General features: G+C 36.9%; 7 protein-coding genes across 13 annotated transcripts; 3 read left to right on the top strand and 4 right to left on the bottom strand.

Moving 5' to 3' along the window:
* Positions 1 to 5640: 5640 nt before the first annotated feature.
* Positions 5641 to 32345, bottom strand: LOC128230216 (uncharacterized). Of its 6 annotated transcripts, XM_052942301.1 has the most exons (11): positions 31661 to 31719; positions 28089 to 28139; positions 22766 to 23183; positions 21733 to 21788; positions 19896 to 20081; positions 15815 to 15881; positions 13811 to 13894; positions 13247 to 13531; positions 12495 to 12560; positions 11077 to 11174; positions 5641 to 9074 (listed from the first exon to the last, which is right to left on the bottom strand). In XM_052942301.1, exons 3-11 carry the CDS (start codon positions 23160 to 23162, stop codon positions 9048 to 9050), a joined length of 1266 nt encoding a protein of 421 aa, XP_052798261.1. In that variant the 5' UTR covers positions 23163 to 23183; positions 28089 to 28139; positions 31661 to 31719; the 3' UTR covers positions 5641 to 9047. The 6 variants fall into 6 exon arrangements, with proteins under 6 accessions (XP_052798261.1, XP_052798255.1, XP_052798256.1 ...); XM_052942295.1 differs by lacking the exons at positions 28089 to 28139; positions 31661 to 31719 and adding an exon at positions 32016 to 32345; XM_052942296.1 differs by lacking the exons at positions 28089 to 28139; positions 31661 to 31719 and adding an exon at positions 32016 to 32345 and having other exon boundaries at positions 13811 to 13888.
* An 8795-nt stretch (positions 32346 to 41140) lies between these two features.
* On the top strand, positions 41141 to 46292 carry LOC128231022 (uncharacterized). Its single transcript, XM_052943447.1, has 2 exons — positions 41141 to 41194; positions 45651 to 46292. Exons 1-2 carry the CDS (start codon positions 41141 to 41143, stop codon positions 46290 to 46292), a joined length of 696 nt encoding a protein of 231 aa, XP_052799407.1.
* Positions 46293 to 53026: 6734 nt separating this feature from the next.
* On the top strand, positions 53027 to 66683 carry LOC128229720 (uncharacterized). The gene is made up of 2 exons (XM_052941526.1): positions 53027 to 56052; positions 64380 to 66683. The coding sequence occupies exons 1-2, from the start codon at positions 54591 to 54593 to the stop codon at positions 64766 to 64768; spliced, it is 1851 nt and encodes a 616-aa protein (XP_052797486.1). The 5' UTR covers positions 53027 to 54590; the 3' UTR covers positions 64769 to 66683.
* A 480-nt stretch (positions 66684 to 67163) lies between these two features.
* Positions 67164 to 81411, bottom strand: LOC128230114 (ubiquitin recognition factor in ER-associated degradation protein 1-like). Its single transcript, XM_052942133.1, has 12 exons — positions 81330 to 81411; positions 79046 to 79163; positions 78746 to 78778; positions 77947 to 78068; positions 76678 to 76808; positions 76366 to 76438; positions 75579 to 75647; positions 72806 to 72886; positions 72114 to 72143; positions 71459 to 71547; positions 68370 to 68457; positions 67164 to 67880 (listed from the first exon to the last, which is right to left on the bottom strand). Exons 1-12 carry the CDS (start codon positions 81330 to 81332, stop codon positions 67809 to 67811), a joined length of 909 nt encoding a protein of 302 aa, XP_052798093.1. The 5' UTR covers positions 81333 to 81411; the 3' UTR covers positions 67164 to 67808.
* A 97-nt stretch (positions 81412 to 81508) lies between these two features.
* Positions 81509 to 101772, top strand: LOC128230128 (cell division control protein 45 homolog). The gene is made up of 17 exons (XM_052942156.1): positions 81509 to 81643; positions 82837 to 82896; positions 83150 to 83242; positions 85017 to 85111; positions 85353 to 85467; positions 88788 to 88909; positions 89058 to 89106; positions 89522 to 89694; positions 90025 to 90210; positions 91127 to 91225; positions 92200 to 92311; positions 92522 to 92577; positions 92763 to 92901; positions 98322 to 98405; positions 98981 to 99099; positions 99369 to 99445; positions 101359 to 101772. Exons 1-17 carry the CDS (start codon positions 81593 to 81595, stop codon positions 101421 to 101423), a joined length of 1695 nt encoding a protein of 564 aa, XP_052798116.1. The 5' UTR covers positions 81509 to 81592; the 3' UTR covers positions 101424 to 101772.
* A 4475-nt stretch (positions 101773 to 106247) lies between these two features.
* Positions 106248 to 114448, bottom strand: LOC128229950 (solute carrier organic anion transporter family member 2A1-like). 2 transcript variants are annotated; one of them, XM_052941875.1, is made up of 11 exons: positions 114052 to 114448; positions 113057 to 113806; positions 112679 to 112777; positions 111242 to 111328; positions 110892 to 111074; positions 110508 to 110672; positions 110136 to 110367; positions 108936 to 109071; positions 108523 to 108674; positions 108150 to 108214; positions 106248 to 107020 (listed from the first exon to the last, which is right to left on the bottom strand). In XM_052941875.1, exons 2-11 carry the CDS (start codon positions 113754 to 113756, stop codon positions 106689 to 106691), a joined length of 2151 nt encoding a protein of 716 aa, XP_052797835.1. In that variant the 5' UTR covers positions 113757 to 113806; positions 114052 to 114448; the 3' UTR covers positions 106248 to 106688. The 2 variants fall into 2 exon arrangements, with proteins under 2 accessions (XP_052797835.1, XP_052797836.1); XM_052941876.1 differs by having other exon boundaries at positions 110178 to 110367; positions 114052 to 114443.
* Positions 114449 to 116599: 2151 nt separating this feature from the next.
* LOC128232910 (uncharacterized) lies at positions 116600 to 119782 on the bottom strand. The gene is made up of 5 exons (XM_052946713.1): positions 119280 to 119782; positions 118073 to 118200; positions 117657 to 117775; positions 117093 to 117232; positions 116600 to 116835 (listed from the first exon to the last, which is right to left on the bottom strand). Exons 1-5 carry the CDS (start codon positions 119577 to 119579, stop codon positions 116707 to 116709), a joined length of 816 nt encoding a protein of 271 aa, XP_052802673.1. The 5' UTR covers positions 119580 to 119782; the 3' UTR covers positions 116600 to 116706.
* Positions 119783 to 123457: the final 3675 nt, after the last annotated feature.

Here is a 123457-nt window from a genome sequence, read left to right as displayed (position 1 = left end):
CTTTTTTGTGTTATCCTTAGCAATATAATGTGGTTTTAACATGCATTTATTTATTTTGTATTTTTATCATGTATTTAAATGCCATGTTATGTACATTTTATTTCTGAAATCTATCTATCTATCTATCTATCTATCTAAGCATCAAACTTAAAGCTGCACTCTCACAGATTTACCGTTTTGAAAACTTTTTTTATTTTTGTCTTGGAAAGAGCAATTTTGCGTAAATATCTGCAAACCAGTGCTAAAATATTGCTAACAAAAGATCAGGTTGCAGATTTTTATTTTTTCGTTCGAAAATTAACATTTATGGCTAAAACCGAAATGCTTAAAACATCAATTTTTGAACTTGAATATAAAAATCTGCGATCTATTTTTGGTCAGCATTCTTATATAACTGGTTTCCATGCATTTTCGCAAAAATCAGCATGTTCCAAAATTTATTATCCTTATGAAGCTGTCACTACGCTTCTGTTTCATTTGTTTTTGGGACGGTGTGCACATATGTAGAGGAAATCTTTTTTAGCAGGCCGGTGTCGGTCAGATCGCCAGATCTATACATGTCCCATGCAGCGAACACACGTTCCTGCATGGACCTGTATGTGGCCTTCTGGTTACGCTGCAAGCATTCTGAGACCAGGCGGATATATATACACATATCTTAAAAATATTACCACTTACCTTCAAATATACATTCAGATATCTTAAAAATATTACAACTTACATTCAAATATCTTAAAAATATTACAAATTACCTTCAAATATATTTTTAATTAAAAAATAAGTGGGGGCTATTTGACCAAAATGGCGGCGTTTTGACCAAATTGGGGGCGTTTTGACCAATTTTTTCGCAGTGGGGGCTATTTGACCAAAAGTGTGGGGCTATTTGACCAAATGGGGGCTATATGACTTGGGGGCTATTTGACTTGGGGGCTATTTGCCAGGTTACCTCACTTTACTACCCCTGAAAATAAATAGACTATATATCTATAATATTTCGAGTTTAGTATCCTAACTATTGACCTAACTTTTGTGGGTTCTTCTTCTTCCTCCATATACTGAGCTAGGCTCTTAATAGTGCGTATACTAAGCTCAACGGGACTGCGTGGCGGTAGCGAACTTAATGTCTAAAAATAGTTAAAACTTAAATTAGATTATATACAAATGTATGCATCACTGGTGTTAAGGTGGCAGGCTGCTCAATCAGGAGAGCCTTGATGGCATCAAGCGTTTGAGCTGATGCCACTCTACTTTGCAGGAGGTTCCAGTCATTCACAGTTCTTGGAACGAAGGTGTTGGCAAATGTCTGTTCTGTGATACGTTCCTGTACAGTCTGTGCTGGCCTCTGGTCCGTGTGTCGCCCTTTCGGAGGTACTTGTCGGCGCTGATGTCTACAAGGTTTTCATGGATTTTGTACACCATAATTACTAGTATGCAGCCTACTATGTTTACGTTGATGCTCTAGAGCCATCCAGTTGAGGTATTTGCTCATCTTGGAGACGCAACCTGGAGTACTTGATGAGTGGTCATTGTAAATGAGGAGTGCTGCTCTTCACTGTACCTTCTCAGTAGGTTTAATGAGGGCCTGTTTGTAAGGGTCCCAGACAGTTGAGGCATTTTTAGAATTGGTTTGATCATGGCTTGGTAGGAAGCGTCCTCAATTGGTGGCGGCGTGCATTTCTTGATATGCCTACGTAGAAATCCGAGTATCCTATTGACCTTGCCTGTTATATCACCAATGTGTTTGTCCCAGGTGGAATGTTCGTCAATGTGACTCCTTGGTGCTTGCTGACGTCAACTACTTCAATAATGTGTCCATGGAGGAGGTATTGAGTGTCAAGGATCGTTGTGCGTCAAGGTGCTATCCTTATAACATAGCATTTTTAGGGGTTGAAACTTATCTGCTGTGGTTCCTCCCACTCCTCTAATGCAGTTAGGTCATCTTGAAGTCTGAAACTGTCGACTTGGTCGCTGGAGATTACTTTGAAGAGCATACTGCCGTCAGCAAATAGCTTGTCATGGAGGATTGTAACACGTCAGGGAAATCATTTATGTAGGCTAAAATAATCAATTGTCCAAGAACTGTACCATGTGGTATACCAGAGAGAACACTGGCTACTAGTATCTCTGATTTTTCACCGCCTAGAACGAATTGCTGGGTTTGGGTGGAGAGGAATGAGTGTATTCAGGAGTTGATAATTCTCTTTACACCATTCGTACTGGTATAGTTAATGTAGATGAAAAAATGAGGAACCTTATCGAAGTCCAGTCGAAATACATTAACTTGCTATACTTTAGCAGTGGAGGGTAGTGATTAGTTAGGCCTTACAGGAGCGCCTTTTCCAAAAACCGTGCTGATTGTCTCGTGTTGCATGACATTACTATGGACTATCAGTTCTAGCAACGTGCATGCAATGGACGACAGCGAGACAGGTATTGTAGATTGCTGGTTGATGACGGTCACCTTCTTGAACAGAGGTACTACAGAAGCTTCCCTCCAGTTTGGGACAACTCATTTGCAGCAGCTTTTATTAATAAAGATGGAATCTAAGATTCATTTTCACTTTGTAGACCACTATGTCAGGCATTGATGGTATACAGCTTGGGCCTTTAAATGGGATGTTTTCCATATTAGTTTCGCTGAAGATATATACAAATTGATCGTTAATGATGTTTGCTTAGCTTTTTGAAGAAAACCATTTTTGTTTTCAGTGGAGCTACCCCTGTGGATTCCTGGCATTTACTGTAAGATATGCCCAAAACATTCTCGGGTTATCTTTGTAGTCTTTAGTTTTAACCTATGACAAGCAATTCTTGTTTGCTTTGCGGATCAAGTATTTTGCTTCTTGTCGTATTTTCCATGTATCGATCTAGGTCCTTTTCTTCTTTGTGAATCTTCCTTTTTTGTGGGATCTTTGCTTGTATTGCTCTCTTCAGAGTTCATCCTAGGGTCTGTGTGTCGAGATGCAGACATTTGATAGTACTCTTTGGTTTATAGAGTCATTAACATTATTGATAAAAATAAGCCAGGAAGGATATATTTTATTAAAACGTGTCGAGTATTTCACTAACCCATGACAACATCAGTAGGAAAGCCCATAACGTCAGTTGACAATATTTGTAGGAAGACCCGTAACCCCAACTTAAAACGTGTCGAGTATTTCACTAAACCAATGACAGAATCTGTAGGAAGGTCCGTAACTCTGACTTTAAACGTGTCGAGTATTCCCCCTTATCAATGACAATATCTGTAGGAAGGTACGTTACACCGACCTATAACGTGTCAAGTATTACACTTATAAATGACAATATCTGTAAGAAGGCCCGTAACCCTGACTTAAAACGTGTCGGGTGTTTCACTCACCAGTGACAGTATCTGTAGTAGGGCCCGTAACCCGACTTGAACCTTGTCGAGTAGTTCACTTACAAATGACAATATCTGTAGGAGGGCCCGTAGCCCCGACCGACCAAATCCCGTAACCTGATTAAAACGTGTCGAATCTTTTTAATTTGCAAGTAAGTCAAGGAAATCTCATGGATCTAAGGTTTGTGCTGGGCCTTTAGTATTAGCAGGAACGTTACAGGGCAATGGTTTCTTGAGCCATTAGTAGTAAACCGAAATTCGACAGTTACAAGTGAAGTGACAAGTGTCAAATATGCAACAAGAAAGCCACTTTGGAACAAACTATAGTAAGTCGTCAGCAATAGTAACTCATCCCAAGTTTCAAATCGAAAAAGCAGGAATGGTGGCAGGTGCATGCTGTGCAGGAAACAACAAAGACGTACAGCGTAATGCTAAAAGGCACGAAGGCCTGGCTTAAGACATTGTTATATTGCAAACATAATTAAGATTCCCAAGAGTTAAGTCATAAAGTTTAACTGCTAAACAAAATTACTACGCGATCTACTTGAAGCGGACTTAAACGTACCACGTTTTGAGTATGTAAACCGTCCAAATACATCCGAGGTTGTTTTCGATAAAAATGGCCGAGGGGCTCCGAATGTTCGGACCCGAGCGAGATCGTTCGGAGTTACTCGGCTATTTCTATCGAAAACAACCTCGGATGTATGCCCATACATCGGTTGAAGTAGTTCGTATTTTTATTTAATTATATCTTTAATTAAATGAAGTGTTTAAGAGTTGTATTTATTGATCTGAGTGTAAATTGATTGCCAGTGAAGTGTTATATTGCAAACATAATTAAGATTTCCAAGATTTAAGTCATTAAGTTTAACTGCTAAATAAAATTACTACGCGATCTACTTGCAGCGGACTAATACGTGCCGCTTTTGAGTATGTAACTGTCCTAATACAGCCGAGGTTGTTTCAGATATAAATGGCCGAGGAGTTCCGAATGGAGCGAGATAGGAAGGATGAGCGAGCATGCGCACAGCGTGAGTAGCGTGTCGGACATCGTGCGGACAGCGTTCTCTGGGTCTGGGACTGGAAGACGACGCCATGGAGAGCTTCATGAGGACGCGGCTGGAGAAGGATTTTTCAGTCGAAGGCCTCAGCTCCCTGGACAGTGGAGACGAAAAGGACATCCTTGTGTAGACCACGAATAATTGAGGGTCAATAACCATTCAAAGGCCTTGCCTTTTACGAGTCTAGTTCACACGAATTAAGTGTCAGGAATCATTTAAAGGCATTGACTCATAGGAGTCTTGTTTACACGAATAGTGAGTGTCAGGAATCATTTAAAGGCATTGACTCATAGGAGTCTTGTTTACACGAATAGTGAGTGTCAGGAATCATTTAAAGGCATTGACTCATAGGAGTCTTGTTTACACGAATAGTGAGTGTCAGGAATCATTTAAAGGCATTGACTCATAGGAGTCTTGTTTACACGAAATAATTGTCAGGAATCATTTAAAGGCATTGACTTATAGGAATCTTGTTCACACAAACTGAGTGTCAGGAATACTTTCAGGACCTCGACTTATAAAAGGTCAAGTTCACAAGAATTAGGTGTCAGGAATACTTGGTACGCGGCTTATACGAGCCAAGTTCACAAGAATTGAGTGTATAGAATCATTTATGGGTCTTGACTCATAATAGTCCAGTTCACATGAATTGAGTTTATAGAATCAGTCACGGGTCTTGTCTCATAGGAGTCAATTGTTCCAAAGAATGAGTTTATAAAATAATTAATGGGCCATGACTTATAGGGAGTCCAGTTCACAGAATATAGGTGTATACGATAATCAAGGGGTCCTTATTGATAGGAGTCCAGCTCGCATGATTTAAGCATGCTTGATTATTAAAGGGCCCTAACTCATTCACAAGCGTACAGGATCATCAAAAGGCCTTAACATAGAGGAGGAATCTAGTTCACAGATGTCAATGTAATAATTAAAATACCATAATTTCATGGAAAGGCAATGTATTGGATTTATATCTGAATCTGAATATAAGTACATGCATCTGTCTTTTCGTGAAAATTTATGTAAGATGTGCATGGAATAGCATTCACAAGAAATGAACAGACAGACAATGCTTAACCATCAAGATGGGTTTAGATAAATGGATCACAAAAAACCAACACGAAAAACGAGATGGGTTTAGTTAAATGGATCACCAAAAAAAACAACGCAAAATCAATGAAATATTTTTATATAATCTAATTCAAAAATTGTCAGAATTCATAATTTATAAAATCTATTTCAAAAATAGTCATAATTCATTATTTATATAATCTATTTCAAAAATAGTCAAAATTCATTTATAGTAATTAGAAGCACAACTCGAAACAGTAGCAACAAACTACAGCAGCATGTTGAATCATAAGGAAGCAAAAAGTAATTGCAAACAATTATATAAACAAAAGGTTCTTTGAAAAAAACAGACAAGCTGAAATTGTTATTAATAAGAAGGTAGTAAAAACAATATATCTCCCTCATCAAAGTAAAGATAAAAATATTAAAAACACTTTTTAGTAACGAGAGCAGTCACAGTCACAAAGACTAGACTATTCTGCCACTTTAAGCAAGGATTGCAAAGTTTTGGGGAAACATGCATGGATCACTGTAAAATTTGATAACATGCAAAACCTTCACAAGAATTTCTAACTGAAATAATAAAGGGGCACAATTTGCATTATATGCAAAATAGATTTATCATACTTGTCTGTATAAAGTTTCAATGCAATACATCACATAGATGGTGAGTAAGTTTCAAAACCTTTACCAAAATTTCTAAGTTAAAAGTAGAATATGAAAGGGGCACGTATAACATTATAATTATGCAAGATAAAGTTGACTAACTTGATTATTTAAGAAAAAAAGTTGACTAACTTGATTATTTAAGAAAAATATAGATGATCTTAAAATGTAATTAATAAGAAGATTGTAAAACAGCATATCTCGTTCATCAAAGGAAAGATAATAATATTAATATTAAAAACACAAGTAACAAGAGCAGTCACAGAGACAGCATGATAGACCATTCCACTGCTAATTTTTAGATAAAGGATTGCAAAGTTTTGGTGAAACATGCAAGGATCAAACATTCATATGTTTTGGAATGTCATATTTCGCAGACGTTTTAAGGTGAATTTAGAACATTCATAAAAAATTCTTTCAATAAAGTGAGCTTTAGAGAACTATTATATAAAACCATAACCTTTTGTGATTTAATGCCAAATAAAGAAAAATTTGGTTATCAAATTTTTTTTATGATACTTTTAGGAAAATATTTCATTTTATAAATCAAAATGTGAGGGAAAGATACCAACATGTGCCATGTTTGTCCAATATCTCAGTAAACTAGTAAAAGTAGAAAAAACAATAGCAACAATGAAGAATAAAATCAATACCTATAATAGACGATGGCAACAATTTGAACACTTAGTATCTTAATGAAACAGCTCTAGAATACAGTAGTATTTAAAGCGCATTTGAATGAAATATCCACCAAAGTAAAGCACTTTATAAGATTCTTGTTTTTTAAAGTTAGTATTTTTTTTTTTTTAATTTAACATTTATATTAGGAACACTATTCCGAAACATCAAATATACACCATCTTTCCCATGTTTTTTCTACCTTTTATATATACATATTTTTTTTTATTGCACACCACACTTTCAAAACACATTAACATTTCAGAAAATAGATACAAAAATATATACCAAAGCTAAACATGCACACTCGATGTGAACACAGTAGCTATCAATATAATGAATTATCATTCGATTCATTTAGATAAACATTATTTTTCTGTAATTAAAGAGATTATCCTTTTAAAGAACTTATACAGTAAAACTTCTATTTTCATATGAAATATACCGACGCTGCATCGAAACCGAAATAACTCGAGGAGTCGAGCACAATAGCCAGTCCCAAATACACAAATCATGCATAAAACCTTGACTCCCTCGAGATCATAATTTCACATTTGTTCAAGTTTCAAGTTTATTTACATCTTTGGCATATAATATGCATGAGATGATGATATAGAAACAAGTTTGAAATGGTTTAAACAAAACAGTGAAACAAATATCAGTAACTACATAATATAAAACACAGTGAACAGAATGTGTGCAGCACTTAAGTTGAGATCAAATTGAAAATAATGTTTACAACAAAATACAATAATATCAGATTATGACTGTGAATGTGAAAATTAGCGAAAATAATGTTTTAAATAAAACTTTTAAGGTCAGGTTAAGAGTCCTTGTAGTAATGGAGAATGAGTCAACAAAATTATTGAGATTAATGGAAGTTAGACATAATTATCTTACAAAATAAAGCAAGTTTAACTAATTGGTTTCTATCTTTACAGTTCATAAGTAATTCAAGTTTTAACATATTTGGATGAGCATAATAATGCTGCAGTACAAAGTTAGATCTTATATCTTGAAAATAATTACATGCTAACAAATAGTGGTATTCATCACCAATGACATTTTTATTGCAAAAAGAACAAATTCTAAGGTTATGTTCAATATTTAAATGTCGCCCCTTCTCTATGGGTAAAAGATGATTTGTAGTTCTAAACTTACAGAGTATTTTACAAAGACTATATGGAATTTTATCTAAATATTTTTCAAAACAGAATTCACTCTTAAAATAACGATAAACAGTACATTTTGAAGATTCCTCTACAGTACTTGGCCATTGCTGTAAGAACTGATCTTTCAATCTAGTGTACACAATTTTCTTGAAATATTCAAGGTTAACAACTTAAAGTTCATCTACAATATTTTTAACAGAAGATATCCACGGAGAAATAAGAATATTTTATTGTGTAAAACTAACAAAGTATTGTACAATAATTTACATATTTTATTATTCCTGGCATATATAATATATATAATATTCCCCCCCTGGGTAACTAAGCATTCTGCATTTTGCTTGAATGGAAAGAGGTGTCAAGCATAATTCCCCTAACACCATGCAATTTGGAGTACACTCCTTAAGATTTAATATACGGTAATTTTACAAAATTTCAATTGAAATTGATCTATAATATTAAGGCTTTCAAAAGCCCACACCTCACTGCCATATAACAAAATTGGAGCAATCATAGCATTAAACAAGTTTAATTGCAGGGACACTGGAATTTCCCGAACGCGGGAAACAAACAACAATTGCCAAACGCCAAAAGTTTTAAGAATTGCAATGACAGTTGAAAGGAAATTTGAGGTGTGAAAAACCATTTATCAATGTTTACGCTATAAGTTGATAAGGGCATTTGAGAAGATAATTATAATTATAATATGCACTGTCATATTTCAATGTTGCTTGTTGAGAAAATTTGCTTTTTGTAATGATAAACTTTACTATTTATTCATTTATTGGTTTTTCTTTTACATTTAGTATACTACAGCCTTTGAACATATGAGCAATTTCCAAAAACGCAATACATAATCGGTGTCAAAGTAAACATTCAGTTTGACGACTTCAAACCTAAAATACACTGAAAGACTATTCATAACAGACTGGGAAAGTGAAACTTGGTCCTTCGAACCATCGGTTCCTTCGAGGCTTTAGCTCGGAACCTGGCGTCCTCGAGCGATCGCAGGTTTACTGTATGTTCTTCCTTTCAGACTCATGATTTCGACTTCCTTTTTGCGACCTGTAATAGAATGATAAAAGGAATTAAAATCCTACTATCTGATTAAAGAAACTATGCATACAAAATCACAATAGCAATTTTAAATAAAACAAGAAATGCCACATTGTGACCAAACCAGGTATTCAATGATAGACAGAAGAACTTCAGCCTGTGTTGTGAGAATGATAAACAAGCTTTTTTGTTGCGTGTTGTGTGTATGAAAGAAGATGCCAAATTGGTAAGAGGATAAACACAGAAGACAGGTTGTATGCATACCAAAACTTAGTTAAAATATGACTCATTTGAAATCATGTTTTCATTTAACCAACATAACAAGGTTCAGTAATAATAAATGAACTGTAACTTACTCAGTTTCAACTGTTCTTTTTCTATTTTAAGTAACAGTGACCTTGAGCCTTGGGTTCCAAAATGCAATCCCATGAAAGGTATCCTTAAACTCTTCCTATATACCAAGTTTGGTCACAATATGTCAACCTTAGGTTAAGATATTCAGTTTCAACCATTTTTCTATTTTTAGAAATAGTAACCCGGACCCAAAGGGTCCCCAAACACGATCCCATGAAAGTTCTCCATAAGTTCCTCTAATATTCCAAGTTTGATCACAATATGTCTAACTACAGAAAAGATATTCAATTTCAACCATTTTTCTATTTTAGTTCCAGCGAACTTGACCTTGACTAAAGGGGCCCGAACACAATCTCATGAAAGGTTTAATGAACTCTTCCTATATACTAAGTTTGGTCACGTAAATTTTATGTCAACCCTAACTAAAGATATCAGTTTCATTGTTTTTTTTATCTAAGTAACAATGACCATGACCTGGGCCCAAAAAGTGATTCCATAAAAGGCTGCAATGAATTCTATCTATTTACCAGTTTGGTCAAAATATGTCAATCCTTTTCTAAATGTTCTTTGTCTAGTTATAGTGACATTGACCTGGACTCTAGGGGCCTTAAACGCACTCCCTTCCAAGGTCTAAACAAACTCTTCTTATATACTTTCTTACTTTGGTTACAATATGTCAGCCACAACTAGTTATTCAGTACCAATTATTTTATTTTTTGTTTATGGTGACAGTGACCTTAACATTGACCATAGGGACTCCCAACGCAATTCCATGAAAGGTCTCCATAAACTCTTACCATATACCATATACGTTTCTCTATTTTTAGTGACAGTGACCTTGACCTTATGGGCCTAAGTTCTCCATTAACTCTTCCTATATATTGAATTTGGTCACAAAATGTCAACCCAAACTTAAGTTATTCAGAACTGACCCTTTTTCAATTTTTAAAAATGGTCACCTTCACCCTACGGGCCCCAAATGCAATCCTGAAAAAGGCCTCCATAAACTCTTCCTATATACCAAGATTGGTCACAATATATAAACCCTAACTAAAGTTAATCTGTTCCAATGGTGAATTTGATGCCGCCCACCCTCCCGGTTGAGAATGTTTGCCAATCTTATAACCAGGTTTCACGTTTAAAACACATTTACCGTAACACTGAATAGTCATTTCTGACTTGGTGGAATTGCTCTCTTATGCAAAAATCTGATTAATGGCCTTGAGCCACCTTTGGTGATGTTATAAATTATAATTAATTAATTAATTATATGTATATGTATTTTTAATGAAAGCAAAAAACAAATAAGTTGAAATAATCGGTATAATCGTAATTAGTTTTTGTTATTATTTTAAGCTGTTTCAAACAGTTGATATGAGTCCTGAATATGGGTTCAAATGTGTTTTAAGCAACATGATTTAAAAAACCAGGAGGGGTCATCATTTCCTTGACCCATCACGTCTCCCCAATAAAAAATACATTTCCTGCGCCACAGTATAACTAGGTATGGTCCAATCATAGCACTGATGGACATTTTTACTGGAGACACAATAAAGGAACTTAGGATCATATATGAATAGAAAACATACTTTAATATTATTTTAACAATGAACAAGTGACTGGGTGTATTTAGTTAATGTATTTTTACAACACTCACGTTCATATTAGCAGCAGCCTGCCTCTCAGAAGCTGACCCATTGGTATCAGACGCATGACCGTCTAGGCACTCAAGTGGATTCTTCTTATTCTTTGTTTCTTAATAAAGGAAATAATAGGAGCATCAAAGTTAATCTCATTTCCATTTAAGTTGATTATGTGAAAGACTTCTTAGTTTTTAAGGACTAAATGAAGCAAAGCCATAGAGTCATTCTATATATATATATAATTTGGATTATTTTAAAATTTGCAAGGCATCATAGCATATATTCTAGTAGTATAATAATTAAAACAAGAAATGCAGAGATGTGATGAAACCAGGTTTAGCTATCAGAATATTATGTTCAAAAATATTTTGTTTACCCCAATTACAAGACTATTATATTAGAGCATTAAGCAAAAGTTGCTATAACCTGCAAATACTAATATCCATTTTTCTATTTCAGCACAAGCAACCCTGACCTCAATTAACAATAAACATGGTAAACCTCAACATCAGCTTGCTAAATACCAAATTACTCGCCATATGTCATCCAAACTAATCATTGAACAAAAACCTGTCCTCAAAATTGATCCAACAAGCCCTAAATGCAATCCCATGGTTGGTTTCCACATGTGCTTACTACATGCCAAGATTCATCCCAAAACTTCACTCCGAGCTACATCTTCACATGAGTTTGCTACATACTAAGTCTCATCACTATACATCACTTATTTAAGGTTATGGGCAGGGAATTGTTCTTACAAATTTTAGAAAGTGACCATGACCCCACATTAGCCAAATGCATTTTCAAGGTACATCTCATTATGAGTTCTATCACTATGAGTCACTCCTGACTAAAGTAACTTATTGAAGCCTGTTTTTTCTAATTTTAGTAACAGTAACCATAACAGTGACACACATAACCCAAATGCAATCTCCAGATAAGGTTGCTATGTACAAAGTTTCATTACTGAAGTAAGGAAACCATTTTTTTATTTTTAGTAAAAGTGACCTTGACCATGACACCACATACCCCAAACACAAACTCAAGATATGTCTTCTCTTGACCTTACAAAGTATACTTAACTTAAGTTATTGAGCGGAAACCATCAGTTTTACCAAACAAAATCACCATTCTAATAACCCGGTTTTCATTGAAAATGTGGTAAATAACCCAGAGAAATATGGTGGTATGGACAGATGGGGGGTTTATAACTGTATATGGTACTTACATGTTACTGCTACTCTGAGCCTTCACATATGCCTACCGGTATTGTCAATGGTTTATAGATAAGACTAATTCAGTCTCATGTGCATATGTGATATTTTCAATTTTTTTTGTTCAGTATGTTATGTGTGACTGGGGCAAGTATCAGCACCATGATAATCCTTCACATTCTTCCATTATACAGATCAACTAAAAATCTTTGAAGTACCTGTGAATGTTTCACCTGAAGCTGGAGTGTCCACACATTTCAATGTGGTCTCATCATCACTTGATACTGTAAGAAATAAATAATATAAAAATCTGTGTCTGTCTTTTAAAATTAAAAAAAAAAATGCCCAAACTTTTTATACTTGAGAAATGTTTGAAAGATAAGTCACAAGTAAAACTACTGCTATCACTGGGTGTGTTTAATACCCCCACCACACCACTGAGAGTGATGATTGCTCTTTGAATGCCCCATGATGGTGAGAAAGCATTAATTAGGTTAAAGGTACTAAGATCCACTATATAGATAAAAAGACTACAGCATGTGTGCAATAAGGCATGAAATGTTCTGTTTACATTTTTAAAAGCATAATATAGTTTTTAATTTATTTGACTGTTTAGCTGTCTTCAAGGTCACTATGACCATGTCCTGAAAATCAATTAGGATCATCTGCTGGTCATGACCGTAGGACCAAGCATACTCTAGTTATCAATTGGACAAGTTCTTGTGTTCAAAGTCAACAAGACTGTGTCCTTTGCAGTACTGACTTTAAAACCAATAGGTGTCATCTGCTGGTCAGGACCAACTTTCCTACCAAGTTTGAGGACCTAAGGCCCATGTGTACTCAAGTTATCAATCGGACACAAGGTTTGGTCTACAAACCACCTGATGGACCAACTTACAGACATTAACAAAGCAATACACACCCGCTTTTTTAAAGGGGGCATTATTATGTTCAGTTTTCCCTTACTCACCAAGGACATCAGCTGGCACGTTGTCCCAAGTGAACTTGACTTTTGATGCCAATATATTTTTTTTAAGACAGCTGAGGGTTGCCTCAGGTCCGTCTCTCCTCCTCCATTCCATAAACATCTCAAAAATAACTTCCTGAGTACCATTGATTTGATGGTCCATACGAAAACGATCAATTCGTTCATTTTTAAATTTCAGCTTTAGGCCAATGCCTTTCCAGTTGGTACCAAATAAGCCAGCCAATGCCCAAAACTGTGGGTCTGAAGGCACATTATCTTTCCAGGGTACTGAAAAAATTTAATAGACCGTCTTTTAATTGGATACTTGGTATGAAAACGTTTTTTATTCTTTCATAACACACCAAAAGATTACCCCTGACAAGATTGTTTTAAAAGCAAGGGTGTGAACATTGTTTTTTCTACCTACGGTAATGTTTTAGACACCCAAGGTTTAGTAAAGAAACCACTCAATAGAATTTGAGATTTGCAAATTCAGTCCAATAACTTTTTCTATGCAAAAGTCATATACATATGCACTGTGTAGCAACGAAGATAAAGCAATGGTACCTCTTTGGGGATCCCGGTATGACCGTGTACGTCGAGGCAGACATTGGGGCTCTGCACTATCACCCTCACCAGCCTTGTCTGAAACTAGCAGGTCATAAATGCATCACATTTGTCAGCTGGCTCTATGTTTTATATTTATCTTTCAAATTTCTTTAACAGAAAAACTTGACCAATAGTTATCTGAACATTGAGAGATAACAATACCTGCACATATATGTTTTAGATTAAAGTTTTAGTTCAAAAGAAGGCATATACATGACAGGTCCAAAATGAAAAAAACTAGAGCTATCACTGAAGGTGATTAATACCCCTGAACGCCGCCCTGATATGAAATTGCAGTCAACTATTTGGAAAGCCAACCTATAAATGACAACTTTATTTTATGGACTATTGTCAGTTATTCATTTTTTGATTATGTTTTTAAAAGTTAAAAAAAAGGTTTTAAACAATGTCAGTGATGCTAATACTGAGATGTTAATACTGATATATTTGATGTTCTAAAGCACAGAATATACGATTGCCTATGACCATCTATAAATGAGTTAAGTTACTTTTTTTATACCAGTAGTTTTAAAGTAATGGTTTATATAAACATATTTAGAAAGGAAAACACATAAAATGTTATGGATGAGGTTATTTTTGTTTTGTACAATTTGCGATTGTTACTGTTAAAATTAGAAAATAACGATTTTATAATTGTTGTGCATTGCACAAGTTTACATGGCAATCAATAAATGTTATAAAATTTCCAGTTTTGCTGAGGGACAAAATTTTGATTGAAGAGAAACAAACAAAAGAGCACTAAAAATGTATGTGAAATATAAACAAACCTCTTTTGCCTGAACTTTATGTATTCATCAACTTGGTTCTTTCATGAACTTTATTTAAACTGTTATCACTGATGGACTTTCTTTTTCTTTACGAAGTAACAAAGGGCAATAACTCTGTGATTAACTAAAATGTAGTTGTGGTTCCTGTACACTGCACTTCCTCTCATTATGATTTATCATTGTATGAAGTTTTATGAAATTCCATCTAGTAGTTTTTAAGTTATTGTCTGGACAAAAGTTTGACAAAAAAACACAGAAATAGGCAATAACTCTGTAATTTGCTAAAATAGTGTAATGATTCATGTACACTGAACTCCTTCTCATTGTGCTGTACCATTGTATAAAGTTTGATTACATTCCATCCGGTAGTTTTCAAGTTATGTTCTGGACAAGAAAAAGTAAAAGAGGGCAATAACTCTGTAATTGGCTGAAATAGAATTGCGGTTCCTGTACACTGCACTTCCTCTCATTATGATCTATCACTGTAAGAAGTTTTATTAAATTCCATCCAATGATTTTCAAGTTATGCTCGGGCCAAGAAAAAGTAACAAAGGGCAGTAACTCTTTAATTAGCTGAAATAGAATTGCGGTTCCTGTACACTGCACTTCCTCTCATTATGATCTATAACTGTATGAAGCTTTATTAAATTCCATCCAATAGTTTTCAAGTTATGCTCGGGACAAGAAAAAAGTATTAAAGGCCATAACTCTGTAATTAGCTAAAATATAGTTATGGTTCTTGTGCACTGCACTTCCTCTCATTGTGCTTTACCATTGTATGAAGTTTCAATAAATTCCAACAAGTAGTTTGCAAGTTAATGTCTGGAAAAAAATTAGACAGCAAAAACCCCAAAAAGGACAATAACTCAGTAATTAGCTAAAGTAGAGTTATGGTTCTTGAACACTGCACTTCCTCTCATTGTGCTTTACCATTGTATGAAGATTCAATGAATTCCATCCAGTAGTTATAAGTAGTTAGTTTTAAGTTATGCTCCAGAAAAGGTAAATGGCAATGGACCGACCGACAAACCGACCGACCGACCGACAAACCGACCACAGGGTGACTCCAATATACCCCCTTCAAACTTCGTTTGTCAGGGGTATAAAAATGGTTCAAAGTCAAGACACTTTTATTTTTTACATCTGTGATGCAAGATATGCGGCTTATGCCTACCAGTCCCTTTTGTCATCATAGCAGTTTCTTCCTTTTCTTTATCATCTTTGCTTTTTGTCTTCCTTTTCTGTTTGATATTTGAAAAATAATTATAAAAACAACAACATGTTTCAATAATAAGAGTGCTACAAATGAATACCAACACTTGTCTGTTATTGTTTTTTTCAGGCTTTCAAAGAGCATAAGTAAAGCCATAATAAACATGTTTCTAAATATGGTAACATTATTACTTCAACAAAATTGGCATAATAGGCATGGTGGTGCCATTATCATCAACGTTATAAACGCCCTAGGGCTTTTATCAGTCATGTGATGGATAAAATCCCTGCGATCGACCACACATGTAATTGTATGCCAGAGTAGACACTTGCACGTGAATATCAGAAAACATTGCGGAAAATATAACTTGAGTTACATGTACCACTTCATACTTTTCCCTCTGTTTCTTGTTAGACAAGTTTTTATATTTTAAATAATTAACTTCAAAAAAATGCAGAATTGTATATTACTTTAGCAGTAAACATGTCTTTTAAATTGATGGTTCCTTTGTCATGTTGAAAACATTTAAACTAAAGTTTTAAGCTAAATAAGAGGGCCCTGAAGGCCCTGTATCGCTCACCTGATCCAATTCAAGTGTGAAATAAGTGTTTTCAGGGCGAATTTTAATTTTAAACATTTATACCTGCTGGAATTAAAACATATATTACTTAGATCCTTCCTAGTGACCAAGTTTTTTTTTAATATAACGGATGATTTTTGTATCACGTATGACCCAGTTGCAAACCTTACCTTGCTGTAATAAGTACATTCTGACCAGGTTTCAAATAGATAAAGTAGAAAATATGGCCTCAACAGTGTTTTAACAATGTTTTCTATTATTTGACTTCGTGACCTAGTTTTTGAACTCAGGTTACCCAGTTTCAAACTTGACATAGACTTCATAAACACAAACATTCTGACATAGTTTCATGGTGATCAAAGAGAGAATGTAACCTCCACAGTGTTTACAAAGTTTTTCTATGATTTGACCTAGTGGCCTGGTTTTTGACCTCTGATAACCCAGTTTGAAACTCTACCTAAAGATCATCAAGAATAACATTCTGATCAAGTTCCATGAACAAATGGTCATAAATGTGGCCTCTAGAGTGTTAAAATGCTTTTCCTATTATTTGACCTGGTGACCTAGTTTTTTACCGCACATGACCCAGATTCGATCTTGGCCTAGAGCTAATCAATATAAACATTCTGACTAAGTTTCATGAACATACAGTCATAAATGTGACCTCTAGAGTGCTAACAAGCTTCTCCTATGATTTGACCTAATGACCTAGTTTTTGACCACACATGACCCGGATTCAATCTTGACTTAGAGATTATTAATATAAACATTCTGACTATCTTTCATGAAGATACAGTTATAAATGTGACCTCTAGAGTGTTAACAAGCTTTTCCTATTATTTGACCTGGTGACCTAGTTTTTGACTGCACATGACCCAGATTCGAACTTGCCCTAGAGCTAATCAATATAAACATTATGACTAAGTTTCATGAATATACAGTCATAAATGTGACCTCTAGAGTGCTAACAAGCTTTTCCTATGATTTGACCTAATGACCTAGTTTTTGACCGCGCATGACCCAGATTTAAACTTGACTTAGAGATTATTAATATAAACATTCTGACCAATTTTCATCAAGAAACATTTATAAATGTGACCTCTAGATTGTTAACAAGCTTTTCTTTAAATTTGACCTGGTTACCTAGTTTTTGACCGCACATGACCCAGATTCGAACTTGGCCTAGAGCTAATCAATATAAACATTCTGACTAAGTTTCATGAGCATACAGTCATAATTGTGACCTCTAGAGTGCTAACAAGCTTTTCCTATGATTTGACCTGGTGACCTAGTTTTTGACCGCACATGACCCAGATTTACACATGACTTAAAGGTTATTAATATAAACATTCCCACCAACTTTCATGAAGATACAGTCATAAATGTGACCTTTAGAGTGTTAATACGCTTTTCCTTTAATTTGACCTGGTGACCTAGTTTTTGACCGCACATGACCCAGATTCGAACTTGACCTAGAGATTATTAATATTAACATTCTGACCAAGTTTCCTGTAGATACAGTCATAAATGTGACCTCTATAGTGTTAACAAGCTTTTCCTTTAATTTGACCTGGTGTCCTAGTTTTTAACCCCAGATGACCCAATATCGAACTCGTCCAAGATTTTATTGAGGGTAACATTCTGACCAAGTTTCATTAAGATTGTGCCCAATTGTGACCTCTAGAGTGTTAACAGTCAAATTGTTGACGACGGACAACGACGACGGACACAGGGCAATCACAATAGCTCACCTTGAGCCCTCAGGTGAGCTAAAAAACTAGAGCTATCACAGAATGTGATTAATACCCACACACGTCCAAGTGTCAGAAATACTACCTGGATAGAACAATTAAAGAAATCAAGTGGAACATGTTTCACTGAAGGTAAATGTGCAACAGAATTGTCAATAATTTAGAGACATGAGGAAGATTGGAATATATTGGTATTGTAATGTATTACCATCTATATCGCATTCACTTAAAGAGAAAAGTGCTAGCGATCTATAATAAAATGAAATGTAGCTTTCGCCATATCATTTCGAAATTCAACCATGAATGAAACAGATGTGGACCAGACACAAACTATCATCAGTAAGGCTTATACAGCAAAACAAAACTGTCTATGTTTGGAGGGTTGCTGTGACCGTGACCTTGAAGGTTGTCATACTATGATGATAACTTCATCCAAAGAATTCTAAAACCTGACCTTGTATGACAAAGATACAGACCAGACACCAACTATAAGTAAGGCTGATATAGCAAAACTAACTTAGTTCAGAAGGTTGCTGTGACCTTGACCTCAAAGGTAAGGGCATTGGTCTTGTGTGAAAATGTCCTAATGCTATGGTGGTGCTCGTGATGCTAATGTAAGCGCTTAAAAAAGTAAATCATTTGAATATTACTACAGTCGAAACTCGTTGGCTCAATATCTCATGGGTGGATATCCTCGTTGGCTCAAACCAGATCAAAAGGATCGATTTTCTTTTACTGTTTGTTCATACAAAATTCGCTCGGATGGCTCGATATCTTGAGGGTCGATATTTCTCTACACTCGCTGTCATATTCGTGGTTCCAAGTAAGAATTTCACTTTTGTTTTGTTTGCTTGGGTCGATGTCATTTTCACGAGTTCAGGTTAAGATTTTCACACCTTGATTTGTTTGCTTGGCTTCATTAAGCACAAGGCGCTAATTGATTAAAATTGCTTCATTGCTAATATAATTATTATCAAAAAATGGTTATACTGTTTGAGCAAACATGCCATCACTTTAAATTCTATCTCTAATTGTTATTGTTATCCATGTATACATTTAATGCATTTTGATAAGGCGACATTCACATAAAATATTGCGCTGAACACTTTTCTCAATGGATGTATTCTTAAAAATTTCAAATGCTGAGCAATCTAGAGAAGAACCCGGTACAACCGGGGGTATCTAGATTGGCAACCTCAAAGGTTTCTGCCTTAGGAACTTCTGCCTTAGGAACTAAAGGGACAAAGAGAAAACTTACAGTTAAATATTATCTTGAGGAAGTATGAGGCCATAAAGGCTGTTGAGAGTGGACGAAAATCTAAAAACCAAATTGCAGAAGACTTCAGCATTCCGCAGAATACTCTTTCAACTTGATTGAAAAACAAAGACCAAATTAAAGCCAGATTCCTTACCGGTATCAAACAAATGTAAGCTAGCTCTTTTCTTACGGATAAAGCATAGCAAATAACAAACGAGGTAAACACGTCTTTTTGTAACAAATTCAAGAAAAAATCACATTCTGTAAGCAATCCAGCTTGGCTCGATATTCACGAGGCTTGAAGTATTTTAGCTGGTCCCGAGAATATTGAGCCAACGAGTTTTGACTGTATAATAACTAAGGCTTTGAATGTTCCAAAGTATAGTACTAATAATGTGACATAGATATATAGCTGTAATAACACTGACACAATTGAACTACTTAGACATACACCTTGGATGGTGACGGTGATGATAGTCCAGACGTAGATGTTTTGGGAAATGGGAGTCCAGGTGATGAAGTTGAAGCTGATTGTAAGGGGAAACTTTCTGCAGGGATGGTAGCTGTGCATAAGTCGAGGAGAGGTTGGCTGGCTGGTTCTGAAGTGTTGTCAGGAGGGGAAGCCATGCCCATTGCAGTCTGTAAATTCAGTATTGCTTTACTAAATATCACTGAATAAATGGAAGGCGTTATCATCAAAATGCTTATCTTTTTAATATTCAAATCGTATGAAATTATGAAGCCTTCAAGGCCATTTTTTTATTTACAGTACTCCATCTATAATAAGTCGTCATAGTCTGGTTTATTTCTAAACAACTTCTGATTTCATGCCGCTTGCATTGGGGACTTCTTGATCTCAAAAAACTTATATTTGATAACAATCTTTTACAAATTCTACATAGTATGTGTACATGGAGGCATTATATCTTGGTACTGGAGGTTTATCTTCAAAATAAATGTGCTAAACTAGTCAATTAAACTGGGTTTTTTCTATTTCAACTAACATTGTTTACAGAACATGAGCTGTCGTAGGAAATCGTGCTCCACTACTCTGCTTTGTTTTAGAAATGCATATAATAATGATGTAATATGTGCCAACGAAAGGTCTCAATGAACTCTTCCTGTATACCAAGTTTAGTCAAATATGTCAACCCTTACTTAAGTAACTCATTTATTACAGTACTAACCATTTTTCTATTTTTGACAACAGTGACCTTGACCCTGACCATGACTCTCGGGGCCCCAAACACAATCCCAAGAAAGGTCTCTATAAACTCTTCATATATACCAAGTTTGGTCGCAATAGGTCCACCCTTACTTAAGTTATTCAAAACCAACCATTTTTCTATATATAGAAACAGTGACCTTGACCTTGATCCTAGTGCCCCAAATGCAATCCCATGAAAGGTCTCCATAAACTCTTCCTAAGTTCCTATATACTATGTCAAACCTAGCAAAAATTATTCGATATAATGGGCGAGTTTGATGCAACCAACCCAAACAATGAAAAAACTCATTCTAATAACTACTTTTTGCTTTGTGAAAACCTGGTTAAAAATATAAAGAAATAAAAATATAAAAAGTAAAAAATAAAAATTGTAAGATGGTTGTCAATAGTTGTGTGAAGTATTAAGTCAGTTGAATGAAGGGTATATATAAGTTTTAAATTAAAATCCTAACTTGCCTGCCCTAAAACTTTAACCCAAGTTCCCAAGTCAATCAGGGGCCATAATTTGTATTAAGTATAATATGGAGGTATGTAGCCTCATTGTGTGATGGTCCTGAACAACTGTGTAAAGTATTAATTCAATTGAATGTAGGGTATTGGGAGTTAAAAGTGAAAATGCCAACCTGCTCTAAAACTTTTACCTATAAGTTTCATAGTCAATCATGGGCTATAATCTATATAAAGGATAATGTCGAGTTATCTAACCTCATTATGTGATGGCCCTGAAAACTGTGTGATGTATTAAGCATATTGAATGAAGGGTATTGGACTTATAAGCGAAAATCCCAACTTGCCCTAAAACTTTAACCGGACGCCGGTGCTGGGATGAGTAGTATAGCACTCCTTATTCTTCGAAATAGTTGAGCTAAAAATGGAGCTTGTTATTCTTTTGTATTCATTCTGTAACAAGTATCAAATATAAACATTGTTCTCTAACTAATCACTCATCAAGAATGTAAATGTCAAGACCAAATACAGGAATAGCAGCTATATGAAATACATGTACATGGTAATGAAGATCAAAATCAAAGCCTTACACTTACAAACACTTCAAACACTTACTTCTCCAGTTTTGAAGATTTTGAATTTAAAACCATCCATGTCTTGTAACCGAGTTTCTGAAATGTAAACAAGTATACTTTAAGTGAATTTTAGAAATATTTACCTGACACAATGAAAATGAATGTCTTTATTGGATATTGTGTCAATGTATGTTAATGTTGAAAATAAAATACAAAGCACAATGGCTTTGCTACTAGATATTGCTTTTTTGAAAAAGCACTTGTCTCCCCTATTGTGTGGTTTTAGCTGAAAAATAATCAATGAACTTTTGCAGCTACTTTTGGACTGGAGACGAACCAACAGTGACCTTGAAGATTGGCCCATTCAACAATATTCAATAGTGAAAATCTACTGCATAAGATCAGTGTTCTCAAAATAAATAGGGATCATCTACTAATCACTACCAACTTACATACCAAGTATGAAGTTTCTGGGCCCAAGCATTCTAAAGTATTGAGCGAAACCGTTTTTTTCACCTCAAGGTCGCTGTGACCTTTCCCTTTGACCCACTGATCTAAAAATCAATATGGGTCATCTACATGTCATGACCAACTGGCAATACAAGTATGATGTTTCTGGGTGCAAGTGTTCTTTAGTTATTGAGCCAAAACCATTTTTCACCTTAAAGTCACCACCAACATATCGTTTTTCACCTGAAGGTCACAGTGACCATGACCTTTACCTACTTATCTCAAAATCAATATGGGTTTTCTTCTTGTCATGACCAACCTGAATACCAAGAATGAAGTTCTTGGGTCCAAACGTTCTTTAGCTATTGAGAAGACACTAAGTTTGATGTAACAACAGAGCAAAAACAATACTGGATGTCTCCACATGAATGACATAATAAGTAAAAGGTCATTATTTTGTTTACATAATTTTCCTATCTATAGAAAAACATTAGGGACAGATGATGGTCAGACACAAATGTACATACATTTGGTTGGACACATGCCAAAAAAAATATTCCCAAAATATACTGTAGGTGTCTGACATTGATTAATACATGTATTTGATAAAAATAAAATCTTACTGATGTCCCTGAGAAGCGTTCCTATCTGGGCCATCGTCAGGTGTGAGTCCTTTCGTGGGTTTTTGTAAAATTTATATATAACGTGTATTTCTTTTCCTTTTATCGGGTGTATAATTGGCATTTTGCTCACAACTTCAACCTTTACATCTTCGCTCAATACTAAATATTTTATACTCTTCATTGATTGAAGTTCAGTCATTACTGTTCCCATTTTTTCATCATTTTTCATCACATAGATGACTCTCTCTCGTCTTCCCGTTTCATCATTAAATAGGTCATCTTGAGCCTTGCAATCAAGAATTTCCCCAACATAAGGATTCCAATTGTACTCTGGCCTATGAAACCCTCGCACCCGAGGACTTTCTCCACTTATTTGGAAAAGAAGAGGGCCAGGCATTTCAGAAACCACTTTCTTCGCCTGAAATATTGTAATTTTCAATTAAAATCAAACAATAGAAAATGTTTGTATAGGACCACAAAATGCAATACATGAATCATTTGAAACCTCAAAATGGCTACCATTAGGTTTAAAAGATTTGTCATAAACTTTGAAACCATTGTCATATGGCACTTATTTATAAGGAAACTCTCATATATTGAAACAATAATAACTTTTGGGGAAATGTTTCCCTAGCTGGATTGCAAGTATTGCAATCATTAGAAGTAGTAAATTAGGTTTCTGAAAGCTTGCACAAAGTAGGCAATATTTATGAGTATATCTTCAAATTAGACTACATTTATAATAGTAGCAAAATAAGAGACAGGAATAAAAATGAAAGCTTGTGCAGTCGACCATCTTACACTACTATCAAAACTATCATATGACAAAACTGCAGGTGGTCCTTCAATATTTAAAATTGGTTTCCCCAATCAGAACTGATTATATTTATAGTTTGGTGAATATTGACATTATTTAGAAAGATAACAATATAGCAATATAATTTTAAACTAAAGGTCTAACCCTTTAGAACATGAAATTTGTTTCGATTTAATAAAGGATTAAAACAGATCAAAAATCCACGACCAGAAAATTTAGTTTGAGTATGAATGATTTTTGGCCCCAAGCTTAAATCAATGTTGTAGCTCTTTTTTCACTAACTCTTTCATAAAAAAACCCATTTTGGGTCCAAACTTGTTATTAAAGAAGAGCTGTCACAAAGACCCAGTGTGCTCCACCATATCGCCACTTCTAACCAGATATTTAAGTCATATAATTACGGGCAAAAATTTGCATTACATGCAACTTGAAGATAATTATCTGACTTGATAAATAAAAATTTGCAAGAAAGTCTGATGGTTGGGAGACAATGTCTTAAGTTTCAATAAAATACATGAAATAGTTGCTGAGATTTTGAAAACCGTAACCAGATTTTCTAAGTTGGTTAATAAAGGGCCATAATTTGCATTACATGCAAGATAAGTTGAGTATTTTGGATGACTGTCGCGAACATCGCGAAATAACAGACTTTTATTTTAATATGAGTTAGTTAAATATACAATACTTTTGAGAATGATTCTTATGTTATACAGATGTTATATGGTTATCATTTGTTTAAACTTGAATTTGTATTCCATTAAGCTTTTTACAATATTACAGTTTAATCTTTTAAGTATAACATTTTTCTTTAGCACCGTTGACCTTGTAACTAATCGCTATGAGTCTACCGGTGTTATTCGACGGTGTCATTGCTCCGGCGGAGTCCCACGAATAACACATGAATTCGTGCTACTCACGATACTCTTGCACTTCATGTTTGTTTTGGCGGTAAATAAGAGTATAAAAGGCTTTGTTGGGCGTTTAGGAAAGAGTTGAAAAAGTTAGAATAAAAAAGAGTTAAAAAGTGAATTAAAAGGAATTATAATTAAAAAGAGTTACAAGTGATTTAAAAGGAGTTAAATAAAAAGAATTTAAAAAGGTTTATAACATCGGACTATCAATTATAAATTGGATTATTTGACAAATTGTTGGATTATAATAGTTAGAAAGTGTTAACATCTGGAAATAAATTCATTACTTACTATTCAATATTTTGGACATTTACTGTGAATTGTTATTGGAATTAAAATTGTTAAAACTGTATAAATAAAGAAAGAAACAGTGAAAAATTGTGTTTGTGGTCTTTCATAAAGTTAAGACCTAAAGTCTAATGTGGCTAAAATAAAAACACCGCCACAATGACTGGGAGACATTGTCTAAAGTTTCAATGCAATACATCAAGTAGTTGATGAGATATTGACTTATGTACGCTTACATGCAAACCATAAAAATAATTTCCAAGTTGAAAAATAAAGAGCCATAATTTGCATTATATGCAAAACAGAGTTATCCTACTTGATTGATTAAGTGAGTTGGATGGTTAAAACTCCTGGCAGAAAGTTTCAATGCAATATGTCAAGAAGTTGCTCAGATATTAACTCATGTTTGCTTACATGTAACACTTTAACCTTAAAAAGGTTAAATAATAAAGGGTCATAGTTTTCATTTTATATCATAGAGTGGTATCTAACTTGATTAATTAAGTTGGTGTTTTTAATAGCTGATAACCAAAAAATATCAAATGATTGGTGAATGCTAAAGGATTTACAGTGATCTAGTATGGTCTCATAAGATAGAAATACCGTGTTTTCTGCACAATTCTTTCAAATTAAACTTGGAATCCTTCATAAGAACCATTGGTTATGACATTTATTCATCCTTTGTGGTATATTTAAACAATTATATTACTTGAGGAAAATTGTATGTGGGAGTAATACTGCATCTTTAAAGCTTTATATTAGGGATGCTAATGAATGGCAAAACTGAATTAGAATATTCAATAACCAAAATACATCTTTAAGAAGTAGTAGTAAACTATAATTATTATTTGCTAAAGTAATAGCCAGGGCAATTTAACCCTACTTATTGAAAGCTGCACTCTCACAGATTAAACGTTTGGACAACTTTTTTATTTTTTGTCTTGGAATGAGCCAATTTTTGCGAAAATCCATAAAAACAATTATATAAGACCGCTGACAAAATATCAGATTGCAGATTTTAATATTTAAGTTAAAAAATAAATGTTTTCTGCATTATTCTTAAACAGTTAGTAACTATTTAAGCCATAAAACATTAATTTTTGACAAAAAAATAAATAATCTACAATCAGCAATCTTATATCATTGGTTTGCAGATATTAATGCAAAAATTTGCTCTTTCCAAGACAAAAAATAAAAAAGTTGTTCAAATGGTCAATCTGTGAGAGTGCAGCTTTGAAAGAAAGAAAGCAAACCCAAAAAAAATCTAATTATTTAAATTTTGCTGCCTACAAATTTGTTAACAATGTGAAATTAGATTGATTGCTGGTCAAATGGCATTATGCGCCAATCATGAATGGACGGAATTTCTGTAGGACAGGCAGGCTTGTTCTGGGATTGAGTTCTTCTAAATATACGAAACTATGGAAAAGCCATTGATCTGTGATTTGAGCAATGTTGCAGAGAAGACAACACATTGGTGTGAAGGCCGATTCCTTAAATCCTTTATTGGCAAAGGCATTTATGTTTACCGAAAATTATTGATGACACTTGTCTTATAGCCAAATATTGTAAAATTAAAAGGGTTTAATAGTACCTTACGATATGTCCCTAAATGACATATGACACGTGTTTAAGTGTATTGTCATCACATTCACATCTATGGCATTATGGGCCAATCATTGTAAAAACAAGATAAATGAAGTGTATACACAACAACAGAGTTGTGGGCAAAATTATTTTTATTCTATTTATTCAACAACAAAAATTGAAAATTTGAATACCAATTTTGACATTCGAATACCAAATGTTTGATTGAATATTCGTTTGCATCAGTACTTTATACAGAAGATTTCTTGAACACCATTCTCCAATGACGACAATTACATTCTTTTGTAAAGCCTAATCAAAAAAAGCCTACCTAACCTACCTGTTTTTGAAACAGATGTAACCCTAACCAAACTAAAAAAAATTGGCCTTAAACATACAGTCGAAATCTGTTGGCTCGAAAAAACTAACTGAATGTGTATTTTTATTTGACATGTTAACATTGAGTTATTTACCTATGTTATCTTTGCTAGTAAAGAGTGTTTATTCAACATTTTTCCTGTACCCACATCGTAATGTTCGCAACATTACACATTTGATACTATGACAATGCTATTATATTTTATAATAAAAATCGCAAAAATAATATCGATGTCACTGGCGACGAATCTGGTTCTTTTAGGGTCTTTATTTTTCAACCAAGTTGAAAGTCTATACTGCGGAATGACCTTGTCACCCAAACGCAATCTCATCATTCTAATAATCAGTTTTCAACATGTGAAAACCTGGTTAAAAAATAAGTAGTTGTTTTGTCAACATTTTTACAGTTTGTCAATCTTTATTATTATTAGCAATTAATGCAAATATCATGCCCTATTCACCCGAGCAACAATTGTCAACATGGTCTTTGATGGTACAAAAAGGCTACAGATAGTGTTTTAATTGAATTTTACATTCAAAATATTATGGATGCTTACCACTGTCAACCTTGATCTAGTTATTTGATTTTTTTTTATAGTATATGTATATACCAAACCACCCCCACCCCCACCAGAGGATATGGCATGCATGAGGATGTTTCCCCAGCTTGAACTTCCCATCTATAAACCATCTTCTAAACTGTCAGACGTGGTGTAACTGCTGCAGTGGGAAATAATGTGTCTTTTACCATCTGTTCGTACAACTGTGCAGAAACACGTGTATTGTAATTCCGTTGCTGCCAACATTCCCACACATCGCAACAGATAGAAATAGTGTATGCAGCTGGATAGAGAGGCCATGATTGGTGACAAGACATAATCGAACAAACACACGCTGTTGTGTTATTATCATTATCACATAAGCACCAAACACACGCTGTCATGAGCGGTTAATTGGATCATTAATTGCTCAGGTGAAAAGGTTTTGTCATATATTGACTACTGGGAAACACAAGGAGGCAATGCATTCTTATAGATGTTTAATACCAGACTGTTTACATGATATTCTAAGAACAACTTTACGTGATATTCTAAGAACAACAAGGTTACGAGAGGTTAAGAGGCAAGAACCCTAGAGGTCATATACAGTTCCCATGACCAGTTTTGCTTTATACCCATTTATTGTGTGAAATAGCTATATAGTAACATAGTTCAAACAATTGTTCATAGACATAATTTTTTACGATCTTTTTTATGGTAAATTGTTACGGATTACAAGAATATTGCAGGGAACATGTATTAGTTTAGACTATTCAGAAACGACAAAACTGCTTATATCTTACAATTTACTAGCCGTTTGGGTGGTTGGTGGAATTACCGAAAACTGGAAAAATCTGGAAACCCCTTAAATTTTCTTAAGTATATACAATAGAGTATTTGAGGTGGTTTGTAGGCCAGAATTTAATACTTCATTGTGTTTTCGTGGGTTGTATGCAGTAGTTGTTGGTGGTTGGAGAGAGGGGGTTGGGGTGGCCTTAACCCGGAAACCCCTTCAATTTTCATAAGAAGCTATGAAGAAATCTCAAATACTACTTTCAGATACTTCATTTCAAAGTGTAGAGGTATTGGAGGCTAGTGTGTGAGGGGAGGGATAGTTGTGACTGGGGCTACTATACTATACTCTATATGTGAGTTGTGGGTATTGTGGGGAAGACAGAGGGGAAGAAGGGGTAATTTAAAGGGTTCAAAAGCATAGCAAATAACCAGGAAACATCTTCCATATCATATACATGTACATTATTGCGCAGGTGTGGGTGAGGCTTGGGTTCATTCTGTGGCTGTGGAGGGTATGTCATGTGTGAGGGTGTTGGCTACGTTGGTGAGCTAGAAGGGTTGGCGACTTAAAAATGTCTCAAATCGCTGCAACTCATTTTCCTGAAAACACTTTCATAATACTTAATATTTTATTATTGGATAAAGTGATCAAAATAAACTTGGTTTGATAATAATTTATGCTTGGTGTGAAATATCCAGTTCTGCACTGGGCAGCACCAAACTGCATGGTATGACACTCCAATCTAAGATCTGATAATCTGAGCTGGCAATCAAGATTAAGAGCAATACACAGAAGTTGAGTACTACACACTGGATTGGGGTTATTGAGTATTGTGAACTAGTTCTGTATCAGTGACTGATGTATTGGTATCAAACGGGAGCTGAAGTATTAAATTGTCCTTTCGTGTGTAAGTCAGCGAAACGAATTATGTGTCTTAACATGACCAGAGGGCCTCCTCGATGTGTGGCCTGGATATGGCAGGGTGAATAAACTATCTGTACTCCATCTGAAGTAAAATTAATAACATTCGAATAATACAACTCTTTTGAAATTTCAAATCCACATCCATCCTGCCATAACTGAATGCTCTCATATATGGTTGAAAAATTAACAATATCACTTCGATAAAGTTTGTCTCTTTTAAACTCCGCATTTGTTCCTTTGCCATGCAGAACTGCAACATTTATTTCAGCATAATTTATACCTTGTTGCAGTTGGGTTGTACCAAAAAGTAAGTATAAACTTTAAGCTTTAAACATTAAACATAACGTGTATGATAATGAAAGAAGAGGGTTATCAACACACTCATGAGCTATTTTTGCATTGTCGAATACACATTATTTGGATTTAAAAAAACAAACATTAATAGTCCGCCTATTTAACAATATTCTATCGAAGGGCGAATAGCACTCGGCCAGCAGGCTCAACATTGGCCCGCTGAGTAGCGCAGCTTGGTAAGTACTGATCAATAATCGACTGGGACAAATAAATTACCATAGCATGACTTTGATGACAATATCAATACTACTGTGATATGCATTCAAAATACTGAATAATTTTCAATAAGTCTACATACAGTAAGTATTATTATCTATTGTGAAACATATATATATGTTTAATGTGATTGTTCCTAATTTTTTTCCTGCATACAATTTAGGACATTGTATAACTTCAGTTTTTTACATCACACAGTCAGGTCTTCCCCTTTACCTTCATTAATAGATATCCTTTAACAGATAAATAATGACCAATTGAATGAACATTTTTTTCAAACCGTAAAGGTGCCTTGTTCCACGGACAAATACATGAAAATTTGAAATGACCATATATCAGCTTCCGCATGATACCAATACACAACTCTAAAACACAACTAATACACAATAACCCCAATCCGTGTATTAAGTACACAACTTCTGTGTATTGATCCTAACCTTTATTACCGGCTGCTGTCTTATCAGATTTCAGTGTGCAGTGCGGTGCTGTCCAGGGTACTTCACAAGTTTCATTACAGAAATTGAATGAACAAAGCATTCTATAGTATGTTTATTTTGATCACGTTTTCCAACAATAATAAAGTTAGTGTTAAATGCTTTAGACAAAGAATAAACAAAATGTAATATACATAACTGGCCAGTAAAATGAAATAAAAAAATGAAAAATATGATAACTCCCTGTATTATTTAAACCATTAAAATCAGCCACAACCCTCCACCTCTGGCTTCAACAACCCGCCCCACCCCTCACAGTGACACACAGCATCCTCTCCTCATAGAGGGTGAAGTCATACATGCCATATCCCCGGGGGGGGGGGGGGGGGGGGGGGGGGAAATCCCCCGGAATTTCGATCCAACCCCCGTTTTTTTTTTTTTTTTAGAAATTTTACATCAGACACTAATGACAAAGTGAAACCACAGTATGTGAGTGAAACTGAATGTAAAGAAACAACTCCACAATGCCAAAAGGAAACTTTTACAACAAGTTATCAATTAATTTGTAGTAATTATAAATCAAAGGCAAAGAAATATTGCTATTTTGGAAGGAAGAAATTAATAATATTTATTCTATTCTCTTTTTGTCTGAAAGTCATCAAAGCTGATAGAATTAAGCACATTTTTTTAAAAGACTTTGGAGGAAGGTAAATTTAATTTAATTGTCTCGAAAACATATTTTTCCAATGACATATTTTGTTCTGCAAGTGCATTACAGTATGACATGACAGTGTATCATAAGAATATGATAAAAACATAATGACATAAAATAATTCTGTATAATGAAAAAAGTTAAGAGGTTTTCAAAGCAAACTATATGTGAATACATTTTTTCGTACTTGCGTCTAAAAAATACTTTAAAATTTCGCCAAATTAGACCTGCTAAAAAAATCCCCCTGAATACAACCAAAATCCCCCTGAATTTTCAGCCTTTTGAACAAATCCCCCTGAATGGTCTCCAGAAAATATGGCATGTATGGGTGAAGTGTAAACATCAGCCTTCAACAGCTCGCTTACGCACTATGATGGGGATGTTTTGTAGTAGTTAACTGTAACATCTGATGCATTTTGTTAGACTCTCCCCCCTAGCTTTCTTTCCACTCACCACCCACCCCGACCCACACACGACATACGCCCTCCCATACAATGTAGTATGAGCCAGAGCGCAAACCCTCCCCGCTTTGTGAAGTAATGGAAGTGTTTCCTGGTAATTATCTGTAGTTTTAGCACTCTTTAAATTGCTCCTTCTTGACAAACGTCTTCCCCACACAAAAAAACACCCCTAGCATAGCAGCCCCAGCCACCTCCATCCCTTTGCGTACAATAATTTATACGATAGGCAAAAGCAAAAAAGTGAACATTTAAGTTTTTTCTCGCCGAAATCCATCACCTCCAACTTCCCCTCCCCTTTTGACCCCCCCAACACACTCACAGCATCCTCACCTCACAAAGAGTATAGTATGAGCCCTAGTCTACCACACCTCTTCTTTGAAATGAAGTATCTGAAAGTAGTATTTGAGACTTCTTCATAGCCCCACCCCCCTCCTTCTCCGACTTTCCCACCCCTCTTAAGCACCCACGATATACAAACCACAATACAATAATATAAAATATTATTGAATTCATAGAAATATTTTGATCAAATAAAACACGAAAATGTTGTTACTGGTCCGGAATTCCCCGAACAACTCAATATAGATTGGGACGAACTGTGGTTTCGACGAAACCTCCGCGTAATTTTGGTAGTTCAAATAATTGCACGTTGAAAGATTTTTTACTAGTTTTGATATGGCAAATCCTTCAGTTTAAGGATTAGAAGAATCCCGTATTACACGTATATTATTATAGACTACTGTATTTTGGATTTGAATATTTGCGTATTGTATATCAACCAGCCCAATCGGAACTCCTCGGCTAGTTGTTACGATTGCAACCAGCCCGCTTACCTGGGATCCCAGTTTTTGTCTGGTACCCAGCGTACTCTGCACATCAAGAACCATTCGGAACTCCTCGGCCATTTTATCGAAAACAACCTCGGATGTATGCCGGTATATCAGTTGAAGTAGTTCGTAAATTTTTAAATTATATCATTAATTATATGTATTGTTTTAGAGTTGTATTTATTGATCTAAGTTTAAATTGATTGCCAGTGAAGTGAATTATTGTAAACAAAATTAAGATTCCCACGAGTAAAGTCATAACGTTTAACTGCTTAATAAAATTACTACGCGATCTACTTGCAGCGGACTTAAACGTGCCACTTTTTGAGTATGTAAACCGTCCAAATACATCCGAGGTTGTTTTCGATAAAATGGCCGAGGAGCTCCGAATGATCAAGAACAGCGATGATGAAATGCAAAGGGCAGGTGCAGTGCGTTCAGTAAGGCGAGCGTTTACAAAACGCTCGCAAACGTTTTGTTTTGTATCCCTGTTGCAACGCTACGCATACACGTTAAGCGGGAAACCAAACAGCGAACGTTCGCCGCAAACATCTTTACTGAACGCACTGGGCTATTCCGTTCGGAGCTCTTCGGCCATTTTTATCGGGTGATGCTAAAGCCCGGTACCCGGTATCACTTTCCGATACCGAATTAAGCGCAATCGGGATATTATCAGATGACAAATAACGGTTTGAAAAGACCCGCTTTTTATTGCCTTTTGGAGGTGTGATTATCGGATAAAGATCTCTGATGTTGTCGGTATATTTTTTTGTTCAGTTTTACGGAAATATATAGCTGTTCAATATTTTTTTTCTATCAATGTTATAATTTAAACACATACATGTATGATATATTATTATATAAGTTCACAAACATATAACCGTGTAATGAACAGTTTTTTTTAATGTTGTATAACTTGATGTCTTGGAAATTGAACTCATGGAAACTGAATTCGACTGCAATTTCAAAAAGGCCACAGTCGTGGCTGTTTGGTTGCTGCTGGTTCCTGGGTATTTTATAATGTAATGCTGATGGATTGGTGTAAGGTGAAGTCCTATTTATTTGAGAACGTTGTATTTTAAGGTTCATTTTTAGATGCTGTATGTGCTGTACATACTGCTTCTTGTTGTCTATATGTGTATGTTTTAATAATGTAATAGTGTATGTTTCCAAAACAGTAGAATTGGGGTTATTCGAAAGGTATAATTTCAATAATGTGTCGCTTCTTCAGAAAAATGATATAACTGCAGTCAATGTAGTAGAATGTCATGATCAACTAAATGAAAGGCTTTTCGTGAATCCAGTTCCAATTGCATTGCCATGTATGTATGTATGTATGTATTTCTTTAGACCTTGCGATCAAGGATAACCCGTGAAAGTGCAAGCACTTATTTCCAACGGGGTCCTTTGTTTTTTGCTGAAGGGACAGCACGCTGTTCAAAGAGACAGTGGTGGGATACAAGGAAGTCCGGGTGCGAGACCCTAGCTCTTTTTCGAAGAAACCCCTTGGTTCTTTTACGTGCTCGGTGTAAAGCACCGATACACGGGGTACAACTTTCCTGGGTTAAACCAGTACTGAGTACACCACTTTTCCAAGCACTACCCTTTAAATGCCAAGCGCCAGGCAAGGGAGCTACTTGTACCAACTTTTAACGTCTTTTGGTATGACGCGGCCAGGGATCGAACCCACGACCTCCCGCTCCGTAGGCGGACGCTTATCCACTAGGCCACGGAGACGGTTAATCAAATGCATTCAGCTAATCATCCGTTAGTCTGATAAGTGGAGTTTGATAGGAGTGATTTTGTCGGAACCTTAAAGTGATGTAATATGTTTGTACGTATTAAGTAGATTTTCAGAGGAGAAGCTGTTTACTTTTCAAATACTTTGGAGAATGGAGATGGGTCTATAATTACTACGACTTTTAACAGATAAGTAAGACAAATGCTTCTTTTAACGTATCTGGAAAGATATTTGCAGATTCAATATTGTTTATAATTGCTGTCAGTATATACTGTTGTTTATAATTGCTGTCAGTATATACTGTTGATTATAATTGCTGTCAGTATATACTGTTGTTTATAATTGCTGTCAGTATATACTGTTGTTTATAATTGCTGTCAGTATATACTGTTGTTTATAATTGCTGTCAGTATATACTGTTGTTTATAATTACTGTCATTGGCAAGATATGGCAATATGATCGCCACATAAATGTAATAAATGTACTTCAGGGCCAATTCAAAATGAAACTAAATATTATATTCCCGAAGTGAACTATTTCTAACTTATTTGAATTCCAACGACCATATACAAGATCACCTGCAATTGAATGAATCCAGCTGGAGCAATGTGTTAACTCTTCAAAAAACCGGCGGTTGGCAAGATGACACTGTACTTTGTCTTTCTACCCATCAGCGATTGAAATGTGTTCGTGGTATTCAAAATGCTTTCAGAGCTTATGAAATGTTCCATGATATATTTTCTCTGGAGAACAAGAAACAAAAATCTACACTTATCAAAGCCAGAAATATGAGTCCTATTGACATGTATGTACTATCTCTGGGAACATGTGTGCCTTGTTCCACGACGACGACGACGACGGCGGCGGCGACGACGACGACGACGACGACGACGACGACGATGATGATGATGATGATGATGATGATTGTCTCTGACAACATGTGTATAAAGTTTCATTTGAATATCTTGAACTGTTTTTAGTAAAGGCAAAGGCTCAAGTTGTGGCGTGACCCCGACGACGACACCTATATAGGTTTTCATATAACTAGCCCAACTTTCTTTCTTCTACCTCAATGGCTAACTCACAATATCAAATGAGAGTGCAACCATGAATATATTCAACACCAAATTGTATAAAATCTTCAAGGTAAATGCCCATGTGGCTAGGAAATGCCAAAAGTCAATTAACCAATGTGTACGAAATGTCCAAAATATCTTTGTATGATTGTTACGAAACATCCACAATCAATTCTGGTACTGTTACGAAACATCCACAATCAGTTCTGGTACGGAACTGTCATATATGATTATACGTCCATTAGTTTCGAGTACGAATACATTCTAAATGTAAACTTCAAGTTTCGCATTCGAATCCCTGCTACGTATGCACTGTTTTCAGTCTCAAAATCAAATTCAGTGCATTGCAAGTATATCATTTTGTCCGTTTACATCAAATTTGTATTTTTTACAACGTAAACATTCCTATGTGTAGTGTTTTTGTCCAAGGTGCTAGTTCTACGATAACCTCCCTTTTGATACTAGTACTTAAACAGTAATCTTGAATAGCCCTATTTGCGAGAATTCCCTTCCACACAGATATAACTCATTCACTTGCTGTTTGAAAGTTAAGTGCACTGTCACTTATAATGTCTTAAGGGATTTCACTTTGAGCGTTAACCGGCGAATGCACAATATTAATTCTTCGCAGAAAAATCCTCAACTATCTCCCATTGTTCTCCACGAGTCACGGAAATGTGAAAAAAAAACAGCATTTTGTAAGTTGATCACAACTATTTACATTTTCTGTGCCTAAATAAGCATCTCCTATTCGTGAAAAGGGTGTTAACTTAGACACACGTAATTTAGGAATAGGATGCATTTGGGGCAATCTCATTAAAATCAGATCCCCAATACACGCTTCACGACGTTACGCTATGTACATAACGTAATGAAATGAAGTGAACGTCACGATATGATTTTAATGAGATTGCATTTGGGCTATCTTGAAGGACCGTCCTTCACAACGACGACACACAAGAAACGAATGCAGCACTTATCGTATTGCAGCTCTTCCTTGTGGAATCCAATATTTATGCCGAACTCTATTCAACGTTTGGATACACCACTGTGTAAAATTTCCTTATTTATAATTTATTTCCACATGTATAAAGCTGGTGTTCAATGGTTTCTCCAAGAAGAAATGGACTGGATACTTCACCAAATGGCACTCTGTAGAAGCGATAAGTTTGTCAAATGTCATTGGCTGGTGCAGCATGTTAACAATCTTTCAATAATATTTATCTGGTAACATCCATATGTTTTGGCTGTACCCAACTTGCAGAAAGGCCTTTTTAATGTCTTCTACAAGAGAACATTCCTCACAAATCATTTAAGCGAACTTGTACATGTATGCATTCATTCAGACTATTTGTAGAATTAAAGTTTTTTTTGCTGAAATAAATCGTAAACAAAATTAACTTGTGTGGTTGATTTCGAAGTATTTACCAATGCATGGTGTGGTTAATAGTGTTTCAGAGTCGATGAATCGATTGTGTCAACATTTTCAATGATGCCTTCACTTAACTTTAAGGATTGAATCTTACTTTTCGATTAACCCAGATTGTTTGTTACATTTTACTCACGGATGATCTTAATCTCTCCCATAGTTCACAGGCAGTTTTAAGTCATCTTCTTTTCAGAGTCATGTAACATGGTATCTGTTATTCTCAAATTTCTTTGAAATGGGTCATGGCAATAGTCGGTTCATTTTTTTACCAATGGAGATGTAGAGTATGGTGTGCTTTCATGAGCCACTTTGCATGAATAGGAACCATAAGCCGTAGTTTTAACGAATATGATGGAGCAGGTGCGCTCAATTTCAAGGACAAAAAAGTGCATAGACATTATCTGTTTTCTTTTCTAAAAACTATGATGTGCACGGAATGAGCGTTAATTAAACCTTTTAATCTGCCACAATTTGTTGTTGCTGAGAATGGCGTCGGTAGGTGTGTCTTCATATTGACAAATTAAGGAGTACAATTCACGAACCGACAGTCAAGAAACCTTTTTCGACTTCCAGGATATTAAGGATACCGATTTAAAGGTTACATTTTGAGAGAATGAAAGAAGGACTATTCAAATAGAAATATTTTTTTTTGAATTTGAAAGCAACAGCTCCATTAAATTCGTTAATACAACGGCTTGATTCTCCATCGTGAGAACGCACAACTGGAAAAAGACCAGTTAGGAGTTTGTTCAGAAAACCTATGCTAGTAAAACAACAGACAGTAAAAGAACAACGGTATTATCGGAAAATTTCAACCTCTCATGCGCCAATCATTAGAGGAGAGCCCTAACAATTCTCTTCACCCGCCGGTGACATCGAATCGTTATTGAAATGAAATCTGACAATATTAGACTAGCCGAAAAATATATTTCAAAAATGATATGTCATTTTGAACAATTTATAGCATTTTGATTGGACGATATTCTCTCTAATAAAAATGAAAATGAAACACAATAAAACTACACCCGGTCTATTGCTGCAATAGCCTGTCCCCCTTTTGTGTAGCTATATGTAGCTCTGTGGGGTCTGTAGGCTTGCGCAATTCTGAGAAACGCCTAGACTGATCATGCAGTGCATACATCTCATCAAAATGACCCCACCTGTCCTTTTGTCCCTTTGGTTTAGCTACATGTAGCATTATAAGGCAATTCTGAGAAACGTAAGGCTATCAACAAAGTCAGGGCCCATGGACTTGCGACAACATGAAATAGCATATGAAAACAAAGTAGCACAAAATGGCAAAAGAGCAAAGCAATGTTTGACTGGTAATGTAAGACAATTATTATCATAGATATATATTGTCATTGAATGGTACATCTCTATGATATGATTACAACGGATATTGGAGAAAATGTAAAATATGACAAATTTTAAATCGGAATCTTATCATCATAAATATTTCACATTTCAATGAACTTGCACGTTTATTGAAAAAATATATATCAAGATTAAACATTCTTGTATTTGTAAAACGGGAACTTTCAAAAAGATAATAAAATTAATCTCCTAACGAGTTACTGTGACATATGTCTTCCCTCTAAATATGAAGTTTGTGGTTCATACTTGTAGTTTTGCAAAGAATTAACGCTAAATCATGATAACCATCAAAATGCAATACAAACTTACTTGGAATGTAATGAATACATATTTCATAAGATTTTTTTTTTAATTATGCTCGATGAGTGTTCAACGTAGGCATCCAGGATTAGGAAATATGTAACTTTTGTCTTAATTATGCCGGAAAAAGCTCTTAGGTGCCCCCATTAATAAGTTTACCGGAAACCTACAATGCCGGTATACGCATGTATTTTTGTCCCGCTACGCGTTTTTTTTTTAACTTATAAAGGAAAAAATTAAAACACTATACGAATATCAAGAAGTATTGTGATGTTATATTTGATACTTGTACAGTTTGGTTACAGCACTTGAAATCGAACATGATCATTTTAACCAACGGACTACATGTATATGCAATCACAATCAGTGTAATGCATGTAACATTTAATGTGTAAGTTGAACAATATGAACGGGTTATTTTCCTGCTCTTAATATTGATTTACAAAGAATATCTCACAAAACATTTTTTTTATACTAGTAAGTATTGTTCAACCACAAACAATATGTAACCGCCACCTAAAACAATAAAGATAACATCAACGCGCAACAAAACATGAAAGGTATTCACTATCATTATGTTCTGTCTAAACAATCGATTCCTCTCGTTGTAAGGAATTGTCAAGTTGTCTTACATCCAATACTCTTGGCACAAAGAAGTCATATTCTTCCTCTCCATCACGCCTAGTGTGTGCAACAACGATCATATCAACATCATTGTCATCTATGTATTGGCCTCTGTTTTTATCTGATTGCAAAATGGCCGCGCTCTCTTCGAGTAATTCAATATCTCCTTCTAAAGCCTCGGTTGCATTTTCGCTAGCAAGATCGGCACATGACATTGGCCGATCTGCAGATACATGAATGTCGTTGAAATTCCATCGTTGAGCGTAGTTTTGTGTTGCTTGCGTAAACAGCCCTTGCCAGTTTAAGTTCTTTTCGATTGTCAAACTGCTGTGTGTCGAGAATAAAAATTTCCTGAACACTAGCGGTAAGAATCCACTACCCAGGGCAGCGATCGTTTGTCCACCGGATGAGATATCAGATGCTTGCCCGAACGCAAAAACTACCACAAACACGAAGAAGAGAAATATCAGTATCTTCATAAAGTCAATAAGCCCCTTAAGATAGAGAAGATATACCGGGCCGGGACATGAAGTGTGGGGAAGCTTTGCAAGGTCAAACAACAATGCTTTCGGGATGTAGGGAATATCAGATTTGTCTAGAAACATCAATAAACGATGAGCTCGCCACTTAAGATAGCCCTCTGATCCAGCCACAAGTTCCATGCGCTCTTCTTTTTGTTGCTTCAAATATGGCGGTATTCTGAAAGCAGTATTTTCCTGCTGTTCTGTTGTCTTCTCTGCGACTTTATTGATTTCATCACCGACTAATCCTATAATCTCTTTATGCAAAGTTTTACAATAAGTTGAGTACTTGCTGCGAGCACCTGAGAAGCATTCATGGCCGTAAACGCAGATTAATAGGAAAAGTGAGGCATACTTCATGGTGTCGCCGGGATGTAGAATAAACCCAATCAGTACGTACACAGCACAACCGACATAAAAGGATAGACAGATCGCGGTTAACAGCAGTACACACCAAATTGATACGAAACTAAAAAGAAGAGACACAGCGTGAATAGCCTTGTTTGAACGTTTATTTGTTTCATGGTCATCGATGACAATAATGCTGTCGAGATGTCCTCTCAGCCAAATGGTGTACGCTCCTTTTGGCTTTCGAGCAATTCCTGGGTATACCAATCTCAATATATAGTAGATCAGGTTTATCAGGAGTCTCAAAGACAAGTTCACTGTCGGCAACACTTCAACTGCTAGAAATATCAGGACAATTGGAATAGTTAAAGCCCACACCGGGAATAACAGGCATCCCACGACCCCAAGTCTTTCAAGCGGCCAAAGTATCTTTTTTACCACCATACCACACACGTCTAGTTTCCTTGTTTGTTGCATATCTCTAAAGCATTTCCTAACAGTAAATTTCAGTCTGCGCTTGATGCTATTTGGAAGGCATACATACAGTAAGGCTTCGACTGTCAGTAGAATATAGATGGCAAAAAATCCTGTATGCGTAGGTGAAAGGTACGTAAGCAGGTTTCCCGAGTATGGCACCGACAGATTCCGAATACTGAAAGCAGACGACTGTAGTTCAATGTACTCAAGTTCTTGGGAATAGTAGAAGAAAACTCGTAGAAACCAAGGAAGAGCTATGAAACAAAACATGACTGCCATCATTATCATACGTAAACATCGGTGCCATTGGAGCCTATGTCTTCCGGGAATCAGCGTCAACATGTCTTGTTTGCAGCAGTCATGGAGGGAAGACAGCTCATTCCGCACGTGACACCTCACAAAGAAAGATGTCAGGAATGAGATGACACTTACAGATGCATGTCCCTCTGCCAATATTTTACTCGGTCTCAATGAAACAACCACTTTTTTCACTTGCAGACTGTGAGATGTATTTGGCCGAAGCTTTTTGAGTGTCTCTTTAAATTTGGTCATGTGTACTGAAGAATGTTGTTTAGTTTTTGAAAATGTGTTCTTGATAGTCTGTGTCATCTCATGGAGCTTTCTTATCCGCAAAGTTACCTCCCGATCGGGCTCTGTGTCGAATATGAATGGAATAAACGTTGATCTTGCTTTAAACAGGGACTCCGGCAGCAGATAGGGGCTATACACGATAACAACAACTTGAATGATCGTGATTGAAATGTGAAGAATCCGAAACCATGCTGATTCCTTTAGTTCGTAGCATTCTAACTTGTGACGCAGCGTAAGTTTACAGCACTCGTATACTAAACTGGCAGCGGTTTTATGTGTCTTCACGTGTCTGTTACACACTTCTGTGTTTTCGTTAAGCTCGGTGGTCTCTGACTTAAAATTATTTAGTATCAGTTTTCGCAGCGAATTTTCGGCTTCTTCTGTACTCGCAAATCGAAGACAATGTTCAGGACGCTGGTTCAAAGAAACATGAAATCTAGTAACCCCATGACTTAGAGTCTGAAGAGACATTGCTTCGAACGGTTCTTGCAGCATCAACATTGCCTTTCCGCTGGTACTGGTCGCCAATATCCATGACAATGGCGAATATATGTATCCCGGTAGTGTTGCATTTAGTGGTCCAAGGTTTCCGCTTATATTTAGATGTATTTTGACTAGCTGATAATCCGCTGATACCAAGCTCGCTATGTGGTCGCCAATGTCGGAAATGACTGGTACCAAGCTACAGTTGGACAGGAAGGTATGGCCGTGAAAGTCATTCTCTATCGTCAACCTCGGTTCGAGCGATCCGGTCTCTGGTGTGTCGTAAGACGTTCCTGTAGTTCCATTTCCACGAACGACACGGAAATTTATGTAACAAAGCACAAAGAAAACGTAAATCTTCTTCATGATTATCCTTTTGATTCGATTTGCATATTCCTTAAATGTACACAATCAAATGTGCAGGCGGGATAAATTTATAAGTAAGTCGAAATCGATATGCTTTCAAGTCTTGCGAATTTCTTTCCTCTTGCAAGAGTCTATTATGCAAGACCTTGTGTTTACCTGAGTGTGACAATCGTTCAAACAATAAGTACACAATCAAATGTATAAAGTGCATGCTTTTTCATAAACGCTATTGAAAAAATCATAGTGAAGATCTTTTTATTGCCAATTAAAGACATATTCTTTTTATAAATTATAAGATCAATGTATTAATTGTGCATTCATGAAACGCAAACTATCAGACAAAACAGTCATTCGTAATTTAATAAACTATTTTGCAGCACAGATTAATGCACCTAGTATTATCTTTGTTTCGTATATATATTTTGGTTGAGTACTTATAACGAACATGTAGTTCAAAAATCCAAATGAACTCCTGCCTTGCTGAGCCGAGCCCAAGGCGTTAATTGAATATACATATATATATATATATATATATATATATATATATATATATATATATATATATATATATATTTGTATATTTGTATATTCAATTATATATATCCCTATTCATTATTTAAAGTTATACCAGTACCAGGGCCAGTCTGTCGGTGTCGTGTCTGCTTAGTTTGGTTAAGCCAGGACGAGGGAATGACGATGTCGTGCCAGCTTAGTAAGATTATGCCAGGACGAAGGGCTGTCGATGTCGTGTCTGCTTAGTAAGATTATGCCAGGACGAAGGGCTGTCGATGTCGAGTCTGCTTATTAAGGTCATGCCTGGACGAGGAGTTATCTGTGTCGTGACTGCTTAGAAAAGGTTATGCCAGGACGAGGAGCTGTCGGTGTCGAGTCTGCTTAGTTAGATTATGCCAGGACGAGTGGCTGTCGGTGTCGTATATGCTTAGTTAGATTATGACAGGAGGAGGGGGGGGGGGGGGGGGGTGTCGGTGTCAATTCTGCTAAGTATGGTAAAATCAGGACAAGGAGTTGTGAGGTGTCGAGTTGCTTATTAAGGATTAAGGTTATGTCAGGACGAGGGGCTGTCGATGTGTATTCAGCTTAGAAAGGTTATGCCAGGACGTGGGGCAGTCGATGTCGTATCTGCTGAGTAAGATTATTCCAGGACGAGGAGCTGTCGATCTCGTGTCTGCTGAGTAAGGTTATGCAAGGACGAGAAGCTGTCGGTGTCGTGTCTATTTAGTAAGGTTATGTCAGGACGAGGGAATGTCGGTGTCGTGTCTGCTTAGTAAGGTTATGCAAGGACGAGGAGCCGTCGGTGTCGTGTCTGTAAAGTAAGGTCATACTAGAACGAGGAGCTGTCGGTGTCGTGTCTGCTCAGTTAGAGTATGTCAGGACGAGGGAATGACGGTGCGTTGTGTGCTAAGTCAGAATATGCCATGACGAGGGGCTGTCGGTGCCGTGTCTGCTTAGTAAGGTTATGCAAGGACGAGGGAATGTCTGTGTCGTGTCTGCTAAGTAAGGTTTTGCAAGGATAAGGAGCTGCCGGTGTCGTTTCTGTTTAGTAAGGTTGTGCCAGGACGAGGGAACGTCGGTGTGTTGTGTGCTAAGTTAGGTTATGCCAGGACGAGGAGATGTCGGTATCGTGTCTGCTTGCTTAGTAAGGTTTTGCAAGAACGAAGGACTGTCGGTGTCTTGTCTGCTTAGTAAGTTTATGTTAGGAAGAGGACATGTCTGTGCCGTGTCTGCTAAGTAAGGTTATGAAAGGACGAGGAGCTGTCGGTGCCGTATTTGCTTAGTAAGGTTATGCATGAACAAAAAGCCGTCGGTGTCGTATCTGCTTAGTAAGGTTATGCTAGGACGAGGGAATGTCGTTTTCGTGTGTGCTTAAGGATAAGCAAGGACGAGGGTCTGTAGATATCGCGTCTGCTTAATAAGGTCATTGCAGGACAAGAGGCTGTCGATGTCGTGTCTGATGAGTAAGTTTATGCAAGGGCTATGTCGATGCCGAGTCTATTTAGTAAGATTATGCATGGATAAGGGGCTGTCGGTGTCGTGTCTGCTTAATAAGGTTATTTCAGGAAAAGGGAATGTCGGTGTCGTGTCTGCTTACTGAGGTTACTCAAGGACGAGAAGCTGTTAGTTAGGTAATGCCGTTACGAGATGCTGTCGGTGTCGAGTCTGCTTAGTAAGGTTATTAGTTTAAACATATTTATTTTACAACGATTGTGAAACAAGTTATTTCAACATTATATTAATCACTCTCGTTGGCACGATTTTACGCGAGAGTGTGGTCTTGTGTTGTGGGGGAAACCGGAGTACCCGGAGGAAACCCACTTGTCCGGCTTGGTGACCACAAACCAAACTCACATGCGCCTAAGCCGGGAATCGAACCCGGGTCGCCTAGGTGAGAAGCGAGTGCGCTTACCACTGCGCTAACCGAACAAGTAAGGTTATGCCAGGATGAGGAGCTTTCGTTGTCGTGTCTGCTGAGTAAGATTATGCCAGGACGAGATGCTGTCGGTGTCGAGTCTGCTTAGTTAGGTTATGGCAGGATGAGATAATGTCGGTATCGAGTCTGTTTAGTTAGGTTATGTAATAACGAGTGGCTTTTGGTGTCGATTATGCTAAGTAAGGTTATGCAAGGACGAGGAGCTTTCGATGTCGTGTCTGCTGAGTAAGGTTATGCCAGGGCGAGATGCTGTCGGTGTCGAGTCTGCTTAATAAGGTTATGCAAAGGACAAGGAGCTGTCGGTGTCACGTCTGCTTAGTATGTGTTGGAAATTTGGCGCGACGTAACGCGAGATGGATATGGAAGATGGATATACACTAGGGATGCAAACGAATGGCAAAATTGATATTCGAATATTCGGTAATTCTTTCGATCGAATATTCAAATATTCGATTACCAAAATTAATATTTTAGAAGTGCAGTTAACTATTATTAGTATTCACTGTAGTAATAGCCGGTGCCTTAAATTAACCCTTCCTCGTCGTAGCCGGTTCACGCGACGGACCCTTATTTTTCTCAAACTCAGCCACTGAAATTCCCAATTTTCAGAAGAAAAACAATCAAACAATTAGCAATAGATTTTGAACATACAAAAAACAACTTCAATACTAATTTCCATTCCACTGCATTAATATTTGTAAACAAGGGGAAGATCGTAAATTCCCGGTTGAATGCCGCGAACCGCATCTCAGGATTGTTCTGCCGTTCTGGAATTGACTTCTACTAAATATAGCCTTTGGAAAATCAACCCAACTCGGGAAAATAGTAAAATAATAAAACGAAAAAAAGAGAAGATTTTTTACTTATCTATTCTATAACAATACAGGGAATATATCATAAAACGCTATCATATACAATTACATTTCAAAGCACGGATGTTATATCGAAGCATGGAAAACAGTTTTTTAGCACATAACTAGAAAATGTCATTCATAACATCAAGGCGATTTGAGCAATATTGCAGCCAAGACAACACATTGCTGTGGCGGCCGATGCCGTAAATCATTTATTGGCATGGTCATTTGAATTTAACGAAACATATTGAAAGTTATTTGATGTCACTTGTCTACTAGCCAGTTTTCGTAAAATTACAGGCACTGTTTATAAACGCCGACGATGTATCCCTAATTGACATATGACGCGGATATAGTGTATTGTCATCACATTCACGCCTCTGGCATAAGGGGTCACTCCTTATAATAACAAAAAGCACATTTGGAGGCAAAAGGTTTATTATTTTATTTATTATACAAAATTCGAATACCGATTTTGACATTCGAATACCAAACGTTTGATCGAATATTCAATTATTTGAATATTCGTTTGCATCCCTAATATACACACAATGAAGTGTTCGTTACTGGCCTCGACGACATAATGAACATAACCATATATAGTAATTACCGGAAGTTCCTTCGAGTCACAAGATACATGTTGCGACTTATTAATAACTGCAGATAATTAGCACGTGCTCATCGCAGTGGCGGTCCTTTAACTACATACGAGCTTCGACAAGCCGAACGACGATTGATTTGCAAATGTCAACTTCAGCATTATCGTGACGTCATACAGGAACTCGTTTCGAAAACTTAACGCCAATCAATCATTAGACAGTTGCGATTATACAAAGATGAAGGATGCATTCGTTATGGTGGGATAATCCAGAATGCCCCGTTACCAGAGACAACCAAGAACCCTTATCTACTACCCGCCAAGAGCTACCTTGCTAGATTGGCCATTGTATACGTTCATTGTAATCAACTACACGTATGAGCCGTCCAGACTGTAACGTCAATAGCACTCTATTCCATCCAATCGACAACACGTGAGAACTATCCTGCGGCGATGTGTCACCTGTAACAAAGTTACGGGGAAATCATACAGTGCACCAGACCTGCCATCACTTCCAGCCGCAAGGGTCAGTGATGAACCCTTATTCTCCGTTACTGGTGTAGATTTTACAGGGGAGTTACACGTCAAAGAAAAGGACGGAAAACAGCACAAAGCCTACATATGTTTGTATACGTGTGCCAGCACCCGGGCTGTCCACTTGGAAATTGTTCCTGACCTCACCGAAGAATCGTTTCTTCTGGCATTCAGACGATTCGTGAGCAGAAGATCCTTGCCGAGAATGATGATATCAGACAATGTCACAACCTATCAAGCTGCCGCAAATCAGATACGGCGACTTTGCTCATCTCAATGTCTACAAACAGCAATTGCACAGCAAGGGACACAGTGGCAGTTCATCTCAAAACGAGCACCTTGGTATGGAGGACGGTGGGAGAGACTCATTGGTGTTGCCAAGACAACGATAAAGAAAATCCTTGGTAGAGCCTCCATTGATCTTCAAATGCTTCAGACTGTCGTAACAGAAGTGGAGGCTATGATGAACGACCGGCAGCTTACGTACGTGTCTTCATCTAGAGATGACCCGTAATCGCTCACTCATTCACACCTTTTCTACGGACGAAGATTGACCTGTTTACCGTTTGCCAACACAGAGGTTAACAACACAGTCTTAAATTGTGACCGGGATGATGTTACAAGTCGATCGAAACGACACGCACAACTACTTGACCACTACTGGCGCCGATGGAAACACGAATACTTAACATCGTTAAGGGAATACCAGAGTGGAACCCAACCCCAGACGATCCACAGAGAGACATTGTGATTGTTTAATACGATTTCAAACCTAGGTTCAGTGGGACCTTGCAGTTGTAGACGAACTCATTACCGGAAATGACGGATTTACGAGGCCCGCACAAATACGCACATCGAAGGGGGCAACCACTTGGCCTATAGTGAAATTATACCCGCTGGAAGTAGTGGACGTTAAACCATTCGTGGCCGTGAGAATGTTGGGAATTTGGCGCGACGTACCTAGAGGTACGGGAGATATGTAACGCGCGAAATGTATAACACTAACGTAACGTAACTATTTTTTTGTTATTCTATGTATTACTAAAAATAAAGGAAAAGAAGCTACACGACGTGTTTACCGTGATTGCCCCAAACAGAATGGTTATGTCAAAACGAGGGGCTGTCAATATCGTGTCTGATTAGTAAGGTTATAATAGGACGAGGGGCTGTTAATGTCATGTCTGCTAAGAAAGGTTATGCCAGGACGAGGGGCTGTTAATGTCATGTCTGCTAAGTAAGGTTATGCCAGGACGAGGGGCTGTCGATGTCTATTCTGTTTCGTAAGGTTATGTCAAAACGAGGGGCTGTCAATATCGTGTCTGATTAGTAAGGTTATAATAGGACGAGGGGCTGTTAATGTCATGTCTGCTAAGTAAGGTTATGCCAGGACGAGGGTATGTCAATATCGTGTCTGCTAAGTAAGGTTATGCCAGGACTAGGGTTTGTCAATATCGTGTCTGCTATGTAAGGTTATGCCAGGACGAGGGTTTGTCAATATCGTGTCTGCTAAGAAAGGTTATGCCAGGACGAGGGTATGTCAATATCGTGTCTGCTAAGTAAGGTTATGCCAGGACGAGGGTTTGTCAATATCGTGTCTGCTAAGAAAGGTTATGCCAGGACGAGGGGCTGTCAATATCGTGTCTGCTAAGAAAGGTTATGCCAGGACGAGGGTATGTCAATATCGTGTCTGCTAAGTAAGGTTATGCCAGGACGAGGGTTTGTCAATATCGTGTCTGCTAAGAAAGGTTATGCCAGGACGAGGGTTTGTCAATATCGTGTCTGCTAAGAAAGGTTATGCCAGGACGAGGGTTTGTCAATATCGTGTCTGCTAAGTAAGGTTATGCCAGGACGAGGGTTTGTCAATATCGTGTCTGCTAAGTAAGGTTATGCCAGGACGAGGGGCTGTCAATATCGTGTCTGCTAAGAAAGGTTATGCCAGGACGAGGGTATGTCAATATCGTGTCTGCTAAGAAAGGTTATGCCAGGACGAGGGTATGTCAATATCGTGTCTGCTAAGAAAGGTTATGCCAGGACGAGGGTTTGTCAATATCGTGTCTGCTAAGTAAGGTTATGCCAGGACGAGGGGCTGTCGGTGTCGTGTCTTCTTACTAAGGTTATGCCAGGACGAGGAGCTGTCGATGTCTATTCTGCTTAGTTATGTTATGCAAGGACAAGGAGCTGTTGGTGTTGTGTCTGCTAAGTTAGATTATTCCAGGACGAGGAGCTGTTGGTGTCGAGTGTGCTTAATAAGGTTATGCAAGGACAAGGAGCTGTCGATATCGTATCTGCTTAGTAAGGTTATGCTTGGACGAGGGAATGTCGATATCGTGTGTGCTTAGTAAGGTTATGGTAGGAAGAGGAGCTGTCGGTATCCTGTCTGCTTAGTAAGGTTATGCTAGGAAGAGGAGCTGTCGATTTCGTGTCTGCTTAATATGGTTATGGTACGACGTGATGTTGTCGATGACGTGTCTACTTAGTATGGTAATGCCAGGACGGGGGGCTGTCAATGTCGTGTCTGCTAAGTAAGGTTATAATATGACGGGGGGCTGTCGGTGTCGAGTGTGCTTAGTAAGGTTATGCTAGGACGAGGAGCTGTCGGTGTCTTGTCTGCTTAGTAAGGTTATGCCAGGACGTGGGAATGTCGGTGTCGTTCCTGCTTAGTTAGGTTATGCCAAGACGATGAGCTGTCGGTGTCGTATCTGCTAAGTAGGGTTATGCCAGGACGATGAGCTGTCGGTGTCTTGTCTGCTTAGTTAGGCTTTGCCAGAACGAGGGGCTGTCGATGTCGATTCTGCTTAGTAAGGCTATGCCAAGACGAGGGGCTGTGCATGTCGATTCTGCTTAGTAAGGTTATGCCAGGACGAGGGAATGCCGATGTTTATTCTGGTTGGTAAGGTTATGCCAGGACGAGGGGCTGTCAATGCGGTGTCTACTGTGTCATGTTATATCAGAACGAGGGACTGTCGGTTTCGTGTCTGCTTAATAAGGTAATGCCAGGACGAGGGAATGTTGATCTCGTGTCTGCTGAGTAAGGTTATGCAAGGATGAGTGGCTGTCAATGTCGTGGCTACTGAGTAATGTAATGTCAGGACGAAGGGATGTCGGTGTCGTGTCTGCTTAATAATTAACGTTACGTTAGGACAAGGGAATGTCGATGTCGATTCTGCGGAGTTAGGAAATGTCAGGACGAGGAACTGTCGGTGTCGTGTCTGCTTAATAATGTTATGTCAGGACGAGGAGCTGTCGGTGTCGAGTCTGCTAAGTAAGGATATGTCAGGACGAGGAGCTGTCACGGTCGATTCTGCTTAGTTTGGTGAAGCCAGGTCGAGGCGCTGTCTCTGTCGTGTCTGCTGAGTAAGGTTATGCCAGGACGAGGGGCTGTCGGTGTCATGTCTGCTGAGTAAGGTTATTCCAGGACAAGGAGTTGTTGATGTCGTATCTGCTTAGTAAAGTCATGCCAGCCCGATGAGCTCTCGGTGTCGGTTCTGCTTAGTAAGGTTATGCTAGGACGAGAACATGTCGATGTCGTGTCTGCTTAGTAAGTTTATGCCAGGTCGAGGAGCTGTTGGTGTCAAGTCTGCTTAGTAAGGTTATGTTAGGACCAGAAGCTGTCGGTGTTGGTGTCGAGTCTGCTTAGTTAGGTTATGTAAGAACGAGGCTCTGTCGGTGTCAATTTTGCTAAGTTAGGTTATGACAGACGAGACGCTGTCGGTGTCAAGTCTGCTTAGTAAGGTTATGTTAGGACCAGAAGCTGTTGGTGTCGAGTCTGCTTAGTTAGGTTATGCCAGACGAGACGCTGTCGGTGTCAAGTCTGCTTAGTAAGGTTATGCCAGACGAGAAGCTGTCGGTGTCAAGTATGCTTAGTAAGGTTATGTTAGGACCAGAAGCTGTCGATGTCGTGTCTGCTTAGTTAGGTTATGCCAGGACGAGACGCGGTCGGTGTCGAGTCTGCTTAGTTAGGTTATGCCAAGACAAGAAGCTGTCAGTGTCGTTTCTGCTTAGTAAGGTTATGCCAGGACGAGGAGCTGTCGGTGTCCAGTCTGCTTAGTTAGATTATGTAAGAGCGAAGGGCTGTCGGTGTCAATTTTGCTTAGTTAGGTTATAGCAGGACGAGATGCTGTCGGTGTCAAGTCTGCTTAGTTAGGTTATGTAAGAACGAGGGGCTATTGGTGTCAGTACAAATGTTTCAGTTGTACTTGTTTTATTCCAATATATGAGCACATCATAAAAATAGTCAATGTCGTGTCTGCTGAGTAAGGTTGTAACAGGACGAGGAGCTGTCGATGTCGTGTCTGCTGAGTAAGGTTATAACATGACGAGGAGCTGTCGATGTCGTGTCTGCTGAGTAAGGTTATAACAGGACGAGGAGCTGTCGATGTCGTGTCTGCTTAGTTAGTTTTAGTCAGAACGAGGGGCTTTCGATGTCGTGACTGCTTGGTAAGGTTTTGCCAGGACGAGGGTCTGTCAATAACGTGTATGATTAATTAGGTTATGCCAGGACGAGGAGCTGTCGATGTCGTGACTGCTTTGTAAGGTTTTGCCAGGAAGAGGGGCTGTCAATGTCGTGCCTGCTTAGTAAGATAATGCCAGGACGAGGGCTTTCGGTGTCGAGTCTGCTTGGTAAGGTTTTGCCAGGACAAGGGGCTGTCGATGCCGTGTATGATTAGTTAGGTTATGCCAGGATGAGGGGCTGTCGATGCCGTGTCTGCTTGCTTAGGTTATGTCACAACAAGGGGCTGTCGATGTCGTGACTGCTTTGTTAAGTTTTACCAGGACGAGGGGCTGTCGATGTCGTATCTGCTTAGTAAGATAATGCCAGGAGGAGTGCTTTCGGTGTCGAGTCTGCTTAGTAAGGTTTTGTTTGGACGAGGAGCTGTCGGTGTCAAGTCTGCTTAGTAAGTTTATGTTAGGACCAGAAGCTGTCGGTGTCGAGTCTACTAAGTAAGGTTATGCCAGGACGGGGGGCAGTCGATGTCTATTCTGCTTCGTAAAGTTATGCCAGGACGAGGGACTATCGGTGTCGAATATGCTTAGTAAGGTTATGTCAGGTAGTAAGGTTATGTCAGGACGAGGAGCTGTCGGTGTCGAGCCTGGTTATTAAGGTTATGCCAGGACGAGGGGTTGTCGATGACTATTCTGCTTCGTAAGGTTACGTCAGGACAAGGGGCTGCCGGTGTCGTGTCTGCTGAGTAAGGTTATGCCAAGACGAGGAGCTGTCGATGTCGTGTCCGCTAATTAAGGTTATGCTAGGACGAGGAGCTGTCGATGACTATTCTGCTTCGTAAGGTTATGTCAGGACAAGGGGCTGTCGGTGTCGTGTCTGCTGAGTAAGGTTATGCCAAGACGAGGGGCTGTCGATGTCGTGTTTCCTAATTAAGGTAAAACAACTATGCTAGGACGAGGAGCTGTCAATGTCTATTCTGCTTCGTAAGGTTATGTCTGGACTCCAGGGAATGTCGGTGTCGTATCTGTTTAGTAAGGTTATGCCAGGACGAGGAGCTGTCGATGTCGTGTCTGATTATTAAGGTTATGCCAGGACGAGGGGCTGTCGATGTCTATTCTGATTCTTAAGGTTATGCCAGGACGAGAAGCTGTCGCTGTCGTGTCTGCTTAATAAGGTTATTCCAGGACGAGGGGCTGTCGATGTCGTGTCTTCTGAGTAAGGTTATGTCAGGACGAGGAGCTGTCGGTGTCGTATCTGCTTAGTAAGGTTATGCCAGGACGAGACCTGTCGGTGTCGTGTCTGCTTAATAAGGTTATTCCAGGACGAGGGGCTGTCGATGTCGTGTCTTCTGAGTAAGGTTATGCCAGGACGATGAGCTGTCAGTGTCGTGTCTGCTGAGTAAGGTAATGCCAGGACGAGGAGCTGTCAATGTCGTGTCTGCTGAGTAAGGTTATGCCAGCCCGAGGAGCTGTCAATGTCGTGTCTGCTGAGTAAGATTATGATAGGACGAGGAGCTGTCGATGTCATGTCTGCTTGATAGGGTTATGCAAGGTCGAGGGGCTGTCGATGTCGTGTCTGCTTAGTAAGATAATGCCAGGACGAGGGGCTGTTGATGTCGTGTCTGCCTAGTAAGATAATGTCAAGACGAGGGGCTGTCGGTGTCGTGTCTGCTGAGTAAGGCTATGCCAGGACGAGGGGCTTTCGGTGTCGGTTCTGCTTAGTAAGATTATGCAAGGACGAGATGTACGATAATGTGAGGACGAGGGAATGTCGTCGTGTCTGTTTAGTACGGTTATGCGGGGACAACGGCTGTAGAGGTCGTGACTGCTTGGTAAAGTTATGCAAAGACGAGGGGCTGTCGATGTCGTGTCTGCTTAGTAAAATTATGCTAGGACGAGTTACGGTCAATGTCGTGTCTACTAAGTATGGTTTTGCCAGGACGAGGGGCTGTCGATGTCGTGTCTGCTTAATTAGGTTATGCCAAAACGAGGGGCTGTCGATGTCTTGACTGCTTAGTAAGGTTTTGTCAGGACAAGAGTTTGTCGTTGTCGTGTCTGCTTAGTTAGATTATGCAAGGACGAGTAAGCTGTCGATGTCGTGTCTGCTAAGTAATCTGTTTTTGTCAGAACGAGGGAATATCGGTGTCTGTAAGTGTACTGCTAATGTTAATATAAAACAGAAAATTCCTAGATCAGGTGAGTTCTCATCTATAGATAGCAGTTAGAATATATGTCCCGTGGTGTACCTCAATAGCGTCATGGACAACTGTTTTATGCTATATCAATGTATAAAGTGTGAAAGTAAGTGCCAATTGTTCAGAACTTAAGGTAAACAAACTATAAAATATTTCTGTTCTGGAAGTATACTTAAAGTATGTCCAACAAGATTTAAAACAAATGTTTCAGCTGTATTTATTTTATTCCAAAGTATGAGCACATCATTAAAATAGTTCACCTTTTAAATTTAACAACAAAAAAAACAACGTTGTTAACTTTTCAACAAAGCTCTGAACAATTGTTTGAGTAATTATTTTCCTCAAATTGCAAACACTTACGGATTCTAATGTTATCTTGTGAAAAAATGGTAGTTGATTTAAGGTATTTTCTTGCGGCCTTATAGTTTCTTAGGCCTTTGTCTATTTATCAAACATTGAGTCGTACAACACTGGAGCACAAATCTTGACAGTAAATGGAACCTTGTCTACCTTATTCAGACATTTACTCGCCATTATACGTGAACAAATAGACAAAGATTGCCTTCCTATACCGCTTCTGTTAACAAATATCGAGTGAACGAGTGATAATGTATGAAACTTTAATCTATGTTCAGGTTATTGATCTTTATTATTATAGAAGTTTTCAAATTCATTTGTTGACTTGATCGAGGAAGGTTTGGAGTGAAATGTGGAATGCCATGCCTCGGTCAATATTTTTAAAAGTTATTGTAAACACTGTCTTTTAAATTGGGATATGTAAGTAAGACTTTTAGAGATCTTGTGTGAAATTTGAGGCGTTGAATGTTTTCGAAAGTGATTTTCGGTCAAAAGTCAATGATGAAGCTTGCAGAAGATCTTAATGGTTTACTTTGGAAAATAGCAACGTAGTTTGTTGGACATTGGGGAGGGAAAGATCCAAGAGGTGCTTACCTCGAGATGGTGGAGGAGTATTTAGCACATGTCCAAAAATCAGACTGGATTGAGCGACTTCACTTATGTAGAAAGGTAGAGAAATAACTTTGCCGAACATGAGTAACAGGAAATTCCTGTGTAATATTAAAATATAGTTAAACGTTTAATTGAAATGTACAAAATCGATGTGATTTTGATTGAAAAACATCTATTGCTGCATGGATAAAGCTATGCGCGACATTAAAGACGTAATAAGTCATATATATTCCGTGATCTACCAAGCTTTTGTAGAAGGCAATGCGACACTAGAATCGCTCAGTGCGCTCCAGTGAATTTCAATTCCAAAGGATATTTATTTCTGGCTGGCTGGCAAAAATGTATTAATTCCTATCATTTATGCAAATCAAACATTATTGATGTTTTATCACAAATACAAAAACCAATAATTCCATTTAAAATCTGTAAGTTGAAATCTAATTTTGACCGATTGCCAAAAACGCTGACTTTGTGAATACGATTGATTATTAAAGATGTGTGTATATTATATTAACACTTAAGGACGTTCTGAAATCATTTGTTAAATCTCATCAAGCTATAAAACAATACAAATGGACACGGACTAGCCTTGTTTTGGCTAGCTAGTTATGATTTGACCGCGATTAAAATGCAATATTATTAATAATCGGAAAGAACATTTATTGGACACGAAATGTAAGGTTGTTTGAAGGATTAGCCGGCCGTGCCGATAGAATTAAATCTGAATTAAGTCATTTAGGACAGCCATAGTGAAATGTTGAAAGAACTCAGCTGAAACTGAGGACATTGTTAAAGTGAAGTCAGTTCTTACAAACGACATGATGGAATAATTAATAGCGCTCTTGATAACACTGGAACTAATAAATTTTAAGTAAATCGATGAGTTTAATGCACGGAATCATATTTCTGTTTCATTTTGAAGTGATCAATATTTGAAAAGTGACAGGTATTTAATTATTAAACATTGAACATTTTGTCGTTAACAAACATGTGGCATTGTGAAAAGGAATTAGGTTAATAAGAGAATCTTTACACGCGTTAAGTGTGTGGATTGATCAAATGCTTTATGGTATATTGCCATGTAAATGACCAACACTTAGACGTGTATAACATGCTATAGAGGGCAATAGCGTCAAACAAAAGCGAAAGGACAGTACAAAGTTCTTGATTACCGCGGCCTTGACCTTGTGAGAACGGGTTCAGTCATGGGCGATAATCCAGCCATACCATCAAACCCGAACCAACGAAAGCTCCCCATTCCAAGCTCCGGTGCCAATACAAACTCCGCACTGAAAGGAATCTTGATAAAACCCAAGCGAATACTTCCACCGCAGCCTGATAGCCAAAAATTGAAAAGAGCCATTCAGGAGACTAGTTCTGAATACAGAACGGACGATTCATTGAACAGTGTGTCGAAATCGGGATTAACATCATCAGCTCGAGGAGAGGCTGCCAGTGCCGGGACGCCTGCCGTGAAAGTGGCCGTGCCTAAACTGCAGATCGACGTTGATCGATTAAAGTCCTACTTTCAGCTTCAAGGGAATGCTGTTGTCAGGAAGGAAACACGTAAAACCGACTTGAATGAAAACGACATAAATCTGGAGAACAACCCCAGCCAGCCACCACCTGCTGAGAGCGTGGGTGGTGCACAGCCATTGGTTTTGCAGGCAAGTGCGACAGATGGTCTGTCAAAAGTTAAGGAATGGTGCTCTTCCAGGGAGATTGACATACGGGTAAAAATGACATCGGAAAATAAAACTCCAGAGAGAAGTATACGGTCCCCTTCGCCTAAAAGTAACACGACATGGGACCGCAGTAGTTCCGGATACAGCAGCGATGAGCGGGCGGATCCGCGGTCCCCGCCGCCGTGCCACAGCGGCAGCGTCAGCGTGAGCTCCAAGACGGAGACGGAGGCCACCAACGAAGATGACGTCTCCGTCAGTCACGCTGATGACGCCTGTCCGGAGGATAAGTCTGACGATGAAGACGATAGTGAACTAAACAATGATGTTGACACGTTGAAAGCTACTGATGATTTATCTACAATAAAACTCACTGGCAATTCAAACAGTTGTAGTGCTGATGATTTGTTGACATCTGAAAATGAGTGTAGTGCTTTGACTTTGACGCCAACTCCGGCGGTCTTGGATATTGATATTAGTACTTCCGGACAGTGTGATACCTGTGAGGCAGTAAGTAGCCAAGGTGTCGAGAAAGGTGATACGACCAGTTCATGTGTGAACTTTTCCTTTGACCATCCGGTCGGAGTAAAGAAACGCCCGGTGGGTACAGCGTTACCAAACCCTCCTGGAAACGGTGCTCGGCGAATCCAGTATAACAAATCTTTAAGTGAATCTGTGATAAGCTTACGGCACCCTGGAAGGCAGGGCATTGCTGAAAACTTTGATGGACTCGAGGTGTGTGGGAAATCCTTATCGCAAGCAAGCAACGCGGCTACAAAGTCGGATATCAATACACTGGAGGGTCGGGCGGAGAAGGATACTGGCTCCGTAGCGTCAGCTTTCACGTACGTGGAGCGGTCGCTCGTGGCAGTTGAACAGGGCTCGGCCGACGGGACGGATTCCCCGCGGCCCCGGATCATGCGACCGCCCATTGTCACTTGCAGAAGCCCGCGAGATCCACGGGATCCCAAAAACCTCGGTATAGGTATGTATGTAGCGCTATAATAATAATAATAATAATAATAATAATAATAATAATAATAATAATAATAATTAGAGGGTATCTTAATACGTTGACTGTAGCAAATTGGGACAAAAAGAAAGACATGTATGAAATCCACACACAATGTATCTGTTATTTCCGGGTAAGGAAAAAAATCTTGGAAACATTAGTTTTATGGTAAAATTTACCATACTTGAATTGGCTTTTATCTTTTCATGTTCCCTTAGGAATCTTACTTTTAGTTTTATTATTCATTTACTTACGGTAGGTCAGTTTGTGCATGCCACTGAAAACACGAATAGCAGTCGCCAAAATGCATATAACCACCAACATGATTACCTGTATGCTGTTGTTCTTCGATTAGCAAAAGAAATATTCCATCGGATGTGTTTTGCTTGTTTAGCAAAGAGATTCATCTACCTCTTTCTAAGCAGGGCACTATCAACCATTTACCCATCCGCGTCCGCACCGAGCGATTTTAGCGCACATTGTTCGTGCGTTGATTGGAGGTGCCCGCGGATGTCGACACGTGGAAAATACCTAACAATATTTAACTGGGGCGGTACGCGGACAACGTGCGCATGGAATACAGACCTTGTGCAAGTTGAGCTGCAACCTGCGCTGTACATCAAAACTCGTATATCAACATGTTATTTTTTTGGTGTGGTTCTTGTTGTACAATGCTGAATGAGAGCAGGGCATATAGTAGACAAAGAGGTTTCTAGCTTTCTTATAATATTGAAATTAAAATATAAATGGCATTAGTACATACATTTAGCTCTCGTACGGAAAGTGGGGTTTAGTTTGCTGTGGATATTATACAAACATAGCTCTCAAACTAATGAAGATTAATTTTAGAATGGTTTTGTACCTAATGACTTAAACCAACAAGAGCTAGGCCTTAACTAAATATCTGAATGACCTTTGGTCATTCAACTATGTGTGCAAGTAAGTAAGAAAAACTGCAAGAGCGCGCAGCTGGTTAACATGGCCAACATAATTTTAAGTGTCCTATTATCTTCGCCTATTTACGTACAGGAACAATATTTGTGACATTTGTTCCCTGACAGATACCAATGGTATGCTATATAAATCTACAATCATTTAAGTGTGAATGCTCGAAGGTCAAATCATCCATTATATTCGCCTTTTTAAGACTATAAATTCCAAAGAATGCTTGCGATAATACGAAAATGGCTTTCATACGTACGTAAATTATCTGCTTAATCATAAATAAGTGATCTTGATAAGGCTAACCCATTTAACGTTTTGTATTCTTGTAAACACTCACAGGAATTTTATCTTCGACATTTGTAAAGCCTTATAAATTACAAACAACATGGATGTGCGTTTGTCATTGAAAGGTTTGTATACCAGGCGGCAATGATTTTCATAATCAGCTATTCCCGAAAACCTTAAAGTATTCTGTAGGCTTCCTCTCCCAGCTGTATCTTCCAAACATACCTAACGGTGAAATAACGGTGTGTTCAGACAACCACGGGAGGCCGATATATTCCGTAACACTCCGTTCCGTGATTCGTCACCCATCGGTACCCGACGATACATTCAGATAGGATGGTTGTAGCAGTGCATTTTAGATAAAATATAATTCTTTGCAATATAATTATTATTGAATGCTCCTGTAATGTATTGAAATACAAGGCGCGGTTAAAGTTTATTATTGAATAGCAAACAAATTATTGATCTATAAGTCCCAATTTACAAATTAGATCATCATATATATCATTTAAATTCATACTTGCCATTATAAGAGGGGTTTTTCTTTGATCACAGTGCACGTAAGGCGTTTCACAATTTCATATATGGACCGCAGACCAGGTTCAGGAAAAGAAACGTATTCAGTTGAAGATTTAAGATAACCATATTTCTAGCAAAACACTCTTTACATCTTTTTACAGTTTAAAGTTGGACTATCAAATAAACGGACGTCCATATCTGGTGGTTCCAGGTTTAAGAACAGGCGTTTTGCGTCTTATTTCAATCACTAAAGACCAGTACACTTGGCATTGCAGTAACTAGAAATATGCTGTTGTCTGTAATAACTATTGCTGCTACACTTGGCATTGCAGTAACTAGAAATATGCTGTTGTCTGTAATAACTATTGCTGCTACACTTGGCATTGCAGTAACTAGAAATATGCTGTTGTCTGTAATAACTATTGCTGCTACACTCGGCATTGCAGTAACTAGAAATATGCTGTTGTCTGTAATAACTATTGCTGCTACACTCGGCATTGCAGTAACTAGAAATATGCTGTTGTCTGTAATAACTATTGCTGCTACACTTGGCATTGCAGTAACTAGAAATATGCTGTTGTCTGTAATAACTATTGCTGCTACGCTTGGCATTGCAGTAACTAGAAATATGCTGTTGTCTGTAATAACTATTGCTGCTACACTTGGCATTGCAGTAACTAGAAATATGCTGTTGTCTGTAATAACTATTGCTGCTACACTTGGCATTGCAGTAACTAGAAATATGCTGTTGTCTGTAATAACTATTGCTGCTACACTTGGCATTGCAGTAACTAGAAATATGCTGTTGTCTGTAATAACTATTGCTGCTACACTCGGCATTGCAGTAACTAGAAATATGCTGTTGTCTGTAATGACTATCGCTGCTACACTTGGCATTGCAGTAACTAGAAATATGCTGTTGTCTGTAATAACTATTGCTGCTACACTCGGCATTGCAGTAACTAGAAATATGCTGTTGTCTGTAATAACTATTGCTGCTACACTCGGCATTGCAGTAACTAGAAATATGCTGTTGTCTGTAATAACTATTGCTGCTACACTCGACATTGCAGTAACTAGAAATATGCTGTTGTCTGTAATAACTATTGCTGCTACACTTGGCATTGCAGTAACTAGAAATATGCTGTTGTCTGTAATAACTATTGCTGCTACACTCGGCATTGCAGTAACTAGAAATATGCTGTTGTCTGTAATAACTATTGCTGCTACACTCGGCGCTGCTACACTCGGCATTGCAGTAACTAGAAATATGCTGTTGTCTGTATTAACTATTGCTGCTACACCTGGCATTGCAGTAACTAGAAATATGCTGGTGTCTGTAATAACTATTGCTGCTACACTTGGCATTGCAGTAACTAGAAATATTCGGTTTTCTGTAATAACTATTGCTGCTACACTTGGCATTGCAGTGACCAAAAATATTCGGTTGTCTGTAATAACTATTGCTGCTACACCTGGCATTGCAGTTACTAGAAATATGCTGTTGTCTGTAATAACTATTGCTGCTACACCTGGCATTGCAGTAACTAGAAATATGATGTTGTCTGTAATAACTATTGCTGCTACACCTGGCATTGCAGTAACTAGAAATTTGCTGGTGTCTGTAATAACTATTGCTGCCACACCTGGCATTGCAGTAACTAGAAATATGCCGTTGTCTGTAATAACTATTGCTGCTACACTCGACATTGCAGTAACTAGAAATATGCTGTTGTCTGTAATAACTATTGCTGCTACACTTGGCATTGCAGTAACTAGAAATATGCTGTTGTCTGTAATAACTATTGCTGCTACACTTGGCATTGCAGTAACTAGAAATATGCTGTTGTCTGTAATAACTATTGCTGCTACACTCGGCATTGCAGTAACTAGAAATATGCTGTTGTCTGTAATAACTATTGCTGCTACACTCGGCATTGCAGTAACTAGAAATATGCTGTTGTCTGTAATAACTATTGCTGCTACACCTGGCATTGCAGTAACTAGAAATATGCTGGTGTCTGTAATAACTATTGCTGCTACACCTGGCATTGCAGTAACTAGAAATATGCTGGTGTCTGTAATAACTATTGCTGCTACACCTGGTATTGCAGTAACTAGAAATATGCTGGTGTCTGTAATAACTATTGCTGCTACACCTGGTATTGCAGTAACTAGAAATATGCTGGTGTCTGTAATAACTATTGCTGCTACACTTGGCATTGCAATAACTACAAATATTCGGTTTTCTGTAATAACTGTTGCTGCTACACTTGGCATTGCAGTGACCAGAAATATTCGGTTGTCTGTAATAACTATTGCTGCTACACCTGGCATTGCAGTGACCAGAAATATGCGGTCGTCTGTAATAACTATTGCTGCAACACTTGGCATTGCAATGGCAAGAAATATTCGGTTGTCTGAAATAACCATTGCCGCTACACTTGGCATTGCAAGTGACCAGCCATTTGCGGTTGCCCGTAATAATTATTTCTGCTACACTTGACATTGAATGTGAACAGAAATATGCAGCTGTCTGGGATAACTTTTGCTGATACATTGACATCCCAAGTGGCCATATATCTTCGGAGGTCTGTGATAGCTACATCTTATTAACTTGACACTGCAAGTGACCAGACATGCTTACTATTGCTGCTACACTTGGATTTGCAAGTGACCAGATGTCTGCAACAATTTGTGATGGCTTCTGGTGCTATACAGGTCGCACAAGCCGTCCGTGACATAATGTCCTACATAAGGCTTACCACCGTATTTGCTTTGTATTAAACTATCCGAGCGAGTTTAGTGCGTGTCAATATTGCTGACTTTTGATACGATATAAAACAATAATAAATTACGCAGTATATGGTAGATTTACGATCTTTGAAAAGTAGGTAGAAAGTACGAGAAAGATTTAAAGGCAATTCGTTTGAAAAAGAAAAAGAAACCTGATTAATTTATAGACAAGAAATATTCCACTGGAATGTGCTTACATTTTTGTTTTAGTTGAAAAGATGTTCAGAATGTCATTAGTGACACAATTTGCAAGTTGAGAGCGCGATTTAGGCAATTTTCAGTTATTGCTGGAAGTACCTGGAATAAGGTCGAACTGTTCACAACCGGAAATAAAAAATGTATATATAACTTGTATTGTTGTACAGCTTTTGTTGTTTTTCTTTGTATAGTATGCGCTGCGATTTTCATTAATTTCGTTATATATGTCTCTTACAAAAAGACTTAATTCCGGATATATTTAATATAAATTGTTTTATCATGTTTTATATTCGACAAAAACGTTGCATTTCTTTTCTCGAAAGAAAATAGTCGTCGACTCGGCGGTCATCTATTACCTATCCCATGTTTGCAGGTCCTATATTTTGTGTTTTTTGCTTTATTAACAATGTCTTCAAGTATGTCAATAAAATTGAAGAGCACGCCTCAAAGCAAATATAGTGGGCTTTCGCCTAGATACGTGAACGAATGTATACGCACTATATAATTTGGTGTGTGAATTTTGGTTTAAGATTTAGCGAGTACACACTTATAGTAAATTGAAGCTTTATGATGGTAAATTGCATGAAAGACAAAGCCAGCTTTGTTGAAAGAAATTTATTAATGACAAAATATCTGATTCGTACCATAAAGTTTGGTCATATTTTAAAGACATTGCGATGAACAATTTCGGAAGGCACTGAATACGAGCTGATAATAAAATGTTTGTACCCAAACCGCCAAACGACTCATACATGACTGTTTATAAATTGGGCAAACATTCAAGCAGTTTTAAAGATTTGAACTGCCTCCAAATACGGGTGCCAAAGCCTTAACTGTGTACGATCGAGCGGGCACCAAAGGTGAAAGACTCAACCGTATTCTGTACAGTATTCGCGCTCCTCATGGGTTGACTTGGAAAACTACTAGTACTGGGTTTAAGGCCATTTATCAACGTTGTGGGTAGCAAATCTGCATTAAGCATTTTTTATGAACGTTTTGAGCAGATATGATGGAAGCGTATTTGTTAAGAAAATAATGTACATCCTAGTAGAATAAATTGATAAGTGAGGGTCGAGTTGTTTAGGAAGGCATTTTAGATAGGAAATGAATAGTTTACATTCAATTTGATACGTTGAGCATTGATTTTTAATTCCGAATGTCTTAAAGCTGCAATAAATACTTTGATTTATCACCAATATTACGTCAGTGTTTTGACTTAGCATACGGTTTTTGGACAGTCTCCAAAATCGTATCATGTTCGTATCAGCGGAAGATTATCCTTTAAGTTTAATGCTTCTAAGTTGATTTAAGCTTGGCTTGATTCATTAGCCTTTTCAATGTTATCTTTTGTTTAATTGATAATGAGTATAAAATTTGGCTGAGGCCGGGGTCCGTCGATTTCTGGATAGCACCTCGAGTCATGACCGGGCCATCCGTATCACACGCGCTTAAATACGGACATCATTCATCAAGAGACTGATGTTGTAGATATAATTCTTGGGTAAATGTAAATGTCTCCAGATACACGTGTTTATACGCACTTAATATTTAATGGAACAAAAAAGTTATCAGATAATAGCCTGTTACTAGTCTTAGGTGGACTATTATATTGGTCAGATTCCAAGATTCGGGGAGCAATAGTTAGAGCTAAATATATTTTAAAATAAAGTATATACTATTATACATCAAAGTATATTTGAGGATGATTAGAAAAAATAAACCTTATAATAACAAGTATCTAAATTGTTAAAAAATACTATTGTTTAGTATACGTCCGTCCATAATGCGATGTACGAATTTCATGCATTTGAAATGTTTGAAATATTGGTCATACTGACCGAATTTAAACATTTCTCCTATAACTGGACCAGGGCCAATGTCAGGTACCATGTCTAATAACAATCTTATTTCAGTTTTGAAAAAAACCCATTAAAGACTGCCGTCATTTCCAAAGCAGTCCTCATGACCAACAATAACAGAACGACACTCTTGTAATATGTGTAGGGTCGTATGAAAACTATTAATAGCTAAAAACAGCCGCCTGACGTTAACACAACTCTTTCACTTTTTATATGGTCAAGAATGTCGTATGGAATATGACCAAAGTGCTTACTTGTACAATTGTTTAATGTCCTCAGAAGTTCGAATAAGAGTTCTTTGGATCATAAAATTTGAAAATATCAATAAAAGTACAGTAACTTCATAACTATCATATCCGAAAAGTGTTAACTAGTAACGTCAATGGACAATTGTAGACTTAAAGATATTGTCCCTATATGTATCACGGTTCTATATTTTGTGCCTAATAATAACAACAACTGAAGAGAAAGAAGGGGGGGGGGTCGTTCTCTGTTGCTCATTTAAAAAAAATAATAGTTGATCCTCGTCGTGAATTGAAATTATTTTAGTGTCATTATTTCGTTATTTTGCCACATATCGGTGTGAATTGAACTTTAGCCAGTAATTTTGACGTTTATAGAGATTTAAGATTACTAAGTTGAATATACAACTAAAATCCTTTAATGACGAAGGCCCTGGATCTAAAGGTTTTACATTCCGCGTTTGTTCAGTTAAACAAATATTAAGTGTGCGGAGTCATGGTTAATAGCAACATATCCAGTATTATCAAGAGCATAATTGAACATTCATGCAAAAAATACTACGATTGCAATGTTTTTCACTCACACCTTACCACTCATACGTAAACAGGCTGTTCAAGTGTTGTACATTAGTCATGAACTTATCGCAATAACCGTTTTATTAACTCTTCTGTTAAAAAGGGAAAACGAATTTACAATTTGATTGCGCTTGAAGGGTGATAAACCTCAAACGATGGGATTCTTTTTCCTAGAGACAATGAAGAGAAGCGATTCAGACGATGGCCCATATCTGCCGGTATTAATAAAGATGGCTTTACGTAGATTATTTGTTTGAACATAATACAAAGCTCCTAAGACTCAACTCATGACACAGCAAATCTTATTTAGTACTGGTCGATGAACAGCAAACCACCCTAATTTAAATGAAGAAACTAATAATATGAGGATCAGCAGCCAATGGTATAACACTAAGATAAATTACACACCTTATCTTTTGGCCATTTTGCAAATTAAATGGTGATAATAATTATTGGATAAGTATTGACCAGTCCATAACGATTTTGCGAACATTGACCAAACCAAAGATTAAACCAGTTTTATACAATTGGCTACAGGAGAAGTGACAGATTAAAGCTGTGGAGCTTCAGTTTTTACTACATTTTGAATAAAGCATAAGTCCAACGAACCCCATTGGCTCGAACTCGCTTAGCTCGAATTCCTCGTTGGCTCGTACTGGTCGTAAAGAACCGAATTCTTTATAGTGAATGTACGCATTCTCGCTTGGCTCGAATTATCCAATTCTCAATGAATTTTCGCCGATCCTTGGGAGTTCGAGCCAACGGGGTTCGAATGTATATAAAACACATAATTGTTATTTAGAACAAAGCTGTCTCCTATCGCCATTCGCTATTGAAAATGCCATGACTTTATAGTTCACTGTCGTTTTATGTATTTCAGTCACGCTTGGGATTAAACAAGACATCCGAAAGACGCTGCACGAGCTGAGCTCCCCGCGGCGCCACTCCCCAGGTCCCAAGACTGTGCCAATCAGAGCTCGCCATCCCATCTTCGTCACTTCCGCTAATTCAAACCAGCCAATCGGCAGCACTGACACTGTACCGGCCCAGCCAAATATTACGCATGGGGCCAATAATTTGAGAACTTCTGTGATTGAATCTAATCCTGTAGGTATGAAGTTTTTCGCGGGGAAGAAAATGTGGCGGGCTCCTTCCGGTCAGCCCGAGAACGCGCAGACGAGGCCCTTCTCACCGTTCGGAGGGACGCTTCCGCCCGCGAAAATCAAGGAACAAGAGAAGAAAAGGCACCACCTGGACGAGTCTGACTGACAACAGTGACCCACGCGGCCTCTGTGTGACGCCGAACGTTCCTCGTCGCTCATCTCCAACCCCGGGGATGTGTGCGTTAAGCCAAATTTACGAAGTGAAACTTTTCACTGAATTGTGCCAGTAAGGATATGTGGAGTACGTGCATTTGCTGAACATAAGTGCAGTTTTCGTGTTTAGCTTATGCTGATAAGCCAAGACTTATTAACAAAATACGCAAAACATCATTGTCATAGTTCACAGCCATTGTCAAAACACCATCGATAATTACTTATGTACACCGGCATATTTGAAATCTAGTTTACCATATACGTACATGTTTAAAAGGCATACGTAGCCGATTCATCAGAATCGTACTGCTGACCGATGCACAGAAACGAACGTATTGAAATTTGTTAATAAAATATACAGCGACTGATATTGCCAATATACCTCAAAACCTGACAAATTTAATTGCTGCATTTAACGACGCCGGTTAACCATGCATGTATTATTCATTTACAATCAGAAGATACATGCTATCATCGACAGTAAAATCGCGATAGTTATTTGTTGAGCATAAAACAGCTCATAAACATTTTTTTGATCTTTAAAAATAAATATAAAATAATGATAGAAAAAGCTTATGAGGTGGTTTACTTTTTATCCTTTACCGGGATTAAAGTATGATGAATTTTAAAAGGATTAACCGTTTAAAACATAATCGTGCTCTAAGAACGAAAAACGTCAAAATCAATATTCCACTCGTATTGCTTTAGTTATAAGGAACGCCTTCTAGTATTTCATAATTTGATGAGCCACAGCAAACAGATCGTTTATGCAGGTATTCATTCTCAGTCTTTGTTTATTGTCTACCCAATGCATTATTTGCATTAAAACGACCTTTTATTTTGTCTGTGAATACGTTCAACTTGTGATATAGATAAACAGTGATATTCTGTATACACCATTTTAAGTGCATTGCTTTGTAAATAGCAATATAATTTATTTCTTTTAATTAAAATATCCAACTTGTTTTCAACAAATGATTTATACAACGCAGCCATTTGTTAGATATTGTGCCAAAGAGAATACACCAAATACTGAACAGAATTTAAGAAAAGTTGCTCAAGCAAAACCTTAAAAACAAATAGGATTTTCATAAAACATGAATTGCCAATGTATGAGACTACACATATTCTGTTTAATTTTGTATTTTTGTTTTGTTTTCAGTACCCTTATAATACTTGGTCATTTCTACTTGGCATTTGTAACATTACTCTCAAAATTGAATATTTGCCATCCCTTATCAACAGTCGGATAATAGAACATCTGAATTGAATCTAGTATTCTTGGTAGTACCTGTTTTATGTAATAATGTTTTACTGGTCATTTGTGACAAAACTGAAATTAATTTACAAGTAAAACTTTAACTGTTCATATATGAAACCAAATGTGTTTTTTTATCCTACCGGCGGTTGTGATACACTTCGCAGGTTTAGTTCAGGAAGGTTGTAACTTAATATAGAAATCGAAGGTGTTACAACATTTTTGTGTGCAGCCATCGACTTGTTGATAGGGGGCCCCTAATGTTATAGCCATTATATTGTACAATAACCATAGCGTTACCAACTGCTTTAGTCACATATGCATTTGTTAAAATCCACTGTGTTTGTTGCTGTTCAATTAGTTTGCATTTAGATATTTCAATCGTTGATAAGTTCATCTATTTCCTACTCTGTATTTAATATGTAGATTTGCCAAAGCTCTTCAACTGAAATGCTGTTACATATAAGTGGTGACTATTTATTGAAAGTTTGCTAGTCTGTTCGTGTCCATAGCATTTATGTGTTGTATTTATATTGGTTGATATTCTATTAAAGTTGTTACACTGATCAAATGGATATTTCTAACTTATTTTCACATAATAAAATAACTGCTTCATGAAATCATGTTCTTGTCCTTATAACCTGCATGTTCATGGAGAAATTTATTAGATTTGTGCTTATAAAAGAGATTTAGAAGATTATAAGATTTAAATCTGAACATAAAGACCTTTTCATAAGACAAACTGTTTGTCTAAACTAGTAAACGGACACATTATAATATCATGTAACTGACACTTCATAATATTGTGCAACTGATGCATTTCAATATGATGTATTACTATATGCCTGTCAAATTGTTTATGGAAATCTTTCCTGCAAGCATAAGTACGAACCTGGGTACACAAGAATAAAGTGGGCATTATTTGTTTATTATCAACTGTCACTGGAGTGTTAACAAAATAATCAATGTCGGACATCCAACCTATTCCATAGCTTTCAGTGAGCACTTTGTAAGCTCATGAACAAAAACTGTATAAACTTAACAACTAATTGATTGATTTGGAAAGAAATGTAATATTATGAGACCATCATACATTTTCAGATTTTTATTATTTTTAAAGTGATGAATAAATAATCTAACAAAATAATGACGTATACATCAAGACACTTGCTGGAGAACATTTATACAAGGACAGGAGTCAAGTTCCGGGTAAAGCCATGGACATGATGTAACAAAATAAACAGACACGGCTTCAACAAATACAACAATCATCAGTTAACAAATTAGGCTGAAGTGTTATTGTTGCATTTATTAAATTAAGGTACTTTAAGTTATATCAGTCTTCATAAAATGCCTAAGATACCAAAATCTTATACATTGACCTTAAAAACAAATCCATACAAATCTCGGGTCAATTATGGGTCAATTATGCTTAATATCAAACTTCAAAGTCTTTTACTTTTACACTTGAAGACATTTCATTTCTTTCTGTTTTGTATCCTATATTTATTTAGACAAACCTCAGCATAAAGCCATAAAAACCCATAACACTTTCATAAAGTATTACTTTCAAAAAATGTCATTGCTTACCCAAAGAGAACCAACTTAATCTATCAGCTTCAGTTTAGCACACTCTATGACCAACACAAGCAACATAACAGCAGTGTGAAGATGTGTGTCCATGTGAAGTCCGGGAAAATGTTCTCACTGTGTGTAGTCCCAAAACATGTTCACACTACCTTCGCCCCTTTGTCTTCACTTTACGTAAGCTCTGTCCGTCCCCGGAGAATGCTTCAAACATTTTGTCCTGGAACACAATCAAACAGGGACACATACAGTATCGTAGGTTATCAACATGTGAAACCTACCCAAAGGTGTAGCTTTCCTTCTCATCCGTACAATTTCAGGAAAATCAGATATCTTTTATTCATTTTGTATAAACTACACAATCATGGGTCTCTTGCACTCTAAAACAGTTTTAAATATGAAAAGCTAACCATTCTACAGATATTATTCAAAGTTATGATGCTGGTGATGGCTGCTATTTTGCACATACTACGTACATAATGTCATATTGATAGGGGTCATTTACTGCTCAATAACAGCCATCAACCCTATCAGGATGATATAACCCTAACTACAGTTGGATTTAACAAGCAACGAAACAGTGTGAAATCATACTAGTTATAAGGAAATGATACAGTATTTAACAATATTCTGTATTCTGACAGACTGATGACAATGCCAAGCTACATGCCTCTCCTACCAAATATAACCACAAGGTGCATAGGTATACCTCTGGTGACTGAGCTCCATTTTCTGCCTTTCTAGAATTTCTGATGAATGTGATTGTGTTCTTTTTGTAGCCGTAGTTGGGAATACCACTGAAATAAAAGAAAAGGAACAAAATGCAAATTTTCATATGAAAAATAAATAAGAGCACTGTGGAGTGAATGCTAATGCTTGTCTGTTATTTAACAGACAAAAAGGGGTTGATTATTACTGTAGCCAGAGTTATGGGCCTTGCCATACATGTGCATTTTGTCACTGGCAAGCCACAAAATTTGATCCTAGTTTCATTGAATATCTTGAATGATTTTTACAGTAATGGCCAAGGTTAACATTTTTCACAAGGCCACAACAGTGACACCAAATTTATGACGAAGCTTTAAGAAAAAGGCAAGCTAACAACAATTGATCGTACAAGGTAAAGAAACAGATGATAACAAAAACCTGGGAAACAAATGCCCAAACTTTTTCTTAATTCACCATAGGACACAACAAGTATTTTTTACAGAGCAATGTTTCTGCATATACTTGTGCATATAGACATGTTCCATGCTAATTAAATTGAACGTTTTGAGTACATGGAAACATTAAAACAATTTGGTTTAAGGTTCATTGATTTTTTTTAAGTTACAGCAAATGAGTTACAGTGTGTGAATACCATGTGATAAATTACGTCATATACATGTATGCTACTCCGGAAGGCAAAATTTTCTACACCATTTTAAATGAAACAAAAGGCAGTCTACGCCACTAACGGAGGCCCGGCTTCGTTTTATTACCGGAATTTGAAAAGGTGATTAGTTTCATCGAACACTTCGACAAACTTGTTTCCAAAATAATGTTTTGACAGTGCTCTGTCAGACAACCGTATTGTGCGAATGTTTTAATAGGAGTCATCTTTGTTTAAAGTCTTCATTTGAAGCAAAATATTGCCTTCCTACGTAGCATTTATGACGCAATTTATCACATGGTATACACACACTTTGTTAGCAAGCCATTGAGGACAGTTGATTCCAAAGGTATCACAATATCTAAATCTTTCTCTTCTTCTAAAAACATAGACCAAAATAGAAATGCTTGAATAAACAAGAGATGTTTGTCAAACATTATGCCCCCCCTGAGCGCCATGTTGTCAGGATTATATGGACAATTGAATGAAATATGCATGGACCGAAATGACAGCTGATTTGTTGCTGTTTTAAGATTATGACCATTAAAGTGTGAGGATAAAGTGTGTTATGACCGTCATGACCTTTGACTCTATGAACTCAAAATCCAGAGTCATCAGCTGGTCACCAGAAACCTAAATGTCAAGTTTGAGGGCCATGGGTGCAGGCATTGTCAAGTTATCACAAGACAAGTTTTTTTCATTCAAGGTCACTGTGACCTTGACCTTTGACCCGATGACCCCTTAAATCATAAGGGGTCATCTACAAGTCAGATGCAACTCCAAGTCAAGTTTGAAGGCCATGGGTTCAGGCATTGTTGAGTTATCACTCGGACAACCTTTTACCATTCAAGATCACTGTGACCTTGACCTTTGGCACTATGAATCCTAAAATCAATAAGGGTGATCTACTGGTCAGGCTTCAAATCCATGTCAAGTTTAATGATCATAGGTTCAGGCATTGTTGAGATATTAGTGGGGGAAGACTTGTTAACTTTTTTGCATTAAAGGTTACTGTGACATTGACCTTGGCCTGATGACCCCCAAAGTCGATAGGGGTCATCTACTGGGCAGGCCCAACCTTCATGTCAAGTTTGATGACCATAGGTCCAAGAATTGTCTAGTTTGCTTTCAAGGTCACTGTGACCTTGACCTTTGACCCCTAAAATCAATAGGGGTCATCTACTGGTCAGGCCCAACCTCCATGTCAAGTTTGAGGGCCATGGGTGCAGGCATTGTTGAGTTATCACTTGGACAACCTTTTATCATTCAAGGTCACTGTGACCTTGACCTTTGGCCCAATGACCCCTAAAATTAATAGGGACAATCTTCTGGCCAGGCTCAACCTCCAAATCAAGTTTGAGGGCCATGGGTGCAGCCATTGTCAAGTTATCACTCGGATAACCTTTTACCATTCCAGGTCACTGTGACCTTGACCTTTGGCCCAATGACCCCTTAAATCAATAGGGACCATCTTCTGGCCAGGCCCAACCTCCAAGTCAAGTTTGAGGGCCATGGGTGCAGGCATTGTCGAGTTATCACTCGGACAACCTTTTACCATTCCAGGTCACTGTGACCTTGACCTTTGGCCAGATGACCCCCAAAAACCATAGGGGTCATCTCCTGGTCAGGCCAATTCCTTTTACCATTCAAGGTCACTGTGACCTTGACCTTTGGCCCAATGACCCCCAAAAACAATAGGGGTCATCTACTGGTCAGGCCCAACCTCCAAGTCAAGTTTGAGGGCCATGGGTGCAGGCATTGTTGAGTTATCACTCGATCAACCTTTTACCATTCAAGGTCACTGTGACCTTGACCTTTGACCCATTGAGCCCAAAAAACAATAGGGTTCAGCTACTGGTCAGGCCCAACCTCCAAGTCAAGTTTGAGGGCCATGGGTGCAGGCATTGTCACGTTATCACTCGGACAACCTTTTACCATTCAAGGTCACTGTGACCTTGACCTTTGGCCTGATGACCCCCAAAAACAATAGGGGTCATCTACTGATCAGGCCCAACCTCCATGTCAAGTTTGAGGGCCATGGGTGCAGGCATTGTTGAGTTATCACTCGGACAAGCTTTAAAATTATTTTACCATTAAAGGTCACTGTGACCTTGACCTTTGACCCGATGACCCCCAAAATAAATAGGGGTCATCTACTGGTCAGGCCCAACCTTCATGTGAAGTTTGATGACCATACGTCCAGGAATTCTTGAGTTATCACTCGGACAAGCTTTGGTCTACCGACGGACCGACCGACGGACCGACATGCCTGTGCAAAGCAATATACCCCTCTTCTTCGAAGGGGGGCATAATAATGTTTTAGGACACTGGTGACCTAACAAACAAAGTCAGTTCCACTACCTTAACTGATTTCTAAAACCCATAAACAATTATTGCACATTTTGATGACCCTGAGCTAGACGTACCGTTTAGGAGGACCGTTGCTTGACTGAGTTTCCATACACTCTAGCCCCTTGTTCTTCCCATCTAGCCGGTTCCCTTTGCCCTGGAATATCTGCACACAAGAAAGAACAGGCGCTTATTGTTCAACATTCACTTAAATTTATATCAATTTCTTTCATTTTATTGTGAAAAAACACTGTAAGTAAGTATGAAAGGAGTGGGATCATACCCACCCTGACCAACTAATGTTTCAATCAGGAACCATGGAGAATCTCATTATAAATACAATGTTAAAACACAATGTGAATGTATTGTATTCAGGTAAAATAAAATAGTTGTATTACATCTGACAGTGGTATACCAAAACATCTGAATATTACATCATAAGGAGTAACATTTAAACCCTAAAAAGGAATGTTAACTGATATGTACTCAAAAAAGCAAAGTGTATACACTAAAGTTAACAATGAAATGTTATGTGTAATGCAGTTATCAATAGAAACGTAATTTAAAGTCACGATAAAAATAGAGCTGTCATATATTTCTATTAAACATATGATGTGTGTACAACTGAATGACATATGTAGATATCAAGGAGGTGAATGTGGCATGGTTCTAACTGATATTAAAGATAAAAGCAGACAGAAGCTTTTCACCTTCACCCGTAGATACACATACCTTGAATGCGTCATCAGCCTCATCCTCATGCTGAAATGATAATTTAAGTATCAAAATGGTATTAAAACATCTACAGGAGTCTCATCTTCTATTAAAATCATTTAAATGAGTGCCAATGACTTAAGTGTTGTCATATTTGGCCTTCTTTACAAAATCAGATATATCATAGGACATCACTAGGTACAAGATTAAAAGTATGTTTTTTTCATAACCTAGCTACATGTATATCTCTGGCTAAATCATACAGTTTTACTATTTAGTATGATACATTCACAACCCCAATTATTAGCGAATTAGATAAAGAGTTAAAGGAGGTTCCTGCACCCTAACTCCTTTCATAGCACCCCTCTGCTCTCATGGAGACCAGCATATGCAATAGTCAGCCTTCCTTGAATGCATTAGATAATTCCCAATGTTTTGTTAAAAAGAATGAATATGAATAATAAATATGTTCACACTAAATTTATCTAGCAGTTGGAAACTAAATTTAAAATGCATCATATTTTCAAGTTCTTCACAGCCCCTTACAATGTGCCCTTTTCACCCTAAGTACCGTCCCTTTCCTGCAATACCCTGCCCCTTTTAAAACCTGGCAAAGAAGCTTATGTTATTAAGGCAACAGACCCCCCCCCCAACCCCTGTACAGTAAGAGAACAGAGCAGAATGTTCAAATGCACCCTCCCTTTACAAACCTCCATGTCTTGTTCCTGCTCTGTGTCCCTGGGCTTCTGCCTTTCAGGCTCCTTGTATCCGAGCGGGGCAGCAAAGTCCACCTAGACATATCATACATTATACAGGTAATGTAAACACATCCTTTTGATTGTTCTAGTATCTTTATCTTATTTCTTAAATTTTATTCCACAGATTTAGATTTTCAAACTACATTGTTAAGTGTTAACATTTAAAAATTAAAAATAGATGCTCCATTTACTTGTACATTCAACAAGCATGATTTTGGATTATAACTATTGTTTTCATATTTCAGGTGTTTATGATGAACACTGCCAGGTTTATGATTCAAGTACTTACATTCATATCACATTCTATGATGGACACTGAACGGCCAGGCTTTGATTCAAGTACTTACATTCATATCACATTTTATAATGGACACTGCACGGCCAGGTTTTGATTTAAGTACTTACATTCATATCACATTCTATAATGGACACTGCACGGCCAGGTTTTGATTTAAGTACTTACATTCATATCACATTCTATAATGGACACTGCACGGCCAGGTTTTGATTTAAGTACTTACATTCATATCACATTCTATAATGGACACTGCACGGCCAGGTTTTGATTCAAGTACTTACATTCATATCACATTCTATAATGGACACTGCACGGCCAGGTTTTGATTTAAGTACTTACATTCATATCACATTCTATAATGGACACTGCACGGCCAGGTTTTGATTTAAGTACTTACATTCATATCACATTCTATAATGGACACTGCACGGCCAGGTTTTGATTTAAGTACTTACATTCATATCACATTCTATAATGGACACTGCACGGCCAGGTTTTGATTCAAGTACTTACATTCATATCACATTCTATAATGGACACTGCACGGCCAGGTTTTGATTTAAGTACTTACATTCATATAACATTCTATGATGGACACTGCACGGCCAGGTTTTGATTCAAGTACTTACATTCATATCACATTCTATAATGGACACTGCACGGCCAGGTTTTGATTTAAGTACTTACATTCATATCACATTCTATAATGGACACTGCACGGCCAGGTTTTGATTTAAGTACTTACATTCATATCACATTCTATAATGGACACTGCACGGCCAGGTTTTGATTCAAGTACTTACATTCATATCACATTCTATAATGGACACTGCACGGCCAGGTTTTGATTCAAGTACTTACATTCATATCACATTCTATAATGGACACTGCACGGCCAGGTTTTGATTTAAGTACTTACATTCATATAACATTCTATGATGGACACTGCACGGCCAGGTTTTGATTTAAGTACTTACATTCATATAACATTCTATAATGGACACTGCACAGCCAGGTTTTGATTCAAGTACTTACATTCATATAACATTCTATAATGGACACTGCACGGCCAGGTTTTGATTTAAGTACTTACATTCATATAACATTCTATGATGGACACTGCACGGCCAGGTTTTGATTCAAGTACTTACATTCATATCACATTCTATAATGGACACTGCACGGCCAGGCTTTGATTCAAGTACTTACATTCATATCACATTCTATAATGGACACTGCACGGCCAGGTTTTGATTTAAGTACTTACATTCATATCACATTCTATAATGGACACTGCACGGCCAGGTTTTGATTTAAGTACTTACATTCATATAACATTCTATAATGGACACTGCACGGCCAGGTTTTGATTTAAGTACTTACATTCATATCACATTCTATGATGGACACTGCACGGCCAGGCTTTGACTCAAGTACTTACATTCATATCACATTCTATAATGGACACTGCACGGCCAGGTTTTGATTCAAGTACTTACATTCATATCACATTCTATAATGGACACTGCACGGCCAGGCTTTGATTCAAGTACTTACATTCATATCACATTCTATAATGGACACTGCACGGCCAGGTTTTGATTTAAGTACTTACATTCATATCACATTCTATAATGGACACTGCACGGCCAGGTTTTGACTTAAGTACTTACATTCATATAACATTCTATAATGGACACTGCACGGCCAGGTTTTGATTTAAGTACTTACATTCATATCACATTCTATGATGGACACTGCACGGCCAGGCTTTGACTCAAGTACTTACATTCATATCACATTCTATAATGGACACTGCACGGCCAGGTTTTGATTCAAGTACTTACATTCATATCACATTCTATAATGGACACTGCACGGCCAGGTTTTGATTCAAGTACTTACATTCATATCACATTCTATAATGGACACTGCACGGCCAGGTTTTGATTCAAGTACTTACATTCATATCACATTCTATAATGGACACTGCATGGCCAGGCTTTGATTCAAGTACTTACATTCATATCACATTCTATGATGGACACTGCACTGCCAGGTTTTGACTCAAGTACTTACATTCATATCACATTCTATAATGGACACTGCACAGCCATGCTTTGATTTAAGTACTTACATTCATATCACATTCTATAATGGACACTGCACGGCCAGGTTTTGATTTAAGTACTTACATTCATATCACATTCTATAATGGACACTGCACGGCCAGGCTTTGATTTAAATACTTACATTCATATCACATTCTATAATGGACACTGCACAGCCATGCTTTGATTTAAATACTTACATTCATATCACATTCTATAATGGACACTGCATGGCCAGGTTTTGATTCAAGTACTGGCATTCATATCACATTCTATGATGGACACTGCACGGCCAGGCTTTGACTCAAGTACTTACATTCATATCACATTCTATGATGGACACTGCACGGCCAGGCTTTGATTCAAGTACTCGCATCTCATATATCTGCAAAAAATGAACAGTATAAGTTCCTTAATGATGCAATATATCAGAGAAACAATAGTGCTGCGGAGCCAAAGCCATCCCATTATATTTTCCAGTCTCACTTATTATTAAAGAAAGGTTTATTAGCATTAAAGTAGATTTGCATATTGTCTCTGGTATAATTTTGACTAAGCATTTGAACAGTTTTTTTGTACTGCCAATTATGACAACACCAAGGCTATGACAACACCCAACTTCTTCCATTGAAACACCTCAACTTCTTCCATTGAAACACCTCAACTTCTTCCATTGAAACACCTCAACTTCTTCCATTAAATCACCTCAACTTCTTCCATTGAAAACAGATCAGCTAAAATGTACAGGTCTGCCTGGCCATTTGAATTCAGTATAAATTTCATATACCTTTTTGAGGCATTTTGCATTGCATGTATCACAGGTAAAGCCAACGCTCATTTTCAACCTTTAATCAAGAGGCATAACCAAACTTGTATTTTAGTCTGTCTGAGTGAATAACGTGACTTTAACCAATGTACATTGTCACTGTTAATTGAAGAAAAAAATCTGCAAAAAACAGACAAGCTCTTAATATGAACTGCATAGTAATATACATGTTATACAGCACAAGCAAGACTGCCTCCCCTACTCCTCCCACTCCCCTTACATAATGCATGTATCAATATCCATTTAATGATTTAATAAGGAAACTGTCAGGACATACCTTGTCATTGTATTTGAATTCAATGAGATCTTCCACTGTCAGGCAGGCAAAACTCCTTAAGGCATTTTCCAGGCTTGAATATCAGTTAAGGAAAATGAAATTTGCTTGTTGGAAATGATGTATCTGATGAAAGAAACAAACACTTTTAAATATCACAAAAAAAACTGTCTTATCTGCATTAAATACATGCATACAATAATTTAAGATACTGTATTCTTAACCTATAAAGTGGCTCTAAATTTAGAACAGAATAATAAGTCAGTTAATCTGATGCTGCCATGGTAACACAAAAGTGTTGTGACTGAAGGATACACAGCCTTGGGGTTTGAGATGTCCAGAAAGTCTGTGTGCTGAGGCTGGAACTTGGCAAATGTGGCGATAGGCAGTGACACATTGTCCACCTGAACCAAGTCTCCCTCCTGTAGCAGCAGGTTCTTCATCATCTACAACAACAACAACAAAATATTTACAACCAACAACAACAATCTGCAAGTACATCAATATATAAAAGGCTTAAACTAGGCCTTTAAGTGAAAACAAAACCAATCAAAAAATCATTGGACATCTGAGGCCTTACATAAACTTACATATATATAGAGTTCATTTCAATATTATCTCGATAAATTTGGGATGCAAACGAATATTTGATCGAACATTTGGTATTTGAATGTCAAAATGGGTATTCGAATATTCCATGTGTTTGTTGATTTAATAAATTAACAAATGTTTTGCCTACGACTGTGTTATTCGATTGTCTTGTTTTTACAACAATTGGCCCCTAATACAAGAGGCGTGAACTTTATGACACTTACAAGCACCATATGTCATATATCGTCGGGAACTCTAAACAGTGTCCGTAAATTTGCATTTACTGGCTGTTAGACAAGTGACATTAAACACATTCCAATTGTTTTCGGTACATTTAAACAACCATACCAATTAAGGGTTTAAGAGATTGGTCTTTATACCAATGTGTTGTCTTCGCTGCTAATCAAGCTTGGCGATATTGCTCAAATCGCACTGATTATATGAAGGACATGTGCTACTTATGTGTTTTTAACTGTTTTCCATGTTTCCATATAATGCTCTTGCCTTGAAAGGTAACTGTATGGTTTAATAAGCGTTTAAGGATTTATGTCCTGTATTGTTGTACAATACATAAGTCAAAATCGACATTTGGCCGTGATGTCGTTTTCTATAAATATATTTCATAAACATCAATCCCAGAACGAGGCTGCAAGTCCAACATTGGCGCATATCGTCATTTAACCAGGAAAATACAAAATTCCTTGATCTTATAATTGCATTGTTTGCAAATATGGACGCAAAGGAATTGAAGTAATTGAATTTTTGTTTTTTTTCGTCATATGTACCGGTTACGACAAAGAAGGGTAACATGGCCCCTACTATTACTATATATATATAGTGAATGATATTTTACTACAATTCTTAAAGATTCATTTTAGTATTCGAATAATCGAATATTCGATCGAAAGAATTACCAAATATTCGCATATCAATTTTGCCATTCGTTTGCATCCCTACTATAAATGTATATGCATTACGGTGGTAAGGGTTTACCCAGTATGGTATGTAGATCCTGCCCTCGTCTGCCACAAACTCCAGCACACCACAGTGCGTCTCTCTCTTCATTTTCTTGTTTGTCAGCTTGAACAACATTGGATACTGGATGTGGAGTCGCGCTGTAAAATGCTTGAATGAATTCAAGTGTCTACATGCATATATTTAATGTTGTGCTAAATACTGGATTTGGAGTTGCGTGGAAAAGTGCTTGGATGTTTGAGTATCTATACATTATATGTCTGTGCTACAGACTGGATATGGAGTCACTCAGTAAAGTGCTTGAATATATTGGTGTCTATACATTATAAGTCTGTGCTACAGAATGGATGTGGAGTCACTCAGTAAAGTGCTCAAATATATATCAAAGTGTCTATACATTATAAGTCTGTGCTACAGACTGGATGTGAAGTCGCGCTGGAAAGAGCTTAAATGTATAATAAGACTTAGTGTCTATATATTGTAAGCTTGACTGGATGTGGCTTGCTGTTGAGAACTTGAATATGGTACACTTTATACTTGTACAACATTAAATAAATAAAACTTAATTCTACCAAAATTGTTGAACAAGTAATTAATCACAGCAAGAAAATGTATTGTTATTATTATGCTTGTTGGCATGGTGTTACCCAAGAATATAGTCTTCCTCAATCATGAAAACTTACATGAATGGAGTATGATTCACCAAGGCCCAGAATTAATCCTGCCATCCATAAAAGGAAGAGCACTAACTATGTGCTAACTAGACAATATGTGTGCACAAACTTATAACTTTAAAACACAATATTTCTAAACTTACTCAGCTTGTCCAAAGCAGATGGGGGCATTATGACTGAAACAGACATTGATAATCAATTTAATTCAATATTTGAAGTGTTTTATGTGACATTTAATAACAGCAAATTTATTTCATACAGTTGGTTGAGATAATATTATCCTTAAATTATTCCCTACATGTTTCCATATTTCTTATATATACAATTCATGCATAATTTAATACTATACACAACATAAATTAAAGATTTTGTTTCAAACCTGTATATATAATACTGAAAGAAAAATAAACCGTTTTTTTTTTCAGTTTTGTTTTTAAACTTACTTTTGCCACCTCTTTCCACATCTTCCCGATCACCCAACATGGTGACAGAGTAGCAGCGGTAAGTCTCACCAAAGTTTCGCCCATTGGGCATCTCGGGGAACATCCTTCCAAACTGAAACTGAAAATATGTTCATAGTTGAGTCTATTATATTATGTAAAAAGAATAAGATATCATTACTAAATAGTACGAATACAAATGAAGACAACATGGCCCATTGCTGATAATACCCACAATGGCACATTTAAAGATGGTACAGCGCAGATCGGCTAAATTGGAAGACAATACAGCAACAGTGCTCCAGCCAGGATTTAAAAAGGGTAGGGTTCTAGGTCAGAAACGGCACTTTTGATGCGCATTGAATGAGTCTTAATGGGGCACTTGCATGGGTCAATGTTCAATTCATGTTAAGTATGTGTTGTAACTACTTTCAATACGAATACTTTGAAAACCTTAGCTGTTATCTTTAAGTATGTGTCAAAAATATGTACATTTATTATTTTTATACTGCTTTCAGAAATTTGACTTTACTATATGTCAAATAAATATTAAATATAGTTCATAACCATAAAAGAGGGCTCTGTCAAACAAAAGGGCACAGCAGGGCATAGTTAAAGGCAGCAGGGTGCTAAAGAAGGGCAGCGGGGTGCTCCTGCCTGCTATTTAGAGCTAGCTGGAGCACTAAAGTACTGGACAGGACAGAAGGAAATACTGCCCAAATTGGCTAATGATACGGCCCAGACTTAAAGGCCATATTAAAACAAAGACAATTTGACCAATATTGAAAGACCATATAGCACAGATTGCTCCATCAATCTGGTCTGTTTCAGGTCAGTACATCTGTGAACTTATTGTAGCTGCCGATCTGGACCATATCACATCTAATTTTTAAATCTAAATATCGTCAAGAGGTTGACATGCCTGGAAAGAGCATTAATTTTCCAATCATTACAATTAAATTATATGAAATAATAATCCATAAAACAGACAAAAAAATCCAACACATGTCATACTTAATCAATTCCAATGGTACTCTGGTACAAGCTCTTGCCAAAGACCAATAAACCAATTCATAGGTCCATGCTCTTGCATATCATTAAGTATCTGTTACAGGAAGTACTGTTATTTGTGTTTTCTTTTATGATGTGTTATTATTATAAAAATCCATTTTCACTGACATAATTTCAAACCATTACAGTTCTACAATATTTCATTAAACATATTATAGTTTTTTCCATGATAATAATATGTGTGTAAAGTTTGTATATAATGTGATGCTTTTGTCTTAATGTTTTATCTTCTTTAAATGAAGTTATTATAATTATTATTATTATTGTAAAATAACATATATGTAAGCCGCTATGTAGGCATCTACAAATCTAGTCTACTTCTTCGACCAATACCTCCAAACTTATACATTACACTTGATGCTGTTTTTAAGCTATACACCTGTTTGTATAAAAATATATAGAAGTTTTACTTGTAAAGCACTTTTGAATGTTTGTGCCATATAAAAAGAGTGCTATATAAATGTTGTATAATAGTAATAATAATAATAATAATTATGTTTGGGATGATCACAGTAAAACATGTTGTGTAGGTTTGTTTCCTTTATTAGAATTCAAACATACAATAACAACACAGGAAGTTACGTTAGATAAGTATCAATACATTTCGCGTGTTACGTCACTCTCGTACATCGCATTAGGTCGTGCCAAAATCCCAACAAATAATAATAATAATAATAAGCTGTTGGAAGAGGTTTCATCATAAACAAAATACATCATTATGCACCAGTTAATTGTAACCAAGGCTCCCCCAAGTTAAGGGAGAACAGGGAAAATGGGCCATGTTTTTACCTTCCAGGTGGCCATGTAGTTCCGGGTGAATGCGGTGTTTTGTCTTCACGCCCAAAATAGCGGGGAATTGGGCTTTCCTAGGGTCCCTGGTGTGCGGGGGCATTTGGTGGGGATTTTACCAGCAGTTCGTGCCAGCAGGACAGGGATTTTATCCGGGCTAGGCTGGACCAAAAGCCAAAGTCCCCACTATTCCCCAGACCTGGGGGTGGGGAGGGGCGTGGTTACAAATGACTAGTGCATTACATGGAAAGATGGAAAGAATATCCAGAATTTTGACAGAAACAAATATCCGAAATTTCAACAAGTTAAATATATGACTTGAAATTACGTGATTAGTACAAGAATAACAAAAATGGTATAGATAGTTAAGAAAACATATAGGACATTCAATAATTGCTAGAAAGAAAACACACTAACAAATTCTTACCATTTTCACAAAATTTGTTTCTCTCTGTGACAAAGCAAAAGAAATCTTGGGACCTCTGTTGTAAAAATAGCTATTATGAAATTGTTTTGTCACGTTTCATTGGCTACACAATTTGGGAAATCCCACGAGAAGAACCAATCAACGCTTAGATAACAGTTAGTTGATCAAATTGAATACTTCCGGGAATCACGGCGCGCCATAAACAAAACAAGAAAATTAGTCAAGATTGATTTATGCCCGTTTAGGACTCATATAATGAAAACATGATCATCAAAGATTTTAGGAAGGAATTTTACGATGTTATTCAACATCAGGTAGTATATGGTTATAAAAAGAAATGTTTTACTAATATTATAGTGAATGATGGTCACATCTTTTGTCAAAGTTTTGACAGGTGAGTCTGTGGCACAGTGGTTCTTCTTTTTTTTCCAGTTTCGATGCAAGGCCTCGTTTGTAACATTGTCGTACTGTTGGGACTATTAATACAACTGCGGGAGGGTCTCATGTTTTTTTTTAAAAGAAGGTTCAAAACTGTACATATATATATGTGGTAACAACTAACATCAGTGCATAATGCCAGCCTTGAAAGGCATCCAAGGTATCTGGTCATGTAATAACCGTTCTATTATGTAAAGGCCGAATCTTATCGTTTTGGTATTTTATCATAACACAGTCATGAATGTTACCCTTAATTATATCTCACCACATTTAATAAGTGGGTAAAAACAGGTAAAAACAGCTAGGCCACTACATCAAATCTTAGAACAAATTTTTGGAACATTTTAGAGGCAATATATCTGGCCTAATATTTATTAAGCTTAATTAGAATGTTTTCCTTGATGAAATCATTGACAAGTTTGAAACTGGGTCACATGAGGTCAGAAACTAGGTAACTGGGTCAAATCTTTGAAAAATCATGTTCAGAACCAAGTTTGGTATTGATTTGTCAGACTTTGTTCAAACTATGGTCCTTTATGTATTCAATTTCTTGAGTTTAGTGGGGTAAAAATTGGGCCTTTGGTCAAATCTTAGAGAAATCTAAGGAACAAACAGGCGATGTGTCCGCTGTGATTTTCATGAAACTAAATTAGAAAATTGACTAGATGAAATCTTTGAATAAGTTTTGGAATATGGACACACAGGGTCAAAAGCTAGTACACTATATCAAATCTTTGAAAAACCTTGTGAAAATTCTTGAGGCTATATTTTTGCATTATTTCTGGGCCAATCTTCATGAAACTTAGTCAGAATATTTGCCTTGATGAAATATTTAAGTAATTTGAAACTGGGTAATTTGGGGTAAAAAACTAGGCTACTAGGTCAAATCTAAATACTACATTATATGCAATTTGTTTTATTTCAAATGGACTCATATCAAACGTTCATAAGAGTCTATCACTCTGCAGCTGTATTGCATGCTTCAATTGGAATATTTCACCAACACTTTATTTTCCTTCCATCTATGATGGGTGATATCAATTGAACAAATTCAATTATGTATTTTCAGAGGGTGCTTGTCCTGGTTGCATTTGATGGTGATGCAATATGTGCTTGCAAAATCTTACAGGTATTTTATATTATTGTTTTGTTGGAAATACATGCATTAATTTGAATGAATATAATTCAGTAAAGGACATTTTACACAATAACAAAGTGTCTTTGAAGTGAATTTTCATTATTAATAATAGTTGTACTATCTCAGACATTTGCAAGGCCAATATTGAATATATTTGCCTATAACAATATATTCTGTATAAATTATTTTATTTCTTTTCACAAAATAACAAAGTGTGTCACATAAAGTTGCTGTTGTTTTTTAGAGCTTGTTCCAGTGTGACCAAATCCTCTACACCATTGTGCCTGTAGCGGGAAAGGAAGACCTGGAGAGATCATACTTGGAAAATTCAGAAGGGGTACACGTTGCTTTACTGATTCCATCTAAATAATCATTGAACTTTTTATTATATTAATAATTGAACAAGTCTGAATACTTTATGTTCATTTAATAATGAGATTATAACCCAAAAGCAGTAATATATAAAAACATGAAATAATCCAGACCTCTTTCACAAGTCTAGGCTTTTTGGGTGTGATAATCCAGACCTCTTTCACAAGTCTAGGCTTTTTGGGTGTGCAGATATAAATTTGCCTCTATCTTGGTTAATATTGGTTTTATCTTGCTGAAATCTTTTACAATTATATTTTAGATAAGTAGCATGATATTTCATTCCATAAAACCAAAGACAGAACTTAACAAGATTAATAAATAAAATTTAATGGTGCGTAACAAGGCATTGTTGCCAGTCTCCTTTTGGAGTATAAGTTTTTTCGATGGCTGAGAGTGTAAGAAATGTTCATCCCAACCGAGCGTAGGGTGTTTGGGAAACAAGGTTTACCAAGTTTCCGCAGAGGGTTGGGATGAACCTATCTTACACGAGTGGCTATGGTAGATGCTTTTTCTTCCACCTCAGATAAACAAAATAAGGTAAAAACTCTTATGTGCGTAGTGAAAATAGTGTTTGTTTAAGATATGTGATAGTTCATGGTTGTCATGGATATGCGCAAAGTGATTCAGGTTATGTAAATAGACAATATTTTCTTTAATAAATAGTTCAGTGGAGAGTGCAGCATTATTTCTTGAATGGAGTGAGATAACTTTAATGGTGCCTTTTGAAGCAGGAAATAATTAATTAGGATTTTAAATATTGCCCATAAGGTTTCCATAATTCTACAGGTGACAGTCTTCAACAAGGGAGCTTATTGTGTGATTTCAATAAAAAGAAAAGGAGTTCCATGCAGGTGCTTGTTTTATCTTTGCTCGTGGGCAAGATAAGAATTTCCAGCATGGCCAAATTTTCGGATCTTCTTATCTGAGATGGGAGAATGTTTATTCTCTAATTTTTAGGATTATATACGATCAAACGGAATGTCACCTACATTTTGTTGTCACATTAAAAAAAAAATGAAAACTGTAATTTTAAACTCACCTCACACAGGGCCACACTAATGATGACCAACCCGACAGCTACTCAACATTGTTATGTTGACAACCCCCATATGGTGTTTTTATCATAACACCTTCAAAATGACCTCAAGGCTCATGCAATTCTATTTTGCACCAACTTACCATTTTCACACCAACTCACTATTTTGACGTTTAAGTCCATGTTTGTTTCAACGCAACATATTTAATATTGGAAATGATAAGTTTTAATCAAGAATTTATATTAAAATACTCAGTTCATTTGTTAAGTGTAGTTTAACTTCAACCTAACCCTTCGAGTATTTGTTCATTGATAGTTATGGAACTAAACTTAGTAAAACATTCTATTCTGTCAGTTAAACATAGCATGCTCACAACTCAAACAAGGTTCAGTAAGGCTGAACGGATACATATGCATGGAACTGCCGTTGTGATAACTATGTTTTCCTGACCATAAGCTGGCTTGACTAAAATTACACTCACAAGAATGGCACGATGACAAACAAAACTCTATGAAGTGCTGAATCTTTCACTTTAAGGCTGCTGATGGGCCAGACAAAATTGATCATCTGTTCGGTGCAACATTGATGCTTCAAAAACTGGAACTGCTAAGTTCATTTTCAAACTGTAATTATTAACGCAATGTACATGAATCTCTTATGATTTTAATCTATAAATCTTATTTCTGACCATTTATTTTCCAGATTCGTCATGTTGTGATGATCAACTGTGGATCAAACATTGACATCATAGAAACATTACAACCAGAGGAATACATCAAATTTTACATCTGTGATAGGTTTGTGGCCACATTGCCTAAAATAAAACATTCCTATATGATATTTTGTAACGAATAACATACGTTTTTCATAATTTAATAATCAAATAAAAAAAAGTCTGTTAAAATTGTTAATGTTAAAAAATAGTTGTTTTTAGTTTATATGAAGTTGATGTTAATGTTGCTTTCTTTCATATTTATACATTTGAATGATTTGTTTGTCTTTAGGTATGCTTGACAATTATTTGTCTCATATTTCCAGCCATAGGCCTGTGGATGTGCACAATTTATACAATGCAGTCCAAGTGAAACTGCTAATGAGGTCGTCCGAGCTGTCAGTCCCGGAATATGATGAAGTTTTTAGGGATGATGACAATGTTAGTATTATCATTATCAATTGATACAGTCAGTGTTACTGTTTTAAAGCGAAAGTTATTTGATAGTTAACACTCTGATACCTGTGATAGCCTCTTTGTTGTCTGTGGCTATGGCATTGTGCAATAACATTAAACATTAACAGGCCGTCAACCAATTCCTATTTTCCTATATTTTTGAGAAAGTTCCTATATTTTTCAAAACCTATATTTCCATGTCCGGATGTCATATGTCCGTGCGTCTGTAAACAATTTCTTGTTAACACGATAGTCTTCAGTTTTGATTGTATTTCGATGAAACTTGTACAGTATCTAGATATCCATTAGAGCTTGGTTCCTTTTGAAAACCAGCCAGATCCGCCCATGCATGCCTAGATTATGGGTCTTGAAAGTATAAAAAAATCCTATTTTTAGCTAAGTCTATTTTCAGCCAAGTCTACATGAACGAAGTCTATTTTTAGCCAGCTTTACATGTAAAGTCAAAATTGCTTGTAAATGTTTGTTCAAATTATGCCTCTGGGGTCATAACTAGCCATACCCAGGGTTCACAAGTTTGGTATTCTTAAATTGGGAAATGTTAAAAACCTTTTCTTCTCAAACAGCTATGCAGATCGTTGCTATTTTGAACAAGGCTTTATTTAGTGGTCCACTACCATGGTTGTTCAATCAAATTATGCCCCTTGGGTCAAAACTGGCACAACCCCGGGGGTCACTAGAGACTTATTTAAGAAATATTTTCAAAATCTTCTTGTTTCAAACCACAAGGCCCATACCTTTGATATTTGTTGTGGAGCATCATATGATGACCGTCTAGCAAAACATTTGAAATTATGCCCCTTGGGCAAAAGCTGGCCCCACCTTTTTTGACTTAATGAAATTTTGACCATGTGTATAGTTTTGCAAACGAGCATCAATGTTGTCCTCAGATGTCCTTGAGTTTGAGCTTTTGACCAACTTTTTTTATTTTTAAAGCTACAGAAATGAAATTTTGACCATGAGTACAGTTTTGAAAGCAAATATTTTTTACCCTCAGATTACCTTTACTTGGCACATATTAAAACAGTTCATGAAACTAATCTGCTTACAACACTTTCTGTCCTTAGATGTTGAACATGCAGCATTTTTTAGCTAACCCAAACACCAAAAGTGAACTATATAGTTGTTGCTTATTACTCATGCTCTGAAATTGAAAATGGCCACAAGAGCCATGCCAGTAGATAATAGGCCCTCTTGGGCCTCTTGTTTTTACAATTATGATATCGAAGAGTAAAAAAATATTATAAAATTATCCAGAGATTTGTTATAGAAAAAAGTTTTATTGGTGCCAATCTGGTGTACAGTCCCTTTAAGGAATGTGGATTAAGTGAAACACAATTTTATGATTATAGCCAATAAACAAGTAAGTAAATGTTCACTTACTTACCTCATAATGTCGATTTTTCAACCTTAAAATTCCTATATTTTGCCCAGAAAATGCCAAAACCTATATTTTTGGACAAAATTTCCTATGTTTTTTCCTATATTTTCACATAACCAAGGTTGACAGCCTGCGTTAATAAAGGCATAACTCAAAAACCATTCAAGGTACTCAAAGGACGCTTGGTACACCTGTTGCCAAAAACATAACACACATGTATAGCAAGGCGCATAACTGTTGAATTTGCTTAACTGTTATTGAGTTATGGCCCTTGTTTCACTGAAAAAGCAAGAACAGATGAGCATTCACTCCTCAGCATCTTGTATTATAAAATATATTGCATTAGAGTCAGGCTGTTTATTTTTTAGCTCGACTCTTCGAAGAATAAGGAGAGCTATACTACTCACCCAAGCGTCGAGGTCGGCGTCACCCCTTGGTTAAGGTTTTGCGTGCAAGCTCACATAGGTTAATATCTCAGCAACTACTTGAGGTATTGCATTGAGACTTTATACAATGGTACTCAACCATCCAACCTACTTAATTAACCAAGTTAGATAATTATAGTTTGCATTTAATGCCAATAATAGGCCTTTATTATTTGAAATAATGACTTGGAAATTCTGGTTAAGGTTTTGCATGCAAGCACACATAGGTTAATATCTCAGCAACTACTTGAGGTATTGCATTGAGACTTGATACAATGGTACTCAACCATCCAACCTACTTAATTAATCAAGTTAGATAACTCTAGTTTGCATTTAATGCCAATAATAGGCCTTTATTATTTGACTTAGAAATTCTGGTTAAGGTTTTGCGTGCAAGCACACATAGGTTAATATCTCAGCAACTGCTTGAAGTATTGCATTGAGACTTGATACAATGGTACTTAACCATCCAACCTACTTAATTAACCAAGTAAGATAACTCTAATTTGCATTTTATGCAAATAATTGCCCTTTATTATTTGACTTAGAAACTCTGGTTAAGGTTTTGCGTGTAAGCACACAGAGGTTAATATCTCAGCAACTGCTTGAAGTATTGCATTGAGACTTTATACAATGGTACTTAACCATCCAACCTACTTAATTAACCAAGTAAGATAACTCTAATTTGCATTTTATGCAAATAATTGCCCTTTATTATTTGACTTAGAAACTCTGGTTAAGGTTTTGCGTGTAAGCACACATAGGTTAATATCTCAGCAACTGCTTGAAGTATTGCATTGAGACTTTATACAATGGTACTCAACCATCTAACCTACCTAAATTACAAAGTAAGATAACTCTAGTTTGCATTAAATTCAAATAATTGCCCCTTTTTTATTCAACATATAAGTTCTTGTTAAGGTTTTGCATGTAACCACTTTTAAGTCAATACCTCAGCGAATACATCATGTATTGTATTGAAACTTTACACACAGGCTCCCAACCATTTAACCTTCTTATTTAATCAAGTTAGATAACTCTGTCTTTCATATTATGTAATTTTTGCCCCGACTATAAAATTCTGGTTAAGGTCTTGCATGTTAGCACACATAGGATATTATCTCAGCAATTACTTGATGTATTGCATTGAGACTTTATACAATGGTATTCAACCACCCAACCTAATTGAAAAACCAAGTTAGATAACTGTATTTTGCAAATAATGGGCCTTTATTATTACACTTAAAAATTCTGGTTAAAATTTTGCATGTTACCACATTTATGTTAATATCTCAGCACATCATGTTTTGCATTGGAATCTAATCGTACAGTGATCCATGCATGTTTCGCCAAAACTTTTCAGTCCTTACACTGAAAAGCAGCGGAATAGTCGAGCGCGCTGTCTCTGTGACAGCTCTTGTTGTATATATATTCATATTTGTTAACGTTTCTCGTTTTGAGTATATTGTTTCTGTTTTAAGTCTGATGAGGAAGATTCAGGCAATGACAGTGACACATCAGAGTCGGCGACAAGAAAACGGAAGCGGTTTGATGATGCAGCTATTGAGAGGCGGATGGAGCGACGAAAATGGGAGGAAAACCGGTATTAAATATAATTACTTTGAAAGAATTACATTGGTTCATTTATCTTTGTTTCAGGATTACAAATTATGAATGTAATGATTTTATCTGATTCTGTACATAATATTTGTTATCAGTTTTAGTGAAATGTTTGTTGTTGTTTTTTCCAGAGTGAAAGTTTTATTCGACTATATGCAGTTTTCAACATATGGAACTTCAGTAAGTTTATATTATTTCATGTATATTACACAATTTAAAACATTTTTCATATAAAATAAAGACCATTTGCTACTTTGGTATTAATAGTATTTGTTTGCAAAAACTTACGGTAAACAAGAATTTCAATATGTTTCGATTAAACCATCTCAAAATAGTAAAGTAACAGTCCAGCTTCTACTTATTTTGATCAAAATTTAAACTGGTGAAATTGCCATTTAAAATGACTATTTTGGCCCGCAGCCAGTTCTTATTGAGAATATTTCTTTATTGCCATATCTGTGTTTAGATCTCTGATCTGATTGTTGTAAAGCAAAAGCCATCCGTCTATAAATAAAGAGCTAGAACTTTCATTAAGAAATATGACAGACTTAATATTTGACCATTTTGAATGCAAATAATGTGCTGTACCTTTCAGTCAGCATTGCTGATGTTTGAGCTAGCGTGGAAGATGTCCAAGGACTCAAATGATCTTCTATGGCTGGCCATTATAGGGGTCACTGACCAGTATGTTCACTACAAAACTGGCAGGGAGAAATACATTGAGGACGTGATGGCGCTACAGTCCCACGTCTCACGTCTTAACCACAAGTATGGCCACTGATTTGAGGCCTTGTGTTGAAATGATTTTATATAAATGTAAATGGATATTAAGAATAAGGAGGAAGCAATGACATTGACATTTGTTTTAATCTAGATAAACTTGCTATAATAAGATTGTTTATATATGATACTGCTTTTAGTTGCTTTACAGACATTGAAAAACCGCCTCTCCGGTATTCGGAATGATAAAAGGCCAATTAATTTTTAAGTTTATGAGTATTGGTAGTGAGAGACAGAGTTATCAAAATATAACTTTATGTTAAAATAAATGAAAATGTTTATAGAAAAATTCAATTTATGTTTGTTGGAATAATACAGAGATGATGAGGAGATAATTTCGATCAATTGCCTGAAGATCCAGTACGACGATGAACTTCACTTATCCCTGTACCGACACTGGTCCCTGTTTGAGAGCCTTTGCCACTCCATCAACATGGCGTGCAAGTTCAAGGTGTGGACACTCAAGGGACAGAAACGCCTCAATGAGTTCCTAGCTGAGATGGGGTTGGTGCTGATTTGTGGAATATCCTAGTTGATTAATTAAAGAATACCGTAACTGCTGACCATGGTTTTTGGTTAATAATTGCCAGAGGGCTGTGGTATTATGGAAATTATTTTTCACTGGGGCAGTTATCAACCGAATGCCATGTTCAGCAATATGTAACCCTGTATAATTCACATGTTTTGTCAATGATTTGACCCAATTTTGAAAAAAACCCAACACTTTAGAACAAAATAGAATTTGATTAGCAGGGAGTCTAAAATATAAAATAAAGAGGAACAACAAATGGGTTTGAATGACATAAGCTATAGAAATGGTTAATAGGAAATTAAAATAGCGAACCTTCTTTATTCCTACCAGTATGTTTTCACTATTAGATTTCAATTCTTCAATTACTCTTGTTTACAGGGAATGATTTTGATGTTCAAAATGTGAGCACAGCAAGGGTCGTTCAAGTATAGGAACAGATTAATAAGAATGTTTGCATGAATGACCCAAATTCACACGAATAATTGACATTTCTCAGCAGAATAAGTAAAACAAAATGTTTTCAAGAAAACACTTCCTTTTCGCTGCTTCATTGGATGTAAACTTTCTGTAGATATGTATTAAGTGCTTTTATGTAGATATCATTACTACAAAAGCCAGGGAGAGTGTTATTAATGTTATAACTAATTTAACTTCCTTCAACTGATGAATCTTACAATTGAATGTGTTGTTAAAATGTATATGTCGATAAAATTTCTTAGACTATGTTTATATGATTTTGAAAAAATAAATAAAAATATTTTCAGACATTTGCTTTAAATTAAACTGAAATTATTGACCTTATGGTATTAGTCATTGATAAGATGGTCACAATATACTTTGATTGTCTCAACATTATTTTATGTTCCAGTCTTCCACTTTATGTTCCAGTCTTCCACTTACACAGTGTAAACAGAAGTTTGCCTCTATGGATTCCAGCCTAAAAACAAACATCAGGACCATGATCCAGGAAAATATGAACAAATATGGGTGAATAGTGTTAAAAAGTACAGTCGAAACTCGTTGGCTTGATATCTCATGGCTCGATATCCTCGTTGGCTCGAACCAGATTAAAAGGACCTATTTTTTTTACTCTTTGTTCATATAAAATTTGATTGCATGGCTCGATATTTTGAGGGTCGATGTTTCTCCTCGCTCGAAGTCATTTTCACGGTCCCAATTTAGAATTTCACACTTTGTTTTGTATTCTTGGGTCAATGTCATTTTCGCAGGTTCAGTTAAGAATCTCACACCTAAATTTGTTTGCTTGGCTTCATTTAGCACAAGGCGCTATCAAATCGATTAAAAATGCTTGAATGGTATTATAATTATTATCAAATTTAAATGGTTAAACAGGTTGATTTAACATGCCATCACATTAAGTTCTGTCTCTAATTGTTATCCATCTATAAATTTCTATGCATTTTGATTTACCTTATGAGCAATAGTTGTGTAACCCACTGTTTAAAATTGCTTGTTTGTTGTTTCCGCATAAATGTATTTTTATAATAATTTAAAAAAAATCAAAATATATTTTATAAGTATCGAATAAGTCATGCTATGAACTTCACGATTGTAATTATGTCCAATAAATACTCTTCGCTTCTCTTGCAGAGATGGCATAGCCAATAACAAACGACGTAAACAATACTTTTTGTAACGAATAAAAAATGACATTCTGTAAGCAATTCCGCTTGGCTTGATAATCTCGAGTATTTTGGCCGGTCCCTAGAATATCGAGCCATTGAGTTTCGACTGTAGTATCTCCCACATACAACAGTCACTTGTTATAACATAACTGATATCATGGCCCAATTAAAGTAAATTAATACAGTTTAATTTGTAACTTTGATATTTACACAACGGAAATCTGTGGAATTGAATGGAGGTGATAAATGTAGTAATATGTATAAGAACTTACGTACAATGTCAGTTCAAAACCATAAATCCCCTAAACATTTAAGGTTGGTTGATGAAGATGTGATATTACCGTCGTTCTTTGCCCAGTACGGCTTCAAGAACAAACTGTGTGCCACAGATGTTACATATGTTACGGCAGCTATACTAGAAAACTATGTAAGTGGAGTTTCTGTACCAAAAATAAAAGGTAAATGATTTTATCCTATGTCTTTTAATTAATGAATGAAAAATGTTATTTTTTATGCAACATTCTACATTTGTATGTCCATTATCTTTGTTAAACGATGTACATGTATAAATCATGTTATAAGCCTATTATCTATGTTAAGCAATGTATGTATCATGCTTTTGCCTATTTGTTTTTAGGAAAAGGGAGCATCATCAACAGATTGCTTTTTGAAAGCAATGGATGTTTTATCTAGGTTTGTCGTTTATATTTCAAAATGTGCAAAATGGTTCTTAATAGAACTTTGCTTTTTTCCGTTCATAAGATTAACATCTAATGATAAATATATAAATGTGAGTATTATTCAAATGAAACATGAACATGTACTGTATTTGGTATGATGATCATGTATCATAGTTCGAGTGTACATACATATTTCAGATCAAACACTTCTGCAATGGAGAAGGGTATAGATCTTGCACGTCGTCAGTTACAGGCTGTTATTGCCCAAGTACAGACATTCTTGGACATGCACCAAGTCATCTCTGCTGGGCCTTTCCTCTATGCCTTTATGCAGGAGGTATTCAGTTTAGTTTAGTGTCAGTAGGACAATCATGACCTACTTTAGATAAGCCTTGGGTATTAGTTTTTCTAATCTCCATTTTACATCTGCAAAAAAGTATAGCTTTTTAACTTGACTATTCGAAGAATAGGTGGGCTTTACTACTTGCCCCAGCGTCCGCGTCCGGTTAAAGTTTTAGGGCAAGTTGGGATTTTCACTTATAAGTCCAATACCTTTCATTCAATTGAGTTAATACTTCACACAGTTGTTCAGGGCCATCACATGATGAGGTTAGATAACTCTTTACACAGATTGTGGCCCCTGATTGACTATGAAACTTAGGTTAAAGTTTTAGGGCAGGTTGGGATATTTATAAATAACTTCTATACCCTTTGTTCAATTGACTTAATACTTCACACAGTTGTTCAGGACCAGCATACAGTGAGGTAACATAACTCCATATTATCCTTTATACAAGTTATGGCCACTGATTGACTTCGGTTAGTTTTAGGGCAAGTTGGGATTTTCACTTAAAACTCCAATACCTTTCATTTAATTGACTTAATACTTCTCACAGTTATTCAGAACCATCTAATAATGAGATTAGATAACTCTATATTATCTTTTATACAAATTATGGCCCCTGATTGACTATGGAACTTAGGTTAAAGTTTTAGGGCAGGTTGGGATATTTATTAATTACTTCTATACCCTTCATTCAATTGACTTAATACTTCACACAATTGTTCAGGACCAACACCCAATGCGGTTACATAACTCCGTATCCTTAATACAAGTTATGGCCCCTGATTGACATAGGTTAAAGTTTTAGGTAAGTAAAAGTTTAGGGCAAGTTGGGATTTTAATAAAAAAACTTCTATACCTTTCATTCAATGCACTTAATAAAATTATTTAAGACCATCTTATAACAAGAAACATAACTCCATTTTAACCCTAATTACAAATTATGTCCCTTGAATATATATATTTATTTTATTTAAATTTCTTTTGATAGGCACATTTTTTAATTTTACATTCTAAACCAGTTTTTTACCAAGGGAAAACAAGGAGGGCTACACTATATGGCCCTTGAATTTTTTTATTATTATTATTTTTTAATTTTATTTTAATTTCTTTTGAAAGTCATATTTGTATATTCTTTACCACATTTTCATAATGGGAAATCAAGTTATTTGAAGGACTTGCATCATTTTTCGGGTGGTGGGAGGGCAGCATCAAAGTCACCTTATGTATTGAATAATTTTAGTTAGGTTTGACATAAATAGACCAAACTTGGTAATATTACATTGTTATTGTATTCACTTTTAAGTCAAAGCGGCGAAGACGACCGCGCTGTCTTATGACAGCTCTTGTTATTAAACAATTATTTCCATTTATAGCCTTTTTGAGTTAAAAGTAAATAAAAGATGTATTTTCATTTCATGGCCTTGGTGCCGACAGCATCATGTAAAGGTCATGTCGTATTTCATGGCCTTGGTGCATACAGCATATGTGAAGGTCATGTCATATGTCATAGCCTTGCTGCCGACAGCATCATGTGAAGGTCATGTCATACTTCATAGCCTTGGTGCTGACAGCATCATGTGAAGGTCATGTCATCTTTCATAGCCTTGGTGCCGACAGCATCATGTGAAGGTCATGTCATGCTTTAAAATAGCCTTGCTGCCGACAGCATCATGTGAAGGTCATGTCATACTTCATAGCCTTGGTGCCGACAGCATCATGTGAAGGTCATGTCATACTTCATAGCCTTGGTGCCGACAGCATCATGTGAAGGTCATGTCATGATTCATAGCCTTGGTGCCGACAGCATCATGTGAAGGTCATGTCATGCTTAATAGCCTTGCTGCCGACAGCGTCATGTGAAGGTCTTGTCATACTTTATAGCCTTGGTGCCGACAGCATCATGTGAAGGTCATGTCATACTTCATAGCCTTGGTGCCGACAGCATCATGTGAAGGTCATGTCATCTTTCATAGCCTTGGTGCCGACAGCATCATGTGAAGGTTATGTCATGCTTTAAAATAGCCTTGCTGCCGACAGCATCATGTGAAGGTCATGTCATACTTCATAGCCTTGGTGCCGACAGCATCATGTGAAGGTCATGTCATACTTCATAGCCTTGGTGCCGACAGCATCATGTGAAGGTCATGTCATGATTCATAGCCTTGGTGCCGACAGCATCATGTGAAGGTCATGTCATGCTTAATAGCCTTGCTGCCGACAGCGTCATGTGAAGGTCTTGTCATACTTTATAGCCTTGGTGCCGACAGCATCATGTGAAGGTCATGTCATACTTCATAGCCTTGGTGCTGACAGCATCATGTGAAGGTCATGTCATACTTCATAGCCTTGGTGTTGGCAGCATCAGGTGAAGGTCATGTCATACTTCATAGCCTTGGTGCAGACAGCATCATGTGAAGGTCATGTCATGATTCATAGCCTTGGTGCCGACAGCATCATGTGAAGGTCATGTCATACTTCATAGCCTTGGTGCCGACAGCATCATGTGAAGGTCATGTCATACTTCATAGCCTTGGTGCCGACAGCATCATGTGAAGGTCATGTCATACTTCATAGCCTTGGTGTTGGCAGCATCATGTGAAGGTCATGTCATACTTCATAGCCTTGGTGCTGACAGCATCATGTGAAGGTCATGTCATACTTCATAGCCTTGGTGCCGACAGAATCATGTGAAGGTCATGTCATACTTCATAGCCTTGGTGCCGACAGAATCATGTGAAGGTCATGTCATACTTCATAGCCTTGGTGTTGGCAGCATCATGTGAAGGTCATGTCATACTTCATAGCCTTGGTGTTGGCAGCATCATGTGAAGGTCATGTCATACTTCATAGCCTTGGTGTTGGCAGCATCATGTGAAGGTCATGTCATACTTCATAGCCTTGGTGTTGGCAGCATCATGTGAAGGTCATGTCATACTTCATAGCCTTGGTGCCGACAGCATCATGTGAAGGTCATGTCATACTTCATAGCCTTGGTGCCGACAGCATCATGTGAAGGTCATGTCATACTTCATAGCCTTGGTGCCGACAGCATCATGTGAAGGTCATGTCATCTTTCATAGCCTTGGTGCCGACAGCATCATGTGAAGGTCATGTCATACTTCATAGCCTTGGTGCCGACAGCATCATGTGAAGGTCATGTCATACTTCATAGCCTTGGTGCCGACAGCATCATGTGAAGGTCATGTCATACTTCATAGCCTTGGTGTTGGCAGCATCATTTGAAGGTCATGTCATACTTAATAGCCTTGGTGTTGGCAGCATCATTTGAAGGTCATGTCATATTTTCTGTTCATGTGAGCACAGTCAATGGTGAGGGAATGCCATCAATGAAAAAGCACATGCATTCACTTCAACAAGCATAAAACACCCCAAGCATTGAATGGTGTGATTGGTAATAAAATTATTCCCTTGTACCTGCAAAACCGTACCCAGGTACTCATCCATGCTCTGCTTAAATATATCAAATCACCTTCACTTTATATATTTGTTTTACGTAGGAATGGCAACGAGTAGTGCAATTGGTACTTGAGTACTCGGACAATCTTCCGATTGAGTACTTGGGTACTCGATTACTCAGATAATTTGAATTGGTTTTCGGGAAAGACAAGTTCATGTATACATGTATCATTCATGTACTTTGTGGGTTGGTCGTAATATTGGTAATTTTCATCCTTGAAAAAGATTGTCATATGTACCTTTACAGGATAAATCAATAAAAGAAAACAAATGTTGTTTCATGCTTTTAATTTGGCCTTTTCATTGCATTTTATACATCCATATGTACTAAAATATAAATGGAAAGTAATACTAGGATCATATTTGAGCGTCTAGATGATTGAGACTGCACTCAATAATGAACAAATATTCAGAATTACTATGAACAAAAGTATTTATAAATTTGTTTAGTTGTTTATTCTATGAAATAATATTGAAACGGACCATTTTCCATGCTGAATTATTGTTGTCATTAATATGCATTATTCCTGAATTGAGATATCCACCAATCAATTGTGATAATCATATAGCAAACAATACCCTCATTCAGGAATCATTGTTTGTAACGGTCGTTACTTATTCGATCGTCAACATCCATTTTTTAGTGAAAACTCTCCCATTGGTTAACAACACAATAGTGTAGACGATGTACCGCTATCAAAACATCGCAAATTGACACCAGTGCTATTTGCAATTAGAGCCCTTTGTTTACAGTTTGAAGCTTCACAAAAACTGTCAATTAATTTATTTGGGTAAATTGTGTACTCAGCGGGGATTGAAGGGATCGTTAATTGTGTCATGGAAATGCGTCAGATCTTGTACTTACCTCTGAAAATCGTGTATTTGGTAAAAATTCATCAAAAAAAAAGAAGTAGTGATTTGGTACTCGGGTACTCTGATGATTGATTGAGTACTGGGTACTAGTTGCCATCCCTAGTTTTAGGTTATCCTCTGAACATATTTTATATGAAAATTTACATCAAACAAATAGCAGCATCTGTTATGTTGTCTGTGACCAATATGTCTACATAAATCTTTTTGAAGTGACCTTACTTTGATTTCCTGGAGAGTACGCAAGATACATTTAGGGTGACCATGATTATAATAATAATAATAATAATAATAATATCTTTATTTAGAGAAGGTATAAACACATTATGACATAATTACAGGTTCAACCATATCAACATCATATTTACAATGTGGTCTTCTATGAAGAAAAACAAACAAACAAAAACAAAATGCATTTGGTAAATCATAAAACATCTGCATCGCACTTATACATTCCTATACAAGAACTTTTGATGTTTTGAATATAATTATTCTATACAAATCGTGTTTAATTAACATAACAATTGTTTTAATATACATCATGTGCACGCCGACAGACACTCAATAAAACACAACAATTTATAAAACAACAGTTATTTCAATCTTTAAGATAATGAAAAGATGATATACCTTTTTGAAACTAATGATATGCACATTTCAAGAGGTGCACTTTATAATTATGCTTAAATGTGTTTAACTTTTTTGCATTTCGTATTTCATCTGGAATAGTATTCCAAACCTTTATACTATAGTACGAAAAGGAATCCATGAAATAGTTCGCGGCGTTTGTATCAAAACTAAATCTTGCTTTGAAGTTGATCTTAGAGAATAGTGTTCATTATTTGCAAAGATAAGCATTTCAGACATATACTTTGGAGCCTTTCCATTACGGGTATTATATACAAGGGTTGCATTAATCTTCCATAACATTGAAGCTTTGCTTAAAAATTGTCTCATTCAAATGATTTTCTTGCACAGTCATAAATTAAGTTAATTTCATGTTTGGATGTCCTTGTAACCAAGAATTTTCATATTGAAAATCAATGCAAAATTTTGTCCTTCAGGGTGCCACGGATGTGAAAATATTTGCCCACCCTCAGTGCGTCATGAGACTGGCACGCTTCACCCTCGAGGCTCACTGCTCTGTGGTATGTGACCCTTGCAGCATTTCTACTTACTAAACTGTTGTCAAAATAGATCTGAAGGCATGGACTAGATTTTAAATTGAGTTTTAGTACATAATAGAGACTAAACATGAAGTGTGTGAGCAAACTAATATTGATCATTCTTACATGTTCGATGAAGTATTTGTATCCAATGTGATGCACTAATGAATATTTCCATAGCAAAACTTGACACGTTACCCAAACACGAGAACATTCTCATGGCCCCCAAAAATGGACACTAGTTCTGGTTTCTACACAGAAAACAGATTTCAGCATGATTCTATAAGATACCTGCATTGCGTTTAGTTAGGCAAGCGTTTACAAAACGCTAGCAATTGTTTTTTTATTTAATCTCTGTTGCAACGCAGTGCATACACTGCAAGCGGGAAACCAAACAACAGACATTCGCCGCAAACATGTTTACTGAACACATGGCAGCTTAAAATTAGTATAAAATAAACAACATTGCCATCAAGGGTAAGTCTAAAAATGAATAGCTGATGCAAATTTTGCAAAAGCTTGTTTCACCTTACTCCTGTTTCTGGTGTGTGTTTCAGAGTCGTAACAAAAAGTGTCGTAATCTTCCACTGGTTCTTGGCGTGCCCCAGGATTCGGAGCATGGAACAGTGCTCGTGATTGGCATTCCCCCACTCTCCATGGATGATGAAAGAAAGAAGTAAAAAAAATATATTTATTTTTTAAATTGTGAACGAATTTAAATGCAAATTTTGTTAATCTTTCATATATATATATTGTCTTTAAAAATGTAAGAAAAGTTGTTTGAATGAAAAAAGCAAGAAATTTGAATGTTGGAAAGAAACTAGCTTGGAGAACAGGCATAATTATTAACACAAAAAAACACACCCAAGCATGTATTCTTGTGTTCAACATGTTTTTTATTGAACACTACCAATAGTTTATAAGTGTGTACTTTATCTGTTCCAGCTTTTTTGGGAAGGCATTTGAGCAGGCAGCAACCAGCACTAATTGCCGGACCATACACAACTACTTTGACACCTTCAGTAGGTGTTTATAATGTTCTGGTTTGTCACTGTATAAATGCCGACCATATAGGTTTTCTACTTATGGAATGAGTTCATAATTTAGATCTAAAGCAGACAAGTTAACAATTTGTACTGGCCTCAACTCAAGTACACCTGTACTGGCCTCTACTCAAGTACACCTGTACTGGCCTCTACTCAAGTACACCTCTACTAGCCTCTACTCAATTACACCTGTACTGGGCTCTACTCTAGTATACCAAGACTATCCTTCTACTCAAGTACACCTCTACTAGCCTCTACTCAAGTACACCTGTACTGACCTCTACTCAAGTACACCTCTACTAGCCTCTACTCAAGTACACCTGTACTGGCCTCTACTCAAGTATACCAATACTAACCTTCTACTCAAGTACACCTCTACTCAAGTACATCTGTACTGGCCTCTACTCAAGTACACCTCTACTCAAGTATACCAGTACTTACCTTCTACTCAAGTACACTTAACTGGCCTCCTCTACTGGCCTCTACTCAAGTATACCAATACTAACCTTCTACTCAAGTACACCTCTACTCAAGTACATCTGTACTGGCCTCTACTCAAGTACACCTCTACTCAAGTATACCAGTATTTACCTTCTACTCAAGTACACCTCTACTGGCCTCTGCTCAAGTATACCAGTACTTACCTTCTACTCATGTACACCTGTACTGGCCTCTACTCAAGTACACCTCTACTGGCTTCTACTCAAGTATACCAATACTATCTTTCTACTCAAATACTCTTTAACTGGCCTCTTCTCATGTATACCAATACTATACTTCTTTTCAAGTATACCAGTACTTACCTTCTACTCAAGTACACCTAACTGGCCTCTACTCAAGTATATCTGTAATGCACCTCTACTGGCTTCTACTCAAGTATACCAATACTATCTTTCTACTCAAATACTCTTTAACTGGCCTCTTCTCATGTATACCAATACTATACATCTTTTCAAGTATACCAGTACTTACCTTCTACTCAAGTACACCTAACTGGCCTCTACTCAAGTATATCTGTAATAGCCCTTACTCAAGTACACCTCTATTCAAGTATACCAGTACTGACCTCTACTCAAGTATACCAGTACTTAGCCTCTACTCAAGTATACCAGTACTTACCCTCTACTCAAGTATATCAGTACTTACCTTCTACTCAAATATACCTCTACAGACCTCTACTTAAGTATACCAGTACTTAGCCTCTACTCAAGTATACCAGTACTTACCCTCTACTCAAGTATACCAGTACTTACCTTCTACTCAAATATACCTCTACAGACCTCTACTTAAGTATACCAGTACTTCGCCTCTACTCAAGTACAGTGTTTACCTTCAACTCAAGTACACTTGTACTGGCCTCTACTCAAGCACACCTCCACTAGCCTCTACTCAAGTATACCAGTACCGGCTTCTACTCAAGTATACCAGTACTTACCTTCTACTCAACACCTGTACTGGCCTCTACTCAAGTACACCTGTACTGGCCTCTACTCAAGTACATCTGTACTGGCCTCTACTCAAGTATACCATTACCGGCCTCTACTCAAGTATACCAGTACTTACCTTCTACTCAAGAACACCTGTACTGGCCTCTACTCAAGTACACCAGTACTTATCTTCTACTAAAGTACACCATTACCTGCCTTTACTCAAGTACAACAGTACTTACCTTCTACTCAAGTACAGCTTACTGGCCTCTACTCAAATACTCCTTAATGGCCACTCTCAAGGATCGATGTACTGACCTCTTTTTAAGAAATGAGCCTGCTTCATATTTTGCCTCTGTTGGCAATCAAGCTTGAATATGCATGGATCTGAATGAAATAAACTTTTAAAACTTAATCATTTGGATGTTGAAATGAAGATGTCATTTTTGCCTGTTATTTTAGTGATGGAGCTGAAGAGTGATGATCGCAGCAAGTTCTTTGATTCTCTCATCAGTCTTCTTAATTAGTGGAGAACCTAAGCTAACAGATGAACTGGGCATTAAGTAAACAAGATCCATATGGGTGACTGCGTGTTGACGTGGATAAGGAAAACTATACATGAGATAGAGAACGGCTCAGCTTGAATACCACATCCTGTTTGTAATTGTGCAATGCTTTTCAATGGCGGTGACAGCTGGAATATAATAAACATTGGATGATTAATTGCTATGATTTCTATTCTTTGAAAAAAATAGTTAATCATATATTCATTGAAAAAAATAGTTAATCATATATTCATTTCATGTATATACTCCTTAATTGAAAAAATGTATCGTAAGATGCCTTATTTATTGTAAATGAAATTCATCAGTAATAAAGTGCTAAAAGAAAATCAGTTTTGCACATCAAATCTTGGCTAAAACATTTGTTATGTCACTTGAATCACAGAAGGTTTAGGCCTGTCATCGGCATTTTAATAGTGTTGTATATGTAGAACAATTGTAGCTCAGCTAATGGACTGGGGGAAAAGCTTTAGCTCATCTTAAATACAAATAATGGCTCTTTATATACTTTTATTTTTTGGGAGCCACATTGGGTTTTTACTGGGATCTCAAATACCATAAATTCACTGGACTTCAAACCTCACAGTTGTTCACTGCCATCACACAATACGTTTACAAAACAGTTTATTTTCCTAGAAGGCAGCCAGTCCATGCAAACATCATGCACTAAATACATTTGGAAAACTACAACTGCGAATTAGTGAGTAATAGCATCTTTTAAAACATAGTTCATTTTAATACACTTACATTGATATACGGTATACCAAATATACATTACAATACATCAAACTAACATTCATAAAGTGTAACAAGCAAATAATATTTATTCTTGAAAAAAATATTTCTCTTCAAAATCGGAGTATAAATTTTGTGCAGTTTTTTCTCAACATTTTCAATATTACAAAACATCAATACATTAAACTAAACTATATTTGGGTTCTCGTATTATTTTCAATCTATATATTCTTGTCTAAAATTATCCTACAAAGGACACACCAAAAGAAAGTGATATTCTGTTTCTGTGATATCTTTACAATGAGGACAAAACCTTAGTTGTCTTTCAACATTTGTATAGCAGTCACGTTCAATTGCGAGAGATTGAGCCGAAGGTTTGAAACGTGCATACACTTCGAGACTTCCTAACACAAAGAAAATTAACGTACGCTTCAGACTCAAAATTTGATTTAAAGCGTATAGATAGATACACAACAAATACAGTTGCAATGCCATGACTGAACATATTCATTTTAAAGTCGTTATAGGTATGTTGACACAGAGCCTTTTTTAATAGTTATACACTGAGCTTCCAAAACATAGCCAAAACCATTTGAATATAAATGGTTATCCAATTAACATTAACAACATTTTTTCATCGCAAAGCATTTATACACATCTATATTTTTCCATACGTAGAATTTGTAATAGCTGTTTTTAATAGCAAATAGCACGCTTACAAGAAAACATATCCATAGGGAGATCACCGCAGTCTCCTAAAACTGGCGCATTACAAGTAATCTGAGGTACAGAAAGAACCCTTTTACATGAATAGTTGTGCACTCTTTCTATTCCTTCATGTCGTTGTAATCACCAACTTTCGCAACCATACACTAATATAGGTACAACTTTTGTGTCAACAATTATGAAATACCTATGTTTTTGTTAAGGCATTAGGTCATACAAGAAATTTAACAATGATTCAAGAACCCGTTTGCCTTTAACAGCTATCGGTCATTTTAATCAGTGACAAAGTATAGGTAAAGTAGATTCCAGACAGTTTACATCTGCTAAAAAAAACATATAGCTGAACAGGCAAGGAAAGGCTTATTTAGTCTATACAGAAAAATAAGACATCTAGATTTATCTATGGATTGCCAACTTAAATTGTTCGATTCAAATATTCTTCCAATTCTTTCTTATGGATGCGAAGTTTGGGGGTACTCAGACGTTAACCTGTTAGAAAAAGTGCATACAGACTTTATGAAAAATATATTACAATACATGTTAAACGTAGTACTCCTCATATTATGCTATATGGAGACCTTGGGAGATATCCCATTTCTATTGTTATCAAGAAACGAATTATTGGCTTTTGGTATAATATGATATTAAATACTGATAAACTTTCTTCGCTGCTTTATAAATTCATGTACTCAGACTATGTTCATAATTCTAAAAAGTATAACTGGTTAACATTTGTTAAGTCTATTATAGATGAATGTGGTTTAAGCTATCTATGGATAAACCAAATGTTTGATGGTTCTAGAGATATGTTGTTAAAGAAAATAGAATCAAGTCTTCAAAATCAGTACTCACAAATATGGCATAGCAGTGTCTTTGATTCCAGTAAATGCCTTAATTACCGTATGTACAAGCACGAACATAAATATGAACAGTATTTTGATAAATTGTCACCCTACCTTGTACAACAACTAGCTAATTTTAGAATGTGTAACAATCATCTTCCTATTGAAAAACATAGATGGGCAAATGTCCAACGTAACGATAGAATTTGCAATGTTTGTAATTCTGGAGAGGTTGGAGACGAATTTCATTACTTATTCAAATGTAGTTTTTTTAATCAATTACGAAAAAAAATAATTCCAGAGCGATTCCAAAGAAACACAAATTGTCTTAATTTCGAATCTCTTATGAATGAAAACAATGAACAAACACTTCGTCAATTAGGCAAATACTTGGCTATTATATTAAATAATTTTAAAAAAACCTACCCTGCATTCCAAACACACAAAACGTTCGATAATCATAGAAGCATGTATTTTCCTTTTTTATAAATGTGTAGCCACTTTTCCGCATTATTTCTTCCTTCTGATAGTAACAACCCACAGCCTGGTTATTGTAGTTATTAGTATACTGTTGTATAACCTTTTATCACATATATATGTATGTTCTAAGTGTACCTATAAACTTGATGCGGCAGGATTGAAAATTAAAGCATTATCAATTGCCAAATAATTTGCTCTGAAACCCGCCTGTGATTCAGTTATTTTGTTCAACACGTATGCATTGGTATCATCAGTGTCGACGCCCATTGTCCAGGAAAGTCACGCGATGAGTATATGCGATTAAAATTCCTACGTATAAATGATACTATATGATAAATACTGTGTTTAAAGTGATTTGTAGTTAGTATACCCGCTGTTGCCTTATCATATAGATTTCAACGAGCTGTTGCCATCAAATATATCATCGTCTGTAATTTCCATGTTTGGTATTGAAGATTCGATATCACTGTGTGAATTTAATTGTCCAATTGTTCTTGATGGTTCTACGCCCGGCAAGTCAGGATTAAACAACTCGTTAAAATGGTCAAACCACTGCGCTGTGGTAACAAGGGTTCTCCTACTGGCCCCAACATTATAGACCGATTACTATTCAAAGTTGTTAAGGCAAATAAGGTCACGTTTATCCATAATGAACGCATGGACAAAATCCTCTATGATAATAACTTATTCAACAAGAACAAAGTCGGATTCCGCGCATATTACTCAACCTTTGACCATCTTTTCATTGCACTGCCTTTTTACTAAACTTAGACCCCAGAAAAAAGAAACGGTTTAGCTCATTAATTGATTTTTTGGCCGCATTTGACACTTTCTGGCGAGTTGGTTTGTGGCATAAGCTAATTCAGTCTGGTTTACAGAGTAAAATTCTCACAATCATAAAAAAAAACATGTACAATGATATAAACTCATGCGTTTCTACCAATGGGCAACTGTTTCTTATGTTCCCAAGCTTTTCCGGAGTACGTCCGGAAGAAAATCTTTCTCCGATTTTATTTTCTATTTACCTTAACGATTCTGACGAATTCCTGAAAAGATTATGTTCATGTGTTTCTTTAGAAGTAGATCCAAATGAGACAACGGTGTACCTTCAATTACTTATCCTCCTATACGCTGACCACGCTGTGCCTTTTGTAGACAATGAACGTGATTTTCAACGAAGTCTTAAATGTTTTCAAGGTAACTGTATACAATGGAAATATCTGGTTTTTGGTACCAGATATCTGAAGAAATGGAACTTTGATATTCATAACCAAGCAATAGAGATAGTTATGTAATACAATTATCAATGTGTATATTTCTCGTCCACTTGTAGCTTTTTCTACTGCCGTAAATATTTTATTAGCCATGCTAACAAAGCAAATGTATGCTCTATTTCTTAGAATAAATAACCTAGACTTGCCTTTGGACATACAACTGAAGCTTTCTATCATTGTTCCCACTAGCGGAAATAGATATATGGTTTGTGTACACTGTAATGAGAGGAAGTGCAGTGTACAGGAACCATATCTCTACTTCTGCTTATAACAAAGCTATTGCCTTTTGTTAGCTCTTGTATTTGATATAAATTTATAATCGCTCTTTATATTTCGTTTATATTTATTTTAAATATAAAGAAATAACTACCTACATCACAAAATAGAATGCATTATTTTACTATATGCATAGATCTTATAAAAATTATATATATATATATATATATATAATATGTTATACAATGTATGAGTTTGTTTCTAATCTTTTAGTCTGTAAAAGTGGTTCGGCCATGCCCACGACAGCCCTGCGATTTATGAACTTTGGCACCCGTCTTCAAATTTTTATAAACTGTTTAACTGCCATGAACGTCTTCTCTAAGAAAAAGGAATAAATAAATAAACACATCCTTAGGAGTATATATTAGATGTGGACACAATATGTCGTTAAATTTCCCTCAGCTCTTAAGCAATTAAGTTCGATATATTCGTCATTGTAAAATAATTAAAAAGCGTACACTTCATAATTTATTTTATAATTGACCAAGTTGTAATAAAAAGCTAGGAAAGGTTTCCTTTAAACATTATATATTTTACAACGATTGTGAAGGAAGTTATGATTACTAAGTCACTCTCGTTGGCACGATGTTGCGCGTGAATGTGGTCTTGTGGGGGAAACCGAAGTACCCGAAAAATAACTTGTCTGGCATGCGCCCAGGCTGGGAATCGAACCCGGGCCATCTTGATAAGGAGGGAGGGCGCTAATCACTACCATAACTGGACAAACAATGTCGTGAAAATAAAGGTTTATGAATGTAAAACATTTACACGACCTGGACATGGATAATTTTAATAAATACAACACTCCATCAGTTGTAATTTAGTAAGTGTCACAAGCTATATTCCTATCTTCTTCATCTGATTGACAATTTGCTGTCGTCCTTGTGATTTTTGCCCTAGTAGATGGGGTCGGGCCGCCATTTGGAGGGATATGTGTCCATCTCCGCCTCCGGATCACCTTTCATGGCATCCTCGGTGTCCGAGTCCGTGTTATCTTCCTCGTCCTCATGTCGAAGGCTCCAGTCTGTCTTGTGGCGCGCACGCCAGTACACGATCACTTGCAGAAGAACCGCGAGCACCTTGGGCACAAGCTGGTAGGAGTGCATTTTCACCCGGATGTCAATGTTGTCGTACAGTGCGCATGCACCCTGCCCGGAACATGAAGCGCTCCAGATACGGCACGCCGAGTCGATGACGATTCCAAAAACAACGGGACCCGCGAACCAACCTGAAAAGTAAAGGACAGTTTTCACTATTTCAAGGCTTTGATCTCCGATGTATATATGGATGCACACATAATTTATGTGGTTTATAAAGACGATATAATATTGGTATGATGTAATAATGAAATTGAGGGCCTTCCACAATACAAAGTGGGTGGGGAAGGCCACAATTTTAGGCGTTTCAAAATTTCTTTATCATGTTTATTTTCAAGACTTCCGCGACATGTACATAAAACTCTTTCTGTAATATGATTGATTTGTTAACAAAATGTTCCATACTATCCAATCAACAGTCTTGTTGCTTCATGGTGATATCTTTTCAAAAAATCGAAATTGAATAAAATATTTGAAAAGAATGTCTATAATTTACTCCCAGGCTACTTTAAATTTCAATTTCTATCGCACCATGAGTTTTTTGGTCCAAATGCACTTTGTCTTTCTTAAAATTGAAGCAATCATCATAAACCATTGTTTACTCAGGATAAGTGACAAACATTTTGGCACCTGGAACCATTTCTAATCTTTAACACTTTTGTGTAAAAATGCAAATGCCTTTCTAGGCAACATTTCAACATTTGTCGTGATTTTTTTAATCACCTGGCCTCACCTGGTCTCTAAACATCTTAAGTCCCTTGTGTAATATTATCTTTCTAAAGAGTTTTGAAGCATTTAAAGGAAGTAATCTTTAAGATAAATAAGAAAAAAATACTTGCTGTTTCATAAAAAAACATATCTATGTAAGCAATACTACTAAACTAGATATACTTAAGTGAGTTAAGCTTAAGAATTTTCGAGGAACTGGGGCCTGGCTTTTTCAGAAAGAATGAATTATACTTGCGAAAGATTGAACCTTAGAATGCATATGACTTAAATATCGTTTACTGACTACTTTATGTTTCTGTCCTTTATCCTAATTTCGCATCGTGGCAATTCCGCAATGGTTGATTCTGTTATGTAGTTATAGTACTACTTAGATCTAACCCCGGTTCGCTGTCCGTTCGAAAGCGGTTACCATTGAATTTATCAACGGATGTATTTGATGCGTGTGCGGTATGTCTCTGTGGTGTTTGTATGTTAGTCTATTGTACGATCTGATGGCAATTTGCAATTCATTAAGAATTTCGTTAAACTGACCGCAAAGTGTTGAAAGCAAAGAGGAGAAGCCGACTGCCATGGATTTGTCTGCCTCGCTAACGCTCCTGTAACAGATGGGCAGGTAATTATAGTTTTATAAGTTGATTTTATTGCAATTGTGAACAGAAATCGACAAGGTGTTGCTAAGCCTGTTTTTTTTTGCATCGTTTTATATGTGGTGTTTCAACACGTCATTTCTAACCCATATTAGCCGGTCGATACAAGCCAGTACTGAATCCATACAGTGACTGCTGCAATTTGTATATGAGAACATATCTTTTATTACTAGTATTTAAGAATTGTTTGATGGTATGTACATGATAAACAAACTTTCTGAGATCAGTCCTGAATGTCATATCACTTTAATACGCACCTGAGCATGACGATGAACCCGGGCATCATCCCCAGCGTCCCTAGAAAGGCGCCGAATACATTGTTGATGAGGTACGGGTATAACATGTCACACGATGTTTCGCAGAGCCCCGGGCTCACCCGACCCCCGCCACACGAACAACCCGCGAACGTCTGAAAAATATCACGATTCAGGCCTCACATTCTTCCAACAACTCGTTTGCTAAACGTTTTATTAATCTGTACAAGTTCTGAAAAGGACGGACCAATGTGTTGCAGTTTGCATCATTTTTCCGTTTGAAATATTGATCTGTTTCGTAAGCATATCTGCGTAATTTGGTATTAAAATGCCTTTTCTTGTTCTTTGACGCGTGTATGGCCCTTAAAAGAATAAATATCTGTAACACTTTAGTTCATGTAAAATGCTTCGTGTACGAGATTTTCCTGTTTAGTGCAGCCAGCGTGGCACGGAGTCATGTAGTTCACGTCATCATTGCCACAAACGGGGAAGTACGTGTGAGGGTCACATCCGCACCCGGTCGCACAGCTAGCGTTACTGATATCCAATGGGCTGAAGTAAACAGGAAGTGCATGTGTATAGTATAGCCATTCAGAGAACTACCTTAACAATGTATGTCAGGGAAACAGCCTAACCTTTCTTGGTTGAAGCCAGCTACTAGTATGTCAGGGAAACAACCTAACCTTTCTTGGTTGAAGCCAGCTATTAGTATGTCAGGGAAATAGTCTAACCTTTCTTTGTTGAAGCCAGCTACTAGTATGTCAGGGAAACAGCCTAACCTTTCTTGGTTGAAGCCAGCTACTAGTATGTCAGGGAAACAGCCTAACCTTTCTTGGTTGAAGCCACCTACTAGTATGTCAGGGAAACAGCCTAACCTTTCTTGGTTGAAGCCACCTACTAGTATGTCAGGGGAAACAGCCAAATTAATTGGTTGAAGCCAGCTACAAGTATGTCAGGGAAACAGCCTAACCTTTCTTGGTTGAAGCCAACTACTATTATGTCAGGAAATCAGCCTGACTTTCTTTGTTGAAGCCAGCTATGTCAGGGAAACAGCCTAACCATTCTTGGTTGAAGCCAGCTACTAGTATGTCAGGGAAACAGCCTAACCTTTCTTGGTTGAAGCCAGCTACTAGTATGTCAGGGAAACAGTCTAACCTTTCTTAGTTGAAGCCAGCTATGTCAGGGAAACAGCCTAACCTTTCTTGGTTGAAGCCAGCTACTAGTATGTCAGGGAAACAGCCTAACCATTCTTGGTTGAAGCCAGCTACTAGTATGTCAGGGAAACAGCCTAACCTTTCTTGGTTGAAGCCAACTACTAGTATGTCAGGGAAACAGCCTTACCTTTCTTGGTTGAAGCCAGCTACTAGTATATCAGGGAAACAGTCTAACCTTTCTTGGTTGAAGCCAGCTTCTAGTATGTCAGGTTATCAGCCTAACCTTTCTTGGTTGAAGCCAGCTACTAGCATGTCAGGGAAACAGTCTAACCTTTCTTGGTTGAAGCCGGCTTCTAGTGTATCAGGTCTTGGTTAAAGCCAACTTTGTCAAGGAAACAGCCTAACCTAGCCATTATTGGTTGAAACCAGCTACTAGTATGTCAGGGAAACAAACAGCCTAACCTTTCTTGGTTGAAGCCAACTATGTCAGGGAAACAGCCTAACCTTTCTTGGTTGAAGCCAACTATGTCAGGGTTAGGACATCCGAACACGTAGCCGAGACATATCTGCACTACAGAGAGGATGCCCACGACCAACAACATTCGGATGCACGCAAGGGGTGACAACTTCCGCTTGGTCACAACGCAGCCGCCTACCACCGTCCCTATCGAGGCCGCCACGATGTTCATCAAACCTACACGAAACGAACACGCAAGGTTTTCTTTGTTTAGTTTCGTAGACAACATATCCTATATTTCATAACTGAAGTGATAATTAATGCACTTTTACCAAGATAATGAAAAAGGACCCATTGCTAATTATTTCTTCCCATACCTACTAACATGTTAGCCTTCCAGGCCGGAATGAAGAACTGGGTCTCGAGGTACTTCGCGCTGAATGCAATCATCCCGGCGACCCCGAATAGAATAACGCACGTGCTCAACGTCAGTGGCATGTAGACGCTATTACTTACAAGCCGAAACAGACTCTTCAGGAAGCCTTAAAAATTGTGAAAATTTTAAAACAAAGTTGAAACGTCTAAAGATAAGCGAACGGTGAGCATAATTAGATTTCTACCTTGAAATATAATAAAGCTGTATATTTGTATGACTTAATTTTCTCCCGAATATAAAGATAAAACAAGTAAATAAATTATAACCATGTTAATAAGCATGAAATTTAAAAAAAAAATCACACTGGCATCATGATATGGCGTACCTAAAAGTGCTTGTTTGACAGATGAGTCGGTCTTGGGTTGCTTGGCCTTGGGCGGTCGTGGACGGAGCTTCCTTGGAAAGAAGAGGAGTGGGAAGGACACGAAGATGGAGATGATACCGAACACCAGGAAGCCCAGCCACCACGCGCCGATCCACGCCGGGTGCCGCGGAGAGATCGGCACATCTATATTGCGCAATTATGAAAGGATGATATGATTATCAACGCGAAACAATTGCCTTACTTGTGTTTTTTTACCTTTTAGATATTCAATTCATACGAATGTTATGCCATTGAGAAAAAATACCTTTATCAACACATTTGTCAAGCACAACCTCTCTGTCTCGATTTACCTTGTAATGTGACATATTGGCGACTGAAAACACTGCCGACGGAGAATGCAATAGCTGGGCCGAAAATCGCGACACCAGAGATAATACCTGCAGTGAAGATAACATATATTTCGCGATTTGGGGAAACCTTGATTGTTACACGTCTTCATCATTTCCAAGTAAATCAAAAAATAATTTTCTAGAAATGCTTTTCGTACAATTTTAAAGTTCATATCGGCGAATAATTATTTTTACACGTTCTATTAAAAGATAGAAAACGTTATTTTGAACGTTATTCTATGCAAATGTTTATGTTACTGCTACGCCACTCTAGAAATAATAGCTGCTCGTGCAACTTTCATACCTAGAAATCTATAAAAAATAAAAATAAGTTCATGGTCTGTTATATATGGTGGCATATGACCTGTCAACGTTCGCAAATTGTTTCGTGTTAACCACTTAATTTTCGCGATAATTATCTAGATATCTAGTTGATATTCGCGTTACCTTTTTGGTAAGATAGATATTATAATACTAAAAACAGGCGTGAAAGTGCCCAGAACTGCCACCTATATCACCTTTTTTAGCTGTACAACACTAACAGGTTACCTAATTATAGTTTGCAAATTCCGCTTAATTAATAAATAACATATACTAACTGGTTAAAGTAATAAGATTCGTATTACCACTTAGCTATAAATGCATTTAATATTTAGGCGCTAACAGGTTATCTAGTTATGGTTTGCGAATTCCACTTAATAAGTAACATTATAACTGGTTAACGTAATAAGATTCGTATAACCACTTACAAAATGATATTCGCAAATCGTAAGAAGATAACCAGTTGTTTAAATATATTTATAGACAAGTGGTAACATGAATCTTATTGCGTTTACCAATTAGAACTTTACATGTTGTGGCCCAAATTTACTAAGTTGTGGCCACAATATAAACATAAATAAAGTGTTGCGGATGTCACCTCTGTGCCACCGTAGAAAACAGAAAAGCCCTTTTGAGTTTTAAATTCTTTCTAAAAATAAGTCTTTTGAATTTCGAAAGGCAAATTAATAAACGTTTTGTAGCCATAACTTCGAGCTTTCATGTTCCGATGCTATTTATTTTACCATTGTGTATAATCTCAAGGATTTGTTGAGTAAATTATACAGACCTAAACTATGGCACGTTGAACCTATACACTTGAAATCCGAGATACAAAAATGATGAGACGAACCGCTGGTTCATATATCACATACGTACAAAGTTTTTACTGAAATACGAGCTTGACCCATTTAGCGAATACACTTTATGAATAATTTGCCTGATGTAACAAAAAAGTGGCTAGTAAACAGAACACGAATAAACGCATACAAGGAGAATAACATAATTAAGAGAAAAGTTGTAAAACAAGTATGTGCATGAATGGCTGTTCTCCACCCGCCTATCCAACAGTTAGCTCACCCATGTACATGGCGGTGTTTTTCTTGTTCACGTTGTCATCCACGTACGTGGTGAGGAACGGGTAGCGCGGCGCCTTCGCCAGGCCCTGCAGCACCATCCCTAAAATCAAACCGAACGTGTCACTAAGGCCTTATGTGAAGTGATTTTTTATTGTCATCAGTTTTTTTCATCTGAAGCAATTATAAATCGGCCCTTCAACCAAGATAATTGACTATGTATACAAGTTCTTTTCTTTTTAAAAAAAAGTGTTATAATAGATAATCTATACTACCATGCGTTTTTAAGTAGAAATATACTTAGATGTGTAACAGTTTTCATTGGAATTGTCAATGCCTAAGAATTCATAACCATATTCATATGTCACAAAAAGAACCTTACCAATGGCAATAAGGGTCATGGCTATATTGGTAAACTGGTTTGGCTCTCCTACACCAAAACTCGTCTCTGCGCCGTCCATGTCACATTTAGAACTGTTCGTCACGACCACAGCATAACCCGTGCTACTGGCGTCACTCACTTTATTGCACATGGGATATTGCCTTGATGGTATCACCAACGTCAACGACGCATTGTTACCACCTGAACTATTCCCTGCAGTGAATAAGCTAGATATCTGCGCCCCCTGCTTCACAATGAAGTCCTTGGACACAAAGTACGCCAGCGAACAAATAATGCCGGCCACGCCGTACACGATGACGGTGAGCCAGAGAACGCGGGGAATATGCACCTTGCGGGCAAAGTAGCTGGCCAGGAGAGTGGTAAGGAGATAACCAATATCGTTACAGGAGAGTAGCAGCCCAGACTGGGAGCTGCTAAGTCCGAACTGCTTCTCAATGGTCGTTATTTGTGACATAATGTACATAGACAGGACTGACGTCATCAGCCCGCAGATGCTGTACGCGCCCACGAACACCCCCATCCGCGCGCAGCATTGGACGGCGGCAGGAGAGCACGGACCGAATCCGCACCGCATGTCCACCGGAAGTTCACCGTCCTTGTGGCGCGGTCTGCCCTTCTTAGGCCTTGGCTGCAACTGTTCCGCCGCGCCATCGAGAACCTGCTGCTCTTTCTTCGACATTTTAACGCCAGAAAGTAGCTATCCACTGCCCCACATTTGCATAATGTTCACTAAACACAAAATGTAGGGATTTATAATAATACAATAAGAATGCTCAAACTGGGCTGTCCTTGTATACGCAGGTTCTTTTTAAGCAGATTGTAATATCTTTGTAAATTAAAATGTCGCAATATAATAATTTAATCTGTTGGTACCTATTTATAATGACGTTTTATTTCAAGAATTCCATCGTAACTGCAGTAGTTTAACTATAACACTGCATGTTAATACAACGATTATAAAAACACTCTCTTACCGTGTTTTCATTTGTTTGTATTCCCATTTTTGGAAGTGGTTTATTTCTATCCAGCCACGCATATACCCTCGTGATAAATACTGCTCTGTCCTAGATTACACCCGACATCTACCCGGTAAGTGGCTTTATATAATCTATTTGTACAGCAATGTGTCTCCGAGTTATCAAATATAAGAAGTCCAAAAGGGCATTATCCCACTCTGGTATTATCTTTTAATGGATGAAAAAGTCAGTTTACAATATATTTGACCGCGACGGTATTTCGTATTAAACTTCATGTCTTAGATATTTTAAATTAGATATGAATATTGTTTCCACTTTAAGACATCCGTAATGAACACTTTTTATTTAAAAGTTTTTTTTTTTGTTTTTGTTTTTTGTTGTTGTTTTTTATTGCAGTATAATACTGCTCCCAAATTGGGAAACTTTGCAGACAATTACATTACTCATGTAAGCGATTTTAGGTCACAGACCACTAAATACATTACCTATACATTCTATATACTTTTGTGAAGAGCAAGTTAAACTTTCACATGTTGAGGAAGATAGTTTATTAAATGTCGATGCCCAGATTTCTGAATTTTAAAAAAAACACAACAACTAAGTAACTGAATGTTTTCAAAGACTATGCAAATGTTTGACAATCAATACTAAGCTTAATATCTTTAAAGCTTTTATCTGATCCGCTTTCACTTACTGTCCTGTTGTTTTGAATTTTTGTAGCAAGACCAACAAAGAAATAATAAAAACAGATTCATTTCAAAGCTTTAAAATTGTTTTTAATGATTACAACCGTAAATCTTCTTCATAAAGTTAAACTGCCAACATAACATCTGAGCAGGGTAAGATGCATCGATATTGAAACTTAAAAAAATCTTAACAGTTTCTTACAAAAATATGTTTGGTAACCTGGTAACTTTTAACAATTGTAATTTTAATCTCAGATATAAAAACTGTGCAGATGTGCTATCAGTAAGAGGAATTAAATACGGGCTCTTTCCGCTTTGATTACCTAGATTTTAGAAGGCTGATCCGCACCTAGACAGGTCACTCTTGTAGATGCTCATTGTGAAAACTTAAACATAAGAAGAAATTGAGATTTATAGGGTGTTTCACTATTTCTTTTATTAAAATATCCTTTGTCTCTTCGGAAAAGGAGTTTTGTTTTCAGTGGGATGGCATGCACCCACTGGACCAGATGTGGCATTCAAGTTCTAAAAAAAGATTTAAGCGGGCATTTGAATGTGAATACACACTTTTAAATTAATTAAAAAGGGCTAATTTATATTTATGATTGTTTTAAATCATTAACATCTGCCGAACACATACAACTGCTTAATTGTTTATTTCGGCAAATATGTGTTAAAGCTGCACTCTCACAAAATGAACGATCGCAGATTTTTATATTTAAGTTCAGAAATTGATGTTATATGCATTTTACTTAAACCGTTAGTAACGGTTGAGGCCAATAAATATTCATTTTCGAACGGAAATATGAAAATCTAAGATTTGATTTTTTGTCAGCAATCTTATATCATTGGTTTGCATATATAAACGCAAAAAAATGTATGCTTCTGTTTCTGACAATATTAGCAAAATCTAGTTGTTTTTAAATTACATGATTACTAATAAGTACCTCCTCTTAGCAAGACTTTCCCAAGATTTTTATAGCAAACTATTTTAGTTGACCTTTTACCAACTGCACATTACTGAACAATGCTGTACATAATGACTATACAAATTTGCTGTTTGAAATGTATATGCTATTATCTTGAGATAACTTACCATTTCACACTGGTATGTCAACTAGCGGAACCGTGCGCGAGTGGACTGGCCGTATAGCCGGGAAAATTAGTAGTTAATGCTATCATTGTATACAGTGCTTTAATACTTCATACTTTTTGTAATTTTATGTATGCATTTAATAATAAACGGCTCTTGTAAATACCTGTTTCAATATTGTATGCTTTTATTTCAGGGTCACCAGCTCATTTTAATGTATTAATATGTAATGTATGTTGATTAATCATGTCGGAAAATAGTTCATTGATGTAATGTTTCTTGTTATAATATACTCGACTTAAAATAAAGATTATTGTATCTTGTGTCTTAAATTGTATCTTATATTGACAATTGATCGATATGCACGCGTAATAACACTGATTTTAAGCGCTTCACGATCCACCACACAATATATGGGGAGTCAGTTCCACATGTGTAATAAATAGTAAATAATGATAGAAAAAAATATTTTGTTTATAAGAAAAAATAAAAATGGTTGAATGTAACCACTGTGTATTCGATAAAGTGACCAAATCCGCAATAGGAGTACACACAATGCGGTGAAAATATAAAACAAAAAGTAGAACAAGTAGATCTAACATGTTCAGCCCGTTTTTGAAATCACAAACCATTCAGTTTCAAAACCTGTAACTAGAAAGGTAATGGCATGCAACAATGGGTAGGCACAACCGAATTGGTGTTATTTGCCCTTTATGGCGTGAGTAATAAAACTTATTTTGTTTTGTTTTTATTCGCATTATGAATAACAAAAGTCGGTATTTTAAAACTTAAAATAATAATCGTCATTTTGTTAATTACAGTTGCGCTTGAAAATCGTCCACAATAATTATGTCAGATATAGGGGTATACTGTTCAGCAGCGGCACCCAACGTTTGGTATGCACGCCTCTCCCTTGGTACAGCACTCCACCTTTTCCGGGAGGTACTCGCACTTGACCGTCCCCGCCGGACACGACCCACTCCACACCGCCACACCCGCATTCTGAAGCATGCAACTGGGTTTTAGGTATGAATCGTTAACTTAAATTCAAACATCTTGACACTTGGACGTGTGGTTTATTTAGTATTCTGATGACGGATTTCCATTCAAGTAAAGTGAAATGCAAATGGCAAATACCTACATATTTATAATTTTATATTGATGATTAATGATATGTAGGAATTGAGACGTTTTTCACAATCACGACAGATAAGTCTGTTCGATTTCATGGTACATACCGCTTGCCCTTTGTCATGTACCTGAGATGTGAATGACGCTTTGAAGAAGTTCCCGTGCACGAGAGGGTCGATCACCTGCCGCCATTCGGCCATCGTCCATGTAGGATCGGCCGCCACCTCGACGTCGTTCAGCAGAAACGTCGGCGTGCTCGCGATGCCCCCTAGACATACAGTGTTAGAAAATAAACGACCAGCTTATTGGTATAGAGCTTTAAAGAAGTATCTCATGACATGTGTGAATAAAAAGGCTAGAGTCATGATTTGTGTGTTCCTTTGATATTTGTCCAAAAACGGGCTAACGTCTGGAAAGTAACGATCTTAAGCCTCACACTCTTTAATGAAACGCTGCCAAGAACGTAGAAAAGGGCTAGAATCATGAAATGTGCGCAAAACGAGACTTGATTATATGTAAGAACTCAGTAAGAACCAGTCGACTTTACAGCCGTTGTATTGGCACGGACACTATGATAACGCCTTTATAATGGTGATATAATAACAGTGAACCAGAAAAATATACAATCATCATTAAACTCTAACATATATATTTATATGTTTTGAAATTATAAATTGATATTGTAAACGTACTTGAGGCGGAATATTTCCAGGCGGTGCGGGCCTTTGTTTCCATGGCCTTGATTTTGGTGGCCGCCAGAAAACGCGCTTTGTCCACTCCACAGCACGCGAGCGCAAGGTCGCCCAATGTACTGATAGTGGAATTTGTTTATGTACTTTAATAAATGTTATTGAACGATACACCTATATAACAAGGCAATATACTTTTTGAATCATCAATTTAATTAATTATGCAAATACATAATTATCATTATTGCATTTTTAAGAATAAGTTGTAAAAGGCAATCGTTTTATTTTTGAATGTTTTCATGGCGTAAAATCAGATAAAACAACACCTGTAATTGAAAAAGTGGAGAAGAGAGTTTTTACATCCTATATAGATATGCATGTATTTTGGAATTGCATGCAATATCTAACGCAACGCTTACTTCATGACGTCGCTTGATGACATGTTGGAGGTGGCGTCATTTGAGAGAATTTCCAGGTTGCTATAAACTTCCTCAATGTACATGTACGTATCATTGTCGTCTGTAAGGCTGGATACCACCTCACCGCCCTAAAGAGACAGCCATTAACTCGACATCAAACACAATATCGGTCTTGGTACAATACAGGTTAAATTGTTATAAATAGCTGTATTGAAGATGTTTATACCATATACTCTAGTATAGGACATTTGGTATCTTAAATCGTGCAATGGATGGCCCGTTGAAACATTCTTCAGCTATAGGTTATTTGTTTATTTGGAAGAATTTATGGATATAAAACCATCAAGCATAGGTGAGTTCGGCGAAAGTTTTTATTGTCATTTCAACATGTTATGTTTTTGACATATTGTTTTCTTCTTTGTTTGTTAATCTAAACTGTTAAATAAGCTGACATAAGTTGTCATTTTAAGAAGTTTTGAATAAAGTTTCGCCATCCCATTGCTCCAAAGAGCTAGTCCTTCATGCATGTCAGTCATGGTGGCATTAAACAGTGCCGTCAAGAAAAGATGTTGAACATTGAACCGTTTAAAGCTGCACTATGACAAAGTGTCCGTTTTGGCAACGTATATGGAAGCCGGTGATAATAGAAAACTGGCTAAAGATTAGATCGCAGTTCTTCATATTTATGGTCGAAAATTGACGTTTTGTGGCTAATAGCATTACTAACGCTTTTAAAAAGTTTTTGGCCGTTTTAGGAACAATTGAGTTCTGTTCTATTGTAAGCTATCTTATATGACTAAAATGACTAAATGGAAGTCATTGATTCCAAAATCAGCCAATTCTAAGAAAAAAATTATTCATGCAAATTAGTAAAAATCAGTTTCACAAAAAAAAGACCTTGGCATTGTAAAATATTGCGTGGTCTACGTAAGCAAAATCACGCATACTTCATTCAGCTATACTATATAAAAATTAGGGTAACATCACAACATAAAGAAAAACTCAACTGTGAACGGCCAATTTACTGACGTTTCAGCCATTAACAACGGCACGTAAAACGTCGATAAATATAGAATTCAAAAGTCGAAAAAACCAAGAAATATCGTTGGTTTGACATATAGAAAATGACACCCCGTCAATTCAACAGCAGTGTTTCAATAATTTCATATCAGAAAACGTGACACCCTCTGATTATCACACTACTCACGACTGCAGCCAGGTATGCCTGGTGATGGTAGGGCAGCGGAAACATGTGCAGGGTGAGCTTGAGTTTCATGCCACCATAATAGTCCGCGACCTGCTTCAGGTTCGGTAAGGCAGCCTTACTGTCAGGGCACAAAGGCCCGAAGTGTGCGTCTAGGTGGATGAAGGCATCGTTACTTCCGTTTCCATACACGAACCCAAGAGGCCGCGGTGGAATTATCATCTGACCAGAACAAAATCCGAGGAATACAACGAACAGAGCGATACGGAACATGTTGGCTGACTTGGCAGTCTTTCTTTTCATATGTTATATGCACTAAAAGTTAGATCATTAATATTTCTTTTCGGTCTAAACTTTGAAATTTAAATGGAACATCATGAGTATTTAACTAGTACACCGATACATTCTAAAATCCGTGGTAGTCAAGTCCAAAGTTGATATATGCGCAACTCCAAGCGGTTACTTAATAATTACGGAATCCTATCAGGGTCAACGCGATCACAAACCTCAACTTAGATTTTTTTTCTTTGATAACAGAGTTTTAAATCTAATGAACAACAGACCTTGTCACTTCGGCTGCTTTGACGTGAATGAGGGCGAGGAAGCGCTGCGCTGTTCCACATAGCTACTGCACATGCTCGCGCGACGGTTTTTTGCTTTAGCGAATGACGATGATTTTTTGAAGCGGGAAACCGTTCAAGCGTATAATACGAGACTTTGGATGTGCTTTGGATTTGTGACTGGTTAAGCGCTTGTGGTCGTGGATATGTATCAAAGTTCTGGTTCATGATATTCGTTAGAATACCATTTACATTTTCAAGCAATGAAATCGCAGGAAAAACAACCATTAAGTAGTAGACTTTTCTTTATCATTAAGAATTTTAACTTTCGCGCGTGTTACGCCTACTGTCAATAATCCGATACACACTCCCTACGTCAGATTTTGCGTTGACAATGTATCAGCCAATGAGGTTGTATTCTAAGTCAGTTAGATGACATCAAATGAATTCTTGATAATTAAACATGACTCATTCGCTACGCTCACTCCGCCCATTCTTAATAATTAAGAATTCACTTTGTGCCATTAACTATTACATAACAGCAGCTATGATAGATTAAATAGCTAATAGTAATTGCCCAAGAAAAAAAATAAAAGCTACATTTGTTTGTCAATTTTTCGCTTTTTTCATTGAATGTTGAGTATTTTGTACAGGAAAACAATTATATTTTTATTTAAAAATCGATAAAACATGCGATATTTGACATTAATTCAGTGCATATTTTTAAAGAGTTTATCTGAAAAACACACACACACGATATTTTGGCTTTATCGGCGCATCTTCTTTCATTGACCACCTAGAGAGTTTACTTCATAAAGAACATGACAAACTGAAAAAAGATGCGACAGTTGACATAGACTTCGTTCCATCTTTTTGAATTAGTCCGTCAGGAGAAAAGGAGACATTTATTGTTGCATCGGCGCATCTTTTTTTATCGACTTCCTAGTAAAGTACTGTACACATTGAAAAAAGATGCTACATTTAAGCAAACAATTATCGAGTTTTTCTTGGACATTTTCAAAATGCGAAGGGCGGGATCGCGATGGTCCTAATATGATTCCGTAGTTATAATGGATGTTGATTCATCTACAGCTGACTTATCTTTTTTCCTCATTTTCCAGATTGATCATATGCAAATTAACTAATTTGATCATTATTCGCTTAAATAATTGCTATTTCGGTGGCAATGCCTTTTCTGGTCAATTAGAGTGATTTCTCTTGTTTAACTAGGCAAAAGATATTTGAACTTAAAGAGATAATAAAAATGAACGGAAAGATATAAAATGTTCTGTCCGTTTCACTGCCGAGGCAGGCCAAGGGAGACGTTATCCACCGCCTACACACATGATAAAGTAAGCAATGGTCGCCGTCAAGCAGTCGAAGGAAAGAGTGATATTTCGATCGGTCGTTGACCTGTGCCTGGAGATGAAGCCATCGTCACTGATCAGTCAAGTAGTGTCACTGCTGCGACTGATACGTATGATGCTTACAACAAACGCACCAGCGAGCGGTCTTTCTCGGGGCTACGTTGAAACATCCCATGGTGGTGAACGTGCATAGAAAGACGACTGACAACCTAGACGCTGTTGCTTATGACTTTGTTTCAGCGAAAGAATGCCTTGCAGCCACCTTTTGAGTGTTTTAAGTGCTACACAATGACGTGCTATTTATATTGAACTGTACTCGTTATATATGTATTATAGTATGCGGTATTGATATTGAGCTTTATTTTAAAAAAATACCCATATACCAATGAAATGCATATTATTATTTTTTATTATTTTTTTATTAATGTCATTAATAAATATATACTTAAATGACATTGAAAACCCTTTAAACCTTCATTACAAGAGCTTCAAATTCAGTAAATAAGAGGTGATTTAAAAAAAACAACAATTGCGTTGAGAGGGGATTACAATTTGTCAGTGATAGTTTCATTTTCTTTAGATTCCATTCAGGCTTTATGAGTTTGTCATCATTTTATTCAAGTCAGGGAATCTTTACATTCAGCTTACACAAAGTTTATCTTCTGTTTGTATTTGATGGTTTTGTTGACAATTTGCGTATATGTCCTTATCAGATTGTTTGAAAAAGATACAAAGAAACAAAAACTACATACATATCTCACTTTTTTATTTTATTTTATTCTTAAGACATTCAATACGTGTGATATTATTTACTAGTACCTACTAACCAGATGCTAAATGATACATTTTTTATATTCTAATTAACGAACTATCGGCGTGAAACCGGTGGCTGATTGATAACACGTTTCTTATGCACAAATTAACATACTGTAGCGATTATCAGTATTTTTCTAAACCGACTCCCCCAATATTGAAAAATATGTTGATGTTTTAAATCGATCATTTTCAGCACCTATTTGGACAATGGGTTTACTATTTTGTTTTCATTTCACACAGTTTTGAAAACAAAGCAGCGGACTAGCTGCCCAGCGGCTTAGCGGCATGGAGTTGGCAGCCTGGTTTAGCGGCCTAATCATTTTTTTACTCAATATTTACATACTGATTGGAGCACGGTATTACAGGTCTAACGGTCAATACTTGGATATAGAAGCATAAAAATGTTTCCCCCATAGACTTTCAATGTTGTGTTCATGGATGTTCAAGGACCTTGATACTTATAGTGCTCTTACATCTGTTTAAAAATAGGGCATGAATGGGTAGAAAGCTTCGACACGTGTACCCAATCTTAATTACCCGCGGGTACCCTTACACTTTGGAAGAACAGAAGGTGGCCACTGTTTATGTGAGCTCAGTAGCAAAAGAGTGGATATATACCGATTTAAAGCTCATGGAGCAGAAACACTTTATGCATTCCCAAGTAGCAGGCGACAGGGCTGATAAAAGTCGAATATCTTGAGAAAAAAATCCACACCGTTGGTTTAATAAATATATTAACACTACTTCAGTTCAACATCAGTGTCATATCAGGAAACGTGGTACCCACTTGTTATCATAATACTCAAAGGAAATGCTTGGTGATGGAAGGGCAGCCGAAACAGTTCGCGGGTGAGCTTGAGTTTTATGCCGCCGTACTATGCAATGACCTGCCTCAGATAAGCGAGGGTGGCCATTCTGTCCGGACACAGAGGCCCGAAATGTGCGTCCAGGTGGATGTAGGCGTCGTTACATATACACATTATCTTTTAGCATATACAAATATTATTTCACATATTTAACCCATTACTATACATACATGCCGTGATTTCTAATGTTTAGTACTTCTAATGTAGTATGTATGAAAACAATATCAACTCTCATACAGAATTCAAACTCCACGCTATTGCCAATACAAGCACTAGTCTCTTAAAGGCGGTATTAATACATTTGCGTATTGAACTTTTTCAATCTAACATTGACTTATTAACGTTAACAAAAAGTCGACATCTGTTACAAAGAGTATTCTACTGATCTCTTCACAAATACGCACGAACATCAGTGCATATACAAAGACGAATCGGTTAGCATTTACATGAAAAACTAAGTTTGATTATACTTATCATTTCTTGATTAAATATGAACATGACCAACAAACGAAAACTTCTTCGACTGTTGTCCAAAGCATTTGTGCTTGCAGCGCTTGTGATTTGGGCATTGT

The sequence above is a fragment of the Mya arenaria genome, chromosome 4, assembly GCF_026914265.1.
Source record: "Mya arenaria isolate MELC-2E11 chromosome 4, ASM2691426v1".
Classification (NCBI taxonomy): domain Eukaryota; kingdom Metazoa; phylum Mollusca; class Bivalvia; order Myida; family Myidae; genus Mya; species Mya arenaria.
This window is presented reverse-complemented; position numbering and strand designations above follow the sequence as displayed.

Bases quoted from the DNA above. Each gene is read 5' to 3' on its own strand.
- LOC128230114 (XM_052942133.1), bottom strand. The intron at 78,779-79,045 runs GTAAGTTTAAAA...TGTCTGTTTCAG, and splicing joins TGTGGAAAGAGGTGGCAAAA to TCATAATGCCCCCATCTGCT. The intron at 75,648-76,365 runs GTATGTCCTGAC...CATTTTTTGCAG, and splicing joins AATTCAAATACAATGACAAG to ATATATGAGATGCGAGTACT.
- LOC128231022 (XM_052943447.1), top strand. From the start codon at position 41,141: ATGTGGTCGCCAATGTCGGAAATGACTGGTACCAAGCTACAGTTGGAC. The intron at 41,195-45,650 runs GTATGGCCGTGA...TAACGTCAATAG, and splicing joins AGCTACAGTTGGACAGGAAG to CACTCTATTCCATCCAATCG.
- LOC128230128 (XM_052942156.1), top strand. From the start codon at position 81,593: ATGATCATCAAAGATTTTAGGAAGGAATTTTACGATGTTATTCAACAT. The intron at 81,644-82,836 runs GTAGTATATGGT...ATGTATTTTCAG, and splicing joins ACGATGTTATTCAACATCAG to AGGGTGCTTGTCCTGGTTGC. The intron at 83,243-85,016 runs GTACACGTTGCT...TTTATTTTCCAG, and splicing joins ACTTGGAAAATTCAGAAGGG to ATTCGTCATGTTGTGATGAT.
- LOC128229950 (XM_052941875.1), bottom strand. From the start codon at position 113,756: ATGTCGAAGAAAGAGCAGCAGGTTCTCGATGGCGCGGCGGAACAGTTG. The intron at 108,675-108,935 runs GTACACGAAGCA...GATATTTTTCAG, and splicing joins GCACTAAACAGGAAAATCTC to ACGTTCGCGGGTTGTTCGTG. The intron at 108,215-108,522 runs GTGCGTATTAAA...CATCTGTTACAG, and splicing joins GGGTTCATCGTCATGCTCAG to GAGCGTTAGCGAGGCAGACA.
- LOC128232910 (XM_052946713.1), bottom strand. From the start codon at position 119,579: ATGAAAAGAAAGACTGCCAAGTCAGCCAACATGTTCCGTATCGCTCTG. The intron at 118,201-119,279 runs GTGAGTAGTGTG...CTGTCTCTTTAG, and splicing joins AGGCATACCTGGCTGCAGTC to GGCGGTGAGGTGGTATCCAG. The intron at 116,836-117,092 runs GTACATGACAAA...TGCATGCTTCAG, and splicing joins AAGCGTCATTCACATCTCAG to AATGCGGGTGTGGCGGTGTG.
- LOC128229720 (XM_052941526.1), top strand. From the start codon at position 54,591: ATGGGCGATAATCCAGCCATACCATCAAACCCGAACCAACGAAAGCTC. The intron at 56,053-64,379 runs GTATGTATGTAG...TATGTATTTCAG, and splicing joins TCCCAAAAACCTCGGTATAG to TCACGCTTGGGATTAAACAA.
- LOC128230216 (XM_052942295.1), bottom strand. From the start codon at position 32,087: ATGGCCGAGGAGTTCCGAATGGTTCTTGATGTGCAGAGTACGCTGGGT. The intron at 21,789-22,765 runs GTAAGATTTTAT...TTTACATTTCAG, and splicing joins AACGCTTCTCAGGGACATCA to AAACTCGGTTACAAGACATG. The intron at 9,075-11,076 runs GTGAGTGTTGTA...ATTCTATTACAG, and splicing joins AGGCTGCTGCTAATATGAAC to GTCGCAAAAAGGAAGTCGAA.